Raw genomic sequence first — 144,179 nt, 5'->3', positions numbered from 1 at the left:
AACGGCTATTCAATTACTTTGTCTTTCCCCTTGTCCAACTTTGATCCTTTGAGTTCTTGAGCTAGTTCACACAAATTTAACTTATTAAAACCTCATTATGCTAGCTTATGGCCGAATATGACAAGGAGTTTAAATGGTCATATGGCCACCCTTTAGCTTGAATACACAATGGTCATGCACATTTTATATTACATCAAGCAATTCAATACAATTCATTCAAGCATCAAGGAAAAGCTAAGGCCATCAATAGGCTACCTAAGGCCGAATATATACACATCAACATATGTATTCATTCATGTGGCCGAACATACACATCCATGTTAAGGCCGATTTCCACACTTGATACATTCTACAAGTAAGGTCGCTTGTATCGACTAAACACCAATTTGATTCAAGTTCACAACTAGGCTAATATGCACATATACACTAGTAAATCAAACACTAACATTTGTACTTCACCTTACTAGCACTTCTCATTCAAATGACATGAACAACGAACATAGTTTCCTTTTATTTCCTACCATGGCCGAATGCCATACAACACCATACCATGCATCATTACAAGCTTTACTTTTTGCATGCAAATAACATCCACAAATCCACCTTAGCTGAACCTTAACTCATCTTCATGCCTCACCATCACAACATCAACCATCAAACATCAATGATACCAAGAAGACAACACCCATGGCCGGATATCATCCCCATTTCATGGTAAAGGTTTAGACCATGGGTTAGGTGGAACTCAAACTATCAACTAAAAACATGCATGAATCTCATGGATAACTTCAACATACCTTAGTCTAGCAAACTCCCATGGCTGATTTTCTCAAGCTTTCCCCCTTCTTCCCTTTCTTCTATTCGGCCAAGAAAACTAAAGGATGAACAACCACTTTTTTTTTTCTTTCTTTGTTTTGTTTCTCTCATGTACGGCAAAGGGGGGGGAAGCATCCACACTCATTTTTTTTCATTTCTTTACCCATGCTCTTATTTTATTATTTCTAACATCCACCACTAGCAAAACATGTTTAAGACATGTTTTCTTTTGCCCATCTTCATTACCATGGCCGGCCACTTCCTTTTCTTTGGGTAAATTGACATGCAAAACCATTCTTTTGTATGCATATACTATTAGACCATTGAAAGATTAGCCTATCACCTTTTAACAATGTTTCATATAAGTCTATTTTAATAAATTCACATAGAAATGATCAAATTAATGCATGCAACTTTCACACATGCATTTACTAACATCATAAACATAGAATATAACTTTTAATTACTTATAAGACTCGGTTTAGTGGTCCCGACACCACTTTCCACTAGGGTCAAATTAGGGATGTCACATAGAGATTATAAGGCAAGATTTCGAGAAGAAGAGTTCGGAGCTTGGGAAGAAGATCGAACAATTGGAGGAAGAAAAGATGCACCTAAGATTAGACGCTGATGTCCAGAGGACAGAGGCTGAAAAGTGGAGAAAAGGGAAAACTAAGGCCGAAGAAGATCTAGACAGCTTGAAGACTGACTATAAGAAGTTGCGCCTATCTATAAAGACTGCAGAGTTAGGTAAGACTTCCGGACAATGGCGCCATGAAATCCGAGAAGAAAAGACTAATATCGACCGGTGGGAAAGGAAATACTGAGAAGCTCAGGCACGAAACGAAGAGTTAGAGAAGAGTCTGTCAGAAAGCAGAAGTGAGCAAGGAGAATTAAGGGCTAAAGTGGCGGAACTTAAGAAGTCTCTGCATCAGTACCAAAACCGCAACACCGCAATGGAATTGAGGGCAAGCTTGAGCAAGATAGAAGAAATGAAAGGAAAATAGAAGAGTTAGAGGCGTCATTGCAAAACTGTGAGATGCGGTTCCAGTTTTTCGAGGCAAACGAGGATCGTTAGAAAGAACAGCTTCACCATGCGCAAGACCAAGTCAGAAACAGGGATTACCTTATGAGGGAAGCAATAAGTCAGATTCGGGAGGTAGCTGGCTACTTGCAAACTTTAGCGGTACAGGCGGACACACTGAGCATGAAATATGAGTTGAAGTCAGATCGCGAGTAAAAGCTAGCCTTGTTACTTAGAAAATTTAATACTTCGAGTGTTAGAGCGAAATTTTATCTGTAACTCAACTTTATGTAAAAGATTTTATTTTCAAGTGAAATTTTCTAAAGGGAATTGGATCAAAATTGATATCTCCTTTGCATTCATGCATTTGCATTACATCATATCATTATGCATTAAAGGCCATAAGAGGTTTCCAATTAATTAATTAAAAATCATTTCAGTAACCTGGAAACCAACGAAAACCAACCAACCATGCACCCCTACGGTACAAGAAAAAAGTCAATGGACAAAAGACTTGAGAAATTGGAGCAAATACAAAAAGACATGCAGGAACAAATGCAGTCTCAGATGCAAGAGTAGCTAGCCAAGATTCAGCGAGAGATGAAGGAACAAATGATGGAATCCCAAAGGAAGATTATGAGTCAGTTATCCCAATTGCTGTTGGGAGGAACGGATAAGGGAAATGACCCAATGGACAAAGTTGAAGAAACTAATGAAGATCCTCAATACCCCCTGGCTTCACTCCAACACATATACTGATGAAACCCGAGATTAATCTACAAAAACCACCTGTCACGATCATGCCCCAGCAGGTTCAGGCTGGAGCTTCAATACCGATGAACTTTCAAACCGGCTCAGGCTCTAACTTTGTTAACAACCCAAACTATCCGCCCGTTCCCGATTTGGATGAAGTTGCTGAAGAAGAAAAGCCAAGGATAGATTCGCAAAAACAATTAGAAGAACGGTGTAGATGGCTCGAGGAGAAATTCAGAGCCATGGAAAGCGCGGATCATCATCAAGGGATTGATGCCAAGGACCTGAGTTTGGTCCCAGATTTGGTCCTACCCCCCAAATTCAAAATGCCCGAATTCGAGAAATACAATGGAACGAGCTACCCTGAAGCTCACATCACTATGTTCTGCAGAAGAATGACGGGATACGTTAACAATGACTAGCTGTTAATCCACTGTTTTTAAGACAGTCTGGTTGGGGCGGCATCTAAGTGGTATAATCAACTGAGCCGAGCTAAATTTAACTCATGGAAGGACCTGGCTCAGGCCTTTATGAAGTAATACAATCATGTGACGGACATGACCCCCAACAGAATCACTCTCCAAAACATGGAGAAAAAGTGAAATGAAAGTTTTAGACAGTATGCACAAAGGTGGAGAGAAGTGGCCATACAAGTTCAGCCGCCACTTCTAGAAAAAGAAATGGCAATGCTCTTTATCAACACCTTGAAGGCCCCTTTTATCACTCATATGTTGGGAAGTGCCGCCAAGAGCTTCTCTGACATAGTGATGACGGGGGAAATGATCGAAAATGTTGTGATGAATGGTAAGATAGAATTAGGAGAGAATGCCAGGAAGTCAGCCCCGAGGAAAAGAGATAATGAAGTTAACAACACGAGCACATTCAACAAGGGTCAATCCAAGTCATTCACCGTAAATCAACCCAAGACGGTGACCACCAATCAACAAAGCTCTGCAAGACAAGAATCCAACACAAGAGAGAACACAGAAAGGCCACAATTCACCCCTATACCCATGACGTATAGGGAGCTCTCACGTAGTATCTCCTTTTTACCTGAAGCCATTGCAGCCCCCGTATCCTAAATGGTATGACACAAATGCCCAATGTGAATACCACGTAGGAATCACCGAGTACTTAATCGAAAACTACACTGCGTTCAAGAAAGTAGTCGAAAGACTCATTAAGATGGGGATCGTGAGGTTTGATGACCCAGCCGTACCCAACGTAGCAGGAAATCCACTCCACAATCATACCAACCAAGGAGTAAATGGGATAAGCGAAGGCAAAAATAAGAAGATTAAGTGTGAGGTTGCGGAAGTCAGGACCCCATTGAGGCGGGTGTGGAAGGAGATGACCAAGAGAGGATTAATCACGTTAGATTCAAGAGAAGGATCTGAAGAAGAAATGGACTATTGCGAGTTTCACGACGAGGTGGGGCATGAAATCCAATGGTGTATGGAATTCAAGGCCCTCGTACAGAACATGATAGATAATAAAGAAATAGAGTTTTATGAAGAAGCTACAAACCCCGTAGAAGGAGATATATGTGCATCGGAGGGAGAATCGACGGAACACAATCAAATAGTTAACTACCCCGTGGTTATCATATCGAAACCCAAAAATAATGAAGCTGGAGTACAAATGCCACCGAGGGTCATAATCCAAAGACCTGAAGTCTCCCCTTACAAAGACAGCAAAAAGGTCCCATGGAATTATGATTGCAACGTGACGATTCTGAGAAAGGAAAGCCTTGTTGATGCTTCAAAATGGGACCAAGATAGGGGCTCATATACACGTAGCAGGAGACGTTACGACACAGTAAATGAGAAGGCATGACCCATAGAAGGAAAAGCCCAGTGGTCGAAGAAATGAAGGAAAAAACAACCAAATCTGTTAACGAGCCAGTCAACGAAGAGGAGGCCAATGGGTTTTTGAAATTTCTAAAACACAGTGAGTACAGTGTGGTCGAACAGCTACATAAACAACCAGCTTGTATTTCAGTGCTGGCCTTACTTCTAAGCTCGGAAGTTCATCGCAGCGCGTTGATGAAGGTTTTGAACGAAACAAATGTTGCCAATGATATCTCTGTTAACAAGCTGGACCGTTTAGTTAGCAACATAAGTGCCGACAACTATATCTTCTTCAATGACGATGAGATACCATCCGGTGGCATAGGGTCGACTAAAGCTTTGTACATTACCACGCGCTGTAAAGGGTATACGTTGCCAGGCGTATTGATTGACAATGGATCGACCTTGAACGTCCTTCCATTGACCATGCTAAATAGATTACCTATAGATAGCTCTCACATGAAGGAGTGCCAGAACATAATGAAAGCATTTGATGGCACGGAGAGAAATGTGATGGGCAGAATCGAGGTACCTCTTCAGATTGGGCCAAACATATATGAGGTGGGTTTCCTAGTAATGGATATCAAGCCCTCATACAATTTCTTATTGGGGAGGCCCTGGATACATTCAGCCGGGGCAGTGCCTTCATCGTTGCACCAAAAGTTGAAGTTGGTATCGGAGGGTCGGTTGATAACGATCAATGCTGAGAAAGATATCATTGCAACTGTAAGTAATAATGCGTCCTATTTGGAGACCGATGACGAAGCAATCGAATACTCATTTCGATCTTTGGAATTTTTTAATGCGACGTTCATCGCTGAGGGAAGTAAGATTCTAGTGCCGAAACTATCCAAAACTACGAGGACGAGCCTGCAGTTAATAGTTGGAAAAGGGGCCCTACCTGAAAGAGGACTTGGGAGATATCTACAAGAAAGGGTTGAAACGCCAGTACTGAAAGACAAGAGAGACCGCTTCGGCTTAGGATTTAAGCCAGATGCGAAACAAAGCAGAAGGGAGCTAGAAAAGAAGCAAGAAAGAAGGGGAGCACGGTTAACAGGGGAGAAAATCAAGTGGGAGCCAATGATATTCCCTCACATATAGAAAACGTTTGTGTCCGGGGGAATCATTTATCCCGAGAAAAGCACGCTAATGAAGCGAGCCATAGAAAAAGGTTGGAAAACTTGGACATCAACGCCACATACGACGAAGAGGCTAGAAGGGAAAATTTGTCGGGCATTTGCCCCTATCTACCTGGAAGTGTTCTGAATAACTAGACTGCGGAAGAGATTCCTGTAGTGTTTAGAACTGATTCAGAGTAATGTTCAAAACACACTTATTGCTCTAGGCCTAAGAGTAATAAGAATCTTTTGTGAAATAAGCTGATGTTTAAAAACTTTGTTTCAATGAAATACACGGTTATTATCATTTTGAGCAAATGTTCTCTCATTCTTTCAATTTCATCTATATTATACAAACGATTACTTTCGGATTCTTTTATTCTTTAAACATTCTAAATATTCTTTCATTCGTCATTCATAATCATACCATACAGATAAATGTTTTGAATTCTTTTAATTCTTTGTATCTGCCTTCATCCTCATAACAGGTCCCCAGATATCAATGATACGAGTGACATTGCTAGTGACTCAGAATTTCCTTTTGAGCGAGATGTGTGTATGGAGGATTCTCAGGATTTCGAAGATGACCAAGGCTGTAACCTATCTCCTGATTTGTTAAGATTGGTAGAACAAGACGAGAAACAAATCTTACCTCACAAAGAATCAGTAGAAATTGTGAGCTTGGGAGAGGGACAAGAGGTAAAGATCAGAACGTGTTCCACCATGGAGATGAAACGAGACTTCATTGGATTACTTCAAGAATTCAAATATGTCTTCACATGGTCATACCAAGATATGCACGCGTTAGACACTGACATCGTGGTGCACCGACTTCCCATAAAGGAAGAATGTAAGCCAGTTCAGCAAAAACTCCGAAGAATGAGGCCCGATGTCTTGCTAAAAATAAAAGAAGAGGTTCGAAAGCAGTTTGACGCTGGATTCCTGAAAGTGGTAAAATACTGAGATTGGGTAGCCAACATCGTCCCCGTCCCTGAGAAAGATGGAAAAGTACGAATGTGTGTGGACTACAGGGATTTGAACAAAGCCAGCCCGAAGGACAATTTCTCACTGCCTCATATTGACACCCTAGTGGACAACACGGCGGGACACTCACTGTTTTCATTCATGGACGATTTCTCCAGATATAACCAGATCAAGATGCATCCTGAAGACATGGAGAAGACCACATTTGTAACCATGTGGGGCACGTTCTACTACAATGTGATGCCGTTTGGACTGAAGAATGCGGGGGTAACTTATCAAAGAGCCATGGTAACTCTGTTTCACGACATGATACATAAAGATATTGAAGTTTATGTCGATGATATGATCGCTAAGTCTCGAACAAAGAAGGAGCACATACAAGTCCTGAGGAAATTGTTCTTAAGATTGAGGAAGTTCCAGCTAAAACTCAATCTAGCCAAATGCACCTTCGGAGCCAAGTCTGGAAAGCTTCTCGAATTTGTGGTCAGTGAGAAAGGGATCGAGATTGATCAAGACAAAGTCAAAACCATAAAAGAACTATCTTCGTCGCATACCCAAAAAGAAGTTCGAGGCTTTCTAGGAAGATTAAATTACATTGCTCGGTTTATTTCACAACTGACCGAGAAATGTGACCCCGTCTTTCGCCTCCTCAAGAAACACAACCCTGGCGAATGGGATAAAGAATGCCAAAGAGCTTTCGACAAGGTCAAACAGTATTTATCTAATGCTCCGGTGCTAATGCCACCTAACCCCGATAAGCCATTGATACTGTATCTAATAGTATTTGAGAATTCTATGGGATGCGTACTGGGTCAACATGATGAGTCAGAAAGGAAAAAAAAAGCTATTTAATATCTTAGTAAGAAGTTCACGGAGTGTGAAACAAGGTACCCACCGATAGAGAAGTTGTGTTGTGCCTTAATTTGGACAACCCGAAGGCTGAGGCAGTATATGTTGTATCACACCACTTGGCTCATCTCAAAATTGGACCCTTTAAAGTACATGATGGAGTCAACAGCTTTGAATGGAAGGATAGCCCGATGGCAGATTCTTCTTTCTGAATTCGACATAGTTTATGTAAACCAGAAAGCAGTAAAAGGGAGTGTAATAGTAGATTTTCTGGCCAGTAGAGCTTTGGAAGACTACGAGCCTTTGAACTTTGATTTCCCAAATAAAGACCTGATGTGTGTTGCGATCGCTGAAGAAGGTGATCCGGAAGAACTTCCCTGGAAACTAAATTTCGATGGAGAGTCAAATACTGTGGGTAATGGAATCAGGGCAGTCTTGGTATCCACAAACAGAGATCATTATCCATTTACTAGCAAATTCAATTTTGATTGTATGAATAACATGGCAGAATATGATGTGTGCATCATGGGTATCCGTGCAGCCATAAAACGCAAGATCAAAGTGCTAGAGGTGTATGGAGATTCTGTACTACTGATTTATCAACTCAAAGAAGAATGGGAGACCAGAGATCTCAAATTGATCGATTATCAGAAACTGGTCCTTGAGTTGGTCAAAGAGGTCGATGACATTACCTTCAGTTACCTTCCACGAGATGAAAATCAAATGGCCGATGCTTTGGCTACCTTAGCTTTCATGATCAATGTGAACAAACAAGAAGATGTCAAACCCATCCGGATGAGCATTTATGAAACTCCAACCCACTATAATAATATTGAAGAGGATGAAGAAAAAGATAATCACCCTTGGTATCACAATATATTGCAATACGTGAAAAATCGTGAGTATCCGGACCAGACAAGCGAGAATGACAAAAGGACGCTGAGAAGATTGGCCATCAATTATGTCTTAGATGGTGAGATCCTATACAAAAGAAGAAAGGATCAGGTGCTATTAAGATGCGTAGACGTTGTAGAGGCTAAAAAAATCTTGAAAAAAGTCCATGAAGGCGTTTGTGGGACACACGCTAATGGCTTTACAATGGCCAGGAAAATTATGAGATTCGGGTATTATTGGTCAATTATGGAGGGAGACTGTTTTAGTTACGCCAAGAGATGTCATAAATGCCAAATCTACAGAGATACAATTCATGTGCCTTCCTCACCGCTTCATGTCATGACTTCCTCGTGGCCTTTCTCTATGTGGGGTATGGATGTGATTGGACCGATATCGCCGAAGGCTTCCAATGGGCATCGGTTCATCTTTGTGGTTATAGACTACTCACCAAATGGGTAGAAGCCGCTTCATATGCTAATGTTACAAAATCGATAGTGAGCAAATTCCTGAAAAAAGAGATCATATACTGATATGGAATACCGGAGAAGATCATATCTGACAATGCATTAAACCTGAACAATAGTACGATAGCGGAAGTCTACAATCAATTCAAGATCAGACACCACAACTCGTCACCATATCTCCCAAAGATGAATGGGGCAGTGGAAGTAGCCAATAAAAACATTAAGAAGATTGTGGGGAAGATGACCGAGACTTACAGAGATTGGCATGAGAAATTACCATTTGCCCTCTTTACTTATCGAACATCAGTCAGAACCTTGACTGGGGCAACGCCTTTCTCTTTGGTCTACGGAATGGAAGCAGTTTTGCCCATCGAAGTCGAGATCCCATCCCTCCAAGTGTTTTCGGAACTAAAATTGGACGAAGTAGAGTGGGTCCAGTCTCGATATGACCAGTTGAACTTAACTGAGGAAAAAAGGCTAAGAGCCATCCTTCATGGCAAGATGTACCAGAAACGAATGATGCAGGCTTACGACAAAAAATTTCGCCCTAGAGAATTCCATGAGGGAGACCTGGTCTTGAAAAAGATCCTTCCCATATAGAAAGATTTTAGAGGAAAATGGATGCCTAATTGGGAGGGGCCTTACATGGTGAAGAAAGCTTTCTTTGGAGGGGCATTGATTCTAGTCGAGATAGATGGTAAAAATCTGCCCCATCCTGTAAATTCGGATTCCGTTAAGAAGTATTTTACTTAAAGAAAGATGGCCAAGGTGAAAACCCGCAAAGGGCACTTTGAGACCAAAGGGGTTTTTTGAGTTGAAAACTCGAAAACGGGCGGCTCAAATTTCGAATATGGGGCATGTGGCAGTCTTGTCCTCCAAAAATTAACAAGAGGGAAGAACAATACATCTTGGAGCATCGACAAAATACGCGGGATCTCCCGAACACACATTTAGTTCGAAGGGGCCTTTAAGAAATTGGAATAGTGAAACTCGTGCTGCGATATCTGGGGCACCTCTTTTCTCATTTTATTTTGTGCCTTAGCAGATTTGCTATCCTGTTTAATGTATTCACTTCGAGTTTTACTTAATAAAATTCTATCTTGTCTATTATGATAATCTCTTTTGAGCATTTTTATTGAAATCATGATTTTTGGACTTATAATATTCACACAAAAGAAGTTATACATATTACTCTTGAAAGTCTCTAAATAGTACAAGGACCTGAAATAGGGCCACTAGTCAGGACTAACCAGGTTCAAAAGTTGAAAACATTCGAAAAAGAATAGTCCTAGTTGTGACTATTTATTCAAATTTTCTGCTAAAGAAGACAGCTAGACAAGAAGACGCGATAGCGCATCAATGATAGAACTCGCATGAACTATGAGCAATGATACCTTAAGCATGTAAAAAGGGAATTACTCTCATGACATTTCTACATTCATAGTCATTCATTTAGTTAGAAGCACTTGATTCATTTCGATTATAGCATTCTAATTATTTGACATAAACACCACATCTAGTTAGGGTATTTGATTCATTTTGATCATGGCACCCTAATTATTTGGCATATGCAGATACAGGAAACCAATTCTACAAATCATGTCTTTAGAAGACGGTGTAGTAACATTGTCGAATCCTACAAATCTCGTTTCCCTGAAGTTGCAGTGGAGCAGATCGAAGACGGTGAATCTAGGCTTTCTGAAATTGCAGTGAAGTAGATTTAAGCCACCAACCTAGCTCCCTAAAGTTGTAGTGGAGTAGGCAGAGATTGTAGATCTTGTTTCCCTGAAGTTACAGTAGAGCAGATCGAAGGCAGCGAATCTGGGCATCCTGAAGTTGCAGCGAAGCAGATTTAAGCCACCAACCTAGCTCCCTAAAGTTGTAGTGGAGTAAGCTGAAATTTTAGATCTCGTTTCCCTGAAGTTGCAGTGGAGCAGATCGAAGACGGTGAATCTAAGCTTCCTGAAGTTGCAGTGAAGCAGATTTAAACCACCATCCTAGTTCCCTAAAATTGTAGTGGAGTAGGATGAAGATTGCAGATCTCGTCTCCAGTGGAGCAGATCGAAGAAAACGAGCTTTAACCCCCCTAAGTATTAAGGCAACAGACCAAAGATTGCAAGATCTTGTCTCCCTGAAGTTGCAGCGGAGCAGATCGAAGTCACAATCCTTATCTCTCTGAAGTTGCAGTAGAGCAGGATAAAAACACATGAACCGAGTCTCCCTGAAGTTGCAGTGGGGTATATTGAAGTTACTTGAAGAAGCACCAAAAAAGTCATGATCCCGCAAAATCGGGCAAAATTAGCCCTCTTTAAAGTCTTTGCTCTATTATCGTTACACGACAATGAGCAAAGAGGGGCAATTGTGACAGGCCAATTTGCTCGGGCCCAAAGCAGAACTAGAATCCAAAAATAAAAAATAAAAAATAATTAAATATCTATTAAAATGTCCGGTTACATGACCTCTAGCCCAAATTCAAAAAATAATAAATACAAGCCCAACCCAAAATCAAACCAAATTAACCCCAATGACCCAAAACTCGAAATACAAGCCCGATAGGCCCATTGCCTTTAGAACTGACAGAACCTTAGGGTTCTCCTTCTGCTTGGGCTGCAGCAACCCCTGCAGCCTCTTGGCCCCGTACGATGCCAGCGTCTCAGCAGCCATGCCACGCCCAAACCACTGTACCCGAACGCGCACTCGTACCTGTAAAAAGACAAACAGAGCAGTAGCAAATAGAAACAAAAGAGAAAATATTGTGTTTTTTTTGTATTATTGATTTATTTTCTTTCTTTTTGGCTATAAAGCCAAGAAATCTTCCTTTGTAAAATGTTACGAAATAAAAAAACGCATATTGTACGAACACAGAGATAATAGCAATCAATCGAAAAAAAACTAAGAATGTGATTTCCCTTCTCTTTTCAACGCTCTGTTCTTTTTACTTATTTCAATTGATTTCTTCATCATTTTACACCAAAAAAGGGGGCAAAATAAAGGAGAAAACTTACCTGTGATTTGAGTGGCTTTGGACTGGTGCCACGGTGGAGGCGTTGAGCGCCGATGAACGCCGAAATCGGCTAAGACCGAGGCGTTGTGGCCATTGTTTCCCTTTCTCCCTCTTCCCCCTTTCATTTTTTTTTTTTTTGGCCTGCTGAAATACTTAGGTTTTAGGTTTTTTTTTCTCTTTTTCCTCTTTATTAATCAGCAACATGAAACGGTGTAGTTTAAGGCATGCATTGGTAGCCTTGAAATGACACCGTTTTAGCATACCCGACCCGATCCGGCTTTTCCCCCTGGGATCCGCGCGTTTTTTGCGGTGAGGGGATATTTCCAATATGGGTCATTCTCCTTTCGTGTGGCATTCAAATAGGCCCATATTCGTATTTCTTTTTTTTAAAAAATTGCCCTGTAATTTTGCGAGCATTTGCACTTTGGTCCAAACTCAAGCGCTGTGTTTTGAGGGATGGATATTTCCATCTTGGGTCCCTACGCATTTGCGCGTGTTGCATATCAATCCTTTATGGTTACTGCTTTATTTTCAAATTATCTCTCTTATTTTGATTAATTTTTAATTTAGTCTCCTATTAGTATAGCCTATTATTTTACAATATGTTTAATGTTTGAACATGTGTTGATTTATTTTAATATCATGCACAATATTATGTATTTATATATATATATATATATATATATATATATTTGCATGTGCACAACTTTATTTTGCTTAATAAAATCATCATTTTAAAATTCTTTTCGCATTAAAGCTATTTTAATACTCCTATATAACCTCTTGCTTAAATGATAATATATATATACATATACGTATACGTATACTTTGTATTAAAGTTAATTTTATTTTGTATACATGTTGTTAACCTTACATTATTTTACGCATATGACTTCTTTTAAATTTATTCTTGTACTTTATTATATAATCCTATGTGATATTTTTTAAGCTAGTATCACATATGTATATACGTTTATGGATATCCGTATTAAATCTATACGTTACTAAACACGTGTATTTTATATATATTTTCCTTTATACATATACAAGCATGTTTTTAAATCTATTGTGTAATTTATAATAAAATTAATTTAGTATATACGTTACCATTTCTATGTCGTTTTACATGTATTTACTTTTGAATTTATATGTATATATATTAATACACTTATTACTTTAATAGATTTTTATTTAAAACACTTTTTGCTTTGTGATTTATCGAGTATTTTCTCTCTCTATATATATGAAATAATTTTGAAAATTTCATTTTTTAATTATAAAATTGTTATTGTTTGAGTATATCTTCATATTATATTGCTTTTGTGTATATATAGTCTATTATTTTAAATGTTTTAATACAAGGATGTGTATAATTTTAGATTATTTTAAAATTTATATGTATCTTATTATTAATCTCATGTTTTTAATAGGTTTACATGTATATATGTTTTATAAATCTATTTTGTGTGTTATATCTCATCTTATATCGTTCTTGTTCTTTTGCATTATATACTATTTAAATCATCATGTAGTTCGTAAACTTTTAAACATATTTGTGTTTAAAATATTTTACATGCAACTTGATTCAAACTTTCATTCTATAATATCCATTTCAAAAAATTATATATATCTATCCCTAGTTTTTTTATATACAAATTTGTCAACCTACATTTTATGTGTCCATTTGTTCGTCGTTTGTGAAATAGTTTTATACCATATTGCTTCTTTGATTTGCATTTGGTTTTGTGCCTCTAATAATTTTATTATGCTATGTATGCTGTCGTTGCACTTTATTTATTCATTATTGTCATGTTAATTATTCTCCATGCATGATTGAAGTTGGGTTATATCTTCAAGTTAATTACATTTAATTGCTTATTCTGCTAGTTGATTAATATTCTCATTCATCAAGTATGGTATCTCATATGTACCTATTACCTCATATCATCGTTTTCCACCTTGTTTTTGAAATGTGGTTTCGTAAAATTCAAATTTTTATGATTAATTTCGTCTTATTTCAAATCAAATTAATACATTTTAAGCTAGTTCACAATTATTTAAAACGAAGGCGATGTTCGATACTTGGTGATTCGTTGAATTGTGCCCTAATGTGTTGGGTTGCAATTTCGCGTTTGCTCAAAATAATCGAATATCCCTTCAAAATTTCACTCATGTCTTTTAAAAATTCTTTAAAACGAAGGCAATGTTTAATATTTGGCAATTCGCGGAATCGTGCCCTAACGTGTTGGGTTGCAATTTCTCGTTTTCTCAAAATAATCAAATATCCCTTCAAAATTTCACTGAGGTCTTCTAAAAATCCTTCAAAACGAAGGCAATACTCGGTGTTTGACAATTCGGGAATCATGCCCTATCGTGCTGGGTTGTGATTTCTCATTTGTTCAAAACAATTGAATATTCCTTTAGGTTTTCACTCATGTTATTAAGAAAACCCTTTAAAACGAAGGCGATGTTCAATGTTTGGCAATTCGAGAATCGTGCCCTATCGTGCTGGGTTGCACTTTTTCATTTGTTCGAAACGATCGAAGATCCCTTCAAAATTTCACTCACTTTTTCTAAAAACTCTTTAAAACGAAAGAAATGTTCGATGTTTGGCAATTCGGGGAATAGTACCCTATCGTGCTGGGTTGCAATCTCCCGTTTGTTCAAAATAATCGAATATCTCTTCGGAATTTCACTCGTATTTTCTAAGGTGAGGCAATGGTCAATGTTTGGAAATTAGAGGAATTGTGCCCTATTGTGCTGGGTTTCGGTTTTTCGTTGAACTAAATAGTTAAGCATCCTTTTATGATTTTCGAAATATAAATTTTCAGACGTCGAAACAAAAAGATTTTTGGCAACCAACTCGGGTTATTCAAATGTTATTAAAAAAAAACCACATTTCAAAAACATTTTTAATTTTAGACATAAGGACAGTATTTAATCGATTTGGTACCAATTTCGGGCGTAGTGAGGGTGCTAATCCTTCCTCATACATAACTGACTCCCGAGCCCATTCTCTCATATTTTCGTAGACTAGAATCGTTGTTTTAGTAAACCAAAAATATTTTATTAAAATAACCAAATTCTTAGGTGATCCGATCACACTAAAACAAAAGATCGGTGGCGACTCCATTTCCATATTTCTATTTTTCAAAAGTCGATTCCCCTATTTTTTTTAAAACCTAAAATTTTTAAATAAAAAGGGTGGTTTCGACATAGACAACTGAGTTAGGGATCAACTGTGTTGGCCACGTTATACCGTGAGTTGTGTCGGGCCACGAAATCGAATAAGATGTCAATCAATGGTTGCCTACTCCTACTGCAGTCGTGGGCATGATGTCGACTACTATTTTTACATGCCTAAATGAACGACCCATACATGTTTCTATTGGTGACAAGGTAAAAATAATTTATTAATAAATATGTAGTTTGTATAATAAATGTTTTTATTTATTATATGTTTGAGCTAACATATCACTTTTATAGGTGGAACTATAGGCCAAGTATATAGGACTGCCCGAAAAGTTGGAAGATATTAGGTTGTCGTTAGATCAACACTCAAAAGTCGAGGTTAGTTACTTATTCTTTCAAACCAATATTAACTACGCAATTAGTGCCAACTGGTGTGCCTGATCCATAAACATTTCTAATTAGTGTCAGTTGTATATCCCAGATGTAATGCCAATTACAACTCATCTTACAACTGGGTTGTTGTGCAACTTGTAATATTTGTTGGCATCTTTTTACCAAAAAAAAAGACTCAGACCTTTTCATACATATCTTGGAGGATTTTTAATAATAATTTATTAGATTGAACTATGTTGAATTTAAATCAATTAAGGACCCTTTTGAAGACTTCTAATGTTATCAAGTTTCCTTAAATAAAGAGACCGAACTTTAAAAAAACAAAAACCACATCTCTTCATATTTGTTTCTTTTCTTTTAAGTATAGAGATTAAATTTTCTTTTCCTTAAATAAAGCAATCCAATTTCTAGAAGAAGAATACACCTTAAAGATATTTGAATATTTGTTTCTTTATTGAAGACTTGCTCGAAAAAATTTCTAGGAGATTGAAGTTCAAGTTAATTAATGGTTTGACAAGCCAATATATGTTTATTTTTTATTTAAAAAAAAAAGCTTATTATTGTAACTAAGCATGAAGATAGAGAGCACTTATTTTTTTCATTGTGAGACTTATAGTAAATTCATCAAACAAACTATTCTTCATGTTCAATTTATGACTAAGCTTTCAAGGAAGCAAGTTTTAATGGGGAGAGTGATCTAGTTGATGTTTAGGAGTGAGGGCACAATTTATAACTAGGTGATTGATAGTATTACTTTTTGGGAAAGTCCTTGTAGATGTAAGACATTCTTCCAAACTATACAAGCAACCTCTGTGTTCATTTCTAAATTTACTTTTCTAGTTGTTAAAGTCAGTTGCAACTAGATGTATAATTGACAAACAAGGTTCGATGGACTCTCAAACAAACCACAACTTGTAATTATGGGGTTTCTAATTAAGCTTTAAAAAATTAGAGTGATTCTATCTTAGTAATCATAAAATATAGGAAGAGAGGTTTCTGTACAAGTATAAGAAGGTATTGATGTTTGGTTATATTGTGAAAAGAGTTGTGTCTACAGCAGTTATAACAAAAATAATGAAACTTTGCCAAGCCGTGCTCAGATAACCAATCTACTAATATCAGCACAGTATAAAGAATAATTATTCACATTCAATCCTAACACTCTTAAGTTACAATCTCACCCTTACACATCTAAATGTAGTTTTTATTACCTACTAAGCCAATCACTTAATAAGTATATAAAGTCATTCAAAGATGACGAGACACTCACAAATGTGATTCTTCTTTTAAACAAATAATAGTTTTCAAAACCATTTTTTTATAAAAAAAAAAACGGGAGTCAACTTAAAAAATGAAAATGAAGTCGCCACCGATCTTTTTTCGAAATGTGATCGGATCACCTTGAGATTGATCATTTTAATAAAACATTTTTTATTTATTAAAACAATGATTTGGTCTTCAAAACTAAAAAATGGGTCCGGGAGCCGGTTACGTACGAGGAAGGGTTAGCACCCTCGTAACGCCCAAAATTGATACCTAATTGATCAATTAATATCCTAACATCGAAAATTTGAAAAGATTTTAAAATACAATCCTCTTATTTAAAAGAACACTTGAATAAATCAAATGGGATGCTAAGACTCTCTTATCTCGAAGAAATAAAATGTCACACCCAGTGAGTTAGGATACGACATTTCAAATCCTCGAAATTAAGCTTGTCTTTTGATTTTTAAAACCCATGCACTTAAGTTTAAAAAAAAAATATTTAATTATTTGGGTCAAATGTAGAATCGGAACCCAGTAAGCTAGGGTACAATTGCTCAAAATTCCAAATGTAGAATATTGCCTTTATTTCTAAAAATCCTTATCTCAATATAACAAAACGTCATATCCAGTGAGTTAGGACACAACACTTCAAATTCTGGAGAATAAGCTTTTATTTGAAGCTTATACGTTTGGATTGGAGAAGGGTATTCGGTTATTTAGATTTAACGAGGAAAATTGGAACCTAGTAAGTTAGGGCACAATCTTCTCGAAGATTTCAAATACCGAGTATTACCTTTTTATTTTTTTAAAAGTTTTTTTAGATTTGAGGGAAAATTGATACAATATTAAAACGATGCATAAAAAAATATTGATGAAAAACGACAATATGAAAATATAGATAAATAGCTAATAGAACACAAAATGACAATAAACACATCATATACATCATGTAAGAAGCTAACGTCAACAATCAAAGACAAATGAATTAGAAGACATATATAACAATTTAAAAACAAAGCAAGTCGAAATAGAATGTAAAAATAATTTAAAATAATAATAAATGAATTTATAATATATAATGTGAGAAAACAATTTAAAAATCAACAAAATACAAAATGAATAAAAATAGACGATATATCACAAAATTTAAAATAGCATATATAAGTTTAAAATAAACAATATATAAAAACTCAAAATAAACAATATATGAAATAATTTGTAATGATATAAAATAAAACATTATATAAAACGATATAAAATGAATAATATATAAGATAATTTAAAGAAACAATATATAAAACTCAATCAAGATAAAACTATTTAAAATATGTAATATCAAAAATAATAAAATAAAATTGCTTGAAATCAATACTACATAAAAAATTGAAATAAGTAAATAAAATACAAATTTGCAAAAGGGATGAAAATAAAATAAATCTCTATACGAAATGATAAATAAATAATCAAGCGAATAAATACTAAATATTAAACAAATTAATTTAATAGTATGATGATAATAATAATAGAAGTAACAATAAAAAATAATAATAATAATAAATACCATAGTAATAATAAAAATGTCCAATTAATTAATTAAATAATAAAGTAGCAAAATAACTAAAAAGGACCGAATTGAATTTAAAACGAAAGTTTGGGGCGAAATGAGAGATAAATAAAAGGGAAAAGGACTAAATCTAACACACGGGTAAAGAAGAAAGAGCTAAAAAGGAAATTTCCCCCTCTTCCCAAAACGCAAAGAAATAGGGGGACCAATTTGAGATCGGGACAAAACCATGGGGCCAGATTAAAAGGAAAAAGAAACTTAGGGTGCATTTGTTTGCAAGTATTTAATTTTCCAAAAAATATTTTCCTAATTTTACAGTATTTGGAAGCTTGAAAACATTTTAAGTTTGGAAAATATTTTCCAAACACGGGTAAAATGACCTGCAATTTGGGAAAAATGCCTTACCCTTTTGAATTCGGTAAGACATTTTCTAGAAAATGACGCCTCCTTCTCCCCCTTCCCTTTCCCCTTTCCCTTGGTTACGAATCAGTGCCATTGCCAGGTAGCCTCCCCCCCACCCTAAATTCCTCAAGAGCTGCGTGATTTCGAAGAACGACGACGAGAAAGTTTGGTCAATGAACTTTTTCGGTTCCTCCTTCATCTAGGTAAGGCTCCTTCTCTTTCTTCCATTATTCATCTTCTCTTCCAGGTAAAAATCTGTCGCATATCTTCTCTTCTCAGCATATTCTGTTTTGTTTCCTCTCTTTCTCTCTTTCTCAGGCAAATCTACCAAGAATTCTTCGCTGGGTCTTGGCTTAAGGTATAGCATAAAACTCTTTTTTTTCTTGTTGTTCTTTACTTGCCCACACTTTTAATCGATTTTATGCCTGAAATTTGTTGCCTTTCTTTGTTTCTTTGTTGCCTGTAACGAAAAATGTTGATACTGTACCTTCAACAGCAACTGCACCTATAGAAGGTGAAACGAATAATAATGTTTTACCTTTGAAAAAGAACAGAGTTAACCAAAAAGATGCTATGGTCAAGCCAGAGCCTATTAGACATATCATGACCGATCGAGAAAAGCATAATTTGAGCACAAAATTAGAGTCTTTATTGGGAGAATTGCCTGAAAACATTTTTGACTTTCTTAAAGAGCAGAGTTCTAGTGATGGTCAAATGGGTGAGGATGAGATTGAGATCGATATTGATGCTCTAAGTCATGAAACATTGTACAAATTAGGTAAACTTTTGGATGACTATTTGCTGAAGAAGCAGAAAAACCAGGCAAAAGCTGAATCCTGCGAAATAGAGGTATCCTTATGCATCTATCTCATCCTTTGGTGCCTTTCTTTTTCTTTTATCCAAAATGCAACATTGGCATTTATGATATTGCTTTGTCTTTTTCGTTTTTGTAGCTTCTTAATGAGTCAGGGTTTAGCAATTCATCAATGCAGCCGTGTAAAGGTAATTTACCAACCTTTGTACAGTTTTGGATTTATTTACAGATAGCAAGGTATTAGTAAACCAAATCATTGCAAAAACTAATATTTCTTCTCTTTCTTGTTAGGTAATGATCAAATTGATGAGGTCGTAGATATAGTTGGTAGCAGTTACCCTCCAGTAGCAATAGAGAAGGAGTTAACCCATAGAAATAGCAGATGTTGTAGTTCCAGTGGATCCAGTGGTGAATCAGGCTCTTCTTCTAGTGGTTTGTACAATTATACTGTAGTGAACTTTTCCTTTATTTACTTATTATGCTTAAGAGATCTTGTTTCGAGCAATTGTTGTGTGTTTGAGCATGTTGTTTATGCTTTATTATTGATGAAAACTTAAAGGAAATATATGTATGGAAAAAATTCTATCTGAAAGTTCTCTACTAAGAGTTCTGATTTTTGTTGAGCTTATTCACAATTTTGTAAATCATGGCTTGTCTAAGTCAAGTTATTTTCTAGCTTGAGATCATTCTTTGATGCTCTTCATTGTTGTTGAGTGGTTGATAAAATGTTTCCATGTTGTTGTTGTTGTGTTTGTTTTTTTTTTTTATGCTATTCCATGCTTTTGTTAGGTTTCTACTCAATTCTGTGTATTTTTTATGTCTATCCTAATGTGTAGAGGACTCGAATTAAAACTTAATCTTTAGGTATTTGGCTTTTGGCTTTTTCCTTTTTGAGGATGACTCCCAAATATATCTCTGTGGAAGATGTTCATTGATGGAATTAAATCTATCAATCCTTTTTCAACAGTTAATTTTGCCCATTTGCAAACATATTCTATCATTGTAACATACTTACCCATCTCTGCTGGCTGGTTTATTTTATCTCAACTATATTTAGATAACTTGATTCCCTTAAATTAGAATAGGGTGAAACTATGGAGATAAGTCCTGAAACTTGGGGATACAAGATAAAAAAAAATAGGAATAGCTTTTGAATAACAGGCCAGCTTTGTTTATGATAATTTGTTCACCGTGTGGAACTTTTGACTGAAACTTTTGCTATCAATTATGCAATTTGTTATCTTAGGTCTTCATGCGAATAATAATGGTCACCATTTTTCTGATTTTTAGAGTTTCTCTAGTTAGAACCATTTTTGTTAATTTTTTTGCTTGAGATTTGATATCCCCTGCCTACTTCATGTTAGTGATGCAAGTTAAATTGGGGACCATCTAAAACAAGCTATAAAATCACGTATTATGAGGATTACGTGGGACATGCTTCACGGCAAATGTAAACTTGTGTCGTTTCTTAACGGAAAAAGGAAAAATGTAAACTTGTGATGTCAAAATTAAGGACTACTTGCTAAGTAATTATTACAAAACAGCTTCATTGATTGCAGCTAGTACCAAGGGAGCCGCCATTTTTAGTGGAGCTGATCGTAGTGTAACAGAGAAAATGTATGAATATGGAAAGAATCTTGGCCTATCATTCCAAGTTGTTGATGACATATTGGATTTTACACAATCAGCAGAACAACTGGGGAAGCCAGCTAGTAGTGATCTAGCTAAAGGCAACCTCACAGCACTTGTAATTTTTACGCTCGAAAAGGAGCCAAAACTTAGAGATATCATTGAATCTGATTCTGCGAGACTGGTTCCCTTGAAGAAGCAATCGAACTAGTAAAGCAATACGGGGGAATCGAAAGGGCACAAGAGTTCGCAAAAGAGAAAGCTGATATTGCAATCAAGAGTCTCCAATGTCTTCTTCAAAGCGATTTCTGGTTAGGGCTTGAAGATATGGTGATGTTTAATCTAGAAAGGATTGATTAGTTTAACTAATCCAAAACAAGCAACATGATACATGACAGATAAATATTGCATGAAGTTGAAGCCTGTACCAATATAGAACAGCTTCTTAGGATATTAATTGGTTCCTTGTCACTGGTTGTATATTCATACAAGGCTTTGAGCTTTGACTTGAGCTCCTAGTTTCAATGTCTTCAAATTATAAATTTGTCTGAGAAAAAATAATTTCTCTGTTAAATTAAATTGATGAACAATAAAGTCTTTGTGGTCATCAATATTAAGCTAATAAACTTCTATTATGTATATAAGGAAACCTATGTTATAGGGGTTTCTCTTTTTCTTCTTAAAAGTATTTGTGTTTGACGTTTATATGAAAAAGTGTGAATTGGCTTTGATTGCTTTCAATTTATAATGGTTAATATTCTAGCTTAATAATTGAGTATTATTATATATTTAATTATTAATATATGTAAAAACAGTTTTTCTGGAAAATATTTTCAGAAAATCTGCTAAACAACAGAAAATATTTTACACAGATTCATCCAAACACCAGAAAAGTAAATCATTTTCAGAAAAATAAATCATTTTTCAAAAATTATTTTCTGGAAAATATTTTATTGGCAAACAAACGGAGCCTTATTTGCAAACCATAAAAAAGGCAGAGGGGCTAAAAGTGAAATTAGCCCCTCCCTAGAAAACATGTGGACCTCTAGCCGGGTCGGGTCGCGCACACGGGCTGTGGTGAAACGGCGCCGTTTAGGGCCTTATATAAATAACAAAAGTCTTTAAAAAAATCATTTTCTCTCATTTCTTAAAAAAATAAAACCCTTCTCTCCTTTTCTCTGCAGGCTGAAGTCAGCCGATCATCAGCGCCAACCATCGCCATTCATCATCCGCCATTGCATACAATGGCCAAGGTAAAATTTCCCTTTTTTTTGTTTTTTTTACATGTAATATATGTTGATAAAAATAAAAACAATAATGGTAAAAAGTTTCGAAAATGAAAAAAGATAAGATAAGAAAAAAAACTCAAAGACCTTTGCTCGATTGTTGGTTTTCTATTCTGCAAATGTTTGTTGCTGTTTTTTTTTTTGAAAAAAATATGTTTAAATCTCTTATTCCCTTCCTCTTTTTTCATCCCCCCAGAACCTCGTACATTGTGGCTTTATATAGCCAATTTTACACTGTTTGGTAACTGGATATTTAGCCCTTTTTTGCAGGTACGTGGGCGGACACGCCTCTAACGTGGCGCGGTGGAGCGGCGCACATCGTGAAGGAGTGGTGCGCAACGTGCGGCGCCTGGAGGCTGACTTAGTTACGGCAGCTGAAGCACTTAGGACTAGGGTTTTGTCTTTTTTTGTGTTTCTTTTGTTTTGCTGGGCTTTGGGCTGTTGGGGTTTGCTTGGGTAGGTTTTTTTTTTATTTTGGGCTTTCATTGGTTTTGGTTTTTTAGTGGTTTGGGCCGGGTAATTTTGGCCCATTAAAATAGTAATTTACTCAATTCTCTTAATGTCTTAAACTCGATAATTTATAACAATTAAATATCCAACTTAATAATATCAGTGAGCACTCTTACTATCCTTATTTATAAGTTCCAATTCTCATCATATCTATTTATTGCAAATGGTTGTCTTATCTTTAAATCCACTTTTATTTGCAATGATATAGTCTTCAAAACTATAAAGACTTCTTTTTGTTGATTGAATCTTAGCTTGATTGGCATAGGCATTATTACCAGTATAGGAGGATGTGGATTCAAGTATGCTAAAGCGCATTATCCTCCTATTTAATGGTTGGGAAGAGACTATGAGTAATTCTAGGCATTGTATAAAAAAATAACAGATATGATCAAAAACTATAATGAGATTATTAAAAAAAACCATAAAGACTTTTCGCACCTTATATACTTACTCTATAAGAGATAAATTTTCATGAGTTTTTTACAAGATATCCTACTTACTATTTTGTTGCATAATACATCACATATAATAATACAAAGATTTAACAAAAAATTGACAAGTATAATCATATTGTGCCTATATGCTTTGATTATCGTTGACACAAATCAAAACACAACCTCTTCAAGATTTTAAATCCTAACAGGTATTGTAAAGATATACTTATCCTTAAAAAATAAAAATTCAAAATAGTGAATTAAGAAAATTCTTAGCAAATAAGATTCAGATAGAGATAGTTAGTAATTGAGGTCGAACTGTAAGTGTCAACATTTTCTAACTTTTCTCATCTTTTAGAAAAAATAATAATTTAACAATCCATTGAGCTCAGCATTTAAAATACCTATTTTAACTCAATATGCTAACAATGTTTCTTTAAAAACGAAATAATTAATAATGTTAATTATTTGAATTAACTAATGACGTCGTAAAACTTTTACGAAACAAAGAAGAGCCCAATCGCGAGGGATATTTGGGCCAACATAATCCTTTTGGCTTTGTTTTGTTTGGATTTTTGGAAGGTGTCTCCAATTTTTTTGATAAAATGAAAGCCCATTTTATTTGTCGGCATCAACAGTATTGTTGTTGGGCTTCCAGAACTTGGTTCTTTTTCGTAAATATTCACTTCTCTTTTCCTTTCAGAATTTTGATGGTTTAGAATTTAAACTCCATCATTTTCAATTTAATCCGATACAAGCTAAAAGTTAGCTTGAATGCGGAATAATATGAATTAGTAATTTCAAGGGATCATAATCCGAAATAACCCAAATAGGTCTTGGGATCAGTGAAGAGATTAGGGGGCTGAGGTTCCGGTTCTCTAAAATGAAAATTTTTAAAAATTTTTTCATATGACCCCTTAAAAGATTTTAAAATTTTAAAACTTTAAATTAATAAAGGTAAAATTGTACTTTACTCCTCTAAAGATATAAAAATTTGATTTAATCCTTTAAAATTTATAAAGATATAGTATATTAAAATGGTGGAATTATATTTTTTCTATCGTAAAAATTATAATTTAATTTCGCCCCTAAATAAATTTTTTGGTTTCGCCGTTGCTTGGGATGTGATAAAATTAAAATAAATTGGAGTCAAAGCAAAAAAAAAAAAAAAAAGAGGTTGAAATTACTTAAATTGATTAAGATAAAAGAAAATGAAAAATTTCTATTTATTTAAAGAGATTAAATTAAAATGTTAAATTAAAAGAGGTCCTAAAAGGTAATTATACCATTCAATATAAAAGAAAATTTTAAAACTCAACAAAGTTAAATGAAATACATGTTGTGGAGAAAGATAATTATGTCATTTGTATCCCTTTTCAATAATCTAATGCTATTTCAGTATTTTTATCCTAAATTTCAGCACATCATGTTGGATTGAAATTTAGGATAAAAATATTAAAATAGCATTAATTATTAAAAAAGGATACAAATAACATGCTATCTCAGTTTTATACAATTATTTCTCGAAGAGATGTTGGCTTCGAGGAAGGAGTTATCCAAATTTAAATCCGAGCTAATTGGAAACAAATCATTTACCCTTACAATATGAAAATTGAAAGGGTTCACCATAGGAGAGAAATTTTTAACCGAAGTCTGCATGTAACAAATTCCCCCCAAAGGAACCCAATGCTTTCAACCTCTGCTTTTGTGATATACATTTATATATATATATGTGAACTTCTTGGAACATTTACGAAAATTAGGCATGCAGACGTGATTCCTACTGCCATTTTCCTTTACTGGGAAATAAAGAGGTCCATTTTCCAGTGATTGTAGCTTGATTCCATAGCCAAATTTCAGAACGTACAAACAACCAGTTTGGAATAAAGAGCCAATTTTCCCAGTACTGGGAAACAGAGAGGCCAACACAGCTCTTATCCACAAACATCATCAACTGCATTTTTCAGATGCAGATTTCCATTTCCAAGGATCAACCCAGTTTTCTTTCTTTTTTTTTTTTACTCAAAAAAAACTATAATGATCTCTTTTTTTTTATTCACCAACATGAACTCTATCTATCAAGTGACAATGGTGGATTCATCCAATAAAAGTTACACTGAAATATATATATGAATGATATTGTATTGCATTGCATGGCCAACATATATATATATATATAGCACCAAACCAAAAATCTGTTCCTCTTTGGCTACTGTCTTGCATTTACATGAACCGATCACCATTGTTTTCACCTGCATTACTTCTTTCAAAAACTGAGGTTAGAATGCTGAAATTTTACACCAACAAGACATCCATTGTTCATCGTATAATATATATATATATATTATATATACCTTTTACGTTTGCTTTTCGAGACGGTGGATGTCGACGGATTGCTGTTCCAGTTCCTTTTCCTCTGATTAATGAACCAATTGTTTATCTGTTTCAATTGTAAACCTGTTTCTTGAACCAATCTCGCCTTATCTTCCTCCTGAAAATTTTAAGCAAATTGATAAAGAAATTAACCACTATTTAAGTGGAAAAACCTTGTAAGTGAAAACTCAGTTAACATTTCATCTTCTACTTAAAAAATAGGTAAATTAACTCTTATAAATTAGATTAAAGAGTAAATTAATTCTTTTTATTAAATTTTTTATCCATTTGTATCGTTAAAAACTGACATTGGCTACATAATAATTAGACGATGACACTTGACATGCCACATGTATCTCATGTTAATATATAGAGACAAGTTTTTAACAATAAAAATAGATAAATTTTTTAACAAAAGAACCAGTTTACTTTATGATCTAACCTAGAAGAATTAATGTGTCTATTTTTCAAGTAGATGGAGCAAAATACAATTAAACTCCTTGTATAAGAGACTTTATGATACTTTTACCCAAATTAAGTAGATAAGTGAGCTTGAACTTAGTTACTTACAGTAGGGTATGGCCACTTGGAATGTGATTGCCACCATGCTTTTAACACCGATGTTGTGTCACCTGGTAGCTTTCCAGCCCTTCTTTTCCGCAAAATTTCTTCTCTTATGTCAACAATCTTCTCCTTGTAACCCTGTAAGGAGTGTATATATGTATGGTTATATATAAGTCCTTAAGTTGATTCCTAAATGTTAAGAAGTTGATTAAATTACCTGTTTGAGTTCATGTTTGAGTTCATGTCTCACACGCTCCATCAAAGATTTTTCACTATCTGTTAAGATCAGAGGGCCGAATCCCATTGAATCTGGACCTTCTAAACTTCCGTCAAACAAGTTGCCATCACTGTCTACTTGATCATCGTCATCATCAGACATTGTTGCACCCGTGCCTTCACCCGGAGAAACACCTGTTTATGTGTGTGTTGAAGCAGCACGGGTTATGACATAACCATGGTTCAATTTCCCCAAATATTATGAGAGAAAATCAATGTCTATCATTGTACCTGTTAAGCTTTGTAATGATTGTTCAATTTCCCAGCAAGCCATAACTGCTTCCATTGCATGAACTCGAACATGTTGTTGCAATTGTTCTTTGAAAGAACATAGCAACAGAACATAATGTGTCTGCATTAACCAAGGAACATTAGATTTGGCTACAATTGAACTGTAAACATATGATTTCACTGCTACTAATCAAGTAATAATAAGTTCAGACAAGAATATACCAGAAAATTATAATAGGAAGATTTGTAGTAGTACTAGTAGTAGGCTAGTAGTATAAGTAGCGTACCAAGAACTGATCGAGCTCTTTGTCGTCGGCAACCACGCCCTGGGACCCACCACTGAGGGAGGAGTACTTAGCCACCACATGCTGTGACTGAGCCAGCTGAGCGTCGATCCTCGGGAGCTGATCCACAGGCGTAGCGACCCTAAGGCACGCCACGTGTGCAGACAAAAGTTGCTCGCACAAAGGGTGAGCTAGTATGTCCGCCTTGTATCTTGCATTCTGCCAATTCACGACCCCATCCCCACCGCCCCCTCCGCTTTCCACCACAACACCTTCGCTCTTGTTGTTGTTCATAATACCGTTGTTGTTGCCGCTGCCGCCCGATTCCATGGCGACCATGGATTCCCCTCCGCCTCCTCTCGCAGCTTCCCCCGCGGCACCTACGTCGTCTATGACGTCGCTGTGGTTGCGATGAAGAAGGGAGGACGACGTACGGGAGAGCCACTGGTTCGGAGCTTGGGAACCCGTGGTGGAATCAGAAGCAGCTCGCGTAGTATGAAGGTTAAGAAAGTTAGGCTCGGCGAACTGGGAAGAGTGTGGCTGCGCCGGTTGAGGCTGCTGTGAACGGAGCAGGGCGGTGTTCAACCAATTTGGACCGTTGGTTTCCGACAGTTGACTCGCCTGCTGGTGGTGGTGCTCGGTAAGGTGATGGAGAGGAAGGTCCTGATGATGATCAGAAAGGTGATTATTATGGTGAAACGCCATGACTACCCCCCCTCACCTTTATCCTATTTCTCTTCCTGTAAAAACGTGTTCGAAAGCTATATATGATGATGATTACTGTTCCATGGTCTGATATAGAGAAGGAGATTACAACAAAGGACAGCGAAATCCAAGGACACGATTGAAAAGATTGTTTTTTTTTCCCCCTTTTTTTCTTACAATCCTAACTTAAAGACACAGTCTTTGAATTTAGAGAGAGAAATAACGTGAGAGAGCATAAACAAAGGTGAGAACTTTGAGGATATATGCTGCAAGAGAGAGAAGAGGAAGGAGAAAAGTAGTTTTCGGGTAAAGAAATCTGCTTACTATGAAAATGGTGAAGGTTTAAGGGATAGAGAGAGAGATGGAGAGGGGGGGACCATTTCGCATTATTTTTATTTATGATGATATTTTCTTATTATTATTTTGCTACAATTTTCCTATGTGATGTTAGTATTTTACATATTTTGCTACTATGTGTTATTGAGATAAATTAAATCACTATTAATGATAAAATTTTATCAAAACAATCATTACATATTTTTACGCGCTTGATTTCGATAATAAAAATTAGAATAAAAATTAAGATCAAATATATAAGATAAGTTTATTTTCTTGATTTCGTTATTTATTTTATTTTTCAAAATATTTTCACAATAACATTGTCTTAAAATCGCATCGTATCTCTTATTTTAATAAATTTTAAAGTGTGTTGATAAATATTTTTAAGAGACGACTGACCTATCTTATTATTGACTTATTCCAAAGAAGTAGAGAAGTAGTAAGGTTAATCATTAATTAACCCTTTTGTTTGACAATTAAGAACCTGTTTTCCCAATTTAAAAAAAAAAAAAAACCCATTTTGTATGTAGAATCAAGTGTTTACATGGTTGAAAACTATTAAACAAATTGTGATTTTACAACTTCTTTTGTGTGTTTTAGTGACAAAGATTAAAAATTAGTCAGTTGTAATAATATATTATTTTTGTAAGGAACAAGATTTGTCAAGGATTAACTTACGATTATTCTCAAACTACTTCAATTATGCTACAATAATATTTAATTCAATATATAAAATTTTAATAAATTAAATAAAAACATCATTATATTATTTGTTCAAATTAATCTTATTTTTACAATTTAATTTAATTTAATTTAATTAATATTAATATTTTATTTTAAAATAGAGCATTTACTATGAATGAATAGTAAAGCTAATGATAGTAAGCTACAACAGTATTGTTGCTCTAGCTGCAGTAGGGTTGAAAACTTTTGAAATAGTATTTTGCTTAATATATGGAAACCAACCTAAAATAATTAGAAAGTAACCGAGTACACATGATTATACATACATACATACATACATACTATTTTCAGTAAACCCAAAAAATTAATAAAATTGTAACTAAAAATAGAGGGCCATTTTGGATTAAATCAATTGATCGTAATCTCGAGTTTAGAATCATTTTTATTAAAAAATTCATTCCGTACACATTTAATTGAATTTTTAAACTCTATAACTAAAGTTGAAATGATGACACGTGATTGTAAGGTATAGTAAAAAAGAAAAATAAAAGACACAAGATAGATGTTACGTTTTCAACATCATGAAATTTCAAAAAAATCACTAATATTACGAGGTTGCTGGTAACTTCTAAAGTATTTTAATTGATTAAAATGTGATTCCTAACATTTGTTATGCAAAAAATTGATAGTAATCTCGAGTTTTAAACTTTATAACTAAAGTTGAAATGATGACATGTGATTGTAAGATATAGTAAAAAAAAAATGAAAGACACAAGACGAATGTCACATTTTTAACATTATAAAATTTAAAAGAATTCACAAACATTACGAGGTTGTCGGTAACTTCTAAAGTATTTTAATTGATTAAAATGTTATTCCTAAATGTAAAAATTTGTTTAATTTCTTTAATACTCTCTTAGAAAATACTTGAAATCAATTTCGTTCATAATTGGTGGAAGAATTACTTTCACATGTAAAGTGAAAAATAATAATAGAAAAATTAAATATTTTTTATTTGTGGTTACTGTATTAATTTAATTATTATAAAAATATTTTTCTATGTTTTAGTTTCTAAGCTTTAATTCATTTTTAAAAGTAAGTTCCTTTTTTTTCTGCTTTTATTCTCAATTTGCAAATTTTACTTTGCATATTCTTTTTTCTCTTTTTTTAAATACGTCACATATATTCTTTTGTTATAAATATTCTTTAAATATATTTTAATTACAAAATACTAATATATATGTTATTTTTCAAATATTTTTAATAATAAAAATTAGGTTATTTATTTAATAAGAATAATTTTAATAAAATAATATTAAATTTTCAATTTAATATAAACCAAACATTATAAAATAATTAAAAATAAAGATTGTATTGAATTATAAAATGGAAAAGCAGGCCATATAAAATTATTATTTTTACTAAAAGGGAAAGAAATTTGCATAGCGTAGCATGCATGTAAAAGTGCATACAACGGCGACGTACACATATCATCGTATCCAGAAAAGAGTAGCTAGTTTCGCTGTTGCAATAAATAGTAATTTTTTCATAAATAGTTTCCCTAAAACTGGGAGCGTGCACTCCACCTCGCGCTATATTGTGTGACATAAACAACAGTTTTGATTTGTACCGAAAAAGAGAAAAACAACAGTTCTGATTCATAAAACCGCAACGTAGTTTCAGTTAGGTTCGGTGTCATCGGCGGTAACCGGTGTGGCCGTGAAGGAGAAGAAAAAAGAAAAGAAGGGGAGGACAGGGGTGGGGACCATAAACGACGTCGCTTATCTGCAAGGGCACTCGCGGGACAACGACACGGGAGACACTCGTCGAGAGAAATGGAGGTTTGGACCACAAAGTGGTCCCCTCACGCCCAAAGCACGCGCCAATGTTTAAAAAGGGCATCAAGGCCGCCCACGTGGAGCGATGAGGGACCATCGGAATTCTCAACACGACGGATCCAATATTTTAATCATTAAAAACTTCAACTGCCTTTCTTCTACGACAGACGCCGGCTGAATCAATCAAACTGTAGATGATCCCGAGGAAGCTGTGGGGCCCACCTTGGTCGAAATTATTCAAATTAAAAAAAAAAAAGAGGAGTGGGTCCATGAAAAAGAAGGTCAATGTGCGTTGATGGCAAAACAGAGTAGCTATAAGGAGGAGGTTGGTCCCCCTACCTACATACTTTTCTTTGTCTTAAACTAACAGATTGTAATTAATAAATTAGATTGTTTTTTTTTGGAATGAGGAACAGTAATATAGTAGAGGTCGAAGGATTTTTCTTTATTATTAAGTGGAGACCCAAATTATATCAAATTAAAATGTAAAGCATAGTAGAAGGATCAAAAAATGTAATTTGACTATTATAAGATAATGCCCCCCAAAAAAAGGGTAAACTTAAAAAATAGTCACTTTTATTTATCTCAGATTATATTTTAGTCACTTATATTTGAAATGTTACGTTTTAGTCACTTATGTTATTATTTTATTACGAAGTAGTTATTCTGCCATTAAGTTTTGTTACCTCCCTAATTACAACCCTATATGGTAGTCCAAATAAGTTTTCAATGCTAACTTGGATGTCCAATTGGGATGAGAATAGTTCTTCCAGTTCAATGTGTAATTAATTTAAAATTTTCAATTCAATTAATTAAGTTTACTTAATTAAAAACATATTCTCGTCTTAGTTGGACATTCAAGTTGAAATTTAAAATCCATTTAAACTGCCACGTAGGTTTGCCATTAGGGAGTTAACGGAGCTTAATGGCAGAGCGACCACTTTATAACAAAACGATAACGTAAGTGACTAAAACATAACATTTCAAACATAAATAACTAAAATATAATCTGAGGCAAAAAAAAATGACTATTTTTATAATTTACCTAAAAAGAAAAAAGAAGCACTCATATGTCGATAAGAAGGTCCTAAATTATAAAAATAGATGGCCAAATTAAATAAAATTAAAATGTAAAGGTTGAATACCAAATATAATCATAGTAGTGGGATTAAAATTAGTATTTGACCATTACAAGAGAATGAATGAAAAAAAGGCCGTACACGTTTAAGGCATGAGGAACAAATAAGTAAGAAGAAAAAAGAGACACTACACGTGTTTGATGGTAAAACATTAGGACACTACTTTTATATATACTAGATTTGATTTATTATTTTTAAAATTTATAACTACAATTAAAATATAAATATAAATATATGTTCGCTAATTATTACACCGTAAAATTACAATACAAATAGATTAAGAACTAAAATAATATGGATTAAAATTAAATAACTGAACTAAAACCTACACATGGTAAAACTCGAAGAGTTACATATATAATTGTGTATAATAAGTTTCGGACTTGGATACTTAAGATCTAGGGATTCCACATTTACCAACCCTGTAAATACTTCATTGGCATAAATAATTTTGATTTAATAATTAAAATATAATTGATAATATCGTAAAAAGTTTTGTTAAATGAGATTATGTAACATTCTTGAAAATTTTTTGTAAACATGATAAATGGTTTTAAGGTTTGCCAATTGTGTGAAAGTCATGTAAGTAAAAAAAGTGACGAAACAAGCGCGGTTAGCAGAGGTCACGACCTTTCCTAAAATGGAAATATTTTCATTTACACTCTTTTATAATGTATAAAATTTTAAATTAGTAAAAGTAAAATTTCACTTTTGTCATTCAAAATGATAAAAATTTAATTTAATCATTTAAAATAATAAATATATAAACTATCAAAATGATAAAATTATATTTTACTATCGTAAAAATTTTATGGGTATGTAACATTTGTCATATCAACAAATGATTTGATTTAAAAATGTGGCATAATTCAATGCAACCAATTGTTGTAATAGTATATTATCGATTAAATATCAATTATTAAATAAAAAGGCAAAAACTAAATTCTTAATATTAAAAGTGAATTAAGTTTTAAATGTCCAAATAATAAAAAATAATGAGAAAAATTAAACCCATTAATATTTCAATAAAGAAAAATAAAAGAGATTAAATAATAATTTGGGTAAACTATAGAATAAATCATTTAACTATTAGGGTGTTTTTGTTTTGATTATCGAATTTAAATTTTTTTATTTTTGTTTCTTTTTATCATCCTCCGTTAAGTCATTAATGAAAATGATGGCATGATCTTTTTTCTAATTGGTATAATTACACAATTTTTTTTTTATTTTTTGTGAATGAAAAAGACATTGCAATAACACTACTTAGAAAAGTAATTGCTTAGAAGTAGTTCCAGTATTCCGGTGCTTTCTATCCGGAACTACCACAACTTTATTAGGCTCGGTATCAATCTGGGAATTTATTAAAGCCACTATAGAGTTTATCAAATCTAAAAGAGAGACCTTAGTGTTTTTAACAGTCTTAAAATACTCACCATGATCCTTAATGGTTTTATTAAGAACTCGACATTTCTTAATAACAATGCCTTTCCCAGTTGTCTCACGCAGTTTTAAGATTGAAATACCAGATTCAGAATTCACCAGGTCACCAACCTCCAAAGAATCATTATCATTAATCTCAATATGATCCCTAAAAACCACTACTTTGTAGGATCAAGCACATCATATCAGTTTAATCTTAATTTTGAATAATTTAATAGATTTAACATTTTATATTTACAAATTATTTGCCCTCCCATGTTACAAAGAGATTAAATTTGTAGATATAGAATGTTATATTTATTGAATTATTTAGAGTTAGAATTAAATGGATAAAATGTGTAAATATTGGAGACTAAATGTAAAATTATACCAATTAACATCATCATTTCTAACAAGAATAAAAATAAAATTATAATTGAATGACGAAAACAAAAATAAGATAAGAAATGAGGGACCTAATTAATTGGAAGTATGGAGGGTTGTGTTAGCCTGTTTTGATAGGTGGGTAATGACCTGTCGTCAGGCAATCGGCAGAGGCATATAAAAGGTTAAAGGGAAAAGGTGGGATTGCTTACGTAAGTTTTTTAGGAAATGTTTGATCCATCTTTCTCAGCTTTCCTTCCGGTCCCCCCATCCCACCCCAACCCCTCAATTTATTTATTATTTCAAATAAAGAAATGGAAATCATAGAGTATGGATAATAATCCAGGCGATTAGATTGGAACACCCAACTTGCTTTTAACTCCACCATCATATCTCAACAGTTGAGTGAATGGTTAATTAGCCAACACTTGTCCACCCTACATCTCACAAATATTATTATTTAAACTCCAATAATTTTATATTTTTTTATAATAGATGTTTATGGTAGATCCTCTATTATAAAGATCTGATTAAATTAATTCTTAATATTTATTCAATGGATCAATTTAGTCATTATATTATTAAAAAGAGTTAAATAGGTTTGAATTCCAACAAAGTTAACGTTTTATGTTAACAAAATTAATCTTTCGAATATGTTTTTATAGTTCTATAAATAAAATCTTTTGTTTGGAATTGAACTCTAAATAAATAATAATAATTTCCATGTTTTTATAAACTGTAATTTTGTTATAATTTAGTCTTATTTGTTTCTTTTTAATAACATATGGATTAAACTGATACACTTAATGAGAGAGGGAGTAATTTGATTCAATCCCTATAATAGAGGGACTTGGTAGGTGCTTTCACCTAACATATATTCCCCAAAATTTCAACTAAACCATTTCAACCAAAGCGTTATTTTATTTTTATCAATTTTTTTATAAATATATTTTGGGTAAACTACACCATTAGTCACTAAACTATAGGTAAGTTCTTGTTTTGATCAATTAACTAAAAAAAGTTACAATTTGGTCCATGAGCTATTCAAAAGTTTTCATTTAAGCCACTTACCTATTCAATTTTTTTTTATTTAGGTCATTGGATTGTTAATTTAAAAAAAAAATGTTTCGCCAGTGAGCTCCGTCAATATCCATTGAAGAGTAAAAAAACATATCTTAGATTCAAGTAGATTTGACTGCCAGTGTTAGATATTAGAGAAAAAAGCTGCTTGAATTTTGGTTCACAGATTCGTGACATCAAAAGTTGTTTCGTAAAAAAAATTGAACTGTAAAAGAGAAAGGAAAATAGAGCTTTCAATTGGTGCAGATAGTGCGAATAGAGAAAACCTTATAACACCTATTTTAACAGCCCAGTGACTTTAATGAGAACTTTTGAATAATTTAGTGACCAAATTGTAACTTTTTTATAGTTAAGTGACTAAAACGAAAACTTACCCATATACTTTTTATATAATTTTTTCACCCACATTATAGTATGTGACTCTCATAATCTAGTGTGTGAGAATTTTACGGATCAAATTGAGTTAATTTGAATTTCAAAATTGTTATATCTTATTCCAATAAGATTTAGAGTTAAACTCATTTTAGATTCAACTTATTATTTTAAATTCAATTATTTAAATTTAATACTCGAGTTTTCAATTCAAACTATTTATAAATTATTAATTTTATAATCAAATCAAATTTCATAAAAAAAATTCAAAGATGGAGCTAAATTTTGTAATGCAATTCAAAATTGATAGGTGTAATTTCAATTACATGAAACCCAGACCAGACGTTTTGGAGGAGCCAACCGTAGGAACCCTAAGTGTGTCCCTATTTAGTATATTATTTCCAGAATCAATAAAAGTAATACTAATACAGTAATTAACTTAGGTTTAGATTAATCATTTTTTATTATTATAAAGAATGCTACATTGCGTGGGTCCAACTTTTTCTCCTTGGTGGAGCTTCCAAAGGTGAAACTTGTTCTCCTTTATGGAACCATTTATATATAAATATACATGTATGTATTTTTGCAACCCACCCCATATTTTCTAAATATGGTTTATTTTTATATCAACAAATATTATGCATTTTATATGCATAATCCCATTACATTTTAAACTTTAAAATATTCTATTTGAATCATTAAATAAATATTATCGTATTAGTTAATTCTTCTATTATCCTGATTGTCTGGTTGGATATTAATGCCGTGTGTATTAGCATTGTAATGCCTCTTTTTGACATCTTTCATGTTTGTTTTATGAATTGTTTTTTTAATTATGTTGTCTTTAAAATTCAAACCTATGTTTTTTTTTTGGGAGTGCAATGTCTTTTATTATGCTAGTTAACAACACTTAATTAGTTGTGAAAATTAACCCAATACATATTACGTCATTTTAGGGTGTGTTTGGTTGAGTGGAAAAGCGGAAAGAAAACAAATTCTGAGTGCGCTGGATAGGGAAGAGAAGTGAGAGAAAATAAAATATAAGAGATGGTCATTTTTCATCTTAATTCATAAAAATCAATCTTTCTAAATTGGAATAATTAGACAAGAGGAAATGATAGAGATGTGTGTTAATTCAAAATTATGCATTTTTCAAACATTTTATTTTATTTCCTTTTATTTTTCAACTCTATCCAACACACTTATGGAAAGAAGATTTATATTTTCTATTTTTCTATTTTTCTATCCTTTTAGTTTTTCATCTTTTCAGTTTTCTTTCCACCCTATCAAGCAAAGCTTTAGGGTGTGTTTGGTTGAGTGGAAAAATGGAAAGAAAATAAATCTTAAGTGTGCTGGGTAGGGAAGAGAAGTGAAAGGAAAAAAAATAGAAAATATAATCATTTTCCATCCTCATGCATAAAAATCAATCATTCTAAATTGGAACAATTTATAGTGGTTAATTTGCGATTCACTAACTTTAAATTGATAGCTTTTAATTACAAAGTATAACATTTACAATCCCTATTTTTTACTTAAGGTAAGATAGAAACCTCTTCCCCCTCACTTTCAATGCTAAACTAAAATTAGGGATGACAATTCGAATTGCGAATTTGAATATCAGATCCGAAATTTACAAATTCAAATCTTATAGATTCGAATAATATTAGGATTCGGGTATTAAAATTACTATCCACTGCAGATTTGTTATTCAAATAATGTATTCGTGTGAAGAGGGTTCGTGAGAAGAGTTTCTTCTTCCTTCAAGATGATTATTTAATTATTTCTTTTTCTTAAATATTAAAATTTATTTGCTAGTTGATGTTTTTATGTAAACTGGAAGCTAATGATTCTTGGAATAAGCAGTGGGTGTTCCATCTCCTGATAAGTCTGCTAACTCTGCATGTTAAGAGTAAGGATGCTATGAAATATATAAATTGTAAGTTATGAATAAAAAGCCTTGCATAGGGATTGTCTGTAGATGAAATGTTAGCAATTTGACTATAAATGAGTTTTAATGGTGAATTAATATTCTTTAAGTAGTTGTTGCTGCTGGTTTGAACTAGATGTCTGAATCTGGAGCTGAGTTGTTTGTTATCATGGGGGTCTCGTGCCCTGTAGTAAAGTTGTGTGTAATTCTTCTGAATGATCTGGAGTGTTTATCATCAATATAAGTATGTATTAGGCAGGATCAGGATATGATTCGATTTTTTTATTTGATTTAGCGAGTTTAGTGTGGGAACCCATCGAAAGTATGAATAGTAAGTGGTATTCATCAAGTATAATGCTTGTGATCAATTGTTTTAGAATAAATGTTAAAAGTTGTCTGAAGGAAAAAGGAGAAATGTAGTATTGTCTGTTAAGATCTAGAGGTAACTAAGCAGTTAGATGAATGATGATATGTTAGGAATGATAAGTGGCATATATGAATGTAATTATATAACTGATAAGGTGAAGGTATCTGCCAAAGACAGATATGGGGAAATCCAAATATTCAAGATGAAGAATATATCAAGAAAGGTTAAAAGGTATGAGGTGTTCAAAACTCACTAAGTTCCTCTAAACATACTAGTGTCATGTTTATGTTTCAAGTATTATCGTTTAAAAGATTTTGCTAGGAGGGACAACGCCAGGAACGTGCCAGAGATGCATGTAAGGGGATACTATGCATACAGTGGATGTTTTGGAAAAACTGGCATTAGTAAGACTACACCTTAAGAGTGCATCTTTTGTAAGCCTATGTGTTGTAATAACTTGTAACAAGTCCGATGTAATATGCATTATTTTTTAAATACTTTCCTTTGTTCTTTAATATGGAGTCTTTCAATAAAATAATAAGAAAAATGTTTTAAGTAAGGTACAATTGTTAATTGTTTACAAATTTTGTTAAGTGGTTTACATGGTAACACTTGAGATCTGGACTTGGTGAATCGGGTCGGGTTGAGGGTGTTAAATGACCTCTTAAGGTATCTATGCTATAGGTAGGATATCGATATTTGAGAGGTGGCATTAACACGTAAGGGCTAGGTACCGATACTTTATCCCTCTAAAAAGGTTGTAGATATTGACAAGAGGGGTATCAATACAAAAGAATAGAATATCAATACTTAGCCTCTAAAGTACTTTAAAAACATTTTAAAACTTTCAAACTATTCGAGATCAACTAAAAAATGTTTGGTATAAGTCAAGTCAGTTGACAACATATTTTTGAGTATTTGTAAAACTTGAAAATATTTTTAAGATATTTCTTTTATTTTCCAACAAAAAATGAATAATATGAAAACTTTATCTTAAATGTTTTATATAAAAAAAGTTTATAAATTAAAGCTAACATAAAATTCTAATAAGATAAATGTTGTTGAAAATGGTCTCAAACCTTTGTTTTCATTTTGTCTCTCCACTAACGTAGGACAAAACTTTAGGTAAGAAATATTAGGACTCTTTATTTGACTTGTAATGTTGGCTCGAGTTAAGATATACATAAAAATTAATTTAGGCTCAAACTTTGAACACTAGATACTTATAAATGAATATTAGCTAAAAATATCACTTATCAATTTTCCCGAATTAAATACTCAACTCATTTTTTACTCCACTCTTTTCCACTCACCGTCACATCTCTCCAACCCACAAAATAAAAATGAAATTTCAAAAGAAACTAGCTAAAAGAAACACAATGAAGCACCCCCTTTTGATTTTTCAATAACATCATAAGTGCTTTCACTTTTGTTTTCTTTTTTTCTTTTTTTTTATTAGAATGAATATACATAATCAAAATAAAATAAAATACGAACAATTAAAAAATTACTAGAGTGAGTCCAATAACTAATTCTCCATATTTTGTAGTTCCATTAAGAGTGTAGATACTGGCCACGAATTTTAAAACTACTCTAGACTTATGATAAGGATTGAACCCTCAATCACTAATTATAATAAAAGAGATTCTTACCATCTCACCTAACTCCCGTGATTGATATTAATATAAAAAAAAATCTAGGAGTATTGGCAGCCTAACATATTGACAGGTTGATATTTGATTGTTCCAACATAATATTTTGGATTTTATAACTTCAAACCTTTCACCAAAAACCTAATTTTTCAAGTAATGGGACCAAATAGAACTAAGCAAAGGTTGGCTTTCTTTTCACAACTTTAACGCAAGGTGGTGAAAGAATAGACAAACAGTTCAAATCACGAACTTTTCTTATGCGAAGTTTTACAAACATTGAATTTGTCAAAAAAGAATGAAAAAAAAAAATCTCAAAAATCTTTTTTTTTTCTTTAAAGCATAAAAAAAAAGGGGTGAAAGGAAGAAAGAAAGGACATGGAACTGTCAAATTCCGTTACACGTGACAAAGGGTTATATTGCTGAACCCCACCAAACCCGATGTGATTCGCCTTATCCAATAATGATGAAGAAACGTTTATGTTTCGTGTTGGAGACTTATTTTGCACTCATTCAATAATGGGGTATCTAATTTGGGACAATTATAGAGATGGGAATTTTGGGTTGTATAAAAAATAAAGTTGGGTTCTTGTTCTTTCAAGAAAAAAAAATGCCCATTGTGAAACATTATCGAGTAAAACAGCTGTTTTGGTTATAAAAAAAAAAAAAAGCTTTTTTTAGGGGTTTTGGGCAGTAGTTTTAGACATTGTATCAAAAAAAATATATATGATCAGAATCTATAATGAGACTACTCGAGTAAAAATATTATATAGGTAATTATACTATGAGTCAGATTACATTTTGCTCCCTTTACTTAAAAAATGAATAGATTAGTCCTCTATTAAAGAGTAAACTAGTTCTTTCAGTTAAAATTTTTATCCATTTTTATTGTTAAAAACTGGTGTGGCTGTAAATAACCTAATAGTTACACATAGTGTGGTACATGTATCTCATGTTGACGTACATAGATAAGTTTTTAACAGTAGAAATGGATGAAAATTTTAACAGAAGGATCGGTTTGTTCTTTAATCTAACGTATAGGTCCTAATTTATTCTTTTTTTAATAGGAACAAAATAGAATCTAACTTTTATTATAAGGTTCTCAATGATACTTTTATCAAATGTTGTGTGTAGATAGATTGATGGGAGAGGGAGGAGATTGTGTTGTGGTGCATTGCTTCTTCTTTTCTTTTCTTTTCTTTTTTTTGCCATTGCATATTGCCCCCACACCCTCACTATGTCACCTTCAAAGTTAGGCATTGTTTCTTGATGGACCACAATGCCACTTGCAAGTTGATGTTTTGATCTATTAACATCAACACCATCTTCTATTCCAAATTAATGGAAAAGAGGGAAAAAAAAAAATCCCACATTTTCTCAGCTACTGAAAATCATTATGGGATCTTCTTTTAAATGGACCTATAATAAAAGTTGTAAAGGTACTTTTTTTTTTTCTCCACATATTCAACAAATACATAATGAATATTGGTATATGGAGAAAAAAATGGAGTTTTGATTGTCAAAACATTCACTTTGGGACAGCTTTTTACTGTTCAAACTATCCCATCTTCCTATGATCAACTAACTATTTAGATGTACGATTCTTGTAATAATCTATAGATTGTTGGTAGTAATTACTGAATTATATAGCTTTGGTCAAATGTTTTGGTCCTCTATTATACTTGAATTCTTTTATTTAGTTTTTATACTTTTATTTATGTAATCGACTCTTTATTTTTATAATATCATCAATTAGTTCAAATAGTTAATATTATTAACTACTAAATATGAATATTTATTAAACATATCAATTCCAACGTAAAAAGAGTGATGTTAAATTGAAAGTAGTGTTTTAAAGAAAAAGTCTGCATCGACATTTAAACTATTATTTATACTAATTAGACATTTCAAAAAGTAAAAGAGCAAATTATCAAATTAAAATACATTATGTAAAGGCCCTTGTGCCCCAATTCGAGTTTATATCTCTTATGTTTAACGAAATTGATTGAGAAATATTTTTTTAAAAACATACATAGACTAAATTGTAAATTAAATATAATGGAGTGACCAAAATAAGAATTGGACTGAAACTTCCCCCAGTAACCGGTGACAAAATGACTTTTTCTTTCACTTCTTATCTTAAAATCTCAGTAATTTTTTCTTAAAATATCCAAATTTCTCATCAATGCTTGCAAAGGGGTAAAGCGCAAATGGCAAAGCAAGGTAATGAAGTGAGAAATGGAAGATAATTGGGGGGGGGGGGGGGGTTAGGGATAGGGAGCAGAAACATACTGAATGAAGCAGCAACTATCCCCACAAACAAACATAAGTGACAATGATAGATGATGAAAAATAAATGAATCGAAGGACATAAACATTTTAAAGGTTACACGACCATGGCTTCCATGATGTATATATATATATATATTTACACGTTTCTTGTTATGTAATGTCACATCGATCATTTTCTTGCTCAAGGAAACTTACTGTTCCATGGTGGATACAAATTACTATTGGTGAAACAGCTGATATAAATCTTTCTATTCATTGATGTTCATACATACGCTTCACCCATGTTTGCAAAGACATTGAAACTTCAAAGCTTGACCATTTAGGATAAGCTGATTGATAGCATTATTGATGAAGAATTGATAGAGCAGCTTATGTAGTAGTCTTCACGACATGATGGTTTCGTTTTTCTTATGTCAAGTCTTGGTCATAATTGTTATCAGACACCCCCCCCCCCACCAAACAAGACAATCAAAGCTGTCGTCTTAGGTTTATTTCTTCGCTTATTCTTAAACTGGTATGCATGTGGTGCTTGACTGCATTTTTAGGGATGAAAATGGAGTAAATGAAAAACATGAAACTTTTAGGTCTTAAGATGCATAGCACCCCATGGTTGAAGTTGGGTCAAATCCATATAAAACCAACAGTTTTGTGGCGTTTATACTCGTTTAAGGTTTAAGCCCATGGGCTGACCCAAGCAGGGATGGAACATACAAATACAAGGATGATGTCAAAATCAAGCACATGCAATTCAAGAGTCACCGCCAATTATCGATTCAATTTCTTTCAATTTTATTAAAATTAGGAAAAAAACACAACAATAATTGGACTAAATTATCAATAAATGCCGAAAATTTTCAAATTTACCAGTCTTTTATAGAAAATTTACAGGAATAGGTGGATTTTATGAATATTTTACCATTTCCCAGTTCAATCTGGATATGACAACCATTAGTTTTCCTCTTAAGAATTACTTCATATCTATCTCTAGTTTCTCAAGCATTAGTTGTTGTTTGCTCTACCTTCCCTAAATGCTTCCTTCTGTGATTACCTCCTCCTCTCTTCTTTTCCTTTTTCCCTTTAGCCTTGTCATTATTCTCTTTTTTGAAAATAAAGATAGTATCTAACCACATTTTCTTTTTCTTCAGCCTCCAATCGTCGAGATGCAATGGGGTTAGATCGTCTGCTTGTGGAAGCTTTCTCACACTTTTGTTGGAGATTCTCTTCTCCTCTCCCTACCGAGGCTCGCTCTTTTAGTTTCCAACCAAGCCTATGATGTGTTGTTTTCTTTAAGTATCATCTTCCACCTTGTGAGCCACCGGATGGGATGTGATAGAGCTGCAATGTCAATGAACTAGATCTCAAGGTTTGATGGTTGGAGCCATGATGGATTATTTGGTCCCGACTTTTGTCATCTTCCATCTGATCGACTTCATGGTGGTTTCAGTACTTGCTTTTTTTTATATGTTGGAGGTGGGCATAATAGCAATGATTGGCGGATGCTCCAAACCCCTTATGGTTTGGATGCTTTTTCCTATTACTGGGTTTAGGTTTCTTTAGAAGTTGGAATTAAGTTAATTTTTTTTTATAGTAGCTAGAATATAACTTTTAGTTAGATTAAGTCACAATTTTATCACTTTCGGGTAAAATATAATTTTATCATTTATTAATTTATAATTTTTTAAATTTTAGAGAAGTTATGTAATAGCCTGAATTTTCAGTGGTGTCGGAATAGTGATTCGAGATCACTAAATCCGATAAATGAGTAAAAAATATTAATAATTTAGTGAATATAAGTTAAGTGTGAAGTTAGGAAAATTTTTGAAATAGCGAATAGTGTACTAGAAATAAAAAAATTAAATTAGAATCGGAAACAAGATATCGAAAAACGAGCTATAAATATTTTTATAAATATTTATGGAGTGTTAATAAGTTAGTATTAAAGTTTCGTCAAGAAATTTTAAAGTTTCGATAGTTAATTGAATAAAAAGGATTAAATTGTAATAAATATAAAATTATGGGAAATGATTAAATAGCTTAAATGATAAAAGAAAGAGGGTTTAAAAGGAAAATAGACCCCAGGTCTATTTGGGCTGGACGGCAAGGTGCATGAAATCAGCAGGAAAATTGATGAATTAAGGGCAAAATTGGAATATTGCAAAAATTTACTTAATAAACTAGGACTAAAGTGGCATTATAAAAAATTCTCATTATTTTTTCTGCATTCTCATCAGCAAAAACACCATAGAAGGGTTTTCTTAAGCTGGTTTTTCATATTTTTACTGCAAGTAAGTTCAATTCTTGACTATTTCTTGAAATTTTTGTGTTTTTATGACTTTTACAACTAGGTCCACTTGTTGAATTCATTAGTTTTTGATTCTATGAAAGAAATTGAAAGTTGATATGAATATGTGCTGGAATTATATGATGATTTAGCATGGAATTAGAGTTTTAAATTGTTTATATGCTGATTTTATTGAAAGAATTGAATAGAAAGTGAATGTTTGGGATCTAAAGGTGAAAAAGTTTGAAGTTAGGGTTTTATGTGGAAATTCTGAATCTAAATAATTGTGAAATAACTTATAATGTTAAGGTAAAGCATTAATTGGGAAGAATTAGCTTCATTGAGGGATTAATTGAGCAAGGACTGAATTGTATGAACTGTGAAATTTGGGGCAAAAATCGAAATCAACATTTGCACTAAAACAGTTTTGGACAGTAGCAGTAGTCTAACTTTGAAAAATCACCATAAATTGTATAAATCGAATTAGAAGATGAAAAAAATATGGAATTAAAACTTATTGAGTCTAGTTTCTCATAGAAGAAACGGTGTAAGCAACGGAATTGTAGATCATGAGATATAATAGATTTTGTGAGACAATGTCAGAATGATTTCGGGATCCCCTGTTCTGACTTTGAAAAATCATCAAAAATTGGAGAAAAATAATTAGGGGCTTAAATTTATATTTTTAAAATCCTTAATGAGTCTATTTTCAATAGAAACAAACATAGACATCATCCGAATTCTGTACGAAGAGATAATTAATTTTTAGTGAAGAAGGGTCGGAATTGTCAGACAGCAGAACAGGGGTGCCTTTAAAGAATAAACTGTACTTATTGGCTAAACCAAAAATTCTAAAAATTTTATGATAAGAAGATATATGAGTCTAGTTTCAGATAAAATTAGTGGATCCTAATTTGGAGTTCTGTAGCTAAAGATAAAAATAATCTAGTGACTATGACACCGATGGACAACATTGGAATATACATAAGTAAACAATTAAATTATAGATAATATTACTTATAAGCGGGTTGAAGATGAAGTCAATACTGATAAATGAATGATTTTACAATGATAGATCGAGAACCCGAAGCAAGTTGAGGAAAAGAAAAAAGTAGTTGATTAGTCCCTGAATTTTCACAAATTTTACAAATCGACCCAGGTAAGTTCATATGGTTGAAGTTTATTGATTATATGTTAATTTTATGAATTATATAATGTATGATGAAATATATTTATTGATGAATAGAAAATAAAATAACAACCTGAAAATCGAATAAATGATCAAATTGAGTGGAATGTCGGATTTGAGTACTTCGATCGAGGACAAGTGATAAGTGGTAGCCTCACTACACTTATCGATCGATGATAAGTGACAAACGATAAGTGGTAGCTTAGCTACTCTTATCTGATCAGTGACAAGTGATAAGTGATAAGTGGTAACTTTAGCTACTCTTATCTGATCAGTGACAAGTGATAAATGTGATCAATGTAAGACCGTGGCAGGACTATGATTTTAAAAAGTGATAAGTGATCATATGCAAGACCATAGTTATACTATGGCAAAGTGAAAGTGAAGTACTCAATTTTCCTTTACCATTCCCTAATTTGGTTAAAGAATGATATATGACAAATGGGCCCAAAAGAATTAATGGAAATGGATAAGTGGTAGTGAGTTTATATAGGGAACTCATCAATGACTGTGATTGACAGGTGAACTTAATAATTGTGTATATAGTATAAGTGTATAAATATTTGGTAAGATTTATATTTTATGCCTATGAACTTACTAAGCTTTTATAAGCTTATTTGAGTGTATTCAATGTCTCTTGTAGATTGACGTGGAAGTATACGGAGGATCGGATCAACACAGAGGATCACACTATCCAGATTATCTCTGGTAGCTTTTGTAAATTTCCTTTTTGATTTATATGGCATGTATAAGGCTTGGTGATTATATAAATATTAAGACTTGTTTAGTGAATATATATTAAAGTAAAGAATGATGACTAAGTTAAATAGTATAATTATAATAGAAGTATAATTTTGTATTAAATTGATTGAAATGAATTGGTTGGTTGGATTGGTCTCGGTTTTAAAAATTGCAGGGAAGGTTAGATATTTATAAAGGGGTTATATTGAGCAAAAAAAAAAAAAAAACACTTTGGGATTTTGCGAAAAATTCCTTATGATTTCGATTTAATTCTAGTCTGGTCTTGAAGTATGTTTTAGGCTTTGGAGGCCCATCTAAAGGACACCATAACATGTTTTAGTAAATAAATAGTATTTAACTCGTATTAATGGAAAATTAATTCGGTAAACTCCGGTAATGCCTCCTACCCTATTCCGGCGATGAAAACGGGTAAGGAGTGTTGCAAGTTAATACACAAATTTTCCATTTTAGGGATCCTAGGGCTTTGCCTGCTCCACTAGTGCAGTCTCTAAGTCTACATACTTCAAACTATTTGTCTTTTTATATGAAAATTGTTATTATCTAATTAAACATATGAAATAAAATATAATTTAAAAATTAGATAATTTATGATTATTTTTTCCACACATTAATCTCACAAACCATCCAAATGCAAACCCCAAACATCTTTCAATTCTACACTAATCCACACCTACGAGAATATTTAGCAAATTGTCCTACAAAATATGGTCCTTTTCTCCATCCATGCTACATAGCTTAGTCACACTATTATACTTGAAACTAAAATTACTATGTTTAGCTAATTGAGAAAATTTACTTAAGTGAAAGCTATATAGAACAAGTGGAGTTATCCAAGACTTGCTCAACAATGTTAGCTTTGCTTCTTTTCTTTTTTTTTTTTTTTCCTTTCCTTTTGTGGCATTGTATGAAATAATAATCTACTAAAAACACCCACTTGATACAAACCAAATTACCCATTTAAATGTGATTCCAACACACACAAAATTGCCTAAACAAAATGATTTTTTGTGATATGTTGAAAGATTTTCCCTTTTGCTCTAAATTCTAAAGAACATCATAAGCTTTTCTATTGTCTGTTCTCTTATGGAGCGATTGGTGTATTTGCCCAAGTCATTGTTTCAAACATAGCAAAACCATTCATGAGGAAAAAAGGGTGATAAAATCAACAGTCCAAAATATACTAAAATCGTTTTGTGGAACAAAAACTATTATTATAATCATGTGAATTGATTTGGGTCAGTTTGAAATTTCCAATTCCTACTAATTCAACAATCATATCACATGGCAATAAACTTGATTGTACTTAAAAAAAAAATTGACCCTTGAACCCCTTATTTTCATGTTAAAATTCTAAAATCCAATTCGATTAACTCGAATCCAAATTCAATTTCATTAAATTTGAACCTGAAATAACACCAGTTTAAAATGATCACTTGAACTATTAGTAGGTTTATGTTTTAACTACTCAATTTTAAAAAGTTACAAAATGGTCACTAAACTAATCGAAAGCTCTCTTTCCATTTCCTTTCTATAATTCATTTTTTTTCATGAAACGGCTTTGAACAACACAAATCTGCGAACTAAAATCAAAACAACTTTCTTCTTCGATCTCTAACACTAACCATCAGATCAATTTGGATTTAATGTATGCTCTTCTACTCGTTGATGGATACTAATCTACCGTACCAATCATCGAATCGTCTTTTGGAGCTCAGTAGCCAAACTTTTATAAAAAAAAACTTAGCAATCCAATAATTTAAATAAAAAACTTTTGAATAGTTTAGTGACTTAAATGGAAACTTTTGAATAATTAAATGGCTGTTTTGTAACTTTTTGAAATTAAATAACCAAAACATAAACTTACTAATAGTTTAATGACTAATGTTGCAATTTATCCAAATTACCTTATATCAATCTTGAAAAATCCAATGCTCAAACCTCAACGACCGGAACCCAAGATAAGCCCAACTTAAGCCTTTCATGTATGTTTTTTTTTTTTTTCTGTTCTTTGTGAGTACTAAATGAAATGCTCCATTTCTGCAGGAAAATTAGAATATGGCTGGGAACATTTGAAACGGTGGAAGATACGGCCCGTGCCTACGATGAAGGTGCTAGGCTTATGTGTGGATCATAGCTGCTAAAACCAACTTCCCTTACAATCCAACTGCACTTCAATCATCATCATCATCACCAAAGCTTCTTTCAGCAACTTTGACAGCTAAACTACACAAATGTTACATGGCTTCACTTCAAATGACAAAACAACAATCAGGGCAGGGGACACAAAACAAGGCACCAACTCCACATGTTGACAGCAACAATGGCATTGCTGCAGGGACAGACAATGGAAAGGGAGTTGTTAGTGTAGTTGAAAAAAGACCATTGCTGCCAGTTCAAGAGATAGAGGAACTGCTTCACTATAGTTCCATTGAACTATTCAATTTCAGTGTTTAATACATTGGATGTCAACTGGTCTTTACATTTGTTTCCATGCTAATGGTATTGATTCGCTAATTTAAACCATTCTTAGCAACTACAAGCTATTTTTTCCAAATTTCCAAGTGTTGGAGAACCTCTGTTTAGGTCGTAGTGTCTACCAGGTGACCCATTTGATGATGCATGTATTTACCTTGATGTTTTTGTAACTTTTCAAAGGGGTAACTATCATTAACATAACTCGGTTAGAATTAGAAATGTAGTCAAAACCAATCATGGTAATCCCACCAAGTGTGCTTGCATTGGGTCAATTGAGGCATACCAAAAAACAATTCAAAAAGGCTAAATTCCTTTTTTTCAGGACGAAAAAAAGTTTTGGTGACAGACACCCTTGAAAAAGGCCAAAATATTTTCAACCAGCTATGATTCTGGTGCATGAAAAACTAAAACCCCTTCAAAATTGCTTAACAAGAAAGAAGCAAAGACTTTTGTTTGTAGGGCCTATAACTTTTCAGACAAGACTTGATTCAAACAGCTGCTCTGGAATTAGGTTCATGGTGCAATGTATGGCAATGTCTCTGCTCTCTCACTCATGGACGATCATGTTAGTGCCAACATCCACATGGCTAAGGTCCTAGTCACACCCTTGACCCCGTAATAAGAAAAATGTTATTGGACCATCTAATGAAAAGTAGTCTTTCTGGCCTTGGATCAATTAGAGCAGGCAAGGGCTCTGAGCTTTGCCTTCAAGATTTATAGATGTTAATGTTGAGCTCAGCCTTATCATATATTGAACATTACTTGAGTTCACACGGCATATAAGGCACCTTTTGCCCCTTTTTTTTTCCTAATTGTTCCTTCAGTATTTGCTTTATCCATTTCCAGATGCATTTTGAGCTTGCATGCACCTTGAAAAGTATATATCTATGATAAAGGACTAATAAAGCACTGAAAAAAAAAACAAAAACAAAAAGTATATATATAAGCCTATTACAATATGAAAGAGTCATTCGTGATTTATCTTTTCTTAACACATGCAATAATACTAAAAAAAACAAGGCTGTGGGAATTTTTCTCATAAGCCTATTACAAACTAGTTGGATGTTGTTTATTTACCCAATTATATTTTGTAAATAGTTGCATATACTTTACATGGTACCCCAAGCCCTTGAAATTTAAAAGCTTAAACCTCTCACATCTTACAAGCTCAAGCTAACAAAAAATACAATGTCCGACCAATGCCACCACCATCAGTCCACAGCAACAAACACTTTGCCCCGCCGACACTACCACAGCAAACCTATGTTAAAACTAACATTGCTACAAGTCTACCACACAAGTCTCGGCCTTTTTTCCCTCACTTGGTCTCGCACCTTCCTCGACCACGGCCACTCTCTCCACGTCCACGTCCACCTCCACCCTTTCTCTCATTGCTCTACCTCTTCTCCTATTTCTCTCCCGGCCTCCCTTTCCTCCTCCACCCTCCATTTTCATCTCCCTATCAAACCCTTTATTTTTTGGAAGAAGTACGGATGTAAAAAACTTAGCACTCCCACAGTCCCTATTGTCTAAGTTTTCTGGGAACTTTCCAGGGCCAAGTTAGGATCCGGTCCTGAACCCGATTCTTGATTCTATATTGCTGTTGTTGTTGATGGAGAAATGACGCTTCTTGTTGGTGATTCCATCAGAGAAGCTTATGGCTTATGCTAGAACCAAAGCTTATAATAAGCCTGGGAGAAGCCAAGCTCTTGTTTTGAGAAGAGAACACGTACACGACAACGATGTTTACAACACGAAAGCTAGATTAGGAGGCAAAAACAGGGAGATCTCCATTGATTGAAACGTAAACGAGGATGCAAAGCTGTCTTTTAGGGTGGATAAAGAAAGTGTTTTGCAAATAAAGGGACTTAAATGGAAATTTAGAGGCCATGAGAGGATTGAAGTAGCTGATGGGGTGTGGATACAGGTCTCGTGGGACGTATATAACTGGCTGTTTAATCAGGGTTTGAACAAAGGGCAAGCAGTGTTCATGTTCAAGTTCGAAAACGAAGGCTCTGAAAATCTTGAATGGGACGTGAGTAAAGAAGTGGTGAGTCCTTTGAAGGAGAACGAGGGGGAGGTTTGGAGGCAGAAGAGTTGGCGTAGGTTTAGCATGAAAGGGATAGAGTGGAGAAAAATGGGGAAAAGCTTGGTGAGGAGTGGTGGAAGCTCGTTGTCTTCATCAGTATCAATGTCTCCAGCTTGTTCAGGAGGTAGCTTTTCGGTAATAGGGTAAGCAAGCGTGGAGGAGAGTGAGTTAAGGAATGCTCCAACTGGCTTCTCTTTGCTTGTATATGCCTGGAGAAACTGAAGATAATCTCACGTTAATTATTTTATTTCTTGCTAACCCATTTGTTCTTCAACATGGAACAATAAGTAAGGGTTAAAATATATATATTATTAAATGGATAAATTAAAAAAAAAAATAATAGTACAAGGTAATAGTAAGAGGATTAATTTGATTCAATTCTTATAATACAAAGACTTCTCAAATACATTCATCAATGATAAAAATTAATGACTTGATCGATTTAACTATCACTGTTGAACCCCTTTTAGTGCACACGGCTTGGGACATGCCTCTGAGTCCAGGCTACGTGGGTCAAAAACACATTTTTTTAAATTTTTTTTATTTTTTAAAAAATTAATTAATTTTAAAAATAACATGAAATAAAATTAACAAAATTAGCAATGTTAACACTTGGGTTGCCTCCCGAGGAGCACTTATTTAAAGTTTAAGCTCGACTTACCTCGTATTCGCATAGTCACAGTGGCTCGTGAAGTCGAAACTCCTCTTTCTCATTATCAATTCTATTATCAAAATAAGGTTTAAGTCAGAGTGCTATTTACCTTAAATGTGCCAAATTCAGAATGAGTTACATCGACTGTACTGTATGGGAAGAAATTCAATACCGTAAAGGGATTTGATTCGTTTGTATCAAGCTCCGAAGTGGCAATTTGATGATCCGTTTGATCTAGCAGTACCTTGTCCCCAACCTTAAATTGGCTTGTTCCATCCACATGCTTGTCAGGGCGTCGTTTTGGCTCTTCATCATCTTTTCTCGGTTTCTCCTTGACAGGTGTCCGCCGTTCATCTAATTCATCGATTTGTAACATTCGTTCATTGTAAACCATTCTGCTTCTGTCTTATGGACTGGAACATGACTCCATTGTATTTTTCTGAGAGGTTTCCTGCAAAGAAGTTTGAGCCACATGGTTACTCATATTAACAGAACTTGTAAAATCATCTCGATCACTAGATGTCTTAACAGAATTACGAGCTTTGAGAGTAATCGTTTCGTCACCTACATGAAGTATTAATTCATCTTTACCAATATCAATAATAGTTCTAGTAGTTGCTAAAAACAGCCGACCTAGAATCAAAGGTACGTCACTTTCCTCATCCATGTCTAAAATAATAAAATCAACTGGGAATATGAATTTATCAATTTTTACAAGAACATCTTCAATAATACCTCTAGGAAATCTAATGATTCTATATGCTAATTGAATACTCAGCTTAGTTTGTTTGGGCTTCCCAGGACCTAATTGTTTAAACATTTTATAGGCATGACATTAATACTCGCCCCTAAATCAGCCAAAGTATTATTAATATTCAAACTACCAATTAAACAAGGAATAGTAAAACTCGTTGGATCTTTCAATTTGTGGGTAGTTTATTTTGTAATATGCCTGAGCAAACTGCATTTAGCTCCACATGCGACAACTCATCTAACTTCCGTTTGTTTGCCAAAAGCTCTTTTAAAAATTTAACGGAATTGGGCATTTGCGAAAGAGCTTCAATAAACGGTAAATTAATATGTAAAAAACTCAATAAAACTTCGAAGGAAATTAAATGGAGATCTTTGATCTTGAAGGAGATCCTCTTCCGAGTTGATTCCAATGGCATTCTTCGAGTGTTCTCTTCAATCTTCTCTGAGTGCCCTCTTAGGTCTTCTTTTAATTGGTATTTATAGACTTTAGAGTGCTCGAAAAGCCTAAAATTTGAGTTTTTCCACGTATCTGAAAAGCAGGGTGCGATATCGATACAGGCTGGCACATGGGTGTGTGGCCAGCCCGTGTGGATCCTAGAAACAGCTCTATTCGTCTGATTTTGGCTCGTTTTTTTGTCTTTTCGCTCCCAAATGCTCTCCTAAGTATAGAAACATGAATTTAAAAGATTAAAAGCATCAAATTCACTCATTCACATCATTAATCATCCAAAAATACATTAAAAATAAGATTAAAATATGTTACTTTTTACAGCTTATCAAGATGCACATGAGAGATGGGTGTAGGGTGAACTCTTTCGCCAGTGGGTTACGTTAAATTTTGTGTGTTGATAAGGGATATAGTCGATCTAAAACGACACCAAAGGTGATGAGAAAATGACTTAAAGTTGTCAAGGTTAACTGTTTGACCATGTGATTATTATTGAAACCCAATCAATCAATCAATCAATCAATCCAATCTCCTCTAATTTTGGCCATTTATTTTTCGTTTGAAATATCCTAGAGATGAGAATTTGACTCCTCAAAATGTACTTGATCCGATTTGAACTATAATGTTAACTACATTTACATCTCTTTGTTTTCTAAAATGAGTATAAAGGTCCTCTTAAAAATTATAAAATATTTATTTTTATAATAATTGAAAAATTACTAAATTTATGAAGTGAATTTAATTAAATAATATAATATTGATTTAAAACATAACATCATATTTTTTATGTGATGTGGCATGTTATCTAAACAAATACACTTAAATGATGAATAGAGCAAGAAAAGAATTGTGTGGATTAGATTATACAATATTTATACAAAAGAGGGAAAACAAAATAAGTTAAATCATTGTTGATAGGGTCGATTTACGGTATCAGTCCGTAAATCCTTGAAACTTACGGTGAAATCCCAACCATTCATTTTTTAAATTTAATATTATAAATTTTAACCTATAATTTATATATTTTATAATTAATATAATTTTAGAAATTAATTTAATATTTTATTAGTATTCAAAACTTTAAATAATTTAGTAATTACTTAAAAAATAAAAAGAAGAAGATTTGAGCAAACAACTTGGTGAAGAATGGGCTTTCTACATTGGACATACTTCAGGGCTGATCTTTGTTGGTTCAAAGCTGGGACAATGTACAGATTTGAATATTTATAAATATCCATTTTTTTTATATATTGGAACATTAAAGATTTTAGATAATATTTTAATTAAAGAACGTGCATTATTCACTTCTTTTTTTAAATTCTTATTTTAAACTTTTGGTACTATATTCATAAATTTAAATTTTAGCATAATAACTTATTTAACCCTTCAATTTTATAAAAAAAATTATTTTAGCTTTTTATTTAATTTTTCGTCTTTTTAGTTTTTAAATTTGTGTTGTTTGTCAAATTACCGAAAAATATATATGCCATACCAGAAATTAATTAATTTTTTAAATTTTCAATTTTCAAAATAATTATAAAATTATTTTTAAAAATTTTAAAATTATAAAAAATAGTTTTATTATTTTAAAATTAACTAATTGTTAATGCGACATACAAGTGAATTATCACCTCAATAAAGTTAATGAGATATTATGTTTTCCATATATTTTGGGATAATTTGACAAGCAATACAAATTTAAAAGCTAAAATAACCTTTTTATAAAATCAAAATACCAAATAAATCATTACGCCTTAATATTTTTAATACTATCACACCCAAAATGATTTTAAAAAGTCAAGCTGCTAATTGAACTTTTAACTCAATTGATATCATTATTATTGCAACAATTAGTAGGACGTGAATTTCAACATATTTATAAATATACATAAATATTGTAGTGGCGTAGCTAGTAGGGACCCCAATACCCTTAAAATAATTTTTTTATTTAGATCCTTTAAAATATTTAAAATTTTAAATTAGTAAAAATAAAATTATATTTCGACCTTTAAAAATGATAAGAATTTAATTTAATTATTTAAAAATTATAAAGATATAAATTAATAAAATGATGAAATTATATTTTAACATAATAAAATTACAATTTAATTTTCACCCTAAAAAATTAACTTCCTCTATATATATGAAAAAGTAATTTGATTTGGGGTTTTTACCTAATAATATAAAAAAATAAAATATCAAAATGGTATGTTGCTAAGATTAAGTATAAAAATGGTACATTTAGATGCGTGGAGGGTGGTGCGTAGGCAGCACCACCCTCATTTTCTAACAATATACAGTAAAAAAATTATTATTTTAGTATAGGGTGCCAGATAGGCAGCACCAGTGGAGGGTATCAGATAAGCGGCACCAATTGTGCCTATCTGATATTCGGCACACCAGATATATTTTTCTCCCACCCAAAGATATATTTTTTATGAAAGGCATGTTAGTTTTTTTATTATTTTAATATTTTTTCCATGTAGGTAAAAGATGAGATTATTGATATAAAATTTGGAATTTATGAGATAAATTAGGAATTAGTTTATATGTTTTAATTTTTATGTTTTTTTAAATTTATTTTATGTTTTTAATAAATAATAAAAATGAAATTTATTTTGAACTTCTATGAAAAAATTATCTTTTTGATAATAATTAAATTGGCGTGTTATTATATATATTATATTTTAAACCAAAATGTTTACTTATTATCTTTTAAAGTAATAATAAAAATATTCGTATTTATTATGTATCGTTTATGTTATGTTTTTGTTATTCTTTTCCAAACTTATACGATTCGGATGGGGAATGGGGAGAAAATATACTGGATGTGTCTCCTATCAAATAGACACCACCAATGCCACCTATCAGATAGGCACAACTAATACCGACTATCTGACACCCTCCATTAGTGCCGCCTATTTGACACCCTCCACTACTAAAATTATATATATATATATATATATATTTACTGTATAATGCCAAAAAATGAGAGTGGTGCCGCTAATGCACCACCTTTCACCCATCCAAATATACCATTTTAGTACTTAATTTTATAAACATCCCATTTTCGCATTTTTTTTTATAACATTCCGGTGAAAAACCCTAGATTTGGAGTTCAAACAAGTGGGACCTTTGTGGAATCAAGATAACAGTGACCAAAGGTCCCCACCGCACCAAGTAGTACACGGTCGGGCCATAATCATTCATTCACATTTAGAACGTTAGCCGAAACACTATTTAATGGGCCATATTCGTAACACTTTTAATAGTCTCTGCCTCTCCATTACCAAACATCCAACACTTCTCTAACACAACACGCTTTTGACACTTACGTCATTTGGCAACCAGCACAGACCACGATGAGAACCAACAAAATAGATATTTCCCATTCACAGTTAACCCATTCATCTACAACAACAGCTCAAAACATGGTGGGAGAGGGGCAGTAAGAACTATTTGCATTTGTGAACCCTTAAAAACCGTACCAACTGTCGGACTTTTTTAAACCTTCAAGCTCAAACTCGAGGTCGAAGATGTGTGAATCAAAGATGATTGTGATGAAGATCGAAGACGTCGCTTTTGTCTACCGTTTGTTGTTGTTGTAGAGTCAGGAGGACAAGTCAAAGAAGGGGGTAGAGGGGTAGTGGAAGAAGGTATATATCTATTCGAATGGCTTCTCAGCTTCTTCTTCTCTACCTCTTGACCAGTACTTTCGGATCTAACTTGGCGAACCTTCGTCTCGTTCAACCCTGCTGGGAGAACACAGTTGCAAAGGAAACCTATACCATTCGCCACAGCCAACATCATCAATACTTTACATAGAGCAATCAAAATTAGTGTTAATGAATAAAACCAATACTTGTTTCTCACTGAAAGAATGATACTGAAGATGAACCAAGGGGGTTGGCATCCAAGTTACCCTAAGTGAGTTCTCATCGAGATTACATATCCGGCATAAACACGGCCAGCTAATATACGTGTTGTTATTTTGTATTCAACAAATATTTTGGTATCAAGAGATTTGAACAAAAAATCGGAATATTAGTACAATAAACCAGAGTATACATTCTGAAAACTGCAAAAGATTAAAGAAGTTTAAGCATCTAGGCGTGGTTTAGAGCGTGGTGTTCATGCAACAGGCCGAGAGCATCACTCGACAAAGCTCCTACTATAGGAGTTTCTCGGTGGATATGCAAACAGTTACTTTACGGCTTATGATGAACGGTTTTAGTCATTTCCTAAATGCATGAAACTAACGTAATTAGGATAAAATGCAGAAGAAAGCAAACCCGAAATGCTGTATCACTTTCTCTTCTATTGCATACATCAATCTTCTCAAAAACCAATCTATCACCTATGAACTAAGATTTTAAACGGAAGTAATATAATGCCACAAGCAAGAGATGGTCGATTTGTTTTCTTACCCAATCTAGCAAGACGATTAACCCAACGCGGAATCGGCTTCCCTACCAACTGAATACACACATCATTGCAGAAATGGTTGCAGTTCTTGGTGATGAGATGGTACGAATTCCCCGAGTACTCTTTAGCAAGTTTCTCCATGAACGAGCGGACATCTTTCGGACCTAAATCTGTCCTTCCAATCAAAATAGATTTCCTAAATGTGAAACCAGGACATTGCTTTGGTTCCACTTCAAAAATTCCAGTCGTTGAATGCTCATGCGCTCCAAAACCATATTCAACCCCATGAACTGTATATACCAAGAACCAACCATAGTCAAAACCCTACATCTACGAAAAATAAATTTTTACCGACTTCATGGATGCCATGTAAATGCTATAATATCCATCGAAGTTCATCTTTTCAAGGGACTTGAATTCTATTTAGCAGCCAACAGTCAGCTTAGTTAGTAACTTAGTATTACTAAACAGTAACACATTCAACAACAGCTTCCTTTTATATATAAATTTTTCAAAATTTTCCCTTAATTCACTGATTACAGAATTACAAAAGCAGAAAGTCAAACAAATTTCTCATCAACCAAACAGACAGGCCATTAAAATCCCGTTATACCAGTAATTAAAAGGAATATCTAACGACAACCCATTTTTCCTTTCCCGTTAACTTTTTAGCAACACCAAAAAGAAAGGGAGGAAACTTTACCAAATTTAAAGAAAAAAAAAAAGAAGCTTTACCTTGAACACCAGAATGATAGATCCCAAGGCCAAACCAATAAGCGTATCCATTAATCGGAGTCAAATCATATACATTCAAGTAAACCGGAACCGATCCGACTTTCTTTTTCCGGGACATCAACACCATTCTACAAAGCATTTTTTCCCCCTTCTTTTGAAATTACCCAGATCGCGCTATACAAAAAAGAAACGAGGGGTAAGCTTCCGGAGGATGGGTGTAAGAGAGAATTAAGAGAAATAATAAGGGTAAACTGGGAAATCTGATAAAAATATTCTTCCTTTTTCCGGTTAGAAAAGAAGGAAAATATATATACTTTAATAGAAAGGAAGAATCTTTAACTTTGGCTGTACCGAGAGAGAGCCGAAAGGTGAGCGCACCGTCATCTTAAGGATTCTCCTCGGCGGTTTTTTTTTAAATAAATAATTAATTAATTAATTAAAAGTTTTAAGTTTATATGTATATTTATATAATTTTCGTTAGCTTAAAATTCAAGGAAAGTAACAGATGGGGCCCCGACAGTTTCCCGTAATTACTCCAACTGCCGCTTTTTACTTTTCTTTTTTTTTTTTTTTTAATTTTGGTGTTCTGCTTTACAAAAGCCGTGCCGTGTCTGTATGTATGTGTTAAAAATGGTAATGGGATTGTTGAACCGGGTTTGAACCGGATAATATAAATTTATTATTGGTAAAAGATTATTATTGTATTTTTACGTGATTTTTGTTATGTGATTAGCTAATAATAAAATAAATTATACTATCATTTCAATAATTAATAATATTATCAATTTAAATTTATTACTTATATTATACAGTAATTAAATTGTATAAATTAAAGTAGAGAGATTAAATTATAAATTTCGAGGTTAAAATTATAATTAAATCTCATATGTATTTTATTTTTTTTTTTTTAAAGGTGTAAGATTTTGATATAATATATTAGATAAGTTAATGTGATAATTTTTAAGAGGAAAATTGTTAATCTATAAAACTGAAATCATACATGGATCCTCACCTGTGTCAAGAAATATATTAAAATCGAGTCAATGATCAATAGTTAAATTAATCAAATCATCGATTTTATTTATTTATTTATTGATCCACCAAATCAACAATAATTAAATAAATTAAAAATCTTAGTTCAATTGTGTGCTTTTGTCCTAATTTTTAGTTTCTATTAACTAACATTGATTTTTTTAGATTCAATTATATATTACCGGTTTAATCATATATTTTCAATTCAACCAATTAATTCAATTTAATTCTAACATTGTATTTATTTAATTCGACATTATTTATGTCGTATTTTACATAGATTTTATAGTATAAATTTTCAAAAATTTTTAAATATTATATAATATTTTGATTTTCCGAGGTGCAGTTGAAAAAGAAAATTCAAAATTCAAAAAGAAAACCATAGAACTTAGGAATGGAGTATTGAAGTTAACATCGTCATCTTTTCAACACACCTCCTTTTGTCTGCTTCATATGATATTGGCGACAGGTTTGGAACTTCTAAACCGTGTGGGATTCAAGGTTTTTAGATATTTTGCAAGCACCAAGGTTGTATTTTATATCTTTTATCTTTCTAATAAATTATTTTATGGATATTTTTTATTACATTATTTATAGTCTATTTCTAATTATTTAATGATATTTTAGCAAAATTTTCATATGATTGATACAATTTTGATAAATTCAAAACTCTAAACTCAAACATCGAACCCAAACTCTAAATTTGGAACCTTAAACCTTAATTCTAAAATCTTAAATTTGGGGTTTGTGATTTAAGATTTGGGTTTGAGATTCATGGTTTGAGTTTAGGGTTTAAATTCAGGTTGAGATTTCGGGCTTGAGGTTTGAGTTTGGGGTTTATAGTTGAAGGTTCGAGATTTAGGGTTCGAATTTGAGATCAAGATTCAATGTTTGAGGTTCGGGGTTGAAAGTAAAAAAAATACCAAAATTATATGTCAATGACATGAAAAAAAAATTGTTGAAAATGTCGTGGAAAAGGAACATAGATGATGTGGTAAGAAAGGTCCGTAAAATAATATATCCTTTTTATTACAATTATTTTAATCTTTATTTTTTTAATATTTTTTTCTTTCTTAATTCAAATTTTCATTTAATCCTTCAAGATAATAATTAAATTAAATTTATCATTTAGTGTTTGGGCTAATAATTAAATCCACACGAGGGTGATATATTGTTTTTGGTAGAAATTGGAGCTATTTTAAGCTAAACCCAATCACAAGACACTCTCTCTAAGTTGAGTAAACATGATCAATATAACAACTGTAAGCATTTTCCATTACCCAATTTTGCAAAAGGAGTGGAAAAAAAAAGGCTGTGTTAGGCTTGAGGCGGCACCACCTTCAGCCAAGTTAATTTAGCCATATAGTAGTCTTGCAACACATGCATCACAGTTTCCTTTGTATCCCCACATATACTCAATTGGCATACTTTGATATTTTCGACCATAACTTGTCCTGTCTTTGCCAATTATCACGAGTAACAAAATTGTATGCATCAAATGCCCCTTGCCAACCATCTCTTTATTCGTTAGTCCGGTCCATCGGAAGCATTCGGAGGTAGAGTTTCAGAGACCTGGTCAAGAACACTAGCGAGATTACTCCATTTCCAATTTCCCCCTATCTCCACAAGCACCCTATCCATCTATCCAAATAGTTGGTGACAAGGGCTTTAAACAAGCCAATCTCAAAAATCTAAAGTATCAATAAAAAATTTATTTGTCACTTCATCACCCAATGCACTCCTTCAAGCTATCCCATGCCATATAAATGAGTAGCTTGTCTTATCGATATTTGATGGGCATGCCTCCAAAACAATATACTTACTTTGTAGGACCTTTACCCAAAAGGCCTCAACTTTACAGATTGATTGGAAACCAATCTTCATTGTAAAAGCCTTGCCACTAGTTGACAAATCTCTCCCCATTTTACTAACACCATTCATACAACCCTACATGAAATTTCTTGCAATTTTTTCAAATCTCCTTTTACACGTAATAAAATTGATCGTATAAAATAGTTTAAAAGGGAGTGTTTTTGTATTTGGTGAGTTCATATATTTATTGGAATCAACAAATGTCACTAAATAGTTGAATGTTAGGGATTAGAGAAATGAGTTAAGGTTTTTACACGCCTACACTCTAGCTCTTTTTAATTGTGGTGGTATTGACAAGGCATGAGACATACATAGATGATTATATTAGCCGCTTGAATCAATCAACTATGTACCTCACTATTTTTCAAATTTTGTATCACATAGGTATTAAAACCGAAACCAAATAAAAGGAAAATGAATTGTAGGAATTAAATTTAATTGAATCCATAACATTAATATATAAACTTATCTAGTTTAAGTAATACAACAGAAAATAAAATATATCATTGATCATTTGATGGTGCATTAAATCTCCACAAAAAATATATCATTGCTGCATCTTCTAGTATTATTGTTGTTCTGTCATATGAGAGATGAAAACGTAACTTTCTTAATTTAACTAGTGTGATAGAAACCGACTTTCATTAATTAAAGATGATTTTGTTGACAAACAAATTTAAACCCATATTGTTGCAAAATTGAACAATAAGAGAGTATTCTAATGTTGTTGCATCCTAAACATCGTGTCCTTGTTCAAATCTTAATAAGCAAGCAATCACTATAATATGCTTGGAAATTATAATTCCGAGATACTTAGGCATGTTGGTTGGCTATAGTAGAAAGTTTTAATGCCTAGGTTTTAAAATTAAGCTTTTAATAGAGTTTTTAAATAGAACTCCGCACTTACAAATATCGAAATAAATTTAAATGTTATTCTTTATCATTATAATATTATTCTTTACATTTTAAATATTTTCTAAAAATTTAGTACTCATAAATGTCTAAATGTTATAATCATTTTACAATAATTATCTTGATTCAAACTAGACATGATAAATTGTCACAATGTTAACATCTTCCTAAACTCTCCATTCATAAATATTAAAATATCTTTAAAAATTATGGATGAAAAATAATATTGAAAATCATTATATTTAAGTACAAAAAATAGCTGTTTTCCAGGAAATTTTTGGGAGAACGTGGTTAAATAGTGACAAAATCGTGAATGTGCAGTGGAGGACAGAGTGAGAAAAGATGTTAAGTAACAAGTAATAGTAATGATTTGGGGTGCATGCAACTGGGATGGAGACAAACACAAACAAATAATTGTAGGTCCAATTATTATTATTATTATTATTACGTTTAGGTTTAGCATAGCAGAGGGAGTAGGTTGGGAAATCAAGTAATGTTTGCCTAGGAAATTTAGGTCCTTTCCAATTCATCTATTTTTCGGTGTTCTGCTACTGTCTGACTCACAAGCATGCATGCTTCTTGTTGTTGTTGTTGGAATGATGGGGTCATTCACACTTACTACTTCAGCCCCCAACTCAAAGCACTGCCACTCCCTGCCACAACCTTTATCAATTATTAGTTTATTTAAAAGTTTAAAATTTATAATATTTTAGATTTAAATTTTATTGTATACATTTTTATTGATTTTAGATATAAAAAACCTTTATAATAATATAATTTAATTTGTAAATATTTTAAAAATAAATTATTTAGTTTAGAATTGTTTACCAAATTAATATAAAACAACAATTTTAATAAATTTAACACTAAATTGTCACTATTCATGACAATTTGAGAATCTCGAGATAATTTTTAGCTCCAAATGGCCACTATTGGTGGCTATTTGTGATCCCAATATGACACGAGTTTGACAAAATAGAGAATCCGAAATCTCAAATGTGCCCCATGTACTTTAGTAAAATTTCCAATTTGGTACCTAAAGATTTTAAATATTCAATGTGGCCCACGTACTTGGTCTAGGGGAATCAAAACTTACTAAGACGAGTATTTAACTAGCTAACAAATCAATTAAGTATTATAGGTGTCGAAACCCTTTTTATTTTGAAAACAATGGGGATCGACTTTTGAAAATAAAAATGTGGAGTCGCCACCAATCTTTTGGTTTAAGTGTGATTGGGCTACCTATTAAAATGTTTTGTTCCATTAAAAATAATTTTGGTTTACATAAAATCAAAAATCAAAAATCAAATGGGTTCGGGAGTTGGTTACGTATGAGGAAGGGTGAGCACCCTCATCACGCCCAAAAAAAATTGGTACCATATTGACTCGATGCTATCCCTATATCAAAGATTTTTAAAGAAAAAAAATCTTTCAAAGCCTGATTCTTCAAAATGTGTAAATAGTTTAAGTTAACTGTCAAAATTCCCTCTTCTCAAAGATATGCAACATCATACCTAGCACGATTGGATACGATCCTTTATACCTTTAAAAATACGATTGATTTTTTATTTTTGAAAACTCGTACACTAAAATTATAAAAGGTTATCCAAATATTTAGTTCACCGAAAAATCATATCCAGCACGATTGAGCACGATTTCTCGAATTCCCAAATATTGGATATTGCCTTATTTCAGAATTTTTGAATAATAAGGAAAATTGAAAATTCGCTCAAAACACATTTATTTGGTTTAAAATAGGTAGAAAACTTAATGTATTGTATCGAAACATTTACATAGAAAAGGATTAATGAACAGGAAATAATATTGTAAACAGGCCAATTTGTCCGACCCGTTACAAACAAACCAAAAACAAATAAATAAATAAATAGAAAAAAACCCACAGTCCATTTAATGTCTTCTTACAAGCTAATACCTATTACAAGCCCAAACTAATATTAAAACCCAAGACCCAATAACTAAACCTAGACCCAACCCCAAAATTACACCGGCCCAAATAGCCCAAAAAATTTTAGAACAAACAGAACCCTAGGGTTCTCTCTCTCGCCCATGAGCCTAAGCCTCGCCCACAGCCTCCGTACCTCAAGCACCACGCACACGCCTCCAGACGCTAGCCCAAACCCGTACCCGAGCGCCAACGCACCTGTACCTGTGAAAGAAAACAAATGACAAAACAACAGCAGCACATACCCAATGCGAAAGCAAAGAAAGAATTTTGTATTTTTATTTATTTATTTCTACCATTTTCGGTTATAAAGCCAGAATTTTAGTCTTTGTAAAGGGTTACACGTATACAGAAGCAATAGAAAGCAAAAAAAATAGAGCAATGTGATTTTCTGCTTTGAATCTCTGGGGTTTATTACGTTTTTTCTCTCTCGATCTGCTCCCTTTGATTTTCTTTTTCATTCTTTGCATCTAAATAGAAGAAAAAGGAAAAACAGAAACTTTACCACTTGAATCCACCGTCGATCCTTTCTTGCTTCGCCAAAATCGAAGTTAAAAGGGGGGGCTTTTGAGGCCAAAGAGTGACGAATCGAAGCCCAAAGCATGAGGCGCCATTCTTGATGGCGGTTTGATGCTTGAAAGAGGGATTTAGGTTCGGCTACAGGGGGAAAGGGAAGGCTAGGGTTTTGCTGACAGGCTTAAATAAGCTTTTATAGCGATTCAAAAACGCTGCCGTTTGAGCATGCCTCTATAGCTCTAAAACGGTGCGGTGTAGCCAAGGCCCGACCCGATCCGGTTTGTCAACCCTGGGACTCGCGCGTTTTCGTGGTGAGGGGTTATTTGCAAGCTGGATCCTTCCCCTTTCGCGCCTCATCTCAATCAGCCCGCATTCTTGTTTCATTTGTTTTTAATTTAAACTCGCGATTTGTGCTCATTTGCAATTAAATCTGCGCCTAAACGCAGCACTTTGGGATTTGGCATATTGCCAGTTTTAGTCCTTCTGCACTTGCGCGCATGGCATATGGGTCCTTTTCGTTATTATTGTTTTATTTCCTAATTTTCCCCTTTTGTTTTAGTTTAATTTTGATTAAGTCTTTTTGTTTTATAGCCCTTTTTGCTCTTAATTAATTATTTTACTTTTTAAACAACTTTGGTAATTGCAACTTCATTCTCAGTAAATCGATTTTGTAATATTATTTCAACATTTTGTATACTTGTTTTATATATTTAATTTGTAATAAAATTCATTTTAGTTTATATGCTATTAATCTTATATTATTTTGTACATACAACTTCTTTTGCATTTATTCACATGTTTTTATACATATTTGTTGTTTAAACGGAAACTACATGTTTTATATATCATTTAAATATCATATATGAGCACTGGCATGTATATATATATTAATCATACATTACTAAACCCACGTATTTTATAACAAAGTTATTTTTATTTCATGCATATCATTAATATTATATTATTTTATCTACATATAATTTCTTTTGAACATATTCTACTATATATTGTATTGACTTAAAATTTCACATTTAAATACTATTTTTATATACATGTACATATGTTTCTTTAAATCTATTTTGTGTCTTGTCATATATCTTTGTTATTCTTTTGTATTATATATTATTTAAATTATCATGTACTTTGTCAACTTTTAAATGTATTTGTGTTTAAAATATTTTACATGCAATTCGATTCAAACTTTCATTCTATAATATCCATTTCAAAAACTATATATCTATCCCTAGTTTTTTTATATACAAATTTGACAACCTACATTTCATGTGTCCATTTATTAATTAAATCGTTATCTTAAAATAATTTTATACCATATTACTTCTTTGATTTGCATTTTGTTCTGTGTATTCTAGTAGTAGTCATATTACATTATGCCATGCATGTTATCGTTGCATTATTTATTTATTCATTGTTTTTTATTGTCATGTTTGTAACGGCCTAATTTTTAGTGGTGTCGGAAATGGTGATTTGAGATCACTGAATTCGACAAATAAGATTGAACAAGATAGTAATTTAATATTTATGAGTCAAGTAAGAATTTAGAAGAATTTGTGAAATGGTGAAATTAGTGAATTAAAAGAATTTATTAGGTCAAACAGGTCAAAAATGAGGTATCGAGACCTCAAAGTTGAAAATCGAGCTATAAATATTTTTATAAATATTTATGGAGTGTCATTGAGTTAGTATTAAAGTTTCGTTAGAAAATTTTAACGTTTGGATGGCTAATTAATTAAAAAGGACTAAAATGAAAATAGCGCAAAATTTGTTAAATTGTGAGTAAATAGCTTAAGTATTTAAAAAGATGGATTTAAAGAGCAATTAGACCCAAAGGTTAATGGCTGGACGGCTTGGGTATGAAATAAGCAAGAAAACAATGTGAACAAGGGGCAAAATTGGAAATAGAATAAAAGTTAATAGTTAAATAATGATGTAATTGAAAAATCTAGACATTTCTTCATATTTTCTCAGCCAAAACGCCATAGAAGGTCTGGAGAAAGCTGGTTTTTCATATTTTTACATCATGTGAGTTTAATTCTTACTTTTCTTGATAATTTTTATGTTTTTATGACTTTTACAATTAGGTCAACTTGTAGAATTCATTAGTTTTTGATTTTATGGGTGAAATTGGAAGTTACCCTGGATGGATAAGGGAATTTTATGATGAATTATTATGAAATTTAAGTTCTAATTTCATATTAAGGTGGTTTTATTAAGTGATTTTGATAGGAAATGATATTTAGGACCTAATTGTGAAAAAGTTATGAATTGAAGGTTTCTGTTGAAATTAAGAATATAAAAGGTTTTGAAATAGTTTATAATGATAAAATAAAGTGTTAATTGAGAAAAATTAGTTCAATTGATGGGTGAATTGAGCAGGACTAAATTGTGAAAACTAAAATTTTGGGGTAAAAGTGTAATTTCGAAATTTGAACAGCATAAATTGTGAAGTGAAATAGAATTGAAATGGATGCTAATGAAGGAATGATTTTATAATTATAGATCAAGAAAACGAATCGAATCGTGGAAAGGAGAAAATTCAAGAATAGTCCTCAATTTCTACGACTTTTGCAAATTAGTCCAAGTAAGTTCATATGGCAAAGTTCAATGTTTTGATATGAAAATCTTATGATTGTTAAAGTATTTTATTGTTGATGAATACTATCAATTTGCATTAACTAATGAATAATGTGTAACTAAAAGTACAAATTAGTAGGAACAATGGATTTGAGTGCTTCTATTCTGTGACCCTGATGAATTGACGAAAAATATGTGATAAGTGTGCCTGTTTAAGACCATAGCTGGGCTATGGCATCGGTGCAAAGTGATAATGTGACTCCGTATAAGACCATAGTTGGGCTATGGCATCGGTATAATGTGATAATGTGATTCCGTATAAGACCATATCTGGGATATGGCTTCGGTATGATATGTGAACCGTGTAAGACCATGGCAAGGCTATGGCTTCAGTGTGTGATGCGTAACAATATGAAAGTCCATAGTTTACTATGGCAATGTGATAATGAAGCACTCAATTCCCTTATTGTTCCCTAATTTGACAATGAAGTAAATGAGAAATGGGCCTAAGGGAGTTAAATTGTGAGTAGCCATATGGAAATTATTCCAATGAGTTATTAATGAAATTGTGATTTGGAGGATGAAATAGTTAAACTAATAGATATATGATTGTGTACGATATTTGATATGATTTGTGTTTATATGCCTATGAGCTTACTAAGCTTCAATAACCTTACTAAGCTTCAATAAGCTTACTTGTGTGTGTTTAATATTTTTATGTAGATTGACTTGAAGTGAAGTGGGTAGATCGGATCAAAACAACAGGGCACACTATTCAGATCAATTATGATAGTTTTTGTTTTATGTTTAAAGATTTATATGGCATGTATAGAGTTTGAATGAATTGAAGTAAAGATGTTATGAACTAGTTAACAATATTTGTACTAAAACAGTTTTTGGTAAGTAGCAGTAGTTTGACTTTGAAAATTCACCATAAATTGTGAAAATTGAGTTAAGGGCTGGAAAAAAAATGAGATTAAAGCCTAATGAGTCTAGTTTCATATAGAGGAAACGGTGCATGCAATTGGATTTTATGTTATGAGATATTTAAATTGTGGTGATACAGAGTCTGAATGACTTCGAATTCCCCTGTTTTGATTTTAGAAAATCATTAAAAATTGCACAAAAATAATTATGAGTCATACTGTATATGTATGGATTCCTTATTGGGTCTATTTTTAAGAAAAACAAACGGCATGGTTATTTGAATTTTGTACAGAGATAAATTTGGTTCGTAGTGCACAGGGGTCAAAGTAGCCAAACCCTGAAACAGGGGAGGATTTAACTAATAAACTGTACTAATTGGACCAACCAAAAATTATAAAAAAAATTGGTAAGTAGATATATGAGTATAAATTTGGGGAAAATTTACGGATTTGGGTTTCGAGTTTTATAACTCGAGATATGAATTATTTAGCAACTATGATGCAGTTGGACAGCTTGTCTAAAGAGTATGATATAAATTATCTAAATTTGGTTAAGTGCTCAAATAAGTTTAGTAGTGCCTTGTGCTCGACTCCGACAACGGTCTCGGGTAAGGGGCGTTACATTTATTGGTATCGAGCTTGGTTTAGCCGATTCTCGAATATGTATGATGTAAAAGTGTCTAGAATTACATGCCATATAAATCGTGATAGTGTGTGTGTATGATCCGATCTAATTCTTATTTTTATTATAGATTATCTTCGATTTGAAAAATGTCGATAGACCGAATAAACCGAGCAAGAAGAAGTTAATAGCGAGTACAAACCTCTGAACAAGGAACAAGTAGTGAAGCTCCGATTTCATTGATGCGAGAACAAGAACTCAAAAATATGATTTATGGATTCATGAATCAGTGGTATAATGAGAATGTGTGAGAAAGAAATCAGACTACACAACCTCCTCCCCCTATCTCAACATCTGTAGTATCCCCGGTTGCTCCTCCACCTCCTCCGACAACTGAATCTGGCAAACGTTTTCCATTTGAAAAGCTCAGAAAACATGGGGCTGAAGAACTTCGGGGAAGAACAGATGATGACCCCGTTAAAGCTGAATATTGGTTACAAAGTATAATGAGGGTTTTTAAGCAAATGGCGTGCTCATCGATGATTACTTAATATGTGCCGTGTCATTATTGAAAGAAGAAGCTTATAACCGGTGGGAAACAATAGAAGTCTGTTGTAATTTACCGAGAAGATCACTTGGGAATTTTTCAAAATGAATTTAAGAAGAAATATGTCTTGGAAGATATCCGGATAAGAAGAAAAGAGAATTTCTCGACTTGCGACAGGAAACAAGTCGGTGGCTGAATATGAAAGAGAATTTGTTTATCTGAGCAAATATGCTCGAGATATAGTACCCACAGAAGAAGAAATGTGTATCAGATTTGAAGAAGGGCTTAATGATGAGATTAAAATGATGATAGGGGCATTGAGATACGAGAATTTGTTGTTCTATCAGATCGTGCTCAAAAGCTTGAAGAAGTATATAATAAAAAGATGCAACGAGATAGAAGAAGTAAAGAATCTTTCAAAAGAAGTGCATCTAAGTCATTTTCGGCTTTACCGGTGAAGAAATCTAAAGAGGAATTCAATGAGCCACTTCAAGACTCGGAAAGATCGGAAAAAAGTAGGCCAAGACAATCTGATTACAAAGCATCCGACAGACCATTGTTAGTGTGGGTAGTGTACAAAATACCCAAAGGCCTAAGTGTCAACATTGTGGAAGAAGTCACCCGTGAATGTAGAAGTAAGTTAGGGCTTGTTATAAATGTGGGGCCACCGATCACTTTATTCGTGATTGTCCCCAATTACAAGTAGAAGAAGTGGAACAGAGGAGAAATGTAAAATTCTTCCTCAAAGGAAGACGCCTCGTCGAAAGCAAAGGTTACTGAGGCTACTTGTTTGGGTATGAAAGATACTGCTAGCCGATCGGTTAAGGCTCCTCGCAGATTATGCCATTCGAGCGAGAGAAGAAGCAACACTCGGATGTAATTGCTGGTACTTTCTATCTTTATGATGTTCCTGTATGCTTTAATAGACCCCGGTCTACTCATTCATATATTTGCACTATGTTAGCATCTGAAAAGAACTTATTTGTTGAGCCTACGATTATGATGTACAAGTTACAAATCCGTTAGGTCAAAGTGTGGTAGTTAATTTAATATGTCATAACCGCCCACCGAAAGTTAAGGGTCGTGATTTCCGATTTGATGTCGCTACCTTTTCGTGAATTTGATATTATCTTGGGCATGGACCGTTAATGAAACATGACGCAGTAGTGAATTGTCGAGAAAATGAATTAGCTTGAAATGTCAAACAGAGATATTGTTTTGGTTGAGTCTGGGAATTTGGATGACATGGTTAGAATGATTTCCTTTATGTCCGCTTCGTAAATTGTTGCGTAAAGGAAATGAGGCTTATTTAGCCTATATTCTTGATACTCAAGTTCTAAATCAAAGTTAGAGCAACTATCTGTTGTAAATGAATTCATGGATGTATTTCCTGAAGAATTACCAGGTTTACCACCCGATAGAGAAGTTGAGTTCATGATAGATGTGCTTCCAGGAATAGCTCCCATATCAGTGACACCGTATAGAATGGCTCCAGCAGAATTAAGAGAGTTAAAAGCGCAGTTGCAAGAACTGTTAGACAAAGGGTTTATCAGACCGAGTATGTCACCATGGGGTGCACCTGTCTTATTTGTGAAAAAGAAGGATTGTTCATTGAGGCTGTACATAGATTACAGGCAGCTGAATAAGGTAACAATTAAAAATAAATATACTTTGCCTCGTATTGATGATTTATTCGATCACTTAAGGATGCTACAAGAGTTTTCAAAAATAGATCTCAGATCCGGTATTATCGCTAAAGGTAAAGGAATGTGATGTACCGAAAATGCTTTTAGAACTCGGTATGGTCATTATGAGTTCTTAGTTATGCCATTCGGTTTGACAAATGCTCCTGCCGCTTTTATGGATTTAATGAATCGAATTTTCCAGTCTTACCGGATAGATTTGTGGTTGTGTTTATTGACGATATCTTGATCTATTCAAAGACGAATCCGAGCATGCTCAAGACTTGAGAATTGTACTACGATATTAAGGGAAAAAGCTTATATGCAAAATTTAGTAAATGTGAATTTTGGCTTCATGAAGTGGGATTCTTGGGTCACATTGTGTCATTTGATGGTATACGGGTAGATCCGAGTAAGGTGTCACGGTGATTAATTGGAAAACTCCAAAGAATGTTACGAAAGTGCTAAGTTTCCTTGGATTAGCTGGTTACTATCGTCGATTTGTGAAAGATTTTTCACCGATTGCTTCACCGATAACTAAATTATTACGAAGAATGTTGAGTTTGTATGGTCTCGATGAGTGCCAACAAAGTTTTGATCAATTAAAGAAAATGTTGACAGAGGCTCCTTGTTAACTCACTGAATCAGTGTGCCATATGTAGTATATAGTGATGCGTCTCGAATGGTTTAGGTTGTGTATTGATGCGATCAGAAAAGTTGTAGCATATGCTTCTCGACGCTTGAAACCACATGAGAGGAACTACCCTACACATGATCTTGAATTAGCGCCATAGTATTTGCTTTAAAAATTTGGAAACACTACCTATATTGAGAGAAATGTTATGTGTATACAGACCATAAAAGTTTGAAATATTTAATGTCGCAGAAAGAGCTGAATTTGAGACAGATGCGATGGTTAGAGCTGTTGAAAGATTACGATCTTATCATTGATTATCATCCGAGTAAGGCAAATGTAGTAGCAGATGCACTTAGTCGGAAATCATCATTATTTGCTCTTCGGGCGTTAAATGCCCATTTGTCTGTTAATGAAAATGTTTCTATATTAGCTGAATTAAAGACAAAACCAGTATTCTTTCAACGAATTCGGGAATTGCAAGATGAAGATTCGAAGTTGGTGTTGAAACGACAAATGGGTCGGGATAATTTGAACTTAGATTACTCTATTGATAATAGTGGTATGTTATACCATCGTAATAGAATTTGTGTCCCGAATAATCTAGAATTGAAGAAGGATATCTTATTAGAGGCTCATAGTAGTATGTACTCGATTCATCCAGGTAGTACGAAGATGTATTGTGATTTGAAAAAATGTATTGGTGGCTCGGTATGAAACGGAAATTTGTGAATTTGTGGCAAAATGTTTAATCATCAACAGTAAAAGTGAACATCAAGTGCCTCTGATTTGTTACAACCCGTAATGATTCCGAATGGAAGTGGGAACATGTGACGATGGATTTTGTATCCGGATTGCCGGTGACTCAAGAAAAAGATTCAATTTGGGTGATAGTAGATGATTCACTAAATCGGCGATTTTATTCCTACGTAATGCATTTTTCACTTGATAAGTTAGCGGAATTATATGTGTCGAAATTGTGGGATTACATGGGTGCCGACATCAATTATTTATGATCGAGATCCGAGGTTTACTTGAGATTTTGGAATAAACTACAGAAGCTTTAGGTACTAAGTTAAAATTTAGTACGACTTTTCACCCTCGAACATGATGGACAATCGAGCGAGTGATTGATTTTGGAAGATATGTTAAGATGTTGTATACTCGAGTTCAAGGGCGGTTGGGAAAGGTACTTACCTTTAATGAATTTGCTTATAATAACGGTTATCAAACTAGTATCAAAATGGCACCGTTTGAAGCTCAGATGGAAGGAGGTGCGAACCCCGTTGTATTGGTCGAATTAAGTGAATCAAATTAGTCTGAGTGGATTTAATTCGGAAACCAAGAGAAAGTTCGATTATTCGGGAAAGTTTGTAAGTCGCTTCCGATCGTCAAAAGTCGATGCATTTGAAAAGAAGAGATATAGAGTTCAATGTGGGTGATCGTGTGTTCTTGAAAGTTTCTCCGTCGAAAAAATTTTTACGGTTTGGTAGAAAAGGAAAGCTTAGTCCACGATTTATCGGACCATACGAAATCATTGAGAGGATCGGTCCGGTAGCTTATAGATTGGCCTTGCCTCCAGAACTTGAGAAGATCCATAATGTATTTCATGTATCTATGTTGAGACGATATAGATCAGACCCTTCACATGTGATTCCTCATACTGAGATAGAGCTACAATCAGATATGACTTATTCGGAGGAACCAGTGAAAATATTAGCTCGAGAAGTTAAAGAACTACTGAATAAACGAGTACCGTTAGTAAAAGTGTTATGGCATCGACATGGATTGGAGGAGGCAACCTGGGAAACAGAGGAGTCAATGAGATCACAGTATCCAAATCTGTTTTCAGGTAACAAATTTCGATGACGAAATTTTTAAAGGGGGGGAGAGTTGTAACGGCCTAATTTTCAGTGGTGTCGGAAATGGTAATTTGAGATCACTAAATTCGACAAATAAAATTGAACAAGATAGTAATTTAATATTTATGAGTCAAGTAAGAATTTAGAAGAATTTGTGAAATGGTGAAATTAGTGAATTAAAAGAATTTATTAGGTCAACGGGTCAAAAATGAGGTATCGAGACCTCAAAGTTGAAAATCTAGCTATACATATTTTTATAAATATTTATGGAGTGTCATTGAGTTAGTATTAAAGTTTCAGTTAGAAAATTTTAACGCTTGGATGGCTAATTAATTAAAAAGGACTAAATTGAAAATAGCACAAAATTTGTTAAATTGTGAGTAAATAGCTTAAGTATTTAAAAGATGGATTTAAAGAGCAATTAGACCCAAAGGTTAATGGCTGGACGGTTTGGGTATGAAATAAGCAAGAAAACAATGTGAACAAGGGGCAAAATTGGAAATAGCATAAAAGTTAATAGTTAAATAATGATATAATTGAAAAATCTAGACATTTCTTCATATTTTCTCAGCCAAAACGCCATAGAAGGTCTAGAGAAAGCTGGTTTTTCATATTTTTACATCATGTGAGTTTAATTCTTACTTTTCTTGATAATTTTTATGTAGATTGACTTGAAGTGAAGTGGGTAGATCGGATCAAAACAACAGGGCACACTATTCAGATCAATTCTGGTAGTTTTTGTTTTATGTTTAAAGATTTATATGGCATGTATAGAGTTTGAATGAATTGAAGTAAAGATGTTATGAACTAGTTAACAATATTTGTACTAAAACAGTTTTTGGTAAGTAGCAGTAGTTTGACTTTAAAAATTCACCATAAATTGTACTAATTGGACCAACCAAAAATTATAAAAAAAAATTGGTAAGTAGATATATGAGCATAAATTTGGGGAAAATTTACGGATTTGGGTTTCGAGTTTTATAACTCGAGATATGAATTATTTAGCAACTATGACGCAGTTGGATAGCTTGTCTGAAAAGTATGATATAAATTATCTAAATTTGGTTAAGTGCTCAAATAAGTTTAGTAGTGCCTTGTGCTCGACTCCGGCAACGGTCTCGGGTAAGGGGCGTTACATTTATTGTAAAGAATCTTTCAAAAGAAGTGCATCTAAGTCATTTTCGCTTTACCAAAGAAGAAATCTAAAGAGGAATTCAATGAGCCACTTCAAGATCTGGAAAGATCGGAAAAAGTAGGCCAAGACAATCGATTACAAAGCATCCGAGACTGCTTTGTTAGTGTGGGTAGTGTACAAAATACCCAAAGGCCTAAGTGTCAACATTGTGGAAGAAGTCACCCCGGTGAATGTAGAAGTAAGTTAGGGGCTTGTTATAAATGTGGGGCCACTGATCACTTTATTCGCGATTGTCCCCAATTACAAGTAGAAGAAGTGGAACAGAGGAGAAAGAAAATTCTTCCTCAAAAGGAAGACGCCCGTCGAGCAAAGGTTGCTGGGGCTACTCGTTTGGGTATGAAAGATACTGCTAGCCGATCAGAAGTTAAGGCTCCTGCTCGTACTTATGCCATTCGAGCGAGAGAAGAAGCAACAGCTCCAGATGTAATTGCTGGTACTTTCTATCTTTATGATGTTCCTGTGTATGCTTTAATAGACCCTGGGTCTACTCATTCATATATTTGCACTATGTTAGCATCTGAAAAGAACTTATTTGTTGAGCCTTATTGATTATGATGTACAAGTTACAAATCCGTTAGGTCAAAGTGTGGTAGTTAATTTAATATGTCATAACTGTCCACTGAAAGTTAAGGGCTGTGATTTCCCCGCGATTTGATGTCGCTACCTTTTCGTGAATTTGATATTATCTTGGGCATGGACCGTTAATGAAACATGACGCAGTAGTGAATTGTCGAGAAAACGAATTAGCTTGAAATGTCAAACAGGAGATATTGTTTTGGTTGAGTCTGGGAATTTGGATGACATGGTTAGAATGATTTCCTTTATGTCTGCTCAGATATAGTCCCTGGATTCCTACGACTTTTGCAAATTAGTCCAGGTAAGTTCATATGGCAAAGTTCAATGTTTTGATATGAAAATCTTATGATTGTTAAAGTATTTTATTGTTGATGAATACTATCAATTTGCATTAACTAATGAATAATGTGTAACTAAAAGTACAAATTAGTAGGAACAATGGATTTGAGTGCTTCTATTCTGTGACCTCGATGAATTGACAAAAATATGTGATAAGTGTGCTCGTTTAAGACCATAGTCGGGCTATGGCATCGGTGCAATGTGATAATGTGACTCAGATAAGACCATAGTGGGCTATGGCATCGGTATAATGTGATAATATGATTCCGTATAAGAACATGTCTGGGATATGGCTTCGGTATGATATGTGAACCGTGTAAGACCATGGCAAGGCTATGGCTTCGGTGTGTGATACATAACAATGTGAAAGTCCATAGTTTACTATGGCAATGTGATAATGAACCACTCAATTCCCTTATTGTTCCCTAATTTGACAATGAAGTAAATGAGAAATGGGCCTAAGGGAGTTAAATTGTGAGTAGCCATATGGAAATTATTCCAATGAATTATTAATGAAATTGTGATTTGGAGGATGAAATTGTAATATCCTGATTTTGGGCCTAGTCGGAATAGTGGTTTCGTGACCACAAAATCCGAGATAGAAATAATTATTTTATGATTATTTTAAGGTCTATGATATGATTGCATGATTGTGTGAAAATTTCGTGAAGAAATTTTATGCATAAAGTGCTTAATTTGAAATTTGGGACTAAATTGAATAAATTGCAAAACTTGTGTTCTAGAAGTATTTTGCATAAAATTGAATTAGATTATTAATTAGAGGTCCTTAAAGAGTAATTTTACCAATTTCTAAGTCTATGGACAAAAATTAGGACATGGAAGGAATTTTGGAAAGTTTAGTAGTAAGGGCATTTTGGTTATTTAGGGTAAAATGAATTAAAATACAAAATTAAAAGCCAATTTTGCTCATCTTCAACCCCATGGCCGAATATAGCAAGGAGAAACCATGGCTAGGGTTTTCAAGCTTCCAAGCTCGATTGTAAGTCCGTTCTAGCCTCGCTTTTAATGATTTTTACGTTTTGGAGTCCCTAGAGCTCGATTTAGCTTATGCTAGCAATAATTTAACCTAGGGTTTATATTTGGAAAAATACCCATAGGTGAAATTTGTGTATTTTGGTGTTTTATGATAGAATGTGAGGTTTTAAATTATGTTAGACAACTTGTGCTACTCGGTTTTAAGTGAAAACGAGCAAAAGGGCTTAATCGGTAAAAATACCTAATAGTCATAAGTACATGTTAGAGTGAGAATTTGATGTTGCTATAGAAGGGAAAAATGATCAGCATGTCATAAAACATAAGAAAATAGGCTGAATTTTAATTTACGAGCTTTGGGGCAAAAGTGTAAATATGCAAAAGTTTAGGGGCAAAATTATAATTTTTCCAAAATATGATTTTGGGTCAATTTGAATAATTTGAGTCTTAATTAGACTATATTTTAAATGATAGAGCAAGGAAAACTGAAATTGGGCTAAAATGGGAAAATACCAAGTTGTGGACGAAATGGTAAAATAGCCATTTTCGCATACGAGGTAAGTTCATATGTAAATGTTGGTAACATAGTTATTATTTTAAATGTTTTAATGTTTTTAAATGATATGATAATTATTATGAAATATTATACTTGTGATAATTGTTTGATAATATGTAATTATGTGAATTACTTGATGAGTATGAACTATCACCAAGTATCGATTTCGATATTCCGTGGAAGACGGCAAAGATGTGAGATCGAGGAAAAATCCCGTTTGAACCTTAGGAATAGATTAGGATACAAGTGACATGTCACTAGGATGGCTGAGCATCCGAACTCGTTGAGTTGAGTCCGAGTTCACTTATGGATGCGAATATCCGAACTCGTTGAGTTGAGTCCGAGTTCGTGAGATGTAACTAGGCATCCGAACTCGTTGAGTTGAGTCCGAGTTCACTTATGGATGCGAACGCCCGAGCTCGTTGAGTTGAGTCCGAGTTCACTTATGGGCGGGTTACATGGTAGCTTGGCTACATATGTGGCACTTATGTGCAAACTTTCCATGTATCCAATTATATTCGATGTGTTCAACGGGTAAAGTTCTACTCAAATGGAGGAATACTCAAGATGAAAGGGACGTATTGGTAAGTGTTGTGAAATGGATACTTTGAACAGGTATGTACTTAACCCTCGGGTTGAAAAGTCGATATAACAACAATATGGTAAGATGATAAATGAAAAGGTGATATGAATGTCTTGGTGATGATTATGCAAATGATGTTTTATGTTTGTTTATATGGTTATGTTACTTGCTATTTGCATGTGAGCTTACTAAGCATTTATGCTTACTCCCTCCTTTTCATTCCTTGTAGTGTTGACAAGCCAGCTCGGAAATCGGAAACGGTCGGAGGCACGCACACACTATCCGTATACCATCTTGGCATAATGGCTTGTATATTTTGAGTATGGCATGTATAGCATTATAATCATTTTATATGTATGGTCTTATGATATGGTTATTGAGTGGTATGGAAATAGAAATGCTTGGTAATGATTAGCCATTGGAATGGCTAATCATGATCATATTTGGTATTATGTATGTCAAATTGCTAGCTAATCCATGGAAACCATGAAATAGGTAAAATTTACCATAAAATAGATTCAGACAGCAGCAGTGACGTGAGTTTGAAAAATCACTAAAAATAGTAGAAATGGAATTAAATAATGAATAAGTTATGGAATCTAATCTTGATGAGTCTATTTTCATATGGAATAAGCGAAACAGGTATATGAGCTATATTTTATGAGATGTTTAAATTTTTGTGAAACAGGGCCAGAGCGATTTCTAGATCCCCTGTTCTGATTTTGGAAATTCACCATAAATTTTAAAAAGATAATTAGAAGTCACACTTTATATGTACAGATTCCTTATTGAGTCTAGTTTTATTAGAGACAAACGGCATAGTCATTTAAGGTCTGTATAGGGAGATATCTGATTCGTAATACAGAGGTTAGAGTAGTTGAACCCTGAAACAGGGAGACTTTAACTAATAAACTGTACTAATTGGCCCAACCAAAAATTCTAGAAAAAAATTAGTAGATATATATATGAGTATAGTTTCAGGAAAAATTTACGAAATTGGATTTCGAGTTTCGTAACTCGAGATATGATTTTTAAAGCGACTATGATGCAGTTAGCCAGCTTGTCTGAAATTTTAAAATGAATTGTATGAGCTGTTTAATTAATGAATTAAGTCCGTTAACACCTTGTGTTCGACTCGAAACGGTCTCGGTATGGGGTGTTACATTTAGTGGTATCGAGCAGGTTTAGTCGGTTCTCGGACTAACCTAGCATGTGTAAAAGTTTAGCTATACATGCCAGCGATCTGTGATAGTGTGATGTCTTCCGACGCGTATAAGTACCGTCTTATTTAGACAGGTACTCTCCAACCGAAATGCGCCAACCATGTTCAATGTTAAGTAAAGGTATTTGAGTAAAATTATGATTATGATAAGTCTCGGTTCGAAAAGTATGAATAAAGGTTTATGATACATATGTGATAATATGTGAGATGAAAGTTCATGTTGTGATAAATATTCATATTTGCTTAATGCTCATATGATGTAGTGTATGTGGCTTACTTGATAAGATGAACGGAATAAATAGAAAGTAGTAGAGGTATGAATAAAGGTCATAATATTATGATACTGAATGAAAATGTCCTTGTCTTGATTGGATGTCGAATGTTGATGAATGTTAATGGTATATAATTTTTATGAGGTAAAGGATTATAATGAAATGAACTTATCTATGTTAAATTGTTGGACTGAATTATATGATTGTAATGATATGTACATGATGATGCACGAAATGAAAGTTGTGATTGTGATGCAAATATCTATGTTTGTTTGGCCTTATATAATGTCATGAGCATGAATTAATTTAATTAATTGAATGGATAAGTAAAGTCGTCTAGAAAACATAGAATGTATGCATAAGTATATTGTCTAAATGGGACAATAGGAAAATTGGTGTAAGCTAACATGAATGAATGACATGATTATGATGATGTTACTATGATGATGGAAGTTGTGTCATATGTGTATGTATAAGAAAGTCGAGTCGAGGTCCTACAACCCTCCCCTTACCAAAGTGATACTTATAATGGAATTTCATGAGATTTGTATTGAATAAGTTTTCGTTGAGAACCCAAAGAGTTCAATGATAGAATAATTATAAGTATGATCCGAGATTGAAAATGAGCTGATAAGTAAAGTCGAGCCGAAAGTATCGGATTGACGTAAAATTATTGGAGTTATGCACTGTCCTAGTTAGAAAAGGAATTCTCCTTGGTAAATCGAATTACTCAAGTGTAAGGTCGAGAAAAGTGTAAATCGAAATTTATTCGAATTGGCCTTTTTAGTGAATGGTTTAATATAAAATTTGTGACGAGAACTAGTTGGGGAAATGATATTTCAAATGTGAATTATCCGAGTGTGACAGTTATGACCGGACAGATTTAGATCTCTTTTGAGATGTTCTATGTGTTCACCCGTTCTCGTAAATATTTCTATGGCTATTGATCTTCGAAGAAATTCTTGTTATATGGGAATGTCTTCTAATTCGGTGTTGGATGAAAGCATTGGTAGTCCGATTGGTTTATAATTTATATTGCTTTATTTTATCGGGTATTCTATTTCATTTCGTCTCGATAAGAATTGATGAGAGAATTCATATGATATTATGATTCTGCTTTCTTCTACTTGATGCTTCATCCGATATATATGTATGGGAAGATATATTGATCTTGTTATATTTGATTTCATGGGATTAAATGATGTTTTCTTTTGGAGTTTCTTTCTTTGAAGAATTATCGTAGTATTCTCAGTATTTTCTCTATGAATTTGGTTTTCGATTCTCCGCATAGTATCGTATCTTGGGTTTCTTTATCCTGGATCTCTTTATTCGGATTTCTTTATTCCGGTTTCTCTATCTTGGATTTCTTTATTCGGTTTTCTTGTTATCTTTGTTCCATAATTTGTCAATTACGACTCATGTTCAAGTCGTTCTTCACTCGTGATAATCATGTCAAATATGACTATACTTCTAATTTGATCTTGGTAATGTGGTGATTTTAGTATTGGGATTTTTCTAATTTCTATGTAAGGATTTGACATCGAGAAAGGCATAGGTGATAAAAGCGCGAGTTTTAGTCGGTATGGTAAATTATTTATTTGAAAGATTTCATGTGACAATTATGTCGATTATTTTTCCCAAGTCGATAATAGAATTTCATTTTGTACGTATAAAAGAGTAAATAGTTTGAACGAGAAGTGTATATTTATTAGAAAGAGTTGAATATTAGTTTAAGTCACTACTGAATGATAAGGTTTCCATCTTGTGAAAGCTAAAAGTTTATTACATGTTGGAAGAGTTCGGATAGATGAGAATATTGGTAACTGAAGCGTCGAACTAGACTAGTCTACATTGAGCAAAGACTTCGACTTTCAAGAATGTATTGTTGTATGAATTGTGATGTGTTTCAAGACGGTGAGGTAATGTGATAGTTTAGAGCATCCGATGTTACATAAAATCGGAGTTGTTAAAGGGTTAAAGCCAAGCATTGGGATCTATCAAAATTATCCTTGTCAATGTTGATATTGGGATGGAAATGAGAAGGATTATTCTTGAGGCCATATCGAATTATTTCTATGGCGGAAAGAGGAAAATGTGATGTATCCTATTGTTAAATGTTTGGCGAGATCTATAAATCACATCTGTATTGAATGAATTCCTACTCATCGATTCATGGAATTTCAGGTCTCTTTGATTGTTGGATTTCTTGGAATTCGGTCTCCATTAAATCAAGTTGAGATCCGGTTTTATGTCATGATATCATGGGAAATTAAGAAGGGTTGAAAATTTAAGAACAATTGAGAGTTGAGACTGTAGCTTTTAGATCATATGAGAAATTGAAGAGATGTATTGGAGGTACAGTCTAAGTGCAAGTTCTTCGGCACCAAATATGAGATTAAAAGTGAAGACCACTTTTCTGGTAAGATTTTCGGGGACGAAAATCCCTGAAGGGGGGGAGAGTTGTAATATCCTGATTTTGGGCCTAGTAATAGTGGTTTCGTGACCACAAAATCCTAGAAATAATTATTTTATGATTATTTTAAGGTCTATGATATGATTGCATGATTGTGTGAAAATTTCGTGAAGAAATTTTATGCATAAAGTGCTTAATTTGAAATTTTGGACTAAATTGAATAAATTGCAAAACTTGTGTTCTAGAAGTATTTTGCATAAAATTGAATTAGATTATTAATTAGAGGTCCTTAAAGAGTAATTTTACCAATTTCTAAGTCTATGGACAAAAATTAGGACATGGAAGGAATTTTTGGAAAGTTTAGTAGTAAGGGCATTTTGGTCATTTAGGGTAAAATGAATTAAAATACAAAATTAAAGCCAATTTTGCTCATCTTCAACCCCATGGCCGAATATAGCAAGGAGAAACCATGGCTAGGGTTTTCAAGCTTCCAAGCTCGATTGTAAGTCCGTTCTAGCCTCGCTTTTAATGATTTTACGTTTTTGGAGTCCCTTAGCTCGATTTAGCTTATGCTAGCAATAATTTAACCTAAGGTTTATATTTGGAAAAATACCCATAGGTGAAATTTGTGTATTTTGGTGTTTTATGATAGAATGTGAGGTTTTAAATTATGTTAGACAACTTGTGCTACTCGGTTTTAAGTGAAAACGAGCAAAAGGGCTTAATCGGTAAAAATACCTAATAGTCATAAGTACATGTTAGAGTGAGAATTTGATGTTGCTATAGAAGGAAAAATGATCAGCATGTCATAAAACATAAGAAAATAGGCTGAATTTTAATTTACGAGCTTTGGGGCAAAAGTGTAAATATGCAAAAGTTTAGGGCAAAATTATAATTTTTCCAAAATATGATTTTGGGTCAATTTGAATAATGTGAGTCTTAATTAGACTATATTTTAAATGATAGAGCAAGGAAAACTGAAATTGGCTAAAATGGGGAAAATACCAAGTCGTGGGCGAAATCGTAAAAATAGCCATTTTAGCATACGAGGTAAGTTCATATGTAAATGTTGGTAACATAGTTATTATTTTAAATGTTTTAATGTTTTTAAATGATATGATAATTATTATGAAATATTATACTTGTGATAATTGTTTGATAATATGTAATTATGTGAATTACTTGATGAGTATGAACTATCACCGAAGTATCGATTTCGATATTCCGTGGAAGACGGCAAAGATGTGAGATCGAGGAAAAAAGCCCGTTTGAACCTTAGGAATAGATTAGGATACAAGTGACATGTCACTAGGATGGCTGAGCATCCGAACTCGTTGAGTTGAGTCCGAGTTCACTTATGGATGCGAATATCCGAACTCGTTGAGTTGAGTCCGAGTTCGTGAGATGTAACTAGGCATCCGAACTCGTTGAGTTGAGTCCGAGTTCACTTATGGATGCGAACGCCCGAGCTCGTTGAGTTGAGTCCGAGTTCACTTATGGGCGGGTTACATGGTAGCTTGGCTACATATGTGGCACTTATGTGCAAACTTTCCATGTATCCGAATTATATTCCGATGTGTTCAACGGGTAAAGTTCTACTCAAATGGAGGAATACTCAAGATGAAAGGGACGTATTGGTAAGTGTTGTGAAATGGATACTTTGAACAGGTATGTACTTAACCCTCGGGTTGAAAAGTCGATATAACAACAATATGGTAAGATGATAAATGAAAAGGTGATATGAATGTCTTGGTGATGATTATGCAAATGATGTTTTATGTTTGTTTATATGGTTATGTTACTTGCTATTTGCATGTGAGCTTACTAAGCATTTATGCTTACTCCTCCTTTTCATTCCTTGTAGTGTTGACAAGCCAGCTCGAAATCGGAAACGGTCGGAGGCACGCACACACTATCCGTATACCATCTTGGCATAATGGCTTGTATATTTTGAGTATGGCATGTATAGCATTATAATCATTTTATATGTATGGTCTTATGATATGGTTATTGAGTGGTATGGAAATAGAAATGCTTAGTAATGATTAGCCATTGGAATGGCTAATCATGATCATATTTGGTATTATGTATGTCAAATTGCTAGCTAATCCATGGAAACCATGAAATAGGTAAAATTTACCATAAAATAGATTCAGACAGCAGCAGTGACGTGAGTTTGAAAAATCACTAAAAATAGTAGAAATGGAATTAAATAATGAATAAGTTATGGAATCGAAGCTTGATGAGTCTATTTTCATATGGAATAAGCGAAACAGGTATATGAGCTATATTTTATGAGATGTTTAAATTTTTGTGAAACAGGGCCAGAGCGATTTCTGGATCCCCTATTCTGATTTTGGAAATTCACCATAAATTTTAAAAAGATAATTAGAAGTCACACTTTATATGTACAGATTCCTTATTGAGTCTAGTTTTATTAGAGACAAACGGCATAGTCATTTAAGGTCTGTATAGGGAGATATCTGATTCATAATACACAGAGGTTAGAGTAGTTGAACCCTGAAACAGGGGAGACTTTAACTAATAAACTGTACTAATTGGCCCAACCAAAAATTCTAGAAAAAAATTAGTAGATATATATATGAGTATAGTTTCAGGAAAAATTTACGAAATTGGATTTCGAGTTTCGTAACTCGAGATATGATTTTTAAAGCGACTATGATGCAGTTAGCCAGCTTGTCTGGAAATTTTAAAATGAATTGTATGAGCTGTTTAATTAATGAATTAAGTCCGTTAACACCTTGTGTTCGACTCCGGAAACGGTCTCGGGTACGGGGTGTTACAGAAATAGTTAAACTAATAGATATATGATTGTGTACGATATTTGATATGATTTGTGTTTATATGCCTATGAGCTTACTAAGCTTCAATAAGCTTACTTGTGTGTGTTTAATATTTTTATGTAGATTGACTTGAAGTGAAGTGGGTAGATCGGATCAACACAACAGGGCACACTATTCAGATCAATTCTGGTAGTTTTTGTTTTATGTTTAAAGATTTATATGGCATGTATAGAGTTTGAATGAATTGAAGTAAAGATGTTATAAACTAGTTAACAATATTTGTACTAAAACAGTTTTTGGTAAGTAGCAGTAGTTTGACTTTGAAAAATCACTAAAAATAGTAGAAATGGAATTAAATAATGAATAAGTTATGGAACCGAATCTTGATGAGTCTATTTTCATATGGAAGAAGCATAACAGGTATATGAGCTATATTTTATGAGATGTTTAAATTTTTGTGAAACAGGGCCAGAGCTATTTCTGGATCCCCTGTTCTGACTTTGGAAATTCACCATAAATTTTACAAATATAATTAGAAGTCATACTTTATATGTACAGTTTCCTTATTGAGTCTAGTTTTATTAGAGACAAACGGCATAGTCATTGAAGCTCTGTACAGAGAGATATCTGATTCGTAATACACAAAGGTCAGAGTAGTCAAACCCTGAAACAGGGGAGATTTTAACTAATAAACTGTACTAATTGGCTTGACCAAAAATTCTAGAAAACAATTGGTAAGTAGATATATGAGTATAAATTCGGGGAAAATTTACGGATTTGGATTTCGAGTTTTATAACTCGAGATATGAATTATTTAGCAACTATGACGCAGTTGGACAGCTTGTCTGAAAAGTATGATATAAATTATCTAAATTTGGTTAAGTGCTCAAATAAGTTTAGTAGTGCCTTGTGCTCGACTCCGGCAACGGTCTCAGGTAAGGGGCGTTACAATGTTAATTATTCTCCATGCAAGATTGAAATTGAGTTATATTTCCAAGTTAGTTATACTTAGTTGTAAGTGTTTGTTAGTTGGTTAAATAGATTGTATTGCCTCCACTATTCCATTGTCGTATTTTATGCGTACACATATTACCCCGTATCATCGTTTTCCACTTGGTTTATGAAATACGGTTTTATAAAATCCAAATTTTTATGATTAATTTTGTAACACCCCCTACCCGTATCCGTCGCCGGAATAGAGTATGAGGCATTATCGAGAAGCACGAAACACTTGCAGATAATTTAAATACATTTTCATAACAATTTGTTTCGATTTCATACTATTTCATATTTAAGCTTTATTCACCAAAGTATTTGAAATATCATCTTTATGCAAATAGCACACATGAGGTACATAATTCCATAATTATGAATGAACACATTTATCAAACATATTCCATGTTTTTATATATATCATAGTTTCATATTTCCATGTATCAATTACCATCACTTCCTCGTATTTCAGACAAATACGTGTAACAATTCATAAATATGCAATTCATTAACTCTTCCTACCAATCACGATTTAAATTGCCAAATCACTTATTGAGCCCAATTTCAATGTTCACTAAAATCTATCATATAAATTTGGATGTACATATTCATCAATAAATTCCATGTACAGATATCATCATCTCATATTTCCACATACATTTACTTTCTACATTTATGAAGTCAAATAGCATATACAAGACATACCAATGTATTTCAAGTACATTTTCATGATATTTCATTTCGAACTCAGATTATTTCATACTAGAAGTTTTCTTATTAACTCATTTGGAATACCAATTCATACAGATATTACACTCAAGGCGTAGAAATATATAATCACAAATGAACTCATTCATCAACCAAGTTTTATGCTCATGTCTCATCAACTCGTATTTCTTTATGTCGCATAATTCCATGTAATACTTACCAAACTTCTTCAAATTAGTGAACATCTTACGGAATTCAGTACTTCATTTTCTCGATGCCATAGTTCAACTATGGTCTTACACATCTTCACATAATGATGCCATAGCCCAGCTATGGTCTTACACATATTCATATATCGATGCCATAGCCCAGCTATGGTCTTACACGTAATCACATATCACATATCGATGCCATAACCCAGCTATGGTCTTACACGAATCACATATCTCACTGATGCCATATCCCAGATATGGTCTTATACAGTAGCATATATCACACCGATGTCATATCCCAGATATGGTCTTGTACGGAAATCACTTGTCACTTGTAGCCGAAGCTACCACTATTCACTGATCAGGTAGCCGGTACTACCACTTTTCACTGATCAGGTAGCCGGAGCTACCACTTTTCACTGATCAGGTAGCCGGAGCTACCACTTTTCACTTGTCATTTGTCATTGATCAGATAAGTGTAGCCGAAGCTATCACTTATCACTTTCACTTTTCCTTGATCAGATAAGTGTAGCTTATCACTTTCACTTTTCCTTGATACTTTTCACTTGTAGCCGAAGCTATCACTTATCACTTGTTGCCATGGTCCAACCATGGTCTTTTCCTTCAATTCATCTTGTCACTGAGCTGAAATGCTCAATTTGATCATTTATTCAATTTTCATGCTTTTACATTATTCACGATTTTATCATCAATACATATGAAATAACACATCATGAAATTCATAAAATTAACAAATAATCACTAAAATTTTAGCTATATAAACTCACAAGTTCAATTTTTGTATCATAATGATAATCATAATTTCATAATAAATATTCCAAATAAATCATTATATCATTTCTAATTCAACACTCATCGATTATAATCGGGCATGTGATCAATTTATACACGAGTCATTCATATATATATGTATATTTTTCCTCCTCCTCCTCTCCATCCACATCCTTTGTATAAACAACACACTTGTAGGTAACATTATCCATAATTTTCACTATCTACTTATGTGAATATTCAAGCTGCCCATCTGTGTCATAGTCACTAAATTATTTTTATCTTGAGCTAAAGAACTCCAAATTAAGATCCATAAATTTTCCCAGAAACTAGACTCATATTTCTTCTTACCATAAAAATTTCATAATTTTTGGTTGGGCCAATTAATACAGTTTATTCATTGAAGTCTCCCCTTTTCTGCTGTCTGACAGTTCCGATCCTTCTTCACTAAAAATTAATTATCTTCTCGTACAGGATTTGAATGATGTCCTCGCTTGTTTATCTTGAAAATAGACTCATTCAGGATTCTAAACATATAAATTTAATCCCATAATTATTTTTATCCAATTTTTTATGATTTTACAAAGTCAGAACAGGGGAACCCGAAATCATTCTGACCTTGTCTCACAAAATTCATCATATCTCATGATTTACAATTCCATTGCTTACATCATTTCTTCTATAAGAAACTAGACTCAATAAGCTTTAATTTCATATTTTATTCATCCTCTAATTACATTTATACAATTTTTGGTGATTTTTCAAAGTTAGACTACTGCGGCTGTCCAAAACAATTTTAGTGCAAAATGTTGATTTCTATTTTGCCCCAAATTTCACAATTCATACAATTCAGTCCTTGCTCAATTAACCCCTCAATTAAGATAATTTTCTAAATTAATACTTTTCCTAGACATTATAAGTTTTTTCATAACTATTGAAATTCATAATTTCCACATAAAACTCTAACTTCAAACTCTTTTACAATTAGGTCCCAAACATTCACTTTCTATTCAATTCTTTCAAAAAATTAGCATATAAACAATTTGAAGCTCTAATTCCATGCCAAATCATCATATACTTCCAGCACATATTCATATCAACTTTCAATTTCTTTCATAGAATCAAAAACTAACGAATTCAACAAGTGGACCTAGTTGTAAAAGTCATAAAAACACAAAAATTTCAAGAAATAATCAAGAATTGAACTTACTTGAAGTAAAAATATGAAAAAACAGCTTAAGGGAACTCTTCCATGGCATTTTTTCTGATGAGAATGCAGAAAATAAAGAGAAATCTAGATAATTCCACTTTAGTCCTAGCTTTATTAAGTAAATTTTGTAATTTTTCAATTTTACCCTTAATTCTCCTTATTTTCTTGCTGATTTCATGCTCTTACCATCCAGCCCAAATAGACCTTAGGTCTATTTTCCTTTTAAACCCTCTTTCTTTTATCATTTAAGCTATTTAATCATTTCCCATAATTTTGCATTTGATACAATTTAGTCCTTTTTGTTCAATTAACTATCAGAACTTTAAAATTTCTTGACGAAACTTTAATACTAACCTATTAATACTCCATAAATATTTATAAAAATATTTATGGCTCGATTTAAAATTCTCGAGGTCTCGATACCTCGTTCTCTATTCTAATTATTTTAGTATTTATTTTTAGTACACTATTCACTATTTCAAAATTTTTCCTAACTTCACATTTAACTTATACTCACTAAATTAATAATATTTCCTACTCATTTGTCGGATTTAGTGATCTCGAATCACTGTTCCGACACCACTGAAAATTAGGCTGTTACAAATTTCGTCTTATTTCGAGTCGCATCAATATGTTTTAAGCTATTTTTATAATTATTCGTTTAAAAATTCTTTAAAACGAAGGTGAGATTCGATATTTGGCAATTCGCGAAATCTTGCCCTAACGTGCTGGGTTGCAATTTCCCGTTTGCTCAAAATAATCGAATATCCCTTCAAAATTTCACTCATGTCTTCTAAAAATATTTTAAAACAAATGCGATGTTCGATATTTGGAAATTTGCGGAATCGTGCCCTAACGTGCTGGGTTGCAATTTCTCGTTTGCTCAAAATAATCGAATGTCCCTTTAGAATTTCATTCATGTTTTCTAAAAACTCTTTAAAACAAAGGTAATACTCGATGTTTGGCAATTCGGGAATCGTGCCCTATCGTGCTGGGTTGCAATTCTCCGTTCACTCAAAACAATCGAATATTCCTTTAGAACTTCACTCATAATCTCTAAATTCTAAAATAAGGCAATGTCTGACATCTAGAAATTCGAGGAATCGTGCCCTACTGTGCTGGGTTTTGATTTTCTCGTTGGACTAAATAATTGGGCATCCTTTTGCAGTTTTCAACTTACAAATTTTTGGAAGTCAGAATTAATCATGTCCTATCGTGCTGGATGTGATGCTATATTCCTCTTAAGCAAGAGAATTTTTATAACCAACTCGGGTTATTCAAATGTTATCAAAAAGGAACCACATTTCAAAAACATTTTACATAAGGACAACATTTAATCGATTTGGTACCAATTTTGGGCGTAGTGAGGGTGCCAATCCTTCCTCATGCGTAACCGACTCCCGAACCTGTTTTCTAAAAAATTCGTAGACCAAAATCATTGTTTTAGTAAACCAAAAATGTTTTATTAGAATAACCAAATTCTTAGGTGATCTGATCACACCAAAACAAAAAAGATCGGTAGCGACTCCACATTTTCGTTTTTCAAAAAGTTGATTCCCCGTTTTTATTAAATTTAAAATTTTAAAAAGTGGTTTCGACAAATATGATACAATAAGCCACAATTTAATGAATCCAACAATTATGTACAACGATTCTAAGTAAAATGCAACCAAATTCTTAATCATGAATGGAGAACAATTGATAAAACAGTGACTAAATAATATACCACAACAATAAATGTAAAACAACCCACAAAACATGTACAAAATAAAGCGGAAATTAGCAAAAGATGTAGTGTAAGACAATTTTATAATAATTACGAATTAATGAATACATAATATACATACTATATGAGTAGATTGATTTACATAAAAACTAGGAATATAATTAGTGAAATAAAACATTTGAATAAAATAATATGCAAAATATTTTAAACACAAATTGATTTAAAATTAACAATATGCATGATAGCTTAAATAATATATAAAACATAAAAGAATAATAAAACACATAATAAGATATAATGTATATAATAAATTCATAAAACATGTATATAAATAGATTTTGGGAATAATTATAGCATGAAATTAATAATGTATGAAAAATTAAATAAATATATAAATTATACATGTAACAAATTTTAAAAATATAATCATGTACATAAAAGATAAAAACTATACTTATGAAATACCAAAATTTAGTGATGTATATTTATAAAACTATATTTATAAAGGAATTTTGAAACAAATGACATATAACATAAATTTACATGTAACAAATTGATTTAGTTTGATGGCACATATAAATAATACATACATAAGGATAATAAAATATGAAAGCGTACACAATAAAGTTCTTAGTGATCAGATTCAACACACGCCCATGAAAAATCGGTAAACCACTCTTTCCTTTTTCTTTTTTTTTAGAACTTTTGAACTAATATTATTCTTTTTTTAAAAAAAATCGAAAATTAAAAAAACGAATTCAACATCGTTCGACCCTCACCCGTATCTATATATGATGTTTTGGCTTTCATTGGCGTCGATTCAGGTATCTTCTCTTCACATTTCTATATCGAAATTGCAAGCTAATCAAAAGAAACACAAAAATAAATTTGGGAAATCACCTTTTGACAATTTTTCTACTCTCTGGTATTCAATGTGCGTGCATGCTTGCGTAAAAATACAGAGATGAAATCAACGGCTTTTTATAGCCAAATTTTTAGGATAAAAAATAAAAATAAAAATGACATTTATTTGCTGTATTCTATTAGTGGTTCTTTTGGTGTATTCCTGTGCAGACTCAGTCGTACGGAGGAGCGAGAAGACGTGCGAAGGAGGCCGTGCGAGGAGCCACTCGTGGGAGCCCCAACTCTTTGGCCTATTCCAGAAGCTTCTGGTGCTCTCATCTGCTGTACTCTTTTTTTGGGTGTTTTGGGCCTCAGGTTTGGGCTATTAGAATTGGGTTTTAGGATTATTTAATTGGGTCGGATTCTATGTAATTGGGTTAAGGGGTTTTGGGGTGTTTGTTTAATAGGGTTAGAAAATGTATTTGGGTTGCTTTTAATTTAGTTTATTATTTGGGCCTGATGGGGTGTAAAACTTGGACATTATTATGGATATTTGGACTTTAATTTTTTAGTTTATTTTGTGTTTGTTGTTTTTTTTTTTTTTGGTATAAGCCCGGACAAAAATTGGGCCTTACAATAGGGGTATTATTTAGGATATGCTTGTTAAAGTATATAAATTTATATTCTCTGTTAACTTTGTGATACTTGACATGGATGAGGATGTTGAGGTACCTTTGATTTTAGGTCAACTTTTTTTAGCCATTGCTAGAGCTGTTATTGATATTGGTAATGATAAACTTGTGCTAAGGGTAGGTGATGAAGAGGTTACTCTTCAAACACATGATGTTATGCGAGCTTCTAGCGAGCAAGATGATACTTGTTATTCTATTGATTCTATTAATCATGCAGTTCAACATTTTTTTTAAGGAAATTGCTCAAAAATATACGTCAGAACTGTGTTTTGTTCAATGTGATAGATTTCAAAGGATAGGTGAAAAGAGAATGTTGCAACTAGATGAATGGTGAGCAAATGCTTATGAAAACTCAAAAATGTACAAGGAAGAAATAAAGTGACACCATGATGCTTATTTAAAGAAGACAAAGCAATTCATAGCTAGAGATAGAGTGCTGCTATACAATTCAGGACTACAAATGTTACATAGAAAGCTTAAGTCAAGATGGTCAAGACCATTTGTGGTAAAATACGTGTTTCCATCTGGACAAGTTAAGGTAACACATCCTGAATATGACACATTTAAGGTAAATAGTCATTGTCTCAAACTCTATCTTGGTAGTAATGTTGATAATGGGAAAGAGGAGTTCCAACTCCAAAATCTCGATTGATCATGTTTTCTATAAGAAAGTCGAGCTTTTAGACTTAAACAAGCGCTTCTCGGAAGGCAACCCGAGCGTTTATCTTTTTGTATTTTATTTTATTTACTGCATGTGTTGTATATTTGAATTTTATATTGACTTTATTTTTCTTCATTTTAGCTCTTTGTTTAAAAAAAAATGAGGTTACTTAAACCACAAGGGCTGAAGACACGACCATGTGAATAATGGGAGGTAATATTACTTTGAAGCACATGGTTCTTGAAAGGCACACGGGCTGAAAACATGATCATGTGAACCACATGGGTTGAAGACACAATCGTGTGAATACTAGAACATAATTTTATCTTAGAGAAAGTCACACGAGCTAAAGACATGGCCATGTGATCCATGCAAGCCAACGACATGGCTATGTGGATACTATTGATCATTTCTTTCCTTCACTAGATCTTTTTTCGTTTTTATTTTTATTTCGTTTTCTTTTTACCTTTTTATTTTATTTTGCTTTCTTTTGATTGTTGCAAGGACAACATTACTTAACTTCGGATCTCTGATGCTACAAGATTTCACACTCTCCATCCATTCATCCCAATTTAGGGCAGTTTCAGTTCTTTCCTTATTGTATTATTTTATTTTGTTTATTGTGATTATCTTTGTTCATATATTTAGGGCAATATACATCTTAAGTGTAGGGAGAATTGTATACTTCTATTCGACTTAGTCCTTGAATTTTTGCATGTTTTTAAGTAAATTTCTTAATTTTTTCATGAAAGTTATCTTTTATAAATCTAGAGTTTTTATCAATTCTACTTTATGATAATTTGTATTTTTATTCATTTTTATTTATACTTTAATGCATGAGAGAGTCAAGCATGATGGTTATTTTAGGTTTTCTCCTTGAACTTAATACTTGTCTTGAATTATAACTTTATAAGTTTTGACATCAAAACCATATTTTGTAAAGCTTTTAGGCCTTTGGAGCTACCATCCTTTTATGCTCATGTTAATTTTTTTGGTTTAGAGTGTGTCAACTAGGTTTGTTATTCTAGAATTTGCTTTTGTTATGCATGTCAATACCACATTAATGATTTGATATATTGAGATGATAGAGACACTTAGGATTTGACCCACTTAGCCTTTAAATAGCATACCCATTTTATTGCCCACTAGTAACTCCTTTGAGCCTAATCCCTTTTTGTTCATATATCACCTACTCATTTTAACCCTTAAAACCTCATTAACCTTTGAATTACCTTTTTATTGATTTTCTTTAGTCAAGATTAGATTTTGATAAGTTGCCTAACCATGTTCGATCATTAATATTGCTGAATTTTTCTTTAAAAAAAAACTTTGGGCTATCTTGTTCAATTGTGAGATCACTCTTTATGTTATAGCTCCATTGTCTTGTTTGTTGAGCTTAAATCATCACTACTATCTCTTGTATAAAGGATCACTTCAATTGTTTGTTTATTATTCATGCCAATGTTTTGCAATTCAGCATCTTATTCTTTTGGTCTGATAACTCATCAATTCAACTCTCGACTATAATCATCTTGTATACCCTTGCATACCCTTAATCTAAACCCTATTACAACCCTTGTAAAGACTTTTTGATCTTTGTTTAATCTCATATTTGTAGTGGTGGAGATTTGATTATTAAACAAATTTATGGTAATAACTTTCCTCGTTTGACTATTGAGTGCATATTAATTAGCCTTTAAACACTTTGAGTGCTTTGAGTGAATCTTAATGAGGATGTTAAACCTTATTGAGTTTATATTTCAACTAATTACTAAGGTAAGGGAGACTCCTATGTTTTATGCATTAAAATTTTTGCTTGGATTGCTTATGTTATTTACTGCCATTCTAGTTTAAATCTTTAATGCATGTTAATATATTAATCTATTAATTATCTTAAGACATGATTAGTGAAAATAATAGGTGAAGGAAAGTTAATTTGAATGTGAGTTGAGAACTTTACTTGAGGACAAGCAAATGCTTAAGTGTGGGGATATTTGATAAGTGACAAAAGTAACATATGTTAGCCTCATTCTTAGTGCATTTTTGGGTGATTGTGTCACATTAATTATGAATTATATACTCCTAATCCTTTATATTCATGTTTTGATGCTTAATAGAGCACTTGGGAGCAATAGGAGTGAAAACAGGTGGAAATTAGAACATTGGAGTAGTCTGGAAGTTGAACACAGGCAGCAAAGTTTCACACAAGCAAACTACACGGCCATGTGACCCACACGGGTGTGTAGATTTCAGGAACCATCTGCGCTAACAGCTGGAAGTGACAATTTTGAGGTTTTTTTGGCACTCTAAGAAGGTATAAATAAGAAAATAAAAGAGGAGGAAAGCAGTTGTCAAAGGATAGTGCAAAAATTACCTAAAGAACACCATTTAAGTCGATTTTCAAGTTATTTTCCATCAAGATTCAAAAGTCCAAGTTGATTTTCAAGGGCGTTATCATGGATTTCTTTTATTTTAGTGGTTATATTGTATTTATGGTGTTTACTCTTGCAAGTATGAACTAATTCTCTTAATACATAAGAGAGATGAACCTAATATGGTATCTATTATTTGATTTTTATTTTTATACAATAAAACCTTTGTTCCTTTGTTTTCAATTATGAATGCTTAATTGTTCTTGGATTGATAATTCTAGAGTGTTGGTCCATATTTGATGTGCTTAAGTTTGAGGTTGAATAAACCCTTCTTGAGATTAGATCATGTATAATTGAATAGAATTGCATGCAATTCTAGAAATAGAACGACATAATTCTACAGGATTACAGTCAAATCTAATAGGGGAATCCATAGAGCGAGTTAATGCAATAATAGGGTTTTAATTAGAAAGAAATTTCAATTAATTAACCTAGAGCTAGTTGTTCTTATGCTTGATAGATATGTTAACATAAATTAGGGATTTCTACGGATTAAAGAGCTAGAAAAATAAATTACATAAATTAGATTTTGAATTATAGATGAAACCTAGGTGGATTCTTACGTAGATATTGTTTTTGTCACTTGGTTGATATTTGACTGTTTTTGTGTTTCATTATTTGGTGCACTCATTAGTTAATTTAGATAGTTTAATTTAATATTAGTTAAGCCATTGAATTATTAGGTTAAACAATAGAAATGTGATAATTACTAGTAATTTGTAGTTCTCGAAGGAACGATATATGTGCTTATCATAGCTATGCTATCAATTGATAGATGCACTTGCCTTAGTTAATTTAATAGTTAGTTTAGTGGATATCATGGAAAATTAAGCCACGTGTCATTTTCCAAAAAAATGTCAATATTTTTTTGTCTTCAAAAAGAAAATGGTAAAATTATTATCACGCCCTTAGGTTTGAATTAGTTGACATTTTTCATGTAAAAAATTGCCACATGTTAATATTTTAGTGGTCCGTGTGTACCACCACATCACACTTTAACACCATTAAACCCAAATACCTTTTTGGAAGAGGAAGTACAGTACAAGGGCATATTGGACATTTAGAAACTTTAGGTACCACATTGAAAATTTTGCTAAAGTACAAGGGCCAAATATGCTATTATCCCCAAAAAATATAAAAATCCGTTAAAAGATAATGTTGTAGTAAATAATTTGCCATTCATGTTATTTTGACAAATAATTATTATTTTATAATAACTTTTACTTTTAAAATCATTTTCAATTAAATTAGTGTCGATTGACTTATAATAATACTATTTCATTTAAAGATTTTAAGTATAATATAGATAGATATTAATTAACATGTTGGGGAATTCGTGACGGAGAGAATATATAATTTAATATGAGATTAACACAAAATTAATTATACATAATATGGTTGAATTGTTTGGTTTAATTTTATGATATATATAAAAGATAAAATTAGTAATATTTTGAGAGCTACAAACCTATCTAGCAAATGTTAAGAGCCATAACTTTTGTAAGAATGAGCCTACAAACTCTCCTTACAAACAATTCTATAAGGACTACATCTTTTGTAAGAATGGTTCAAATGTTAAAAGGACTACAGGCATTGTAATCTTTTTCTTGTTTCTCTATCAAAATTGATATAATAAGAAAATTAGGAGGAAAAATCTAATTTGCCATTTTTCTATTGAAAAGAGATAAGAATGATGTGAAAATAAAGTTTTAAACGTAAGTCCAAACGTACTTAATTACGTAATAAGTTTTAAAGAGGTTTATGAGTAGATATGAATGAAGCAATGGGCTAAGGTCTTTCATGGAAGGATTCAAGTTAAAAATGAGCCCAGTTTCTTCAATACTTGTTGGCCAAGGTTTTAGGAAGATTAGCCCAATAAAAGTTAAATACTTTGTATAATAAGTCCAAAGGTCAGGTCTGAATTAAAGAATTGAAAAAGGACAAGGACTACTGTGGTAAGAAAGAATTAAATAGAAACACATGTAAGTTACAGTTAAAGGGTGATGCAAGCAAATTGGTTTTACGGGATTTTAATTAAATTTAATAATATAAAACCAGATATTGCTTAGATTGAGGGATCAATTAGTGAAAGTGACACAGTGTACGGTGCACACTCAGACAAATCATACCCCCCTGTGTCAGTAAAACTAGGTTACTTCCATCACTCACACATCACTTATGCTGCATAATTTTATATTTCATATATTTAGGTATCCAAAGTCTTCATCTAAATCCACAATTCATCCACCAATAACCAATACTCATTTTCACATAATTTAATTTAATTTTCCCTTCTCTGAAAACCCATCATGATGTGTTTGATGATACCAATTTCCAGAAATATGTTCGAGAAAATGAATAAAAATTTTAATCGAAAGAGTTAGTTTGCTGTTTTATTTAATGTTTAAAAAGTAATTTATCGGATAAAATGTAATTTTATTCTTAATATAAATATCAAATTAAGTAATTCGTAAGTGTAAACTCAAAAGCTTTTCTATCATCATCAAAATATACATAACAATTACTTGCAATCAAATTAAAGAGTAAACAAAAATCTTAATCAGAAAATATATATTATATGTTCTTAATTGAAAATAAAACTGAATTAGAGCTTGAGAGATAGGTCAACCTTATGTATCTGATCTTCCTGGTTAACATTCAGACTGGTACCACTTGACCGCCAACAAGTACCAATCACTTCATCAGCTTGAGAACCACCCATCATCGTCCTCATTACGTTGAACTTACCGGCCGGACTTACAATATTTGTTGTATGGGGATTCTCCATTGATAACTTTCCGATTGCCGGTTGTTGTTCAATAGGAGGTCTTGACCAACTATGACGTCCATAAAAACCAGTCGATGAAGAAACATGAGAAGGTTTATGGATCATGGAATGTACCTGTATTCCCAGAGATCTATTATATGCACCGTTTAAGGGAAGAGAAGCCAAGCTAGAATAGTGATTATGATGATGATGGTGATGAAAATAAGGATGCCCAAAAGCTGCTATATGAGTTCCCATCCTTTGACCTCTTTTAGCTAAAGTCCTCTCTCGTTTGTGTGCATTTTGGTGCCCACCAAGAGCTTGTGAACTGTAGAATTTTCTTTGACAATAGTTGCAGGAGAAAACTCTTTGCTCACCGTCGGTTGGTTGTGTGGTAGTACTGTCGGATGAACCAGTACTGTTCTTCAAGGAATCGATAAGATTAAGCTCTTCTTGATTGAGCACACGATCACAATCACTTGTAGCTAGATTTAGATCTAGTTGGAGACTGGGTTTAGCCTCTTGTTCTCGATCATCTGGTGTTGAAAGGATACATGAAGAACTCTCAGAAGGACTAGGTTCTTTCCTTAGATATTCCATAGGAAAGGGAAGACAATTTTCTTTCTTCTTTTTTTTGGGTCTAAAAACTCAAACTCAACTTTGTTGCTAGACGATGAAATGTTTTGTTGATAGCATAAAAAAGATAAAAAGAATAAAATCTTTTTTTTTTTTTTGGAACCAAATGCTTTTCTATTATAATAATAATATTCCAATATATGGGAATATTAAATAAGGCCTGATGCACTAATATCCTACAGTATGACTATATCATAAAAAAATAAAATAAAAATTGGGGTTTTAGCCTTTAGGTTTCTTTGTCACTCAGTTGAAAGCTAGCTTTATTGGAACTCAACCATGTACTTTCTTGCTACCCATATTTCATAACAGATATCATGTAATAAGTGTCGTGAAGATTTTTGTATTAAAAGTTAACTTTTAAGTTATATAATAAGTATCGTGAAGATTTTTGTATTAAAAGTTAATTTTAAGTTTTGTTCGATTTTTGATTAAAAATTTTATTCATGTTAATTATTATAAATTAATTTATATTTATCAACATAAAATACACATAACACGTCATATGTAATTATCTTATTATTGTATAGAAATAAGTTAATTTATTTTTTATATGTAAAGGAATTAATTTATATAACCATTTTGACTAGTAGCCATTGTTATCTAAGGGATGCGTCCATTATTTCAGGTACCAAATCTGCCTGCAAAACCATAGGCTTTCATGCAGGGGATTTTTTTTTTTCCCCCTTCTAGCTAAAGTATCATGGTTTGATATTGGTCAAGAGGGTGCCCCAGTTATGGGGAGACAAAACTGACCTCTTTGTAATATAGACGACACCAATTCTCTCTTGTATCCTATGTACTTAAAACTCCATCAAGAAGAGCCACCATGTCCCCATGCCAGTTACTTTGAGCGTGCACCTCTCACCTTTTGTGGGGGCTTTACCCTTTTTCTTTTCTCTAATTTCTTGGAAGTTTTTGCCCCACTCTCTCTTTTTCATATTTTATTACTATTGTTATCGAAACAAACGCACAAACACAGATGGTTACATATAGGAAATTGTTGCCATGATTTGATAGGACACTAATCGGTGCATTGGTGGGGGAATGGGCATCGCAATATGGGTTTGGTTTAAGGACATAAATTATATATATCTTGGTGGCAATGAAATCATAGGGTCTTTTTCATTATTATAAAGTCAAGAAAACTGAGTTGAAAACACACATATTCTAAAATCCTAAGTTGTTCATAGTTGCCACTAGATTGAATTAATGATACACGTATCTATCAACTTTGGGAAGCTATTTGATATTCTCTCCATCAAATATGTGAAGACGATGCGATCATTTTAAAAAAAATTAAAAGTGATATTTACAAATCGTTCATCAAATAAAATTATTGATGAATCTCGAATTTTGATATTTGTCAATCAATACATGTATATAATAATCAATTTGTGGAAAGCATAATGATCAATAATTGTTATAAGTGTCATGGAGAACCTTATACTAAGAGTCAGATTGTATTTTATTCTCTCTAAAAAAAAAATAGCAAAGTAATTCCTATATGTTAGAGCAAAAAGCAAGCTAGTTCTCCTATCATGTACTTTAATATTAGGTACACGTGATACATTAGATGTAATCGTCTAATTATTTTGTTAACTATACTAATTTTTAACAGAAAAAAATAATTTGTTCTTTACTTTATCGTATATATAATTTTTTTTACTTTAGCATACATAAATTAACTTATAATTTTTTTAAATAAAAAGAAAAAATACAAATGGAGTCCTCCATTTACTTTTTACTCTCAATAATTCATTGTTTTCACAAAGGCAAATGCAAAGGTTTCTATGTTAGTTTCCCCTTTTAGTAGCAAATTAGGGGAGTTTTGGATTCATTGGAATTTTTCACGTATAAAACATTTTCGACCACATTCTAAACTCTTCTAAAGCCATAACTTTTATAGTATGTAGAAGAAAATGAAACAAACTTCTTTTAATGGGCATAACATGTCAAAGGCCACTCAGGGGGTGACAAATATATGAACATTGCAAAGAATTTTCCCCAATTTCGAAGGGAGTCATCTCATCTTACATGTCAAAAAATAAAACTTCATTTGTCGTATATGGAAGAAATTTAAGTGTGGGTGGTGGGGGGTGGGGGGTCAAGTGACATATGGCCGACAAAGAAATGGTGAAGGCTGATGTGGAGCCCCCTCATGCTATGATAGTGCCATCTTATAGTATTTATTAGTTCAACATGAACAAATCTTAAAAGGATTTAACCCTTGAGATAAGCATAATCTTAGCTTTAAACTTAGACTATTATTATTATTATCACAAAGCAAATGTCATTTTAGCCAACTAAACATCAACCAATCTTAACCCTACAAGAAGGGGTCAGCTTTGACAGAAAATGAGAAATTGGGGGCACGAAAGTGGATTTAGGTATTTCACTTTCATTGGTTTATGTAAATACAAAACAGCCCACATGATGAAATTTTTTAGGCAAATTAGTTGTCTAATCAAATTCAACCGGATCTCCTTTTAAGATTTCTCTGTCTGGCTTTTCATATTAACTTCTTTTTTCTTTCAACAACTTATAAAATTAACATCACTTCCACACATCAAATGCCTAAAGAGATAATCAAACTTCTTTTGAAGAGGACAACATGATCCTTCTTTGTGTTCACTCAATTCTATGTTATTTTTTCCTTTTTTAGGTTTGAGCTGTTGAATCACATTAATCTTAATTAAATTTAAAATTAAATCAAAACTTTAAACTCTAAAAGACATCAAACTCCTTATCACTCGATCTAACAGACATTAAACATGAGTAAATTACTTATAAATCTTCTTTAATAGGGCAACCATCAAGAGGTACATACAATCCAGGTATAGTGTATAAATATTTTGATAATTCCATTCCCCGTTATGGTCAAGAAAGAGTGAAATGGAGACCAAAGAAGCAAAATTCTTCACTTTATGACAAGAGAATGTGTACATATATAACAGGCTGTTTTTAGTGGAGAACAAGACTTTTGAAAGAGAAGTGGTCATATATTTTATGTTTTCAAATGTTGTACGTGAAGCTGAAAACATATTATATGTGCAAAAAGAAGAGGCAGAAGCTTGTAGGTAGTATATAAGTAAAGCTAAATTATTGCCCATAGGCATCCATTATTGAGATATATTCCATATAAATAAGCACTAGTGGGAATGAATGTGGGGTTCCCTTCTCATAGAGGGGCAGAACTGAAATAGGGTATAAATATTTTTTTATAAAATGTACTCGGCACATTAGTTTGGTAATAGGATCCAAATCCACTAATTTGGGTCAACTAAAAGCTCTCAAGTGTTGGGCCAAATGTTAATTACCAAATCCATTTCTTATAAGGATCTGACTATATGCATTTATATTCTGTAGTGTTAATGCCCTTAACTTTTAAATTGGGGTTTGATTTTTTTTCATCCAATTTAGACCATGAATATTACAATTATTTTTATATTGGGGTTTGAGCTCTCTTTTTTTGGTCCAAGGTAGTCCTTGATATTTTCTTGAAAAATCTTAAAGTTCAGGCCCCAATGTGAGAATAATTATTAAGTTTAGGGACTAATTTCGATAAAAAAAGTTTAAGCTTTAATGTGAGAATATTTGCCTAGTTTAGGCCCTAGTGCGAAAACAATTGCCAAGTTCGAAGTCTAACTTGGACCAAAAATTTTTTTCTAGCCCCAACGTGAAAATAGTTACCAAATTCAAGCTCCAAACAATAATATAACCATTTTAAATTCTAAATTTTAATTGACGAGGTCTTTGCTAAACTATTTAAATATCGGATTTCTTTTTTAAAACATAAAAAATAATAAGGACAAATCTAAACAAGCTTTGGTTAGTCATTTATTAAAATGGGTTGTTTTTAATAAATCTTGAGGCTCATATTTCGAGTTGATCTTGGTCAACTACGTCTAATAGTAATACCATAAATAAGCTCAACTTGAAACTAACTTGGCCTATAGACAATATTAGAACCAAGGTTGTCCAGCATTAAAAACTCGGTGCTTGGTCGGTCAAGACTTTGGGACAACTTGGGTAATTGAGCTTTTTTCATTTGTGATTACCATAAGCAAATGGACTTCTAGGACATGTTTCATGGTCGTATTTTATTTTGCCTCAAGTCATGATAAAAATTGGAGTCTTGAGGAAGTTGTGATTGACTCAACTTTGTGGATAAGACTTGTGCATTTATTTTATCATTATTCTGGTAAATTTATTTGTTGATTTTAAGGATCAATCATACTTTATCTTGGAATAAGATTAAAGATTATTTATATAGATTTTTATGACAATGCAATTGTATTTATCTCGAACTGTGTTGATCGACTGAAGCTATCATATTAAGCCTATAAATAGGTAGCTGGTACACATATGAAGATGATTTGAATGAGTGTTGTGTTGATTTGCTAAAGTTATTCTTGTCTTTTTTTTATTTGTATTTTGGCACTCTATTGTTAAGCTTTGTAAGTGAGGTTTTGGGTTAGTGGTTGTAACAAGTTGAGACTAATTATTCGGATTGCAAGTCAATGGGTGATTGGATCAATTGTGGAATGAAATCATTCACTAAATAAAGTTCCGCAGAATAGATTGTTTCCGAACTACATTAACAAATGATTATGTACAGAATCTTTTCTTACTTTCTATGTTTTCGTTTCTGTTTCATTACCTGTTCAAACTCGTGTCTAAATACTAGTGGCTAATTTACGTGTGATTTCAAACACCTCTAGTCTTTACTTAATGGCAAGTTGGAAGTCTTCATAACTATGAATGCCTAAGTTAAAAAATTTCCTGTCAACCATTTCTAAAATTATTCAAATTTAAGTTTATATATATTATTGCTACTTAAATAGTATATTGTAATGTTTTATTCATATTATATTTATAATTATAATTAAAAAAAAAAAAACCTCTAAAACACTCCATCCTAACAAAGGTTCATGGGAATGAAACCTGGGAATATCATGAATGGGAAGGAGAAGGTCCTCTCTAGGCTACAAGAAACAATAGTATACGTTATCATCTAAATCAATTGGATTGAGAATCAGTTAAAGCATCGATTTAAAAAAAAAATTTGAACCAATTAATTTGAGAAGTAATATGAATTGATTGAACAAGATAAAAGATTAAATTAACGGAAAAATTGAATTAATTTTTTATTTTAATTTTTTAAATTTCTAATAATTTTTAATTAGACCATTTAATTGAACGGTTGATGATTGGTGCAATTAAAAAACATTGAAGTTGACAATAAAGTTTATTCTTCTGTCACTAAATGCAAACATCTGAAGTCAATATCAGTACAAAAACATATACTATTGGAATCAAACAGGCAATTCATTAGCTTCTTTGTCTTTCTCAACAAGGCTTTGCATCGAAAACGAACAAACATATACTGCGGCGTTCTGGTGTTGGTTCTGGCGTTATCTTTTATGTGTATCTGATAGATTTCGATTCAGGCACAACTGTGGCTACTGTTGTCGTTTATAAATTTGTCTGGTTTCTCCTTCATCTGTTCCTCCAATGAACCTTGTTTAACCTCTACCTTACAGTTAAAAACACAACCCTCGAAAAGCCAACAGCAATGCCACTTAGAATGTCGATATTTCCATAGTAGTTGCATCCTTCAAATCCCTGCCACAGTACCCTCATTTCTACTTGCCTCAAATACTACATCATGGCTAGCCTCAAGTCTACATGTGTTTATTTTCTGGCTATGTTTTGCATATTTGTAACAAAATCCGAAACATATTTTTCACCAGGGCCGGCCCCTGAAATTTTCCCACCACTACCCGTTTCTTACGTGCCAACTCCAGTTCCAGGCCCTACTTCTTACCCACCTGTGCCAGCAGTTTCGCCATCTCCACAAGGAATCAAAGCTGCTTATTGGCCATCGTTTGAATCCTTTCCAGTTTCCTCCATTGACACTTCATTTTTCACCCATATTTACTACGCCTTTCTCTTACCCGAACCCAACTTTTTCAAACTCAACGTCACCTCATTGGACCAACAAAAGTTACCTGAATTCATGTCCGGATTAAGCGCCAAAAACCCACCCGTCAAGACCATACTCTCCATAGGAGGCGGCGGGAACGACCCGAATGTGTTCGCCGGAATGGCGAGTACCAAATGCACGCGCGCGGTTTTCATTAATTCGACCATCGAAGTAGCTCGGAATTACCAGTTCGACGGCATTGACTTGGACTGGGAGTTCCCTGAAACCGTCGACGACATGGCCAACCTCGCTTTGTTGTTCGAGGAATGGAACGAAGCACTTCAAAACGAAGCCGAAACCAGCGGGAAACCACGTCTGCTTTTGACTGCTGCCGTATATTACTCGTCGGAGTTCACTACTTACGGCATGCCTCGATCGTATCCGGCTCGTGCTATGGCCAAATATTTAGATTGGATGAATCCAATGTGCTTCGATTATCATGGGAAATGGGATAACTTCACTGGAATACATTCAGCACTTTTCGATCCCAATACTAGTGCTAGCAGTAGCCACGGAATCGGGTCTTGGATTCGAGCTGGGGTGCCGCCGGGAAAACTGGTTATGGGGCTGGCATCATATGGGCATACATGGAAGCTCCAGGATCCGAATATTAATGGGATCGGAGCACCGGCAACCGGCGTAGGGCCGGGAGATGAACTGGGGTTCTTTGATTATTATGCTATATTGGATTTTAACAAGGAGAAAAATGCTACGGTGAAGTACGATAGGACAACGGTGTCGTATTACTCTTACGTTGGGGACACGTGGATTGGGTACGATGATGTTAAGTCCATTAAGTGGAAGGTCTGGTTTGCAAGGATTAAAGGCTTAGCTGGGTATTTCTTTTGGGCTCTTGGTTATGATAAAGATTGGGCTCTCTCAAGACAAGGTGACAATATTCTCCTTCAAGCTTGAAAATTTGATTCGATTAATTTAAATATAAATTTAATTTAATTATTAAAAAATTTAATTTGTACTAAAATGATTTAAACTTGTAATGATTAAAAGTAAAAATCTCGAACTTTAAACCCAAATGAAAATAACTCAAAACAATTTAAATAAAAATCGATACAAACACAAACTAAATAAACTAAAATGATCCAAAATTTTAAAATTAGAATTTAATTCAACTTAAATTAATTTAATTTAATGAAATATTAAAAAATTTGAACTATCGAGGGTTTTTTTTTTTTACTATGTTTTTAATTTTATTTGTTGGCAATGAACAGCTCTGATGGCCTGGGAGTACTAGTTGGAAGCCTAGGAGGAGGAGCAGAGATTACTTCTTCTTTTTTTCTTTTAATTATAAATTTCATTTTAATAAAATTAAGATTCATTCTCAACAATGAGCAAATATTATGGGTTGTTTTTTTCTTTTTCCTTTGATTGTTCACGTAATTCTCACCATTAAATAACATCTTTGTTTCAAAGTCACGACACACAATACTAGTCACGACACACAATACTAGAATTTAAGTCTTTTAAACTGTACGATTTTAGACGAATTTTTTATTTCAAATTTGCCTAGATTAATTCTCGAAAGATGAGAATCCTCACGAAAATTCTCTAAGACGCTAAAATATAGCAAAAGCAACTTAAAACGAATGAGCAACGAAAGAACTAAAATGCTACGAGGGACGATGCACACAGTATGTTTGAATAAATGCTCTCAAATATAATATTATTTAACTCAAGAATAAGTAAAGTATAATGGGATAGTGTGTTTGAGTAAATGCTCTCAAATATAATATTCTTTTAATTCAATGTGATGAATACGAATGAGAGGAAAGACTTTTATTTATAGTTGAGCTCCCCAAATCCAACGGTATAGTTTACTTTAAATCGATGATTAAGATTAAACCAATTTAGAATGACACAATTCGCCAAGATTATAAAATTAAATCTTCTAATATTATTCAATTAATCTTCATGAGACACTCTTTGTGCATTAATCAATATGAAATTTATAAATTAATATTCTTCCTTTGTACAAACATCTTCGCTTTTGAATAAATTTGAGAAATGATATTCCAAATTTGCTTGCACTCAAAAAATGATAAATTTTCTTTATAGACCCTTCAAAATTTAAGAGATTATAAATTAATATAAAAAGAAATTTATACTTTGACCTTCGAAAGTTTTATGATTCATCTTTGACTTCAAAGTATGTTGTTAAACATTTTGAATCAGTTTAATTAAAAAATTATTAAAATTTAAAAAAATTAAAAGAATTGGTTTAGCCGTCTAATTTAATCGATTCATATCAATTTCCAATTCAATCAATTCAAAATCCTCTTCGAACGAATGCCTCTACCGATTCCCTATTTAATCTGTCGGATCTACCAAACAACATTGTTAAGCAACTTTTATGATGTGAATATGATGATCCAACCTTTCACCAAAACAATCACGAAAATTGTATGGGTCAACTCAAACTGACAAGGCCGTGAATTGTGAGTCTCACGCATACAATCAATCTCCTTTCTTAACGTCAACGTAAAATGAGATTGTTTCAAGTTCAAGAACCCTAATTCCATTATATCCTTAAGCCCAAATTAGTATATTAGCTATATGACCATTTTTGCTGATTAGTACAGCAGTTTTGGTTATTTCTTTTATGAAGGCAGTTTTTCGGTTTTTTAGATTTTAGATTTTTGAACTGTTAATTATAATTTAGTTTGGTTTTATTATACTACTTTTTTTAAAAATTTATTTTGATAAAATAAGCTTTGTTTTATGGCCTTTAAATGTTATTTGGCAAAATTTCAAGATCTTTTCATAAACATTTCAAAAGGAAAAATTTTCTCAGTAAATTTTAAATTATTTTCACTATTTTTAATATAAAAATTTATTTTATATCATAAAAATTAAAAACTAATTATATTTAAAGAAAAAATCGGTTCGGTTTTGGGTAATCGAGGTTTTTGAACTTGCATTCCATAAACCGTCCAAATACCTCTTTTCGGATTGGTTTTCAGTTTGGTTCATAAGTCTCAAAAACAACATATTTTAGCCTCATTCTTAATGTATTTTTGAGTGATTATGTGGTGTTAATTGTAAATTATATACTCCTAATTCTTTAAATTCATGTTTTGAAGCTTAATAGAACACTTTGGAACAATATGAGTTAGAAACGAGTGAAAATCAGAACATTGGAGCAATCTAGAAGTTGCAGACGAGAAACAGAGTTTCACATGATCAGGACACATAATCGTGTGAGCCACACGAGCGTGTGTCCAAGGCATGTAACTTTCGGGAATCGTGTAAAACATGACTAAATTGTAAAGTAAATTATTGATTTTGAGTAATAGGGACCAAATTGTGAAAAATTCAAAATTAAGGGGTAAAATTGAAAATAGAGAGTTGAATTTAGCTTAGAATGAAATTAGTATAAAAATTTGAGGTTAAATATGGATATTAAAATTAGTCTTGGTTTAGGGACTAAATTGGGGATTAAGCAAATCGTGGTGTAACATTTGAAATTTAATGAAAATTGAGTTGTGTATTATTAATCTATTGTAATTATTTTATTCTGTAGCGAACATCGTCCTGAAATTCTCAAGTAAGAAAGTGAAAGATAAGGTTGACGTCGAGTAGCTCAGAATATACAGTTTATATTTCTATAATTCGAACTATTTCAATTATTACATTTGTACATTGCATTGCATGGTAAGTTATAAGGTAAGCTACAAAATTGATTTGGTGAGATATAATGAAGTGGTTGCATTGGTTATTTGTGTTATGGATTAAATTGATTAAATGTGGAAATACTGAATATTATTTGATATGTGAAAATGATTTTGATAAGAAATGAAATATATGGTTATTTTGATTGAGTATGAAATAAAACTGAGATGACTCATGTTAAAACTCTTATGAAATTATGAAAGTTACATGTTTCTTTGCATATATTTTATTGCGTTTTAATCTTATATTTGAATATTTCATATTATATTTATATATTTAGATTATAAAAATACCACTGAGTTATAATCAATGTGCGATTTTGTTTTCCGTACGCAGGTTAGGTACCCTCAGCTTATTGTCAACTCAACATCCAACAACAGTCCCGAGCTCAAGTGTGGTAAGGTTTTGTTTTGTAATGGCATGTACCTAGGGGGTCCTTTGTTGATGTTGTTTATGATGTGATGATATTATGGCTTCTTAGTGAAATGATGGATAATTGTATATATATATGGTTGTAGTTGTAGCAATGTTGGTATGACAGCTTAGGCTAATGTTTGGTATGTGTTTAGTTTAAAATTTGGTAATTTATGGAGCTAAAGGTTAGTTCAATTATGGCAAATTTGGTATGAATAGAAGTTTTAAATGGTTGATGCTTTGTTGATATGTTTGAACATATAAAACGTGGTACCAATGAGGGTACATTGGTTAGGCTTATTAGATGATTGATTTGACATATTTTGAGCATGTTTAATTGTGTTTTGGATAGGTTAACTGGTTGGTATTTAAGTTGTTTAGTATCCAAGTAATCACAATTTGATAAACTTAAGTTTTAAGGTACATTCAGGTGCACACAGCCTGGGACACGATCTGTCACACGGCCGTGTGACACACACGGGCGTATGCCCTGAACATGTGATAAATCAGTATAAGTTTAGTTCCCCACGGGCTGCAACATGGCAATGTGACCCAAGTTAGTAAATTACACAGGCTGGGACACGGTCGTATGTCTCAAGTCAGTGAGTTACACGGGCAGGGACACGGTCGTGTGTCCCCTGTTTCTAGGCATTTTTGTGATTTCACCCTAAACTTCTAGAATTATTTCAAATTAGTCTCTGCCTGTTTTTAGACTATTTTTTAGGGTCCCGTAAACTCGTATTAAGGACTGTAAGAATAACTTTTACTCTGAATTGGAATGATATAGCATGACTCATTATTCGATTGTATAAGACACTATTATGGAAATATTAAATTAGCATGTATTGCTCACTGTATGACGTAATGTAAATAGTCAGCTTGCAGTTTTACTTATGATGAAATTAAATATTGTGATTGGTTAGTAACGCTCGTGAGCCTAATCTGAAGATGAAGAAGGGTTAGGGGTGTTACACAATCAATTGATATTTAATTAATTTTGTATTTTATTCTCTGGTGCAATTGTTAGTTAATTTAGATAGTTTATTTTTATTTTAATTAATCATTTGAATTGTTAGGTTAAATAATAGAAAGGCGATAATTACTAGTAATTAGTCCTCAAGGGAACGATATTTGTGCTCACCACAACTATACTATTAATCGATAAATGCAGTTGCCTTAGTCAACTTAGTAGTTAGTTTAACGGACATCATTGATCGGTTTTTTTTACTCAGCCCTAATTTTTAGATATGGTTTTTATAGGGGGCAAAACAATGGGGGTGGCAGGGGCATCGACCCCCCTAAAATGGAAAATTTTTCATTTAGGCTATTTGAAAATTTTTAAATTAGCAAAGGTAAAATCACACGTGCCCCTAAAATTGATAAAAATTAATTTAATCATTTAAAATTATAAAAATAAAGGTTATTAAAATGGTGAATTTACATTTTATTATAGTAAAATTACAATTTAATCTCGACTTCTTAAAAAAATTTTGATTTCGTTCCTAATTTTTATAGATTCAGATTAATTCAAGATTTTAATTATTAAAAATTCAAGTCAATTCAAATTATTTATTCTGATAATTTTAAGTCACGGTGATTTCAAATCCAAGTGAATTTGAGTTATTAAATTTTTCACAATAAAATTGAATGGAAATTTCAAATTTAGAGGCGTCGGTCTTTGGTGGCTTAGAATGTGGCTGGTACAGGTTTCACCTTTCCTCTCTTCTCACTCTAACCAATGAATTAAAAAAAGGAAAAAATCAAGGCAGCCATGTTTAATGAAGTGGCAAAAGATTCAACCAAAATATAATAGTGAGAAAGAAGATTGTAAGAGGCCCACTCAACATGTTCTTATTTAATATTATGGCCATATATATCCCTAGTGGGAGACAATTTTGGCTAAACCCTAAAACTTGTGCATATGCATTATATTTAAACCACATTATCAACTATATTTAAAACCTTTCTACTTTAAATCAAGCCAAAGCAAAACTCATGTGACCCCATAAAGCAAGGAATCTCAAAGATTTTGCACCCAACATGAATCTTAAAGATAAACATACATTATTATTATATATATATATCAGCATGGCATGGACTATTTTATTATATAGTTTTTGGATGTAGAGAGAGAAACACAGACTTGCAGTTATCATGCAAAGTGCAAACCCATTTCAATAATATATTAATATATACTGATAAGGGATAGTCAAATAATGGAGCATTGGGTAATCAATAAACAAAACTCAGGGGATATATCTCTTTTTTTTTATTGTTTGTAAAGTTATGTGTTGATCAATGATGAGTGCAAGATAAGAATAATGAGGCAAGTGAAGTTAACCAAGCTAAGATGGTTGGTTGTTGGTCATGTTGTGTGCTTTGACAGAATATATCTGTATGAATTATTAGATGGGTTTGCAAGTTTTTAAACATATAATTAATAATATCACATCCATCACCAAAAACCAGACCAAAAAGAGAGAAGACTATGGCATTTCTCTTCCAATCTGGAACCCACAGTTTATAATATAATGTATATAGTCATGTCCACTAAAATGACTTAGTGGGCATTCATGAGGTAACTGATTTGCTAGCTCCTTCTTTTTACTCATTATTTCACTTTCTCCCACCAAACTTTTTTAGTTGTTGCTCTCTATCTCTCTTTTATGTGTGTATGTGGAGATCATTCCTCTTTTTCTTTTCTTTTTTACTAAATTGATTTCATAAAACTATTAATGTAGATATTTTGTTGAAAAAGGGTGCTCCAATTTCTCACATGTTTTTCTTAATTATGCCAAAAGTAAAATAAAAAAAATTTGTTATTCACAAAAATTTAAAAGAAATAAAAATTACAAATCCAACGTCGAAAACCGGTTTAATAGTAGTATTAAAATATAAATTTGTTGAATCCCATGTTATGGCATAATGATCAGGGTATTCACCACCTCAAGTATGGCATAGGTTTAAGTGGTGTTAGTTATTTTAGTTGTTCAAACTTTGTCCTGTTATTATGATTCACAAAAAAAAAATACAAATTGTTACCATTATATCTATACTCATTATTAAATAAATTTTAACCCACATTATAAATATGACAAAATTTAATTGTATTTATGGTATAATAACTTTTGATACATCGATAATCCGTATTATGAAATTTGACATATTTATTTATATGTATTCTTGCATTTGTATTATTATATCTAAAATGATAAAATATTTATTAATAAAAAGAACGAAAGAAAGAAGTGAACAATTTCATTATAGGTTTTGGTCTCTTTTTAATATAACGCTTAAAACTACTTACAGTCCCTCCCCAACCCATAAATAGGTAGATAATGTGCTTCAGCGCACTTGAACACACGTCCTCCTGTATTGGCAACAATGTTTATACCAATTAAGCTAAGGCTCAATCAACCATATGCTTAAATTTTGATCCACCTATTTTAAATATACTCTAAGTGAGATCCAAGTTCGTTATAAATTCACTTATAGTTTTTTCTGAACAATCTTCATCACTTCACTTATAATTTTTTTGAGTAATTTTATTATAAGTTCTAATCATATTTATTCTTTTTGACATAATGCCTAGAACTACCTATAACTCCTCATTAACCCATAAATAAGAAAATAATATGCTTTAGCATACTTGAACCTATATTTTCTTGCATTAGCAACAACACCCATATTAATTGAGGTTTTAAAAATGAAAGGTAATGGTTGTAAGTGTTCCAAAATGTATATATAAGTCCTTGTCAAGAGTTTGACTCCTTTTGACTCATTTTATGGCAATTATCAAGAACAAAAAAGAGGGGTTAATTTTAGGCTTTTTAGGCCCTAAAATTAAAGGACTTTTTAACTTTTGAGGCCTTAAAAGAAGAACACTTTACAAAAATACAAAACCATAAAAAGAAAGATTTATTAGATTAATAATTAGGATTAAACCAGAAAAAGATGAAAAGTTGAAAAATATGACAGCCTTATACTTCGGCAAGTGAGTTTTATTTTTATTTTGGAAGACTTTATTTTTTGGGTTCACAAAGCATGCTTTGGCGTGTTCCATACTTCCTGCCATTGTGGTCCCCTTCACCACAAACCAAACCAACTAAAATAGAATCATTAATAATGATTTTTTTTAAATAAAATAAAATATTAAAATTTATTTATTTTTAAATAAAAATTGATATTTTTAGCTTTTTTTTGTCATGCATGTTTGATTAACATCAATGCTCAATAATGAGTTAATTCCACTACACATCCTTAAATTATGAACCTTATTTTAAATGCATCTCTAAACTATTAATATTATATCAATTAAGTCATTTTTCCGAAACTTTTATTTTAATTATTAAATGACACGTAAAATCTTATATGAAATAATTTAAAATGAAAATTTTAAAAAAGTAAAATGTTGCTATATTATTTTAAATTAAAACTAATTTTTTCAAAAAGAGTGAACGATAGTAAAAGTTTTGAAAACTTCGAAACTGAGATTTTCACAACATCCACTTTTACAATATTCATTTTAAAATATGTCACATAAGATCTAACGTCTCATTTAATTGTTAAATTTATGATTTTAGTAATAGAAGGACATTATTAATATAACATTAATAGTTTAAGAATGTAGTTAAAATGCTTTAAACTTTAAGGACCAATTTAACAAGAAGGGCATAGTTTAGGGATATTTGTTCCAATGAATTGTTAAACCAAAATCTTTTATATATCTCTACTTAGCAAAAAAACGTCGTCGTTTACTAGTTTTATATTATTTTGGCATCATAAATCTCGAGATTTATGTTCTGATATGAAGAATTGATTTTGTACTGTGATTTGATTCATTCATTATTTATGTGTTCTTTTTGTACTAAATTATAAATGTAATAAAAAATAAATTATTACTTATTAAAATCTAAAATATTAATAGGAAATATATTAATTGTTTCATATTTTTTGAACAATCTCATCGTAAATTTTAATCATATGAATTACTTATAATCACTCTCCAACCCAACGCATAAATAAGAAGATAATGCGTTTCAGCGTATTCGAACCAACATCCTTTTACATTAACAATAATATCAATATTAATCGAGCAGACTCAATCAACCTTATAATTTGTGTTTGGATATTCTTATATTTGTATTATTTTTATTTCGTATAAAAATGGAAAGAAAACGTATTTTGTATATATATGGTAGAAGATTACTTGGTTGAATTAAAGAGTAAACAAAATCATAATCTTAGATTTCAATTATCAAATCATTATCCATTTCTTATGGTAAATTTTAAAAGATTGAATAAATAACTCAGCTCAAATTTTGGACAAAATATCACATAAATAAAATTAAGGCATAATAGTATCTAACATTTTTTTTTTACTTTAATCCTAATTTGTTTTACTACTTTACTTTAATATTAGAGTTGTCCATGAGTCAGATCCTAATAAAATTTTAGGCCCGATTGATAGGTTTGGGTCCGAAAAATGGGCCTATAATTTTTACACATGCTCAGTTTGGATAAAAATACTAATTTTTTTTACTTTTTATTTTTTATATAAAAATTTTAAATAATATAATACACCAAACATACTAAAAATATTAAAATAGTAGTAATATAATAGCGAAATGCTAACAAAACAGTGGTAAAAAGTGAAAAAACAACAGATGATTTATTTATTGCAAATTCGGGCCGAGCTCTAGCAAAAAAGACCTTTGCCCGAGACCCTACTCATTTTCTAAACGGACCTTATTTTTTGTCCAAACTCATTTTTCAAACGAGCCTTCAAACCAAACCGAATGGTCTGACCCATAAATAACTCTATTTAACATTTAATTTTTAAATTTTAGTCTTTTTTCTAGATTAAAAAATTGTCTAAACTACAAAAATTTTAACACCACTAATGTAACATCTAACGTGGGAATTCACGTGTAACTAAAATTTTAAATATATATTATTAAAGAATTCAATAATTTTAAATATATTTATATATATAAATAAATTAATAATGAAATACATGGAGAATATCATATCACATATTAATATCATTAAAATTTTAAAGATTAAATGCCAAAGTGGTAAAAATAATGAAGATCAAAATGATAAAATAAGTAAACATAAAGAACTAAATTTAGAATTATACCAATTTTTAAAAATAAAATAAAATAAATAATTGAGGAATGCTTTTTAATTTCTTCGAAAATAAAAACCCATTAGCCCTTAAAATGCAAATTTTGGTAGCAAAAGTCGTTGAAAGTGAATTTCAGTAAAACGTGTGAATCCCGATTTTCAGTCAATTTCCAGATTCCAGTATACAGAGATTAAGACCCAGTATACAGATTACAGTCTGTTTTTAAATATTAAAGGCAGTATTTTTTTTTCTCTTTTGAACAATCACTTGCTCTTTCTGTCTCTCTAAATTCACCCCTTAATTACAATCTAATACTTCTCCCTATCTTTCTGCCTTTTTGTCTCAAATTTCTTTCATTCTAGTTTAGTTTCTGGCTTTAATCTTAAGCCACGAAATATAGTTTCTGATATTGCTAAAAAAAAAACTTTAAAAAAAAATGACGGTAGAGCAGATAGTCAGTGAAGGCAAGGATCAGTTTCCAATTGGCATGCGAGTTTTGGCCGTTGACGATGACCCGACTTGCCTTTTACTGCTCGGAACTCTTCTTCGTCGATGCCAGTACCATGGTTCGTCTTTTTGCCTTAAATCTCTATTTATAGAAATGGGTTGTTGATTTTTATTGTTTTGCAGTTGCATCGGTATAGTGGGTTTCCAGTGAAATCTTTGTGAGCTTCATTCATCACATTTGCATTGTAAAAATCTAAAGGAAGATCTCATTTTTCCGGTTTCTCTTCGATTCTACGGATAGTTTAGATTCGGGGTTTTTCTTTTTTCATGATTTGGTGATTTCGTGCTCCAAAAAGATCATGTCTTTGCATAAACTTTTTTTTCCCATTTTGGATTCTTTGCTTTCCAACAATCCTAGTTCATTGTTTTTAATTTTGCTACACTGATTCAGTGTAATATGCATTTTTGGATTTTGAATCTTTAAAAACATTAATAAAAGTGGTTCATTTATTGTGAATGTGTGTATTTTGCAGTTACCACAACAAGCCAAGCTAAAACAGCATTGAAGATGTTAAGAGAAAACAAGAACAAGTTTGACTTGGTTATCAGCGATGTTCACATGCCCGACATGGATGGTTTTAAGTTACTTGAGCATGTGGGGCTTGAGATGGACCTGCCTGTCATAAGTAAGCTAGTAATAATGCTCTGCTTTTTTGGCTTCTTTTAATAACTTTTGACATTTTTATCAACATTTTAGACTAACTGCCATGCATAAATTCTAGACTTTGAAAGGGGTTTTAATGCAACTTCTATCATTTCGGTTATCCCATGCAAAAATGGACAAAAAATTTCAGGGCATTTGGATTCCGGGTCGGATATTTTAACTAATGATATGATTAAATGCCTTCAGTGTTGTCTGCAAATGGTGATACGAAGCTTGTGATGAAAGGGATTACTCATGGTGCTTGTGATTATTTGCTGAAACCTGTTCGGATCGAGGAGCTGCAAAATATATGGCAACATGTAGTGAGGAGAAAGAAAAAAGACCGGTGTAATTCTGGCAGCAAAGACAAGCCTCATCCAGACAGTGGTGAGGCTGCGGGGATAGGGAATGTTGATAACAATGGGAAGTTAAACAAAAAGCGGAAAGACCAGAATGAAGACGAGGACGACGAGCGTGACGAGAATGGCCATGATAACGAGGACCCATCAGCCCAAAAGAAACCTCGTGTTGTTTGGTCAGTGGAGTTGCATCGCAAATTTGTTGCAGCGGTTAATCAGTTGGGCATTGACAGTATGTTCTTAACTTCTCAGCTTTTGGCTACATTGTGGCATTAATATTATTACTATTGTTCTTTTGACTCCCATGTCTATCCTTCACTTTCAATGTGTAATATTATCAATTTACCTGTCGACCCCTGCATTATCGGTTTCTACTTGTAACATTTATTATCGATGTTTCACTGCTCTGTTCAGTTCTAGTTGCAGTGAATCTGCTCGTCAATGAAGCTTTTGGTTTTAACTTTTTCAAGTTGTTGCAATGCAGAGGCTGTACCTAAAAAGATCCTAGAATTGATGAATGTTGAAAAGCTTACCAGAGAAAATGTCGCCAGCCATCTGCAGGTAATAACATGGACCTTTTCTGCCATTGTTAGTTACTATGATCCGAAACTTGTCAGGAAGCTAACTTTCTTTTTTTTTTTTTTGGTTACAGAAATTTAGGCTTTACCTGAAAAGAATCAGCTGTGTGGCAAACCAACAAGCAAACATGGCGGCAGCCTTAGGCACTGCAGATTCTGCCTATTTACGGATGGGGTCTCTGAATGGACTTGGAAATTTCCATACATTGGCTGGATCTGATCAGCTTCACAATGCTGCCTTTAGATCTTTCCCACCTAGTGGGGTGCTTGGAAGATTGAACACACCTGCTGGGTTAGGCATACGTGGCCTTCCATCTCCAGGAACTATTCAATTAGGCCACGTGCAAAATTCGGGTAATCCCACTAATGATCTTAGCAAGTTGCAATCTTTCGTTCCTGGAAACCATAATACCAACATTCTACAAGGTATGCCAATGTCACTAGAACTTGATCGACTACAACATAACAAGAATGTTGGCCACATAGGAGAGCTGCCGACTACCGATAGTATGACTGTTTTCCCTGGTTCTGGTAATTTAGTAGATGCAAGAATAACTGGATTTTCCAACAATCAACTTCTTGGTGTTACAAGCAACTCCTTGATGTTAGAAGGAAGCTCTCAGCAAGCCACTTCACATACTAGTGTTTCTGCAATAGGCTTCCAAAATGGGAATGCTTTATCCGACTTTACTTCTATAGCTCCTGCTTCCAACCAATTGCAGGATTCAAAAGCAGGCTCACAAGGCCAAGCATCCCCGATCAACTGTAATGCAGGGCAAATAATCAGAAGTGCTCCTCAAGAATGGAATGCCCCTAGAAAAGATGCCCCTTACCAATCACATGCTTCGATAAACTCTTCGATCCCTATTAACGGTGCCATGATTCAGTTGGGACAGTGCTTGGACCGAAATAACTCGATTTTCCACAGGACAACAGACTTGGATTCGGTTGGACCATTGAACTTTGTTGATCCCTTATCTATCAAGCACAGTGAAGGTGACAACTCCATTATGGAGCCATCAGTTATCGAAAAGGAAGGGTATCTTATGTTCCAACCACGGCCACATGGAAGTCATGTTCCTGATAACATCGGCTCCTTGGAAGATCTGGCAAGTGCAATGATGAAACAGGTAAGGCTAGTTGTTTCTTCTTTAGTCAATATTTAGATTATATTTCTCAGTTTCAGCCATCGAATTAACTCAAAATGGCAGACTTCGTACAAGTTATCATCTTTCATATGAAACAATGCTAGAAAGGACATGCCGAAACATGCTCCACCAAATTTAGTGGAATGCCATTAGGGCTTAGTAGCATTGATAGCCTAGAGTGTACGAATTTTTCACCAAGTGTCTGACTAGCATGCTAGAACAGGACAGTGTTATTTGCTGGTCTTATTAGGTTCCGACCAATTTGTCCGTTTTGTTGCAGGAAGGCGGATGCAACGGTTATTCTCTAAGGACTTCCATATGAAGATTAGAATGTAGCCTCTGTACTAACAGCAAAAGAAGGATCTGCTTTACAAAGCATTGCTCCTCTTTGGTAGTTTTGCCTCATGTGAACTGAAAACAAAATCTCTCTATGATAATCTTTATTTTATGCCATGATTTTGTTGTCAAATGCTTGCACTTTTTATTCTGTCCTAATAACATCTCTTAAGAGCTTTCAGTGCAACTACTTCTCCTGCTAAGCCCTGTTAAATATTTGTATAATGAATAAAAATATTAGTTTTTTAATTAATGGGTCCAACTACGCATTATAATGTTTGCCTTGTATACTACACTCTTTACTCCATGTTTTATGCTAACCATGTTTCATTATTAAATACTAGGTTCTGATTCTTCAGGACCCCATTCTACCTTAAAATATACTATATTATTTTCCTGTATTCATCACAAATTTTGCATTTTATTTCTTGAAATGTACAAATGTTAATATTATTAAATTTGTTAGTACGATACTTTGAAATAAATAAAAAATCGATTTGACAATCATATAACAAAAAAGTGACCTTGTAATGAATTTGAATTTAAAATAACTTTAATAGTTGGATTTAAATTTTAAAATCTGAAAAGAATGATGACTAAATAACTAGAAATAAAAATATAATAATTAAATTTTAAATTTACGAAGAGTATTAGGACTTTCAAATTAAAAATATGGGCTTTGTTTCTACAAGCTTGTTCAAGTTTTCAATTGATAATAGCTTTGAATAAAAATATAAAAGTTATAATAGCTTTGAATAAAAATATAAAAATTTAATATATTATTTGATACTTGACTTGAACACTTTTTTTAATATATGATTTTTTACTTTTAATGTCGTATTTTATTTGACAAAAGTTATATATTTGCTTAACTTTTGAGTATTTAATTCAAATTTCAAAATTAATTTAATAATTTTTAATAGAATAATCTTAGTATTAATTATGAATTTGTTAAATACAATATGATGATTGATTTTTTTTTGAATTTTGTGTAGATTTAATGAAAATTAATTGTTAATATTATTAATTAATTATGAATTTTCATTAAATCAACCATAAAATAAAAATTAAACACTTTTGCCAAATAAAAATAAAAGTTAATACTATTTACCTTTGCCTACAAAATGTATAACTTTTGTCAAATATATTAATCACTTTAGATGAAAAAATAAGACAAATTACACTACAAGTAACCCAACTATTATCTCATTTCTTTTTAGTCACCCAACCGTTGACTCTTTTTTTTTTTTTGGTCACGCATAACTATCATTTTTTATATTTTGATAGTTGAGTGACCAAAAAAAAAAGAATAATAAATATTAGATAACATGTGTAATTTACCTAAATAATAATAAAAATTTCAAAATCGAGTATCAAATTATATATTAAAAAAGTTCAATATTACACATTTCAAATATTATTATGTATAGTATGAGAACAATAGCACATCCTCCTTATTTAGTAATAATAGTCCTAAAGTAATGATCACCCTTAACCTCCCCAAAGGAAGTTGATTTTAATTTAAAGCAGGAAACTGTAGGGACTTATTGCAAATTGGTAAGGAAGTAATGAGAGAAAGCATTCAAGAATTGAGGTGGCAAACCAATCCTCACATCGATGCCTCTCAAATCATTGGGATTCTGCATGAAATATGCGACCTGAGGGATTGGAGAGAGTAATGGAGATACATAAGCTGCTTCTCCATGTAGGAAATCAATGGTGTGGAATGGCATCCTTGTCCAATCAGAGACTAGGGTTAGCTCATTGATTGGTGGGAGACTGCCCTGAGCAGCTCCTCCATCTAATGCCTTGTTATATGCAATCACGTAGTCGTTGGTAATCGAGTTCTTGGCTTGCTTTATCTTCTCTATGATAGCTTCATGGCTACTACCTTCCAGTTGTTCGGCTGTTAAGGCTATGGAAGCTAGTACAAAAGCGTTGCCACTAAAACCTTTTGGCAATGGCGGCACCATCTTGTTCCTTAGGTCCACTGCGAATTGCAAGCAAACCATTGCTCCTTTCTTTACTCCTAATGCTTTAGTCCTTGCCTGGAGTGTAAAACATTTCAGTTACTCTAAATATGTATATGTATGTATGTCTTCATGTGGAGAGCGCTATGAGCTCAAGTGGTACCCTAGCTCTCTCAAGATCCTCTATGGAGGTCTAGCTTTGTTTTGAGCTTGTTTTTCAAGTAGAGAAGACAATACTAAACTTATTCACCTACCCTGGTAAAAGCATCATAAGTTTTTGTATTAGGAGCTAAATTATATTTTACTCTTTTTATTAAAAAAGTTAGAAAATTAATTTCTATACATTAGATTAAAAAGTAAACTGACTTTTTCTGTTAAAAATTTCAGTCATTTTTATTGTTAAAAAAACTAGCGTGGCTAATAGAATAATCAAACAATTACATTGGACGTGCCACATGTATCTCATTTTGACATACATAGACTAGTTTTTAACAATAAAAATAGATGAAATTTCTAACAGTAAGACTTGTTTGCTTTTTCATTTAATGTATAGGAACTAATTTGTCCATTTCTGAGTATACGGGACAATATACAATCTATACTCCTAATATAAAGACTTTCGTAGTACTTTTTCCTCTCTTTTTATAAACATATATGATATTGATATAGACCAGCAACATCAACAATATAATTTTTAATCACTCAGAATGCTAGAAATGATCCTTCAGTTGAAAACTGAGATTAAACATTGTTTTACCTTCCATAAGTGAGCTGCAATGAGTTCAAAGGAAGAAAATGAAAAGCTACCCCTGCTTTCACCGCCAAAGACCTTGATTTTTAAGCTTTCTATCATTGCACCACTAAGGTGGAATGTTTTGAGAACAAGATTGGAGTTCCCTGTGTTGGAAAAGTTGCTGCCGCCAAACTTCATATCTGGACCAGCGAGAGCTTGTTTTATCAACTGATGTAGATGATCTATGGCTGCTGCACCCCTTGTTGGCGCCGAGCTCCAACTTTCAGGCAATTTTGTGAGCTGCTGCTGACCATGCTGAGTACCCACCAACAATGGCCCCCTCTCATGCACAGGTTCGTAAATCTGCAAAGTGCTTCTCTTTTCTTTCAATATTGCAGAATTTGAAGCCCATGCACGCAGAAAATCATAGGTGGCTGGTCCATCAAACAACGAGTGGCTTGCACCGATACTGATCGAGTAACCTCCACACCCAAACCTCGTGACCTACATCATACAATGAAAGTTGCATATTTCTATTCAATAACACGGTAGAATTCAACCAATTTAGTGCACAGCGGATAAAGAACGGAACAAAAGCCGGGCTAAATCTGAAAAGAAACGGACAAAACAGGCCCTAGGAAAATTAATGATCTCACCTGAGCAACAATTAAAGGCATCTGCGAGAAGTTCCCTTGAAAGACAGGCTTGTAAGCCAATCGCTCAAAGAATTCCTTGTACTGAGAAAGATCACCAAGTTGAATGATCTTCGCAGTGGTGACTGCTTCAGCTAGAACTGCACCACCATTATTGCACCAAAGATTAAGCTTACCATCAGCTTGGTTCAAGCTCAACCTACCTGCAGCTGGATACCATATAGAAAGTGTCTCTTCCAACCCAGATTTCAAGCTGTTGAAGATGGAACCCAGAGACAAGTTCTGGTAAGCAAAACAAGGTTTGTAAAAGAAAACCACGTACATTAACATCGGACACTGCCTGTCCAAATTGGAAAGATGGAGAATCTGTTGTGGATGATGCAACAAGGGTTTTGGGTGTACGGTAACTGTCTTGGTAACCAAAACAGTTGGATAATTCTCATGATCATCATGTTTTTTAGTAGCCATGAATGTTTTTTTCCCTTTGTTGCTCTCTCTAATTTTGTTGTGAGAAATAGAAGAGAAATGACATGAACATTTATAAAGGCAAAGAGCTTAGGTTTCCAAGTAGCCAACCCTATGTTTCTTTATGGATTTATTTATGACTTTATTATAAAGAATGTAGAATATTAATGGTTTGTAATCCTAGCCTTTGATTAATTAATGTTTTGCATGTTGATGTGATGGTACTGTATTTAATATTTGTGTATGAAAATGCCGACTGTATTATCTGGTTTGCACTACCAAGGGATTTACAGTGCTTGTATATGCCCCAAACTCTCACGAGAACAACAAATGATGGGACCCAATCAACCCTTTTTTTGCGAGTCTAGCAAGAATCTAATCATAAAAAAAAATTAGGGTTTCTGGTTATCATTTTTTATTCATTTCCTGCGGTATTCTTTTCAAAGTTAGTAGGCTTTGATTGAACTCTAAAGCAAATAAGAAAAAAAAAAGGTTCAATAATAATAAACAATGAACAATACCAATAATTAAGTAAAATTTATAAGCACATATACACTGAAACGTAATAATATTGAGTTGATTTGTAGTTATATTATAATCAAGTACTGTATATATAATCATAAGTGAATCATTGTACAGAACAAAACCCAGCAGGAATTAACCACATTCAGCGCTTTTGATGGATTATTAAAAGTTCAGTGAGATTCTATTCACTTGTATTATATGTGTATATATAAACAGGTTGGCATGTTGCTGTATGTATGTATATATATATATAATATAAGTATGTACGTATGTAAGTATGTATGAATAGTAAAGCAAGAGCAAGCGTGTATAAGAAGAGCAAAGGTGTCTGTTGTTGTCTCTACTTTCCCAGCACTTAGCCTGATTTCCAGGGTTTCTTACATATTCTTCTTCTTTTTTCTTCTCTTTATTTTCCTACTTTTCTCATCCACTTTTTTTTTCTCCTTTACAAATCCTAATTTGTTTGCACAAACATATATGAAATATCCTTCTTTCGGCAGATCACCTGCAATTTCCCTCTCTCTTTATATATATAAAGTGTGAACACGAGAGGATACTTGAAAGGACTGTATTCTTTTGTACAGAGTGTATCCCTTCCAGCCTTACATATGCTGATATGCTTGCATGCATGTCTACAAAGTAATAAGTAGTGGTAAACAGTAATATTGAATAGTATTTCATTGTGGATGAGCAGTGACATGCATGGTTTGATCCAGTTCTTTACTGATTTAAAACTTGGCATTAATGTTACCCTTTGTCTTGTATAAGCTTCATGGGCCTTAAACACTTTCCTTGTAAAAGCTTCAAAATAAGTTTGCCTTTGCCATGCTATATTTGAATGATACCCTACCTTGAACCATTTAGGAAAACAGAAAAAAATTCGCAGTCTCCTTTTGTTGGGTCTAAATAATTTAATTAGTTGCAGAAAACAAAACATTATACGAAAAGTTGGGTAGGCGAGGAAATTAAGCATAAGAATTAAGAAATGAAGATATTCTTTTTTTTGGCCTTGTTTGAAAGATAAAGAACCATGAAATCGTGTTCACCAATGAATATTATGCTCTCTTGAAAGGTCAACATTCGAAGCCAAAATTTTTATTTTTTATTTTTATATGGATGCTGGTAGTCAAATTGTAAATAAAAAGTTTGGGATATTAAAATTGAATAATTAATTCAATAAATTAATTTGTTTATACATGTTTTATATCGGTAGTACTTAAAACTTAGGATTTTCACATTACCAATGCTTCAACTTTTTTATTAATTCGAAGTCTCATTGTTTATACTTATAGATATTATTGTTATATAAGGATTTGAAGTGGTTCAAAATAGTTGAGTTAAAAAACGGAGAGCCGTAAGATAATTAGGTTGATCGAAATATGAATGATGGTAAAGCTTGGAGAGGAGATGAGAGTAGAGAGTCTAGTTAGAAGTGGAGTCTTGGTCTCTTTTCTTGAGGTCCAAAAGCTTTTAAAGAGATTTTCTGTAATAGTTCCTGAAGCTTCACGTGTCACTCTCATATTGGTTCTAGATTTCTTACAAATTAATTGGTCTATTGATGTCTTAGTATCATAAGTTGTCTTAAATAAGTGTTAATGTTTAAGCTGACATGTCTGGGGAATGAATATACATGACGTGTGAATGACAATCATCATTTCCATGTTAGGTATGTGGGACGGTTCTGACTCATAAGGTCCTAAACTTGCGAGATCTAAGGTTCATGAGTGTCTCAACTTGCAAGGTGAGGACTCGCAAGACATAGGTATAACAATTGCCCCCAATCGAAGGGGAGGTTATAAAGTGACATTCATTAATACTTTAGGCTTCTGTGCCCTATCATTTGAGGCAGTAGAAATTTCTTTGAACATAATGAAATGATACTATTTGAAGGCATCTAATGGTGTAAGTTATATCTTCTATAGGGAGCATGGGCATATTAATTGAGAAAATTTTTTAGTACATCAAGAATTCAAAATTTTAAAAACATCTATGAACCAATGTTTTTGTTTCCTTAGGGAGCTTGGCTTTGGTAGTTTGGGAAATTTGGGGTGTTAGAGAAGTTTGGTTCATAGGGAAGTTGTTGAGATACATCATTTGTGCCTAATTCAGAGGATCGGAAGTGATTAGAAGGAGATAATAGTGGTTCGGGACCGTTCATCCGAAGGGAGGAGGGTTGTAAGATAATTAGGTTGATCAAAATGTGAATATTAGGAAAGAGTTGGAGAAGAAAGGAGAGAGTTGAGAGTCTAACTAGAGGAGAAGGAGTCTGGGTTCTTTTATTAGGGGACCAAAAGCCTTTAAAAGTGGTTCTCTAGAATAATTCACCCTTGTATTGGTTTCAAACTCCTTACTCATTAGTCAATCTATTAATGTCTTATTGTCGTAGATTGTCCTAGATAGGTCTTAATTATGTCTAGATTATAATGTATGGAGAATAGATATTCATATAATGTGAATGATAGTCTCCCTTTCAATGTCAACTAAATAATCTTGATGGTTCGCGTTCACAAAATTTTGAACTCACAAATATCTCATCATGCAAGATGGTCCTTTTAACTAAAGGCTTGAGAAGCCACAAGCATGCGAGGTGGGCTCACAAGCTACAAATATAGCGATTATACATAAACATGATTGCAAGTAACAATTAACAAACACTTTTTGTTAACTAATTTACTTATTGTGAAGCAAAAGATGATTGCAATGTTCTCATTAGGGGTATTTCAAGTTGATTGAAGTTGAATTTGTTGTATGTTACCAGTATCTAATTATACACGTCATAAGTATGGTGTTATGTTTATTATTATCATAACAATCTTATAATTCTTGCCAAATCTTATTAGTGAATTACATCTTTGTTTGCTTTCAATTTCATCTCTATTTTTTTCTTGAATTTCTAGAACCAAATTTCTGGATTTTCTTTGATCTTAAATGAGCATTTAAAAATTTTAAACAAAATATAACCAAATTAATCTTTATACAACACTAGACTTTAAGCTTGCTTAAAGCACGAAAGAATTTGTGTAGAAGGTAACTATTAAAAGAAAATCAAGTTTTGGGTAAGGAATATTATAGCCTCTCAATAAATCATCTATTGTATCACATTTTAATTTAATCATCCAAAACAATGACCCCTGCTTCAGATTTCTCTGCACTTTCCCTTTCATTTTCACTAGCTATAGCCTCGGATTGAGTCCTGGTGCCGTCTTCTTTCCCTGTTTCTTCCATCATCACATCATTTCCAGTAGTCTGCGTCTGAGATGAATCTGCTGCTTTTTCCACTGGATCCAAGCTCGAATCTGGATCCTCAATTTTGCCGCTGTCTTTAAGTGGATCAGAACTGGTTAAATCTTTATCAGTTACTTCTACAATAGCAGGTTTCTCAGGCTCAGATTCTCTTTGTGAGTCCTCCATCTCAATTTCGGTCACAATGGCAGGCTGTTGGTTAGGTGGTGAAATGGACCTTGCTGCGCAGCTCTGTGACCCTGCAGCAGTACTGACTACAGGCTGCTCTGCAGGTGAAAGAATTCGAGATATGTCCCCACAAATTTCTTCCAATGTATGGAGGTTTTTCTTTAGATTGAGGCTTGACTGAACTGCTTCATGAACATTGTCCTCCAATATCTTGCAAATCTGCATCAAATTGGAAAAAACAAGAATGCCTGTTAATTAAAAACATGGCCTCGGCCTCACTGCTACAACCTCCATTTCTAGGATGCTGAACAAGGAGTAAACAACATCCTATTAGTGTCATCCTGTATGTTCAGGCCCCTTCAAACACAATGGTGTACCTTATTGTAATGCTGAGGCAGTTCCAATCGATCTGCATCGTTGTTGCAAGCAGCTGCTGAAATTTCTTCTGAAGCTGTAAAAGGATAATTCTTTTCATTACAAAAGCAAACTTGGGAACAGTAAAAGATCATACCACCAATCACAGGAATTCTTTAACCAACAAAAAGAAAGCTTAAAGGTGAAGGGAAGATAATACAGGACTAGCTCTCTTTCTTTTATCTATCCTCCTTTTAGATTATTAACCATGTGTAATTGTTCTTACTCGGACTACAGATGATTATCTGTTAATCCGGATAGGGAACTACCTATAGTTAAAAAGGGGGGGGGTGAGAATCTCTCCTTCACTCATCTTTATATGACAATGGTAATCATATATGTGAACAGGTAAAGAGCTATAGTAAACCGATTTTATGATTCAAGAAATTATAACTAACCAATTACTTCTATTGGTGGTAAGCAGTAAGTCACTTGTGAAGGGGTCTTTGTTGTCCTTGCATTTGACATGTCTGCGACTCTTTTTCCATTCTCTTGCTGTTCACTTGCCACCTCATTTGTTTTCATCTCACCCTGAGAGAAAATTTAAGGATAAGAGCAAACAGTAAGTCCACAAGCATCAATAAAATTCATGCAATTTCAATGTTCATGCAAAAATTTAAAAAAAAAAAAAAGGGTAACAATAATGGAGTAATAATTAAGAATGATGCTTAGGCTCATAAAATGTGTAGGAATTCAGGCTCTTGAAGTGAGAAAAAATTTTGCTGGATGAGCACAGTTCATCAAACTGTCCCCATAAAAAAAAAAAAAGCAACCTATTTCTGTTTACTTGATCATATTCGTTCATTATTTACTTGCTTTTTCACTGTAGATGGATGTCATTACATGTAATAAGATGATGTTTTCTTCACCATTATTAAAAGGAAGTCAAAAAGCATAGCACTATAAGCCAAAGTTCCTAAAAATTGCTTGAGCCAGAACTTCTGTTAGCAGTAGTTCAACTTACATAAAACTCTTTCTGATACTCCGCATTGAGGCCCTTTTCCAAGAGAAGCACCCTTTTCTTGACATATTCAACCTGCCTTCTCTGCATATCTCTAAAATGATACAATATAGAAGGATCATGGTATACTCGCGCTTGGTTCACAGTATCAGCAACTCCCTGGGCTACCTCACCTCCCACATCATTACCAGAGCCATTTCCCTGAGTCTGGGTTCCTGTTGGTTCTATATTTGTTGTATTAGCACCATTTTGCACTTGAGAACCAGCTTGCCCAGGAATAGGAAGATTTATGATGGGAAGATTCAACTCTTGACAGATCACCTCCTGAATCCTCAAGTCTTTATCATCAACAATGGCTTGCCATCTTCCATACCCATGCCTAACAGTAAAAGGAGTTGACATAGGCGACAGTATTAATATAAAGTGCAACTCAAATTTCAACTCATGACATTATAACAATTGCATTAGAGTAAATAAAACAAGACTAGACAATATCATGCATAAATCTGGTTTAACACTAATGGCTCTCATAAATTTTATGCAAATTATCACTCAATTTGTGCATATGTCCTTTATAACCTCTGTATAATGTATGATACCAACAGGCAGAAGCAACTAGCATAGGAACATATCAGACGGGCACCAGCACATAATGGAACTAATTTAGGTCCCACTGTACCTCATTACACGGACATAGAAAGATCAAGACTTAATGTACATAGCACATGCTTTACTTCTTTTTACATCTAAGACTCCCCAATAATAAACCACACAAAGAGCAGTCTGATGCACAGAGCCACAATGGAGTTAAATTGGTTCAAAAACAAGTATGTTAGGGGTGCAATTCAAGTTGCACCATGAGATCATCACTTCAAGAGTACAAAAAGCTTCAGAACATGATTTATTTACAGAAAAGGATGGGGTTCCAACAATGCACCTCAACAGTTAAGAAGACATTTGAGAAAGATTGACTGTAAAACGTCATTTTCCTCGTCAACCAATCTAATATTTCATTGTTGACTACAAAAAATGAAAATGCATCAGAAATATAACCGCAACATACAGTAGCTGCAGTTATTGTCCAAGAACTTCAGAGATACATACTTTAAAACCGCGCGCAGTAACAGCAAATCATGTTCCTCTTTCCAAAATTTCCCGCCCTTTAGTGTTGGGTAACGCATCATAATATCATCAGTAAAAAGACGGGTGCCAGGCTTTTCTGATGCATCCTTCACCTGTTTTTCAAAATAACATAAAAAAATTTATCTCATCATGAAAGTCAAACATTTCTCCAAGGAACATGATTTTTCACTTTTGAAATTTATAACAAAGAAAAAAGTGAAGATTCAAACTTTAAGAATCCAAATTGGCAACACTTACCTTCTCACTTACTAAAAGCAGGACAGCAATCCTAACTAGGACATCTTGAATTCTAAGACCTTCTTTAGGAACACCATCTACAATCAAAGACCAAATGTCAAACGCCAAGGGAAGAAATAAAAAATTGAAAGTAAAGAAGAAGAAGAGCCACGCAGCACTGATCAATCACCGGAAAATGTAGGAGAATCGGTTATATCTTCAGCAATATGCGTCAGGAAAAGAGTACCATAACTGAAAATAAGATAGAAGACGAGGACTATAAGTCACTATTTTGTACGTTCATGCTCTCATGAAAGCAATAGAAAAAAGGACAAATAGGATTAAGACAAGGAGATGAAAAATGCTTATATGAGCAAGATAGAGTGAAATCTGGCAACCACCGCATTCTACAGAACGCCTGATTGATAGAAAGTAAAAAACTCCACATCTGTATTTTCTACAATCATATATGCACAAACAGTTCAAACCCAATAGCAAAAGAATTGATATGTGGTGCTCTCATGATCTCACACATCCGTAAAAGAAATATAGCAAGAGAATAAGATTGACACAAGCAAATTGTAGGAAAGGAAACTAAATTGATAGATTGTAGGAACCGGTCAATAGAAGTGAAAGGCTTAAAGCAAACAAGTATGAATTCTGACAACCTGCCCATTCAACAACACACCCAACTGATAAGAAGTTAAAAACCCCACTGCTGTATTTTTTTAATGCCAGACCATTCAAACCCAATATAGCAAATGAACATAAAATGCCACCACCAGAAGCAGTATAGCATGTTCAAAACATCTATATTATATGCAGATCTGGCAACACATAAACAAAGAAGAAGAAGTCACTCTGCATACTCTTTTATTTCGTCATAACTCTTCTGTTTTAAGCGAGATGCAAACTCCTTCCAGTCAAAATCCCCGACCCCAAACCTGAAAATAAATTCCTCCAAGCAAAACACCACAATGAGACTCAGAATAGTGAACCCATCAAAGCTTCAACTTGCAATCATAACCGTAAAGTAAAAAGGCTAGTAAATGACATTCACAAACCCAAAGAGAGGGAAGGGAGAAGTTCACAATTCATCAAATAGAACCCAAAACATTATTAGAGAAAGACTGACCTCATCAATATCTGTACAAATGCGGCCCTTTGACTCTGATTGAAACCAAGCACCCTGAATGATTTTCCTTCACCTTCCATTAGAGGGAGGGGCTCCGTATTATCCACTACAAAAGTCGTTGGAAATCAGAAAATTGATCAAAATATAATAGATGAACTTTTCTTACTGACATTGACATCTTAAGAGGACAGGCAAAACATACCACGAATTCTCTTCTTGTAAGGCTTCCTCCCAGGTTGATTTACAGCTGAAGTATCAGCATCGGTTACTTCAGCTTCAAAGTCCTCACCATCAGAGCTTACATCTTCCAAACCAGCAAGGTCATCATCTTCAACAGAAACCATCTGAAGAGATTCAGAGAGCAGAAGTTAAATTCCTTAGCAAAAAATAATAGAATATAAATCTTCCAAAGATACCACAAGGAAATCAATTTAGTACTACCATAACATTAAGAACCAGCACAAAAACATAATCAGGTTGGAGTTTAAGTCATTCAACTCCTGAGGCACCTTAAACAAACCAACATCTGGCTCGATCAAATTTTGATGTAATGGTAGATACTAGAAATATACCTGCTTACGGCTTCTCTTTCCCTTTCCCAAAGCATTAAACTCCTCAACTTTATGAACTTCATATCTGTCTCGTAACAACTCCTCCCAGTAACTTGTTCTTTCAGAATTGTTCGTAGTATCTTTATTTTCAACAGCCACATTTTGAGTTTCTTCCTCTGCAACAGTTTCCGATTCCTTTATAACTTCATAATTAGCAACCTGCCACAAATAACAGCAGTTCTTTTCTCTAAGAAACCAAAGGCAGCAAAATATAGACAACAACAACTCAATGCAGTAAATCCAAGTGATTCAACAAACTAGCAACACCATCAATATATTGTCTCTATAGTTAGTAAAATTCTCTGTATGGGCAATCCAACCAAGAAAAGTCACTTATCTAATGGTCAGACCTGCTCAAATCATTTTCTAATTCAGACATCATACCTACTAATATTCTAAATGTTACTCGTTGAAAATGGCGAAAAAATAAACGATCCATTCCCAATACATCCAAACCAAAGTGTACACCAGTCATCTATGAACAAAGAACAAACAAAAGATCCAATGCTTGCGTCAGCTCCTATTTTTACCATTGGAACAGATTTCCTTCCCCCGCCCCCCCCCCAAAAAAAAAAATCATCTAAATGATTTCTCTCTTGCTCTAGCCAATGTCTAATTTGTCAAAAAGCAAGTGAAAGAAATAAAAAGCCTTCTGAATATGCTAGAATATGATCCCTAGGGGTACAAAATATAATACCAAGTGAAAGAATGTTCCATCAAAGTAAAATATCTTAGAGAATTTGGTGGCATCACTACTGAAATCCATAAAAAAACAACCTCAAGAACCCAATCTGCTGTCATTGCACTAAATATTATGTCAGTAGAGGTATTCTGCAAAATGAAGTACCATGCAAGGCAGACTCTCGACAATTACTAAATTTTGGCACTCAAAACAAGTCAGGCCAATGCATGTAACCAGGGATGCACTGAGATAAACTCTTTCTTCAAAAAACTGTTTATTTTAGAAGTGCTAAATTTGGTATTTTACTGGTGTGAATTTCGAAAGCAATTCAATTATTAATACATATAATACACATTTTAGACCAATGCATGTACCATTATTCAAGCCATGTTAATTGACAAACCAGTAAGAAGAAGGATGCATAACCAATAAGCAATGACTAAATTACAAGTTAGGATATAAAGATAGAGATAACCTTGAAGGCCTTCAAAATTTCATCATCTGCTTCGTCATCCACTGAAGCATCTTCACTGTCAGCTTGTTCACGATCCAATAATCTATCAAAAGGGAGAAAGAATTGAACTTCAAAGCTGAAGAAGACATCAATCAAGTTGTAGGGAAAATAGAGATAAATAGATCACCTATCGATAGCAGCATCATCATAATGAATTTGACCAGACTTCCCTGCTTCATCATTCTCATCAGCAAATAGTTCCTTTGAACCATATCTGATGATGTCATCCAACTCTTCCTAAAGAAAACAACAACAAATTAATTTTTTAGCTACATGATTGTGTTTCCGTTTTTGGGGGGTGAAAAAGCATGTGACAGTAAAATTGTACTTCTTAACCCATTTCTAAGTAAACACCAAACAACTTGCTCTCATTCAATAGATAAGTATGAGAAATGGAAAATGCACAGAGGGTTGAAGTTTCCAGAAGTCACAGCACAGAACCAGCTTATTGACACTGCACAGGCACTTAGCAAGGATAGCCAAAGAAAAATGCATTTACATCACTGGTAGGGATTGCACAAATGACAATCTCCTTCCATTGAGTATTAACATGGTGTCATTTTCCAACAAACTATTAAATTATAACTCTTCAAATTATTCTTCAAATCCCTACTTTATTCAAATTTAATAATATATAACCACACTTGACGTATAGACTTTGCAAGTTATAGATGCCTCTAAACCATGTAATGTTTCTATCATCATGTGGAGCCCACATTATAGCATAAACTTACAATACCTGATTAATATTTTGAGCTTTTAGCCTACCAACAACAAGATGCTCCAAAACCATTTTCTTCTTAGTCATCTGCATCATCCTTTCTTCTATGGATCTTCTTGTTACGAGTCGATAAATCATCACCTATAACACAGATAAGGCTCATTATCTAATTCTCAATCAAGGGCTGCCTTATACAAATCAAGGAATCAACTTTAACCTTGTTTGTTTGTCCAAGTCGATGAGCTCTAGCCATTGCTTGTAAATCAGCATGGGGATTCCAATCACTGTAGAGCATGACATATATTTAAACTCTTTAAGTGGGACTTAGTGAAACAAAAATAAACCATTATGAAAGAAAACATTTCCATCATATAAAACTCCAGCCACAAACAGATAAAAAAAAAAAAAAGGAAAACAAAAGATGGAAAGCAAATATAAGAAGGTAATTGTTCAACCTATCATATATGATAACCGTATCAGCAGTTGCAAGATTTATACCCAAGCCACCAGCTCTAGTGGAAAGCAAAAAACAGAACCGGGAAGAATTTTTGGCATTAAACCGATCTATGCGTATTTGCCTCTCAGCCCCACCAACCTTTCCATCTATACGTTCATACTGCCACTTCTGAAAAGTCAAAAAAGGACAACATAATAAGTAAAATTTCACCATGGGTTGGAGAACCAACCATTTTAGCATAAAAAAGCATGCTAATGCAAATGATGTAAACAAGAACAGTATCATGTTGACACCTTGTAAGTACAGTAATCCTCCAGTAAGTCCAACATGTGCTGGAACTGTGAATATATAAGAACTCTATGACCCTGTTCTTTAAGCTTTACCATCATCTTGTCCAACAGTTGCAATTTCCCAGAGGATTCCAGGAGCTGTCTGTAAAGCCATAAAGAAATGGTAGAAGTTGAAAATATGGACATTCAATAGATCAGGACATAAATTTAGATGACTAAAAGTCTAAAATAGATATTGCAAGTACATAAGAATACTTTCAGCACAGATAAGATAAGCAATTCTTATCATAACAAAGAAAAGCAAATAAATTAGCACAAAAGTACACATATAACTTTACTTGTAAGCTTCATTTGCATCTTCGATATCTGGTTCTACCCCTTCCAACATATAGGGATGACAGCATAGCTTTCGCAACTCCATAACCACATTAATGAGAGATATCTAATCCAGGAACATACATTAGCCAAGTAGTAGGGCACTCGGCCAAGCTAAAAAAGTGGTGGGGGACAGAAGAAATTTATTTCATAATGTGTGAACTTACTTGTGCACCACCACGTCGGGTAAGTATCTGATAGTTACGAGTCAAAATCGCCTTGTAATATTCTTTCTGCTTGCTACTTAAATCAACACGTAAAATAAGTTCTTTCTTGGGAGGAAGTTGCTTCATGACATCCTTCTTCAGCCCTGCATTTATAGTATAACTAGTTTTTCAGCAAGACCATAAGTTGAACCAGTAAATACACAAATATGGATCAAGGAACTATAGCTTTAGCAAGTCTGAGAAAAAATATATTATTTCCCAATAAAACCAAAGCCCACTGAATCAAAAGAAAAAGGAAACCAAAAGCAAAATGGTCTGCATTGCTTTGCAGGAATAGGTGTTCAACAACAAACAAGTTGCACATAGGATATGGGGTAGTGAAATCAAAGCCAGTAGCAGTTAGACAAAATGTTGTTTATAAGGAGAAGTATGTAGCTAAACAAGCACAATAATACATATGGTCCTGTGTGGAAAGGTTTAAGATATATACTTCTAAGGAGATGTGGGGCCAACATGTCATGAAGTCTTGAAATCTGCATCTCCTGACTGATATCCTTAAATTGCTCCTGGAACTCCTCTAAACTTCCAAACTGCAAGTAGGTGAACAAAATAAAGACTTGTAAATTCTTCCTGCAACCCTTCTTGATTAACAATCCATATTCTACAAAGCAAACATGATACTAACCTTTCCAGCATCAAGGAAGTGCATTAGCATGAAAAGTTCATCCAGATTGTTCTAAAACCAAACAAATATCCACGAGTAAGTCATAGATCATAGAAACAAAAAGTTGTCTAGACACTTCCAGAGATGAGCAATTTCTTCCTAAACAAGCTTCCACTTTAGTTCAATAGAAACACAACACACTGGATGCATATTTTTAAGTACATCGGTTAGCACCAGTTCTTAAAAGAAGTAAAATATGCTTCTTGTCGATATTTCTCAACATCAAAAACTCAAATTTTGAAAATTCTCTCAGATGAAAGTTTAATGGACTACCTAAAAGGTAATCAAAACAACTTTGAAAAGAGTACCAATTAACTGAAAGACTTGGAATGCAAATCTTCATCTTGAGACATCAGAAAGAAAGTATGTCACAAAACATGGGTTGAAAGGAACAACATGCAACATAATTGTGCCATTGCTGGAGAGCATATTCACAATTCACCGAAAAAGCATGGTAAAGTGTCATCCAAATCTAGGTATCTGAACTTTTAATGATTTTTGGTATAATATTCACCATCTCCAATGTCATACCAAAAACAAAGAATATACCTGAAGAGGCGTTCCAGTCAAAAGAGTGCGGTGGTTAGTGGTATACTGCTTCAGTGAAAGAAACAACTTTGAATCCTTGTTCTTGAGCCGGTGACCTTCATCAACAATCTACACAATGGTGCAAGTATTAGCAAAAATCACCTAAGAACTATCAAACAGACTCGATGAGCAATGAAACTTACCATGCACTCCCACATTATTGGCTTCAACGATGTTGTGTCCAAGTTAATCATCTCATATGATGTTAACAGGACATCAAATTTTATTCTATCTTGCTTGCTTTCACTAACAATTTGACCAGATTTCTTTTTCTTGATCTTCTTATGATTTTTTGGATGATAAAATTCATATTCCCTTATAATTGCACGAGCTTGGGAAGTGCCAACATACATAACCTGCATCATGTGAATCCTCAATCAAAATAGCATATATTGATAATCAAAACTAATAATTAGATATTTTTCATGTACATACAACATTCATTTGGGGAGCCCATGTAGCAAACTCCCTTTCCCAGTTCCGTAGTGTTGAAAGTGGTGCTACTACCAAATGAGGAGCAATGTTTTCTTTAAAAAGTGATGCTAAAAATGCAATGCTCTGGATGGTTTTACCTGCAACCAAACAAAAGCAAAGAATTAGCAACCCCATCATCAAGATAAAAACTATTCAAACTTCTTCAAAAGCAACCTCTACTCAAACATTACTTACCAAGGCCCATCTCATCAGCAAGAATTACATGTGTTTGTTTGGACCAAGAAAAACGCAAGAAGTTCAACCCTTCAAGTTGGTAAGGATGCAGCGAGCCTAGAACTCCATGAAAATGCTGTTAGCAATTGATAATGACCAAATTATGCATAAGCATACTCAGACGTTCTAGATTGCAGGAGAAAAAATCAGAATGTACCTCCAGAAAGAAATTCAGGACTATGTTCATATGGTTGAAATTCCTTTGACTTCTTGAACTCAACAGCATTTTGAAGGCTGCTTTTTTGCCTACTAGCAGAAGATTTACGAGATCTGGATTGAATTTTATTAAATCTCTCAATTTCGGGTTCAAATGCAGATATATCTGATTCAAACTCCCAATAACATTCATCATAGGGAAGTTCTTTATACTTGACAAGGTACTCCTTCTCGTCATCATCATCGCCCCTGAAGAATTTAGTATGCATATCAGAATTCTACATCAGCTACTGAACCAGTAACCAATGATGAAAAAAGAGCAGAAAAAAACAACCCAGATTTACTAACAGTAAAAAAAAAATCACTATCCACAACTCAGGCGATGTTGAATAAGTAAGAATAATTATTGTATACCAGCATGTTCCAACTTTAAATAGAAGAGATAATCAATTTTTTTTTCTGCAAGCTCATAGTAATTTTAAATTAATATCATTTATACCGCCCACCATAATAAAAGAATACAAACTAAGTCCACAAACAAAAAAACAAAAAGAGAGACAGAGAAAACAAACCAGCAGAAAACTTTCAAAGTGAAACAATCATCCAAATAAAAATCAAATTATTAAAATAAAGGACATGCAACTTAGATGAGTATGTCAGTGTGTCTATATATAATTATCATTGATGCAAGACAGTTTAAGATGGGTGAACCTGCAAGCAAGAATGCGATCAACTGTAGTCCACTCAGGTCTAATGGCAACAAAGTCATCTTCAGAGCTATTGTTTGATGCCACTTGTCGATGGAAATTGTTCACCTTAGTCCTTAAACGAGGATTGGACTTGAAAGCTTTTATGAATTCCTTCTCAGGTACCCTAACACAGCCAAGCAGATATATAGTCAGTGTTTGCTGATAAACATACTAAATGCAATAACCAGAAACTTACCAAGTACAATGCAAATATGATAATCCTTTCCACTTCACAAGATACTGTTTCACAAATATTTGCTTTGAACCCAGCTTGGAAGCATCATTATCATCAGCCACAGTAGGACGCATTTCACAATCTAATATCTTGTCAATATCGTTCAGAGGGCTAAACTGCAAGAGCAAAAAGGTAATTCTTAGCTGCCGTAAGCTATCAAAGTTATTCAATAAATGTATTGACTATATCATAAAGTACTATTGAAACGTACGCACTCAGGGCATCTCCAGTTGTCAGGAAGTGGAGCTTTTAATGGAGGAAGTAAACACTTTGGATGGTATGCATAAGTACATGTTGCACAACTAAAGAGATTCTCACCCTCTCCACAGGCTTGGCATGACTTCTCTTTCTGTGATTTTAATCATTAAAAAGCAGTAAATTGAAAGTAAAACTAAATTGCCAACAACCATTTGAAAAATCCCATAATAAAATTAAGAACAAAAACATAAAATCAAAGAATGTAACATGCCAGCATTCACCTCTGCAATCGACCTTCAGCATTTGATAGCATGAAGGCAACTATACTAGGATTAAACACAATACCAGGAAAGGAAAAATAAGTATCTTATTTAGAGATAATGTTGTTTATAGGAAACATAGAAACCAATAATACAGAAGAGAAAATAAAACATACCGCGTCAGTCCTGACTATCTTTTCCAAATTCCCCTCAATTTTACCAGATTTTCCAGACACAAAATCGGCATCGTCATCTGATTCATCCAAATTGTAAACTGGCCGTCGATCTGATCTAATCCGAAGCCTCTCAACCAAGCTACTCATATTCTGCAGCAAAGATGCAATATATATATATTTCAAAAACCATAAAGTACCAAGACTAGTGTTTGCATATATAACTTGTGAAAATAAAATTTATAAGAAGTAAACATCAATCCAGTCCAGTTCTAAAATAAATACAGACCGTATTCCGAACTAACATTAAGAAACAATGAACTTAAAGCAAAATCTTAAACAATTAATTATTGTGCTTACTTTTCTTAAACCTTTCCATACCAAAATTAGCAATCACTTTCAGAAAGTGTATAAGAAAGGAATGGTAGGTAAATTAACAAATTTATTTTTAAAAAAAGCAGCTACTAAGCACTTAAAAAGGAATGGATATAGCATTTAAGTCGGTAAAAGCAACATGGAGGCCCTTATACTAGGAATTGGATTGCATTTTGCCCCCTCTACACAAAAAATAGGCAAATCAGTCCTTAAACGATAGATCAAAGGATCAATTGGTCATTCTGTTAAAAATTTCATCCATTTCTACCATTAAAAATTGGTCCTTGTACGTCAGCATGAGGTACCACGTGTCACTATTTGGTTATTTTGTGAGCCATAACAATTTTTAACAGTAGAAATGAATGAAATTTTTAATAGAAATGACCAGTTTGCTCTTTGATCTAATGTATAGAGGCTAATTTTCTCATTTTTTTAGTAGAAGGGGCAAAAAAGTGTGCCAGGTCAAATGCACCTCACCCAGAAAGGTCTACACAGCTTTTATTGTCTGCAATGAACTGCAAGGCATAGCTGCAACTAGGTGCATGCCTTGACAACAATGATACGAAGTGTTAGGAGATAAGGTAATGAAGATACACAATTTTGGAGCTTATTAGTAACACAGCCACATGGTTAACAGTGAATGATAAAATAATCTAATAAATGGAGCTTTCTGCTCCAAACACTACCAGATGATGAGAAAAACAGTTCAAAAAGAAAACTCATTCAGATCAGGGCAAAACACCACAAGAATTAATGAAACCAGCAAGTAGTTTAACCTGAAACTGAAAGTGATACATCACCTCCAAAAGAACTCATTGGATTAATGATGCAGTAAACAAAGCCAGAACAACAATGAAATTGGCGGTACCAGGAAGGAAAATAATCATTGTGAAAAATCAACTACAGAGATTAAATGAAAATGTCAAGATAGAAGAACGAAAATCTTGAATTTTTTATTGAAACATCCAATCACAATAACAAACAGAATCAACTAAAAAGATAGGGTTGAAAATTACCCTAGGCGCCAAGCCTTGATGCAAAAGACATATCCTATAAACTAAACCAGTTTCATGTCCGTATGTTAAACTGGTTTATAATTATCAACCAAACTTCACCTTGAGCATAACAGAGAAGGTCATACATTCACTTATATGAATGCATCTAAAATATAAAAGTATCATGTTAGAAATACCAATTATCAACCCTAAAACTGAACTTTCAAGTTGATACGTAAACAGTAATACCAAAAATTAAACAAACATATCAAAGTGAAACAATTATTATTGAAAACAGAGAAAAAAAACGCAATCTCCACTTGACAGAGTTTCGAGGAAGTTAAAACTAAAACCTCATTCATTCCCTAACATTCTCAGGTGCTTTGAATCTAAAGAACTGTTATATCAAACGTAAGAACAAATGTACAGGGAACAAAGCGAATTACCGAGGATTAAGGGATCTAAATTACCCTCAAGTATGTTAAAGCTCTATCGAAGCCGATAACCGTAGTTTCAACGAGATTGCGGAAGGACGGTGGAGATGAAAAGAATCGCGAAGAAATAGAAATAAAAATAACCTGAAACTGTGCAAGGAAAAAAAAAATTAACAGGAACCGCCGGTTTTTATTGAGGCAATTACCTTGAAGTGCATGATAAATTGATAATATGGATTATTTGGAAGGGTACTATTGTCCTTTTTGCTGTAATTTACATATTGCAAATAATTTAATGACACTTGGTGAGCTGTATTTCGTAAGAAATATGTGACTAGAAAAACATCGTTGAGGAAGTTTTTCACTAAAACCAACCCTAATCCCTAAATTTTATATTTCATCCCTCTCCATTTCGAATGGCTAATCTATTAAAAAGCCCTTAAATTATTACATTTTTAAATAAGCCATTATATTATTTTTATAATTAAATAATCCTTTAACCTATGATTTTTAAATTAATTTATATTCAATGCATATATGAATTTAACGAGAACAGTTTATTAATAAAAATAAATTAATGTTTTTGAAAGTCAAATAAAATAATTTTTAAAATTTTTAAAAGCGCTTATATATATAACACATTTAATTACTCTTTTGAAATTATAAAAAAATAAAAGAATTTATTTTAAATGTAAAAATTAATATTTTAAATTTTGAATTTTTTAAAAGTGTTTAGTAATACACTTAATTACTCTTTTAAAAATTATGACTATTTTTTAATTTTATGTTAATGTTAAAGTGCATATAATTTCTATTGTATTAACAAGAAATTAAATAAGAGCCTAAAATTTAAAATAATAAATTAATTAATATTGAAATCAATGACATTTATGAGTAAAAATCATAGATTAGAGATTTATTTAACTACAAATATAGTTTAAGGACTTGTTTAAATAAATTGTAATAGTTTAAGGGATTTTTAGTATATTAATCATTTCAAATTTAATTAGAATTTTATAATTATTGATATGGAAGGTATAAAAAATTGTATTTTTTTTTTTTGTAATTAAGGGCATCAAGTTAATTCGGGTATCATGGTGTTTTCACTTTGAGAAATAACTGAAAATATACATATACATTTAATATTTTAAAATGAATAAAATTGTATTTTTAAATGATTTTTAAATGGTATTTGGTTTATTAAAAAGTTAAAATTTAATTTTTTAAAGGTAAATTTGTTAATTCATTAATAAATGAAACCATACAATTTAGGGGAAAAAAATTAACAACTACTCGAAGTAGATGGTGAAGAATAAGCTCCATCAACACAACAAACGCTTTAGCCTTTGTATCAATAGAACATCATGACACATTAACAATTAGCTTTATCACAACTCAAGCGTAACATATTTGGAGTGGTTACAAGCACTTAATACGATAAGAAAATCAATCTCGGATTGTCCAAAACAACAAACAAAAATCGAGCATTCATCAAACTAGAGAGGATGACAACAAAACCATCCCTAAAATCACTTATAAAACTACGGTTACATGCATAAATAAGACTAAAAAACGTGCTACAAGAGTAGACAAAAACTTTTAAAACTGAAAACTTATTAAAAATGGGAAACAAACAAAAAACCATATAAAACTTAAGACAACATAGGTCCAAATCGACTCGTTAAATCATTTATTATTTTTAAATACTCTCAAAACAGAAACATATTAAGAAGCTGGCTAAGAACCACCCATTTTCTAAAAAAAATTACTTGTGGCCAATGGAGTTTTAGCGAACGACAAGCGCTGTCATCTGTCCATCACAGCTTATAAAGACAACAAAGATACCACAAAATAGATCTGTAAACTGGAAAGAGAGAAGACGTGTGCAGTGAATGAGAAGAAGAATGAAATAAATGTTTGATGAGAGGAAAAAAAAAGATAGATGATAGCCAACCCAAAAATTGACACTACCGCTGAGCAAAAATAAATCAATTCACATTTTTAATTTCAAATAGATCTAATAATTGAAAATCCCTATCATTAATGCATCTTTAAATTATTTCAATGATAAACCAAATTTGAAAGAGTGCAATATTTCAAAATTAATTAAAAACACTTTTAATGGATTCAATGTATGTATATTATTTTTTTATGGATATTATCCTAATCAATGTGATTAACGCTTTCCCATATATGTGTAATTTGATACATTTTAGGACAATGAACAAATGTCATTAAGTACTAATTAATGTTTTCCTATATTTGTTTAAATCGATACTTTTAAGACCATGAACAATGAGTATCCATAGGGATTAAATGCATTTTATAACTAAAATAATTTTTTAAAAATTTACTGGTACAAATATAAATATACGTCCGACCAACTACAATATAAAATCAAATCAATACAGAATTAAAATTGAACATTGATCATTGTTATATAATCTAAAAAAAAAGTAACAGCCTATGTATTTGGATACTTATTCATCAACATTTTAATTAGAATGAAGTGTTTAAACTAACAATAATATTATAAAAGTTATATAAAAGTTATGTTACTAGATTATGTAAAAAATTAAAATATAAAGACTAAATTTCAAGTTTAAATATAATATAAAGATCAAAACTAAAATCTGACCATTATTAATATATACAAAGTCGATGAAACAATTTGTGTAATAAAATTGAAATGTATAATGATATCAAGATAAACTTTGTTTGATGTGGCAAAAAAATATTTTATAAATGTCGATGATTTGAGATCAAATCTCAACATTTGTAAGGATTTTGTTTAAAATATGTAAAGTTATCTAATCTAATACTTAAGCATTCCCTAAATTGATGTCACCCTTTTAAGGTTCACAAACTCAATTATGAATTTACAAAATTTTCTTTCTTTTAAATTATAATTAATATTATTACAATGTCGTTTTTATCTTTTTCATATTTTTATACCATCTTTAAATAAAAATTAAAATTATAAACTCAAGGATCGAACAAGTGTTAGGTAATATTAAAATACAAATTTATTACCAACCCACCTATATTAAAATACACTGTTTTCGATACACTCTTGAAAATAAAACAAGCTTATTAAAGGAAAGGGTTGGAGAAGACACCAATTAAGCAGCAGATGAAGAAAATAAAAAATTAAACACATGGATTCAATTACTACCAAATAGTTCTTCTACAAAAGGAACTAAATGTGCAAAGCACATACCGATGTTGGAGTAGGGCTAACAGAAAGATATTCTCAGAAGTGTTTTCACCCTAACCTTACAAAACCCAATAGTGGATAGTTGCTTGGAGATTACTTCTGAAGATCTCCGATGTAGAAGTCATCGATCATGTCAAACGTCCGAGTTGCGTGTTGTGGCCTTTAGCATACAACAAAAAGATGAAAATACCAAGTAAGCTTAGGGTGCATTGTACACAAAACCTTAACTATGTTCAAGTATGACAAAGTTTTGACAGATGTTTTGGAGGTTGGATAACTATTTCCAACATGTTTTGGATGTTAAAAAATGATTAGACTTTATCCTTATTTACCAGTTTCATGTATGAACTATCCAGTAGCCAAGCCTAGCTAAAAGAAGAGAGTAACCTATTAATGCTAGAGAACACGAACAGAAAGAGGCAACAGGAAGTTTTCAAAATTCTCTGAGCAATGCCAAATAAGGAACAAACACATACCCATAAAACCCTTCGGTTGAATCATCTCCGGCATGTGCCAAGATGGCATCACCACCAGGGTGTTCCTCTACATATGAGGTAACATCATAAACCTGCAGTTGGTTGTTAAACATAATCACAATCGAGATATCTTAGTATGACAAAGAATTATGAATTCCAGAAACAGGAACAAGCCAAAGTCACCAATTACCTTGTCCTTAATGATAATCCAACAATCTGTCCTCTTATTATGTAGCATAACTTCTGTTTTACTATAGGATTTGGATGCCTAACAGAAAAAATATACATTTCAAAAGATCTCAGAATTAATCAGCATACATCCATATTAACAATGCAGCTAAGCATACACGAAATATAGTCAAATGTATCAATGGTAGTCTGTTACTTAACTTATGCAACCACCATAACTTTTTGGAAATAAATGTATAAAATATGAACTCCGAAAAACAGCAAAAAAGGATTTGGTTTATTTCAAAGTTCCCCCAGATCCATATTTGTACCTTAGAATTGGCAACAGTCGATTTAACCTTGTTCTTATGAGCTGCAATGAAACAAATTTTCACCAAGAGCAAAAGCATAATTAGTTTTAATTCATATTTTATCTGCTACTACTACTAATATTAAAACAATGTAAACAAAGAGGGCAAAAAACACAAATTAAAGTTTACCTGATTTACCATGTCGGGGTACCAAAATAAAAGCTCCAAGCAAGACAGCCAAAATCAATGCAATAATTGCTATTTCCATATCTCAAGAATTCAGATTCCTTTCACTGATTAACCTAGATTGATCCAAGTAGCAATTTAAAGGGTAAAAAAAAAATCCAAGATGTACATAACTTGAAAAGCTTTAAACAAATAAATCCACTACTCATTGGATGCTTAAAAGCATCACCCCCAAGCTAAGATTGGTAAATAACAATACAATCCATGCATTTTTTTTTTAGCTTCAGCATAATTAAATGTTTTTCCTTTACACACACAATGATTAGTGCACATAAAATGTTCCGAGACTGAACTTCCTTAATTTGGTAATTTCCATAGAATACAGACGGGTGAGGAGAATGTAACATATTCTTGTTTAATCTTATGGGATGCTAAAAAAAGCCGAATGTTACCATTGAATAGTTTTCATCGTCTCATTTTTCATGTTCTGGCATTTTTTACATGAATCTAATTGTATAATTTTAACAAATTATTGTGCTTAGTTTTTTAAACATTTCCATTCCAAAATTAACAATCACTTAAAGAAAGTGCATAAGAAAGGATAGGTAGGTAAATCAACAAATTTATTAAAAAAAAAAGCAGTTACTAAACACTTAAAAAGGAATGGATATAGCATTCAAGTCGGTTAAAGTACCATAGAGGCCCTTGTACAAGGAGCTGGATTGCATTTAGGCCTCTCTACACAAAAAATGGGCAAATTAGTCCCTATACGTTAGGTCAAAGAGTAAATTGGTCATTCTGTTAAAAATTTCATCCATTATTACTATTAAAAACTGGTCTTTGTCCATCAGCATGAGGTACACGTGGTCATGCCAATTTTAAACAGTAGAAATGAATGCAATTTCTAATAGAAAGGACCAAATTGCTATTTGATCCAATGTACAGGGACTAAGTTGCCCATTGTTTTAGGAAAAGGGGCAAAATGCTATCTAACACTTAGTACAGGGGCCTCCATGGTATTTTTACCCATTTAAGTCTACTGCCAAACCAAAGAAGCCTGATCAAATGGCAAACGAAATGGAGCCTTCTTTATGTCTATCTCCAAACAGAAAAGTGTGCGCGGTCAAATGCACCTCACCCGAAAAGGTCTACGGAGCTTTTATTGTCTAGCAATAAACTGCAAGGCATGGCTGCAACTAGGTGCATGCCTTGACAACAATGATATGAAGTATTAGGAGATAAGATAATTAAGATACACAATTTTGGAGCATACTAAATAAATTAGCCACACGGTTAACAGTGAATGATAAAATAATCTAATAAATGGAGCTGTCTGCTCCAAATACTACCAGAGGATGAGAAAAACAGTTCGAAAAGAAAACTCATTCAGATCAGGGCAAAACACCACTAGAATTAATGAAACCACCACGTAGTTTAATCTGAAAGTGATACGTCACCTCCAAAAGACATCATTGGATTAATGACACAGTAAACAAACCAGAACAAAAAATGAAAATCGGCAGTACCAGGAAGGAAAACATGCATTGTGAAACATCAACTATAGAGATTAAAAAATTTTAAAAACCATAAGTGATCCAGTTAAATAAACTAAATGCATTACTACATTCAAAGAAAACAAGAAGAACAATAAACCAAAATCTGATCATTCCATGCTGCATTGAAAGGAAAAAAAAAAAAAAGAGAGGAAGTTTTATGAAATCGATAAGAAGAGAAGAAGAAGAAGAGTATAGAGAAAAGCAAACCTGGTAAAAGGAGAAGCCGACGAACAGAGGTGAAGCACGGGGATCGGGGGAGGGCGACGGGCGGCCGGCTGCAGCAGGGAGGAGGGAAGGTTTTTTCCTTTTTCTGTTTTGGGAATTTATGTTTTAGGGTTAGTAATTAGATTTTTTATTTTTTAGGGAAAATTGTACCAGTGGTCACTAAATTAATGGTAAATGTTCATTTTAGTCACTTAATAAAAAAGTTACAATTCAATCATGAACTATTCAAAACATTTCATTTAATTTAGTGTACTGTTAAAATTGATGTTATATAGCTTTTTCTATTCGTATTGCCTGCATAAACTGAAATCTTTTTTCTCTTTTCTCTTTTATAATTTTGTTTTTTTCCATGAAATAACTTTAGATGTCACGAATCTGCGAATCAATATTCAAACAGTTTTTTTCTCTAATCTCTAACACTAATCGTCAGATCGACTTGGATCAATAT

At 32.9% G+C, this 144,179-nt stretch overlaps 9 protein-coding genes, 2 long non-coding RNA genes and 1 pseudogene across 22 annotated transcripts; 6 read left to right on the top strand and 6 right to left on the bottom strand.

The window, feature by feature from the left end:
- The first annotated feature begins 18,694 nt into the window (after nucleotides 1–18,694).
- LOC108461593 (transcription factor GTE10-like) lies at nucleotides 18,695–21,701 on the top strand. The gene is made up of 6 exons (XM_017761478.2): nucleotides 18,695–18,776; nucleotides 18,853–18,931; nucleotides 19,128–19,422; nucleotides 19,527–19,575; nucleotides 19,679–19,819; nucleotides 20,947–21,701. Exons 3-6 carry the CDS (start codon nucleotides 19,147–19,149, stop codon nucleotides 21,225–21,227), a joined length of 747 nt encoding a protein of 248 aa, XP_017616967.1. The 5' UTR covers nucleotides 18,695–18,776; nucleotides 18,853–18,931; nucleotides 19,128–19,146; the 3' UTR covers nucleotides 21,228–21,701.
- A 3,364-nt stretch (nucleotides 21,702–25,065) lies between these two features.
- LOC108461229 (homeobox protein knotted-1-like 3) lies at nucleotides 25,066–28,034 on the bottom strand. 3 transcript variants are annotated; one of them, XM_017760986.2, is made up of 6 exons: nucleotides 26,978–28,034; nucleotides 26,691–26,811; nucleotides 26,401–26,594; nucleotides 26,190–26,321; nucleotides 25,601–25,737; nucleotides 25,066–25,509 (listed from the first exon to the last, which is right to left on the bottom strand). In XM_017760986.2, exons 1-6 carry the CDS (start codon nucleotides 27,677–27,679, stop codon nucleotides 25,470–25,472), a joined length of 1,326 nt encoding a protein of 441 aa, XP_017616475.1. In that variant the 5' UTR covers nucleotides 27,680–28,034; the 3' UTR covers nucleotides 25,066–25,469. The 3 variants fall into 3 exon arrangements, with proteins under 3 accessions (XP_017616475.1, XP_017616476.1, XP_017616477.1); XM_017760987.2 differs by having other exon boundaries at nucleotides 25,066–25,506; XM_017760988.2 differs by having other exon boundaries at nucleotides 25,066–25,498.
- A 13,918-nt stretch (nucleotides 28,035–41,952) lies between these two features.
- LOC108463426 (uncharacterized) lies at nucleotides 41,953–45,549 on the top strand. 2 transcript variants are annotated; one of them, XR_008277136.1, is made up of 5 exons: nucleotides 41,953–42,209; nucleotides 42,315–42,639; nucleotides 43,401–43,454; nucleotides 44,526–44,609; nucleotides 45,283–45,549. It is a non-coding gene; the product is annotated as an uncharacterized LOC108463426 (long non-coding RNA). The 2 variants fall into 2 exon arrangements; XR_001868065.2 differs by lacking the exon at nucleotides 43,401–43,454 and having other exon boundaries at nucleotides 41,954–42,209.
- A 3,499-nt stretch (nucleotides 45,550–49,048) lies between these two features.
- On the top strand, nucleotides 49,049–50,187 carry LOC108462197 (uncharacterized; annotated as a pseudogene).
- Nucleotides 50,188–54,885: 4,698 nt separating this feature from the next.
- Nucleotides 54,886–57,481, bottom strand: LOC108461355 (deSI-like protein At4g17486). 4 transcript variants are annotated; one of them, XM_017761182.2, is made up of 4 exons: nucleotides 57,319–57,416; nucleotides 56,979–57,152; nucleotides 56,246–56,533; nucleotides 54,886–55,600 (listed from the first exon to the last, which is right to left on the bottom strand). In XM_017761182.2, exons 2-4 carry the CDS (start codon nucleotides 57,115–57,117, stop codon nucleotides 55,323–55,325), a joined length of 705 nt encoding a protein of 234 aa, XP_017616671.1. In that variant the 5' UTR covers nucleotides 57,118–57,152; nucleotides 57,319–57,416; the 3' UTR covers nucleotides 54,886–55,322. The 4 variants fall into 4 exon arrangements, with proteins under 4 accessions (XP_017616671.1, XP_017616670.1, XP_052880396.1 ...); XM_017761181.2 differs by having other exon boundaries at nucleotides 57,293–57,410; XM_053024436.1 differs by having other exon boundaries at nucleotides 57,330–57,410.
- Nucleotides 57,482–82,175: 24,694 nt separating this feature from the next.
- Nucleotides 82,176–83,467, top strand: LOC128286566 (uncharacterized). 2 transcript variants are annotated; one of them, XR_008277175.1, is made up of 2 exons: nucleotides 82,176–82,241; nucleotides 83,215–83,467. It is a non-coding gene; the product is annotated as an uncharacterized LOC128286566 (long non-coding RNA). The 2 variants fall into 2 exon arrangements; XR_008277174.1 differs by having other exon boundaries at nucleotides 82,177–82,205.
- A 12,383-nt stretch (nucleotides 83,468–95,850) lies between these two features.
- Nucleotides 95,851–96,840, bottom strand: LOC108463480 (zinc finger protein 3-like). Its single transcript, XM_017763412.2, has one exon. It carries the CDS (start codon nucleotides 96,725–96,727, stop codon nucleotides 95,966–95,968), a length of 762 nt encoding a protein of 253 aa, XP_017618901.1. The 5' UTR covers nucleotides 96,728–96,840; the 3' UTR covers nucleotides 95,851–95,965.
- Nucleotides 96,841–102,407: 5,567 nt separating this feature from the next.
- Nucleotides 102,408–103,667, top strand: LOC108462198 (class V chitinase CHIT5a-like). Its single transcript, XM_017762174.2, has one exon. The coding sequence runs from the start codon at nucleotides 102,435–102,437 to the stop codon at nucleotides 103,665–103,667; it is 1,233 nt and encodes a 410-aa protein (XP_017617663.1). The 5' UTR covers nucleotides 102,408–102,434.
- Nucleotides 103,668–113,056: 9,389 nt separating this feature from the next.
- On the top strand, nucleotides 113,057–116,842 carry LOC108461714 (two-component response regulator ARR12-like). 3 transcript variants are annotated; one of them, XM_053023857.1, is made up of 6 exons: nucleotides 113,057–113,549; nucleotides 113,964–114,116; nucleotides 114,341–114,724; nucleotides 114,977–115,053; nucleotides 115,145–116,200; nucleotides 116,503–116,842. In XM_053023857.1, exons 1-6 carry the CDS (start codon nucleotides 113,420–113,422, stop codon nucleotides 116,524–116,526), a joined length of 1,824 nt encoding a protein of 607 aa, XP_052879817.1. In that variant the 5' UTR covers nucleotides 113,057–113,419; the 3' UTR covers nucleotides 116,527–116,842. The 3 variants fall into 3 exon arrangements, with proteins under 3 accessions (XP_052879817.1, XP_017617125.1, XP_052879818.1); XM_017761636.2 differs by having other exon boundaries at nucleotides 116,499–116,842; XM_053023858.1 differs by lacking the exon at nucleotides 113,057–113,549 and adding an exon at nucleotides 113,605–113,648 and having other exon boundaries at nucleotides 116,499–116,842.
- Nucleotides 116,843–117,952: 1,110 nt separating this feature from the next.
- On the bottom strand, nucleotides 117,953–120,416 carry LOC108463687 (brassinosteroid-related acyltransferase 1-like). Its single transcript, XM_017763581.2, has 3 exons — nucleotides 119,914–120,416; nucleotides 119,282–119,761; nucleotides 117,953–118,602 (listed from the first exon to the last, which is right to left on the bottom strand). Exons 1-3 carry the CDS (start codon nucleotides 120,376–120,378, stop codon nucleotides 118,099–118,101), a joined length of 1,449 nt encoding a protein of 482 aa, XP_017619070.1. The 5' UTR covers nucleotides 120,379–120,416; the 3' UTR covers nucleotides 117,953–118,098.
- A 3,396-nt stretch (nucleotides 120,417–123,812) lies between these two features.
- Nucleotides 123,813–137,812, bottom strand: LOC108464010 (CHD3-type chromatin-remodeling factor PICKLE-like). 3 transcript variants are annotated; one of them, XM_017764063.2, is made up of 31 exons: nucleotides 137,629–137,812; nucleotides 135,792–135,941; nucleotides 135,369–135,506; nucleotides 135,119–135,273; nucleotides 134,885–135,046; nucleotides 134,175–134,422; nucleotides 133,979–134,074; nucleotides 133,745–133,881; nucleotides 133,453–133,665; nucleotides 133,271–133,378; nucleotides 132,683–132,733; nucleotides 132,488–132,587; nucleotides 131,998–132,140; nucleotides 131,794–131,897; nucleotides 131,459–131,597; nucleotides 131,164–131,333; nucleotides 130,926–130,992; nucleotides 130,727–130,849; nucleotides 130,115–130,224; nucleotides 129,949–130,030; nucleotides 128,753–128,950; nucleotides 128,383–128,524; nucleotides 128,181–128,286; nucleotides 127,915–127,989; nucleotides 127,236–127,297; nucleotides 127,067–127,143; nucleotides 126,791–126,921; nucleotides 125,690–126,065; nucleotides 125,124–125,256; nucleotides 124,689–124,762; nucleotides 123,813–124,530 (listed from the first exon to the last, which is right to left on the bottom strand). In XM_017764063.2, the coding sequence occupies exons 2-31, from the start codon at nucleotides 135,936–135,938 to the stop codon at nucleotides 124,009–124,011; spliced, it is 4,389 nt and encodes a 1,462-aa protein (XP_017619552.1). In that variant the 5' UTR covers nucleotides 135,939–135,941; nucleotides 137,629–137,812; the 3' UTR covers nucleotides 123,813–124,008. The 3 variants fall into 3 exon arrangements, with proteins under 3 accessions (XP_017619552.1, XP_017619551.1, XP_052879869.1); XM_017764062.2 differs by having other exon boundaries at nucleotides 137,605–137,811; XM_053023909.1 differs by lacking the exon at nucleotides 137,629–137,812 and adding an exon at nucleotides 137,180–137,551.
- A 2,783-nt stretch (nucleotides 137,813–140,595) lies between these two features.
- On the bottom strand, nucleotides 140,596–143,838 carry LOC108461952 (cytochrome B5-like protein). The gene is made up of 6 exons (XM_017761948.2): nucleotides 143,714–143,838; nucleotides 141,954–142,066; nucleotides 141,786–141,826; nucleotides 141,476–141,553; nucleotides 141,286–141,377; nucleotides 140,596–140,969 (listed from the first exon to the last, which is right to left on the bottom strand). Exons 2-6 carry the CDS (start codon nucleotides 142,030–142,032, stop codon nucleotides 140,903–140,905), a joined length of 357 nt encoding a protein of 118 aa, XP_017617437.1. The 5' UTR covers nucleotides 142,033–142,066; nucleotides 143,714–143,838; the 3' UTR covers nucleotides 140,596–140,902.
- Nucleotides 143,839–144,179: the final 341 nt, after the last annotated feature.

The sequence above is a fragment of the Gossypium arboreum genome, chromosome 13 (genome assembly GCF_025698485.1).
Source record: "Gossypium arboreum isolate Shixiya-1 chromosome 13, ASM2569848v2, whole genome shotgun sequence".
Lineage (NCBI taxonomy): Eukaryota > Viridiplantae > Streptophyta > Magnoliopsida > Malvales > Malvaceae > Gossypium > Gossypium arboreum.
This window is presented reverse-complemented; position numbering and strand designations above follow the sequence as displayed.

Excerpts from the sequence above, each read along its gene's own strand:
- LOC108461593 (XM_017761478.2), top strand. The coding sequence starts at position 19,147 with ATGGTCAAGCCAGAGCCTATTAGACATATCATGACCGATCGAGAAAAG. Across the intron at positions 19,423-19,526 it reads CTGAATCCTGCGAAATAGAG|CTTCTTAATGAGTCAGGGTT; the intron begins GTATCCTTATGC and ends TCGTTTTTGTAG. Across the intron at positions 19,820-20,946 it reads ATCAGGCTCTTCTTCTAGTG|CTAGTACCAAGGGAGCCGCC; the intron begins GTTTGTACAATT and ends CATTGATTGCAG.
- LOC108461229 (XM_017760986.2), bottom strand. The coding sequence starts at position 27,679 with ATGGCGTTTCACCATAATAATCACCTTTCTGATCATCATCAGGACCTT. Across the intron at positions 26,595-26,690 it reads ATCATTACAAAGCTTAACAG|GTGTTTCTCCGGGTGAAGGC; the intron begins GTACAATGATAG and ends ACACATAAACAG. Across the intron at positions 26,322-26,400 it reads TCAAACATGAACTCAAACAG|GGTTACAAGGAGAAGATTGT; the intron begins GTAATTTAATCA and ends CACTCCTTACAG.
- LOC108461355 (XM_053024437.1), bottom strand. The coding sequence starts at position 57,117 with ATGCTTTGTAGAATGGTGTTGATGTCCCGGAAAAAGAAAGTCGGATCG. Across the intron at positions 56,534-56,978 it reads CTATCATTCTGGTGTTCAAG|TTCATGGGGTTGAATATGGT; the intron begins GTAAAGCTTCTT and ends TGGTATATACAG. Across the intron at positions 55,601-56,245 it reads TAATCGTCTTGCTAGATTGG|GTTTCCTTTGCAACTGTGTT; the intron begins GTAAGAAAACAA and ends CGAATGGTATAG.
- LOC108463480 (XM_017763412.2), bottom strand. The coding sequence starts at position 96,727 with ATGGAATATCTAAGGAAAGAACCTAGTCCTTCTGAGAGTTCTTCATGT.
- LOC108462198 (XM_017762174.2), top strand. The coding sequence starts at position 102,435 with ATGGCTAGCCTCAAGTCTACATGTGTTTATTTTCTGGCTATGTTTTGC.
- LOC108461714 (XM_017761636.2), top strand. The coding sequence starts at position 113,420 with ATGACGGTAGAGCAGATAGTCAGTGAAGGCAAGGATCAGTTTCCAATT. Across the intron at positions 113,550-113,963 it reads TCGTCGATGCCAGTACCATG|TTACCACAACAAGCCAAGCT; the intron begins GTTCGTCTTTTT and ends TGTATTTTGCAG. Across the intron at positions 115,054-115,144 it reads ATGTCGCCAGCCATCTGCAG|AAATTTAGGCTTTACCTGAA; the intron begins GTAATAACATGG and ends TTTTGGTTACAG.
- LOC108463687 (XM_017763581.2), bottom strand. The coding sequence starts at position 120,378 with ATGGCTACTAAAAAACATGATGATCATGAGAATTATCCAACTGTTTTG. Across the intron at positions 119,762-119,913 it reads TGCCTTTAATTGTTGCTCAG|GTCACGAGGTTTGGGTGTGG; the intron begins GTGAGATCATTA and ends TGTATGATGTAG. Across the intron at positions 118,603-119,281 it reads TTGCAGCTCACTTATGGAAG|GCAAGGACTAAAGCATTAGG; the intron begins GTAAAACAATGT and ends TTTACACTCCAG.
- LOC108464010 (XM_017764063.2), bottom strand. The coding sequence starts at position 135,938 with ATGAGTAGCTTGGTTGAGAGGCTTCGGATTAGATCAGATCGACGGCCA. Across the intron at positions 135,507-135,791 it reads AGATAGTCAGGACTGACGCG|AAAGAGAAGTCATGCCAAGC; the intron begins GTATGTTTTATT and ends TTAAAATCACAG. Across the intron at positions 132,588-132,682 it reads ACTTCCTTGATGCTGGAAAG|TTTGGAAGTTTAGAGGAGTT; the intron begins GTTAGTATCATG and ends ACCTACTTGCAG.
- LOC108461952 (XM_017761948.2), bottom strand. The coding sequence starts at position 142,032 with ATGGAAATAGCAATTATTGCATTGATTTTGGCTGTCTTGCTTGGAGCT. Across the intron at positions 141,554-141,785 it reads CGACTGTTGCCAATTCTAAG|GCATCCAAATCCTATAGTAA; the intron begins GTACAAATATGG and ends TTTTTCTGTTAG. Across the intron at positions 141,378-141,475 it reads GGATTATCATTAAGGACAAG|GTTTATGATGTTACCTCATA; the intron begins GTAATTGGTGAC and ends AACCAACTGCAG.